Here is a 143,117-nt window from a genome sequence, read left to right as displayed (position 1 = left end):
CTTTTTAGGTTGATGTCATGAATTTTTCTTACATTTGAGTTATGTACTTTGCTGTAGACCTCGTGGTCCATTCGTTCTGCACTTGTTAAATTTAAAATGTTTAGTTTTGTAATAAAACTGAAAAAACCCAACAGAATTTTGCTGGGCCTTCTTTTGGTGTTTGTTGGTTTTGCCCTTCAGGCCAGACTATTGTAATGCTTGAGTCACACACATTGGCGATTCAAGACCGCAACCTTCATAACGGCCGAATTACGACACCATTACGCTTTAAATACGACCATTGGCATCAATCAGCATGATTCCCAACCCCGTCGCCAAGCTTGACGAGGTCCGGCACGTGACGGTGGGTGTGCAAGGCTGCACAGCACCTATGCATTCGATTCACAACAACTGTCAAAAATCGCCATGTTATGCAGCATGATGCAATAGTGTTGTAATGGCATCTCTACTGACACAATAGCATTGGCATTTGATTACAGCAGACATAATCCTGGCATCACACACACTGGCAATACAAGACCACGACCGTTGTAATTTGTTCATTACGATGTGGATGGCGGCCAATCACCATTATTTGTGGGCCTCAGAAAAAAAAAAATCAGCTGATTACGACACCACAATGTCATACGTGATGAATATTTATGTCAGCAGTGCGCATGTTGAGATGAGATTACAAACATGTGTAGTCATATGCGACAGTCGCCAATGATGCAGGCCACAGCCACATTTAACGGTTTTACAGGACGGCGATACTGTGAAGGCATGACGATTTATGCCTGACTTAGCTACGTTCCGTGCCGACAGACGCAACAACAGCACCATGTGTCGTGCACATGGATGCCACCATATTTAAATGCCAGGTGAACTCGGCACTCACCATTCTTGTTGCAGTTGCAGACAGAGCAAGAAGATGATGACACAGATTTGTTGAGCCTCTTACCCGAGAACCTACATTATTCGGAATCAGTAGAATGTATTTTGGATTACTACGATGCCTTGTTGCAGTTAAGAATTGTTAAGTGCTTGCACGAATGAAAACGCAAAAAGAAAAGAAAACCAAGAAGGTGTTGGGTCTGGCCTTATTTACAAAGAAGAGAGAAGAAAGGTTATTATGAGAACTTGATGAGAGAATTGGCAACTGAAACTCCAGAAATGTACCGGAATTTTACCAGGATTACATAGGAGCTTTTCAATGAAATTGTGGTACGGGTCACACCCTACATAAAGAAGACCCTTACATTCTGGAGAAGACCCATTGAGCCAGGCCTGTGTGTTGCAATTACCTTACGTTTCCTTGCAACTGGAGATTCCTACAAGATGCTGTCCTACCAATTCCGAGTAGCTCCCAACACGATCAGAGGTATTGTGCACGAGACTTGTAGGGCCATTGTGGCTGCATACGGTGATGAGGCCATGCAGATACCCAACACCCCAGACCAATGGAAAGAGGTAGCCCGTGGGTTTGAGCAACGATGGAATTTCCCACACACCCTTGAAGCAATACAGTAGACGGGAAACACATCCACATCTAGAACCCATCCTTTGGAGGAACTTATTATTTTAAGTATAAGAAATTCTACTAGGAGTTGTTGATGCTGAGTACAAGTTCCTGTACGTGGATGTAGGTGCCATAGGACCCGAGTCTGATGGTGGTGTCGTTGCCAAGACACAGCTTTGCAAATTGCTTGATCGACATGAAGCCAACCTAACTGCCCTGAAAGATTGCCAAACGAAACTAAAGATAAGCCCCCAGCTGACTATTTCTTCGTTGGAGATGATGCCTTTGCTCTTAAGAAGTATCTGATGAAACCATACCCTGCACGAAGTCTGACAATACCTGAATGCATTTAAATTTCCAATTATCGACCAAGCAGGGCAAGACATACAGTGGAGAATGCCTTTGAGATCCTATTGTTCACAAATATTATTATCTTTACATATCTGGTCTACTTGTTTAAATACGTATTTAATATGAAATTCCTTTTGTATACCATCCTTTTCTTCTTTCATTAAGAAATAATACGTACTAAATATGAAATACCCTTTGTATACCATCTATTTCTATTAACTAATTTTTTCCATTTGCCTCCCACAGATTCAGTGTTTCACACCCCCATAAAACTTCGTCATGATTGTGTCGAGTCCGTGGTATTGGCCATTTGTGTGTTGCACAACTTAATCATGAAGCTATCCTCATGCCGGGAGTGAGGGAGACGAAGAGGACTCGGTGACACGTGAGGCCCTACCGTCCTACCTAGCAGCTTTACCATGAGTGACTCTTCAACAGCTGCACTCAGACAGCAACCGTGACTGGCAAGGCTCAACGTGACCACCTTCTTGATTATGCAAACTCCCCCGCAGCTCCGTTCATTGGCAGGAATCAATGATTTAAGAAGACAGTAAAAAATGCCTTTTCATATTTAAGAAAGTCATGCTGAAAATTTTTGTAACTTTCATAAATCAAGTTAAAATTTAAACAGATATTTATATTATTAGCAAATATACTGTCTTTTAAGTTGTAATCAGTGTCATATTTATCCAAATGTGAAATTTTCAAAGTATATCAAGAATACTGCAAATTTTGAATGCAATATATATTTTAATCAAAATAGAAAATGCCTTTTCACTGACATACTTCAGAACATTCTAATAAATTGTGTTTTATTGCAATCAACTCACTGACTTATTTGTATAAAAGGAAATCATGTTTAAAAACTATGTAATAGTTAAAATTCAGAAATATTGATATTATTAGAAAATATACTTTATTTTCTGTTGCATTCTGTGTCATATTTTAACTCTATATGGAGACACATAAGTCACTGGCATACACAGTAGTGTTAGTGGGGGAAGTTGTAATCTCTTCACCAGACATGGTTAAATTCTACTTTAGGTTAGGCGACAAGATAGGTTAGTCCTAGGCTGAAAACCTAGTCAACATCAGCTAGGTCTGGCATAACCTAACCTAGTAACCTTAAAACTGCAAAAATCTGAACCTAATATAAAATCATTTAGGATTACCAAATTGTGGCAGTAAGTCTTGCAGCTAAAATCTTTTGACTGAGTGGCTCACCCTTGAATCGAGGTTATATAATCTTGCCAGCTGATATTCTGAAAATATTTAAAAAGTACTGCTAATTTTGATTTGCACATTTTTAAGTTTCATTTTCTCTTTATTTGAACTTATGAAAATATTGACAAGTTTTAAGTTTCATTTTTTCTTTATCTGAATTTATGAAAATATCAACCTTCATTCACATCAAGTTTAATAACCTTGTAAATATTGGAGATGGTTTGTACACTAGTTAAGGAAATTGCTACCCAAAAATTACTGTTGTCAACATTTCAAGAAAAAGTATTGTTATAGAAAAAATGATTGCTTTTAGGAAAATTTAGTACATACACAATATAAACATTTTACACTATTATATTATACAAATATACATATATACAATTTATAGTAGCAGAAGAATTTACAGTATCATATACAGAAGGTACAAAAAGAATTTACAGTAGCATTATTAGAGAACAGTTACAAGAACTTTTTTCTTTTGATTATTGTGTGAACAATAACAAAAAAAAAAAAAGCCAAAATACAATATAAAGTCCCCACTCAACGGGTTTTCTATGAAGAACTTCCCGTTTTCTACGATTTGCACATTATTTTATACAAGTTTTAAGTTTCGTTTTTTCTTTGCTTGAACTTATGAAAATATCAACTTTCATTCATTTCCAGTTCAATAACTTTTGTAAATATTGGAGAATGGCTTGTAGTTAAGGAAATTGTTACCCAAAAATTACTGTGTTCAACATTTCAAGATAAAATACTGTTACAGAAATAATTTATTGCTTTTAGGAAAGTTTAGTACATACACAATCTAAACATTTTACACAATTTATTACTTTATAAAAATATGCATATATATACAATTTATTATTGTTAACAATACAAAGAACAAAAAAGGGAACCAAAATACACTTTAGTAAGAATCACAGGCAAAAGGTATAACAAGAATTAAAAAAAAAGGGGGGCACCACCACAATACACTAGGTTAGGTTAGGGAGTACGAGAACAAGCCAGTGTCGTAGGAATGGTTTTTTTGGGACTTAAACTAGAGAGAAATATGTTCTCCAAGAAAATGTCACTGGGTCCTTGGCTGATGACGATGGCGGTGTTATGGCTAAGGGTGTAGATGACCCACACACAGCAATCCTGCCTGCCTAAAAAAACAGCAGTTGAAATGGAGCTACTTGCTGCTGCAGCACAAAGGATGTTGAAGCAACAGGAGTCTGATGAGGTGTGAAGGATGTTGAACTAACAGGAGGCTGAGGGGTGAAGGATGGTGAAGCAACAGGAGTCTGATGAGGCACGAAGGATATTGAACCAACAGGAGGCAGAGGGATGAAGGATGTTGAAGCAACAGGAGACTGATGAGGCACGAAGGATATTGAACCAACAGGAGGCTGAGGGATGAAGGATGTTGAAGCAACAGGAGTCTGATGAGACACGAAGGATATTGAACCAACAGGAGGCTGAGGGGTGAAGGATGTTGAAGCAACAGGAGTCTGATGAGGCACGAAGGATATTGAACCAACAAGAGGCTGAGGGGGAAGGATGTTGAAGCAACAGGAGACTGAAGAGGCACGAAGGATATTGAACCAACAGGAGGCTGAGGGGTGAAGGATGTTGAAGCAACAGGAGTCTGATGAGACACGAAGGATATTGAACCAACAGGAGGCTGAGGGGTGAAGGATGTTGAAGCAACAGGAGTCTGATGAGCCACGAAGGACATTGAACCAACAGGAGGCTGAGGGGTGAGGGATGTTGAAGCAACAGGAGACTAATGAGACACAAAGGACATTGAACCAACAGGAAGCTGAGCGGTGAAGGATGTTGAAGCAACAGGAGTCTGATGAGGCACAAAGGATATTGAAACAACAGGAGGCTGAGGGGTGAAGGATGTTGAAGCAACAGGAGTCTGATGAGACACGAAGGATATTGAACCAACAGGAGGCTGATGGGTGAAGGATGTTGAAGCAACAGGAGTCTGATGAGGCATGAAGGATATTGAACCAACAGGAGGGTGAGGGGTGAAGGATGTTGAAGCAACAGGAGTCTGATGAGACACGAAGGACATTGAACCAACAGGAGGCTGAGGGGTGAAGGATGTTGAAGCAACAGGAGTCTGATGAGACACAAAGGACATTGAACCAACAGGAGGCTGAGGGGTGAAGGATGTTGAAGCAACAGGAGTCTGATGAGACACGAAGGACATTGAACCAACAGGAGGCTGAGGGGTGAAGGATGTTGAAGCAACAGGAGTCTGATGAGGCACAAAGGAAATTGAACCAACAGGAGTCTGATGAGACACAATGGACATTCAACCAACAGGAGGCTGAGGGGTGAAGGATGTTGAAGCAACAGGAGTCTGATGAGACACGAAGGACATTGAACCAACAGGAGGCTGAGGGGTGAAGGATGTTGAAGCAACAGGAGTCTGATGAGACACAAAGGACATTGAACCAACAAGAGGCTGAGGGGTGAAGGATGTTGAAGCAACAGGAGTCTGATGAGACACAAAGGACATTGAACCAACAGGAGGCTGAGGGGTGAAGGATGTTGAAGCAACAGGAGTCTGATGAGACACAAATGACATTGAACCAACAGGAGTCTGAGGGGTGAAGGATGTTGAAGCAACAGGAGTCTGATGAGACACGAAGGATATTGAACCAACAGGAGGCTGAGGGGTGACTACATGGAAGTGGAGATGGTCTGCTTTGCTGAGAGGATGAAGAAGGCGATGGCAGAAGGGAAATGAAAATTCAAAGTGAGCGTTGAACTGTTCCTACACATGAAACATTTGTTTTTGGAAATTGAACAAGACTCATGGTCACCCAAATCTTTCCCGCCTCAGCCGCCTGTTGCTTCAACATCCTTCGTGCCTCATCAGCCTCCTGTTGCTTCAACATCCTTCGCCCCTCAGCCTCCTGTTGCTTCAATATCCTTTGTGCCTCATCAGCCTCCTGTTGCTTCAATATCCTTCGTGCCTCATCACCCTCCTCTTGCTTCAACATCATTCACCCCTCAACCTCCTGTTGGTCCAATATCTTTCGTGCCTCATCAGACTCCTGTTACTTCAACATCCTTCACCCCTCAGCCTCCTGTTGGTTCATTATCCTTCGTGTCTCATCAGGCTCCTACTGCTTCAACATCCTTCACCCCCTCAGCCTGTGGTTCCAATATCCTTCGTGGCTCATCAGGCTCCTGTGCTTCCAACATCACTTCACCCCTCAGCCTCCCTGTTGGTTCAATATCCTTATTGGCTCATCAGACTCCTGTTGCTTCAGCATCCTTCACCCCTCAGCCTCCAATTGGTTCAATATCCTTCATGTCTCATCAGACTCCTGTTAGCTAACATCCTTCACCCTCAGCCTCCTGTTGGTTCAATATCCTTCGTGCCTCATCAGACTCCTGTTGCTTCAACATCCTTCACCCCTCAGCCTTCTGTTGGTTCAATATCCTTTGTGTCTCATCAGACTCCTGTTGCTTCAACATCCTTCACCCCTCAGCCTCCTGTTGGTTAAATATCCTTCGTGTCTCATCAGACTCCTGTTGCTTTAACATCCTTCACCCTTCAGCCTCCTGTTGGTTCAATATCCTTGGTGCCACATCACCCTCCTGTTGCTTCAGCATCCTTCACCCTTCAGCCTCCTGTCGGTTCAATATCCTTCGTGCCTCATCAGACTCCTGTTGCTTCAGTCGCTTCACCCCTCAGCCTCCTGTTGGTTCAATATCCTTCATGTCTCATCAGACTCCTGTTGCTTCAACATCACTTCACCCTCAGCCTCCTGTTGGTTCAATATCCTTCGTGTCTCATCAGACTCCTATTGCTTCAACATCCTTTACTCCTCAGCCTCCTGTTGGTTCAATATCCTTCGTGCCTCATCAGACTCCTGTTGCTTCATCCTTCACCTCAGCCTCCTGTTGGTTCAATATCCTTCGTGCCTCATCACCCTCCTGTTGCTTCAACATCCCTACACCCTTCAGCCTCCCTGTTGGCTCCAGCTATCATCGTGCCTCATCAGACTCCTGTTGCTTCAACATCCCTTCACCTCAGCCTCCAGTTGGTTTCAATATCCTTACGTGTCTCATCAGACTCCTGTTGCTTCAACATCCTTCACCCCTCAGCCTCCTGTTGGTTTAATATCCTTCGTGTCTCATCACCTCCTCTGTTGCTTCAACATCCTTTACCCTTCAGCCTCCTGTTGGTTCAATATCATGCAGTGGCTCATCAGACTCCTGTTCCTTCAACATCTTTCACCCCTCAGCCTCCTGTTGGTTCAATATCCTTTGTGTTTTCCTTCGGACTCCTGTTGCTTTAACATCCTTCACCCCTCAGCCTCCTGTTGGTTCAATATCCTTCATGCCTCATCACACTCCTGTTGCTTCAACATCCTTCACCCCCCTCAGCCTCCTGTTTGGTTCAATATCCTTCGTGTCTCATCAGATGCCTGTTGGCTAACATCCCTTCACCCCTCAGCCTCCTGTTGGTTCAATATCCTTTGTGTCTCATCAGACTCCTGTTGCTTTAACACCCTTCACCCCTCAGCCTCCTGTTGATTCCAATATCAGCGCCGATTACTCATCAGACTCCTGTTGCTTCAACATCCTTCACCCCTCAGCCTTCTGTTGGTTCAATATCCTTCGTGTCTCATCAGACTCCTGTTGCTTCAACATCCTTCACCCCTCAGCCTCCTGTTGGTTCAATATCCTTCGTGTCTCATCAGACTCCTGTTGCTTCAACATCCTTCACCCCTCAGCCTCCTGTTGGTTCAATAACCTTCGTGCCTCATCACCCTCCTGATGCTTCAACATCCTTCACCCCTCAGCCTTCTGTTGGTTCAATATCCTTCGTGTCTCATCAGACTCCTGTTGCTTCAACATCCTTTACTCCTCAGCCTCCTGTTGGTTCAATATCCTTCGTGTCTCATCAGACTCCTGTTGCTTCAACATCCTTCACCCCTCAGCCTCCTGTTGGTTCAATATCCTTCGTTCCTCATCATACTCCTGTTGCTTCAACACATCCTTCACCCCCTCAGCCTTCTGTTGGTTCAATATCCTTTGTGTCTCATCAGACTCCAGTTGCTTCAACATCTTTCACCCCTCAACCTCCCCTGTTGGTTCAATATCCTTCATGTCTCATCAGACTCCTGTTGCTTCAACATCCTTCACCCCTCAGCCTCCCTGTTGGTTCAATATCCTTCGTAGCTCATCACCCACTCCTGTTTAGCTAGCATCCTTCACCCCCTCAGCCTCAGTTGGTTCAATGTCCTTCGTGTGCTCGCCAGACTCCTGTTGCTTCAAGCCATTGAACTTGGCAGCAGAATTCCATACGATGCGAACCTCTGTTGATTTGTGTAGCTGATATACAGCATGATGTTGTAAGTACCATCCCTCATCTCTGGATTCCTCTGGATATAATTCTCTGACAAAGCAACTGTCAATTAATTTCTGGATTTCTTCGCATATTCATCAAAGGTTCCATTCTTAATTAATCTTTTTTCTTGGCTCGTAAGTCTTATTTCTGCTTGAGGCTTGTTACACTCCAATGCTTCAGGGAAACCGGGCTTCCAAGGCATTTCCACAGTCATGCGACCATCCGCATTAAAGCAAAGCTTATTTCGACAATGTTTTATGAACTGAGACTCTGCTATTTCCCTATCTGAGCAAACACACAATGTTGTTGGTTTGACACCAACAACATCAGATGTATATAATTTCTGCAAATCCTCCAAATGACTCAAAAACTGGACCCTGGATGCAGCATGTGGTTTGGGTTTTGGAATATTCCCTCCAAAAATGGTCCACCCCAAAGATACTTCTGACGGCAACTGGAGACGATTCAGGAGACACAGAGTCTTTTACGCTCTCAACTGGCATTGTAAAGAAATAATAGTCATAACCAATGATGATATCAATTTCTGCTGCATCTGTGGGTAACGTTCCCTTGGCAGCGTTCAGATGAGGATACTCATCAAAAATATCCCCCCCAACTGCAGAACTGTTATGGGCTGGTTTCCCAATTCCAATTGCAATTACATTGTATGACTTAATTCCATTCACTGGTCTAATTTGGATAGAAAACTTGGCACTGCTTTCCTCAGCAATACCTCCTCCAGCTACTCTGTATCGAAACTTGAATGGTTCACCTTGTAAGCCAAAATGCTTGGCTGTGGATAACTTAAGCAATGTTGTATCAGTGTAAAGTCACCACATCGGCGCCAGGATAGTGTTTCGGCGGCGCCATTAATTAAGTCTCCGCTGAGCTTGTTTTCTTTGGTGACTTCCATTTTCTTCAAGCTCAATTAGTCACGCCTAAAACGTGCCAGGTCACGCATTTTAATCATTTTTACTTTATGGTATTTATACAATGTCACACATTGTGTATCACATGTTTCTTCATTCACAGGCATCAAGACTGTATCCATATTGTAGCTCTGTATGTTTTGTATTGTAATTTGTACTCGTTCACTGCATATTATTGTTTATTGTTTCGACCTCAGGTCACAGTCAATTCCATTGTCTCTCGCGGCCCGGCGTCAGTCGGCCGCAACATAAAGCTGCCTGGATCTGTAATAAAGTAGCAGTAACTTTTACCTGCTCGTTTCTTTGACACCTTACAGTGGTGACCCCAGGAGTATCCCGGAGCCATTAGCGGACTCACACGCGACTCAGTCTTGGCTCCAGGATTTCTCCAAAACGCTCTTAGCGGCCTAAACACGGCGCTGTAACCAGCGTTTGAGCGTGCTGACTCTCGTCGACGTACCCCACCAGCGCCACTAGCGGAACCACACGGCGCACGAAAGTGCGTGTTTCGACGCGAAATGTAATCCCACTCCAGTAAGAGGTCAAAGGAGCGAGCATGGACGCCGGATATCCCCTCCTTCATGCAGTTAAACGCGACCCTGCGGACTCGGAGGTTTACCTACCTCCCATCACAGCCGCCCCCGCCCCGCATCGAGGCCCTCCCGCAACTCCACACCAGCGCCCTGAACACACGTCACGGCCGGGCAACACAACCGCGGGCCGCCCTCACCGTAAAGCTGCCGCCATTTACGCAGGGGAACCCATCGACGTGGCTCGCAGGGTGGAGAGCCACTTCAGAATCGCGGACCTCACGGACGAAATCCTACAGGCCGACACAGTGCTCAACGCCCTTCCGGAGGACGTATCAGAAAACTCATCTCGCGATTTACCAAACACACACCTCACATACAGCACCACAAAAAGTTCCTCCTCGAAGCTTGCTCCTGCCCATCGCCGAGCGGGCCGCCCGTGCTATCGACCTTGCCATAAATCCACGCCACGACCTCAATTCAAGAGACGCTTGGGGCATGGTCGTAGATCTCCTGTCAATACCAGACTTGGGTGGCACAAACAAGCGGCAGGAGATAAGTTTCACACGGGAAATCTGTGTTCGCCAACTCTCCCGGAGGTACGCAACCAGATCGCTCACCCCTACACCATGCCTGTCGAGGACCTCATAGAGACGGCGCAACACCTCACAGACTCCGTCAAGGCTTCACAGCGGCTAAAACCGGCCACACAGCCGGTCAGCTCCGTCCAGCCTGAAGAGGACGTGAGAGCAGCCCGTCAACGCCATCGCCAACAGACGTCCACCAACCACAGCAGATGGAGGTCCCCGGCTTCTGTCGCTACCACAAGTGGTTCGGAAAGGACGCCAACTGCCTGCCGCCCTGCTCGTTCAACCGCTCAAAAACGGGGTGGCGGCGGCCAGCAGGACAGGCCGCCATGGCAGCCGAAGAACCCAGGGCCTCAAAAACAGTAGGTTTTTTTACGCCCGCGACACCGTCTCCAGCAGGATGATGCTGGTCGACACAGGAGCCTTTAAATCGGTCTTCCCAGAATCCAGAGAGGACCGCAACCAGACACCAGACCGGCCGCTTCCTGATGGCCGCCAACGGAACCCCATCCTCTCCTACGGCACCAGGCTCCTGTCGGGTCTCCATCCTGGCCAGAGTTACTCTGGGACTTCATCGTCCGGACGAGGAACCCCCACTCCTGGGGGCCGATTTTCTGGCGCACAACCTGCTAGTCGACGGGGCGCAAGCGCCTCCGATACCGACTCCTGCCGGTCTCTCCCCGTTAACGGCGGGACCCAGACCCACCATCAGCGCCGTCGCCCCACCAGTATGCACACCTACTGTCGGAGTTCCCTGAGGTATTTAAGCCCGAGCCGCCAAGTCCCCGGGCCCCAGCCAAGCACGGCATATACCACCATATAGTGACTAAAGGGCCCCCGACACATGCGGTTCCGCAGGTTTCCCCCAGCACCTTCAGGAGGCGAAAAAGCATTAAACAGATGGAACAGATGGGCATCTGCAGGAAAGCCTCCAGTCCATGGGCCTCCCTCCATATGGTGCAGAAACCGGACGGCTCCTGGAGACCCTGGCGGCGACTACAGGTGGCTCAACATTGCAACAGAGCCCGACCACTACCCTCTACCCAACATGCAAGACCTCACGGCCTCCTTTCACGGGGCCAAAATATTCACTAAATTGGACCTTCTTAAATCTTATTTCCAGGTACCTGTTGCGCCAGAGGACATACCAAAGACAGCCATCATCACGCCCTTCGGGTCCTATGTGTTTATTTCTCCACCTTCGGGCTGAGGAACGCCGGAGCCACCTTCCAGCGGCTCATGGACAGCATCCTGGGGACCTAAAATTTTGCGTCTGCTACGTCGACGACATTCTCATATTTTCCAGGTCTCACAGCGAACACCAGAGACACATCAAAGCAGTCCTCCAGCGCCTCCAAGAGAACGGTCTCGTCGTCCGTTTCGACAAGTGTACCTTCGGCGTCCAGAAAGCAGAATTCCTGGGTCACGAGGTGTCTCCGACAGGCGTCCGCCCTCTTACATCGAAAGTGGCAGCAGTAGCTAAGTTCCTTACACCCACCTCCATCAAGGCCGCCCAGGAGTTCCTTGGGATGGTAAACTTACAGGCGGTTCATCCCGGGATCGCAACACCACGGCCCCTGACGGAAGTCCTAAAAGGTCAACCAAGTCCCTGTCTTGGGGACCCAGCCAGCAGCAGGCCTTTTCCTGACGAATTTCGCCCTCACCAAGGCAACCGCCTTGGCACACCAGGATCCCAAGGCTCCCTCCAGCTGACGACAGACGCCAGTAACGTCGCCTTGCTGTTCTGGAGCAAATCATCAACGGCGCCCCAGCCCATCGCCTTCTTCAGCAAAAGTTCAGTCCCGCAGAGACCCGCTACAGCACCTTCGACAGGGAACTCTGCGTGATGTACCGCGCAGTTCGGCACTTCAAGTTCCTCCTGGAGGGGACGCCTTCACAATCTTCACAGACCACCAGCCACTGGTTCACGCCTTCACGAAGCAGGGGACGCATGGTCTTCCAGGCAGCAGCATTTACCTCTCAGCCATAGCCGAATTTACCTGTTCCGTCTGGTACCTCCCGGCAAGAAAAATCCCGTTTACGCCCTCTCCAGAGTCGAGTTGAACGCAGTGCAGCTTGGTGTAGATTACCAGGACCTTGCCAGAGAACAGGCCGCTGACCCAGAAACCCCAGCATACCACACCGCCATCACATCCCTCAAGTGGCGGGACGTGACCACTCGCCCCCGAGGCCCCAGCCTGCTCTGTGACATCAGCACAGGCCAGCCCCGCCCTTGGTTCCAGCCTCACGCCGCCGCCAGGTATTCGACATAATCCACGGCCTTTCACACCCTCTGGCAGAACCACGGCCAAACTGCTTTCAAAAAGTTCGTCTGGCACGGGGTGCAAAAGGACGCCAAATCCTGGGCAAAACAGTGCCTGCAGTGCCAGACCAGTAAAGTGGGTCGTCACACGCAGTCGGGGTAGGCGAGTTCCCACAACCAGGGCGCCGCCGCCACATCCACATCGACGTCGTCGGGCCCCTTCCCATCAGGCGGATCCAGATACCTCCTGACGGTGGTAGACCGTATCGACGAGGTGGCCCGGCCACACCCATGCAAGAAGCCACCGCCAGCGCTGCGTGCGCTGAGGCCCTGATCTCCAGTTGGGTTAGCCGCCTTAGAGTAATAACCACATCACAACCGACAGGCCCCCGCTTCCTCCGAGAAGTATGTGGTCTGCCCTGGCTCAACTGCTGGGAACCACGCACCACACCACCACCAGCAGCAATTTATTTTTTTAACGGCCTGGTCGAACGATTCCACAGGTCCCTAAAGTCATCCCTCGCATGGCCCGCTGCACCGCCGAGGACTGGAAACATCAGCTGCCCTGGGTCCTCCTCGGGTTGAGGACCGCCTCAGAGCCGACGGCACCCCATCCGCAGCTGAACAAACCTATGGGGAACCCCTCGTGGTGCCGGGAGAGCTCGTGACGGATGAACGCCACTCCCCATCACTGCAGAGGCTCTGCGACGTGGCCGGTAAGTTAAGCCCTTGCAGGCGCTCATACATCGACAAAGCAACCACCTTCATGCCGCCACAGCTGTCATCCGCCACCCACGTTTCGTCAGAGTCGACGCCGTCCGTCCACCACTAACTAAATCCTACAGGGGACCCTTCCGCCGTGCTGGAGCGAAACAGCAAGGCGTTCCAGCTGGCACTCCCAGGCAAGAACGACTGGGTTTCCATAGACCGGCTAAAGCCCGCCTTCCTGTCGGAGAGTCCCGGCAGCGACGCAGCACCCCTTCCGCCCAAACCGCACTCCAGCACGCCCTCACCCCAGCAGGCGCGCCGCCGCCCAGGAAGGGACCGCCAACCAGCAGCCTCACAGGCGGGAGGCCCCTCCGTTATCTTTAAGGGAGCCGCGGCACCCTTCAGCGTCCCAGCAGATACAGGGATTAGTCAGACGCGTCCCTCGTTTTGGGAGATTTGTAAAGTCACCACATCGGCGCCAGGATAGTGTTTCGGCGGCGCCATTAATTAAGTCTCCGCTGAGCTTGTTTTCTTTGGTGACTTCCCATTTTCTTCAAGCTCACTTAGTCACGCCTAAAACGTGCCAGGTCACGCATTTTAATCATTTTTACTTTATGGTATTTATACAATGTCACACATTGTGTATCACATGTTTCTTCATTCACAGGCATCAAGACTGTATCCATATTGTAGCTCTGTATGTTTTGTATTGTAATTTGTACTCGTTCACTGCATATTATTGTTTATTGTTTCGACCTCAGGTCACAGTCAATTCCATTGTCTCTCGCGGCCGGGCGTCAGTCGGCCGCAATATAAGCTGCCTGGATCTGTAATAAAGTAGCAGTAACTTTTACCTGCTCGTTTCTTTGACACCTTACATCAGCACCTGTATCAATAAATGCAACCACGCCTTGCCATTTTTCTCAACATCTTGCAGTTCTACATACGTTGTTTATTTATTTTCTTTGATGAATTTTTCCTTCCTGGCTTGAGTTCAGGGTCCCTACTGTGTTGAATGTTGCATCTGCATCTGAAGCAACCTCCCGTGCATGACCAATGTTGCACTCAAAAGCACTTCCCGACAGAGTTAGATTCGTGTTCAAAAAGAAGTACCTCCTAGCCCGTGAACTTCTTTCCAACCCAGAAAAAGTCCTTGGCTGTACTTTATTTCCGTATGGTGGGCAGGCGAAAAATCGATGATGATAAAGTTGGCAATCTACACAGCGTTTCTTATCCGGGCGTGTACAATTGATTGCGTTGTGGTTGGCTCTAAGACAAAAGAAACATCTCTTACTGCTCACAATCATCCTTCATCTTTCTTCCTTGGTTTTTGATATAAAGATAGGACATTTAATGATCAAATGAGTTTTATCTATGCAAAAGGGCAAGCCCTCCCATCATCAACCAATGGTCGCCAAGGATTCATCACATTCTGAGCTTTTGTCTCTAAAATAGTTTACAGCTGACTTGTTAGTATTATCACTCAGGGAATGGGGATGTTCTCGACGCTCTAGCTTCTGTTTCTCTCCGTAGATATGTAATCAACTCTGCTAATGTCTGATTATGACATTTTGATTGCCGCATATATTCGTAATAAATTCCAGAATCGATCTTTCTGCTGGCAATTTCAATTGCCATGAATGAATCCAATTCCTTTCTTGACCAAATTCTCTTATTCAGCCGAGCAAAATCAGCCAGTCCATCCAAAAACTTGTCTCATCTCCCTTGCTGCTGTAGACTTCATTGGTTTCAAGGCATCTAAACTAAGTAGTACATCCGTATGATGGCAGATGTTGGTACCTTCTCTTCAAGACGCCTCCAAGCTCCATTTTCACCATCAACAGAACTGCAATCCACAATAGTATCTTGAACTACTTTTGCAATGCATTGCCATTTAACAAGATCATGAGCTTTTCTTTACCATCAGTCATACCAGCTGACTCAAAGTACTGGTCCATTCAAACCCTCCACGACTGAAAGTTTCAGGGTGCTCCATCCCAACATGGTGCATGAAGACCTGGAATTCGGATAGCAGGTCGTGATTTCTCTGCTATTCGAATATCATCCAACTTAGTCGAAAGCTTCTTGATAAGCTTCAACATTTCTTCGAATCCTTTGTAGAGTCAGTTGGCGTGTGTTTGTCTAAAACCTGAGCGTAGAGAAGACAATATGACAGCTCTTAAGTCCAATTCCTCTGACTGGGTCTCCAGATCACGAGCCCACTCGGTCATATTACCTTCTTTGTTATATATTATATCATTGCATGATAGAATTTTTTCCATCTGATTCAAAATTTCCTGAAAATTATTTATTCGTCCCTCCATCGTGGATATTCTGCGATTTATTTCAACATTGTCGGTACAGCCCTTTTCAAGGAGTTCCTTTAGCCCATTTATCCCTCGGGTAATTTGAGACTTCAAGTATATCCGAGTTTTTTTAAATTTTTCGTAGTCCGCTGCTACAAAATCCTCCATGGCAGAAGTCGATTTGGGTTTACTTCACTAATTTGGACAACGATGAGATTCCACAAGTCAAGGAAAACCACTTCTACCACTTCTCTTTATTCGGTGAAGTCTACAAAGAAGAAAAAACACAAAATAAATGACAAATAAAACTGCACAAAGTAATGACAAAAATACGAACTGCTTATGGTATAACGAAAATAAAGACAAAATATTTAAATGCAAAGAATAAAATAGATACAACAAAATACAACTTAATAGTGACTAATACAGTAAATATTAATATCACTCACAAAGTCCACCCTATATGTAAACAGTTATCCAAATTTAAAACAAGAGCGTATTCACTTATGGTCTGTCAGTCAGACCTTGCTACAAAAGACTAAACGTTAAAATATAAACAGCCTGGAAGCAACCACTAGCAAATAGACAGTAACCATATTAATGCTTGTTTAAGGGTAAACAGCATTTACAGACACCCAAATCTTTAGAGTAATAAATACTTAAACAGCACAAACAACTGATTGAAAGTCCGCTACACACAGGCTGTCCCACCCCTCCGCAGGACGACGACTTTGCTGCAGGCAGCGGTTCTGTCTGGCACGGAGTGCAGAAGGACGCAAGGACCTGGCGAGGCAGTGCCTGCAGTGCCAAACCAGCAAAGTGGGGTGTCATACAGAGTCTGGAATTGGCGAGTTTCCGCTGCCAGGCGGCGGTTCGCCATTTTCATCAACATCGTTGGGCCCTTCCCCCATCAGGCGGGGCCAGATATCTCTCACAGTGGTCGACCGCTCAACAAGGTGGCCCAAAGCCATGCCCATGCAAGAAGCCACTGCCAGCGCGTTATGCCGAGGCCCTACTCTCCAGTTGGATCAGCCGCTTCGGCGTCCCTGACCTCATTACAACCAACAGGGGCCCCGCCTTCCTATCTGGATTGTGGTCCACCCTGGCACAACTGCTGGGGACAACTCATCACACCACCATGGCCTTGAACCCCGCAGCCAACGGCTTTGGTCGAGCGGTTTCACAGGTCCCTGAAGGCGTCCTCATGGCCCGCTGCACTGCTGAGGATTGGAAATACCAGCTGCCGTGGGTCCTCCTGGGCTGAGAACCATCCCCAGGGCCAACAGTGCCCCGTCCGCAGCTGAGAGAATCTGGGTACGGCGAGCCCCTCTTGGTCCCGGGCGAGCTAGTTAGAGGACCACCACAACCCATCTGCCCAGAGGGCTTGCGACATAGTCGACAAGTTTGCCCCCTGCAAGCGGAGATATACCGACAGGTCGGTCACCTTCTCGCCGCCCGGCTTGTCCTCCACCACCCACGTCTTTACAGGGATGATGACGCCCGTCCGCCCGCCACTGACCAAGCCCTACAGGGGCCCTTCTTTGTTGCTGGACCCAAGATGATGACCCACGCGCCAACAGACCCTTCGCCGCCACCCCGCTTCCCACCGTTCCCGAGTTCTCAGTAGATGTCCGACCCAGGTCGGTGACCCTCCGAGATGACCCACCCCACCACCGGAGCCCTGGACACCTCCTCCAGGAAACCTGAAGCCGCCTCCACAATCGTACCGGACGAGCTGACCAACAAAGGACCAGCCAACGTCATCCTTCAGCCTGCTGCCGCCCCCTCGAGCTGGCTAATTATGATCAGCCGCCGTTCATCCCTTCAGCCCTCGAGCCGGCTGTCAAGCTGATCAGCCTCAGCCGCCCTCCAGCTGGCTACAGAAGGATCATCCGACATCACCCTTCAACCCGCCCCATCCTCCTCAAAAAGTTGCCGGCCGGCGCACCCTTCAGCCTCCTACCTGCCCCTAGCCGAAGCCCTTGGCGAGCCAACTGGTACAGTTGTCAGCAAGACGATTTCCACGGCGATGCCTTGCTTGGGGGGAGGAGTATTTGTAAGAGTCCGTCGCCCTGACGCCATCTCTTCCAAACACACGTGTGTGTTCACCCGCAGCCAACCGTGCCCACGCACAGCACTACCCCCGCTTACTTTGCGTAGCCGCAGCACTCTTCAACGCCCCAGCAGATACGTCGATTAATCAGATGTTACCCACGTCTTGGGGAGAGTATTGTAAGAGCCTGACGCCTTCTCTTCCAAACACATGTGTGTTCGTGTGTGCCATCCATTGAGGGACTAGATACAACAGCATCTCATGCAATTGGCCATATGTAGAATTTCCTGTCCTTTCCATTGATATATGTTTCATCACTGTATGTTAATCATGTCTATCAATATCGCCATCTGTTTGTCTCCCCGACAAACGCAGATGTCTGAGTCTGTATCTCTGTTTTACCTGTCTGTGTGTAGAGGCTACCATACAGTTTTCGCACGGCCAATAGCATCTTTGAAGATTCTGTACATTTATTTCAGTAAGGAACCACCAATAAACCAGTTAACACCCAACCAGTATGTCGCTCATTCCCAGTCCTTACACTGGTGACCCCGAGTGACCTGAAGGACCTGGCCGACCCAAGATGACGACCCACGCACCGACAGACCCTTCGCCGTCTCGCTGCTTCCCGCCATTCCTGAGTTCTCAGTAGAAGTCCAACCCTCCGAGATGACCCACCCCACCACCGGAGCCCTGGATGCCTCCTCCAGGAAACCTGAAGTCGCCCCGCACTTTCGTACTGGTGAGCTGACCAACGAAGGACCAGCCACGTCATCCTTCAGCCTGCTGCTGCCCCTCTCGAGCTGGCTACCAAGGATCAGCCGCCATCATCCTTCAGCCCTCGAGCTGGCCACCGAAGGATCATCCGATGTCACCCTTCAACCCGATCGCGTCCTCCTCGAGCTCCTGCTGGCCGGTGCCGCCCTTCAGCCTCTTACCCGCCCCTAGCCCAAGCCCTTTGAGCCAACTACAATTGTCGGCAAGACAATTTCCGCATCGATGCCTTGCTTGTGGGGGGGGGGGAACATTGTAAGAGCCCGTCGCCGTCTCTTCCAAACAATCAGACGTTACCCACGTCTTGGGGAGAGTATTTGTAAGAGCCCGACACTGTCTCTTCCAAACACGTGTGTTCGTCAATCGTCATCCATCGGAGTGGACAGGACAAAGCAAGCGCTCTTTTCTTTCTCTGGCAGAACACGATTTCAACCATACAATATTTCCATCTGTTTCTCCCAACCATTGTTGTCTCGATTTGTGTACAATCACCATTACTTGCATTGCCATGCAAGCATTCTAATCATGTACTCATTGTTCCACCAAATCTTCTGTACCAAACTGTATGTGTGTTTCTGTTTGTGAAGACGCCAAACGTCTCTCCATTTTACATATATTATGCTACTGCATTGTATTTATTAATCTGTCTTGAATCTCATGCAATTGGCCATATGTAGAATTTCCTGTCCTTTCCATTGATATATGTTTCATCACTGTATGTTAATCATGTCTATCAATATCTCCATCTGTTTGTCTCCCGACAAACACAGATGTCTGAGTCTGTATCTCTGTTTAACCTGTCTGTGTGTAGACGCTACCTACCGCTCACACGCGTCAATAACATCTTCGAAGATTCTGTACATTTATCTCAGTAAAGCCCCGTACACTATGCATCATGATGCGCGCAGTGTTGAACGGATGTGTGAAAAGCCAGTTTTTCAACACTACATTGCATCATGAATGTGTTGGTGGGGCAAACCGATTTCAAAGGCCTTCGCAGTGATGCATGAGCAGTCAGAGGTGGAGGACGTCCACTCAGCTCCAGCGCCGATGGCTTGATAACTACCACTGGCCAAACACAGACCAACACTCTAACACTGTTGTATTTTCCAGCTTCAAATTGAGTGTTTGGTGGCTGGGATGATTGGGAAAATATATATATATATATATATATATATATATATATATATATATATATATATATATATATATATATATATATATATATATATATATATATATATATATATATATATATATATATATATATATATATATATATATATATATATATATATGTATATATATATATATATATATATATATATATATATATATATATATATATATATATATATATATATATATACATACTGAAAAAGCTTATAGGTCACAAATATTTTATGAATTACAATACACAGTAGATGTTTGAATAATAAGTGTGGCTAAAGGCATTTTGAAGAATCTTGACAAGAAAGGGCAAAATGAATATTTGCCCCTCCCTTAATCCAGTAATCGCGCTCTGTATAGTCAGATCTGGCCGGAGAACAAGTGAGCAGTGTTGCAGTACAGTTTGGCCGCTAATAATTTTTTTCAACGCCACTACTGCATCACGTGGCTGATACATGATGCATAGTGTGTACGGGGCTTAAGGAACCACCAATAAACCAGTTAACACGCAACCAGTATGTCGCACATTCCCCAGTCCTTACAGATCTTCCATTTTTCTTTTCTTTTTCTTAACTTCACGTAATTCACTGTTGAACCATTTGGCATTTTCTTTAACTATTATTTGCCTCGTTACTTCTAGACATTTATCGTTGTAGCTTGACGCCAATATACTCGTACTTTTGCTATAGAATGGAAAACAGTTTTCACATACTTGGTCACCTGTCAATGTGCTCGTATTCCTCAAATTCCACCTGCACTCATGGCTTGTTTCTCTTATTTTCTTGATGCTCTCAACAATAAATTCATCAGCTTTATTTAAAGTTGGTTTTGTTTCTGTAAGTGATAGTTTTTTCCAATGTACGAGTATGACCTTTCCAGATATTTATACTAAATGGAACTAGTTTATGTATGTATTGGAGATGTCACGCATTCAGGCTCAACTTGTATGTCACTCACAATCTCGCTGTTTTTGTTTTCTATTACTAGGTCAATGGTATGGTTCAATAATGATGTCGGTTTTTTCATAACATTTACGATGTCGTGGCTTTCAAGTAACTATAAATTCGTTGACATATTTGTCATCGTTATCATCCAGATGTAGGTTGAAATCACCACAAATGAGTATATTTTTGTTATCAGCCAGCAAGTGGAGGAAGTCACTGAATTCATCTAGGAATGATCTCTTACTTGTGCTTGGTGGTTATAAACTGTTATGATTTGTATGAGTTTATTTATGTGTGTAATTTTGGTGCTGATGTATTCAAATGTACTGAACACATTTTGGTTCAGTATAGAAACTTTGTACACTTTTTGGCAAAGATTCCCACTCCACCACCCCCTTTTTTTTCTCTCTCTCTCTCGGTAGGCTACATGGTAAAAGTTGTGAGACCCTGGCGTCATTTCGTTTATTTTAGAATAATCACTTGCATTATTGCTTGTGAGGACAAGAAAGGTCAACTGGGTATTAAATTATTTATTATGTTGTTTCAGATTTAGCTGGCCTTGTGCCAGCACGGGCTCTTGCTCTGAGAGCAGCCCGTAACATTATTTATTAGTTGTTGTTGTTTTAGATTTAGCTGGCCTTGTGCCAGCACGGGCTCTTGCTCCTAGAGCAGCCCGTAACTCTATTTTGATGATGAGTCTGTGAGATGGGTAGGTTGGTTGAAAACTTTATTATGATGCATGAAAGTGATTTTGGTGGGGGTGATTTTTGAAAGGAAAGATTTAACAGGCAAGGTTGCAACCTCTTTGAACCCTAAGGTACCCATCAGATGAGGACAAAAGTATGATAGCAGTGAGTGTTGGCTAGTGGGAGAGGCCAACAGATGGAAAAAGAAGAATTGAGTAGTAGGCACAGGTAGTTATTTATTATTTATTACCTGAGCGCAGGTATACATGGCAGAGCGCGGAGGGAAACGTGGTGCCCGACCTCCGATCGCCGTGACCCGCACTCTGAGCAATTTGTGTTTGTTGACAGACAAACAAATGGCAATTATGAGAGACATAATAAATGTACAATGATGAAATACATATCGGCGGAAAGGCAAGAAAATTCTACACATGAATATTTACTCGAGAGTCTTGGCATATTAGGAAATGCAATGCATGACGTGATTGGTGCGAAAACGAAGAGGCGTCTGACGTCTTTACATGCGTAGCCAAGTCTCCGTTAGCATGCATATATCTAGGAGATTGTGATCATTTATAAGATTTCTAATAGTGTTAGTTTTATTTCCTACGGACTGTATGTTTATTAAATTGCATAGAAGATTATTAGTCAAAGCCATGGTCCGTATTATTTTTCACCTTTGACACATTTTTTTTATATAGCCTACTGTGTAGGCTACTTATTAGCATCACATGTTTTATGTTTAGTATCACTATGGCCTTTCTTTACACAGTTTTTACACTTGAAGATGCTGCTACACATTCATTTGATTTGTGATTTTCACCACATCTAGGGCAAGCTTGGTCATTTCTACAATTTGTTGCGCTATGACCGAATTCCTGACATTTATAGCATTGATTGATAGGGCATGTAACAGTCGAATAAGCTACTTTGCGACGGCTATACAGTGTAAACAATTTGTCACCTCTATCATAGATAGCCTTTCGTATTTGTGGTGTGCATTTGATGATATAGTGTTTATATTTGTCATCTTTGGCTATCATTTCCTTTACAATTTTCAGGTCGTCATTTTCAGAAATGAGGCTTCCTGTCCATGGATTTTTCTTTACAATGTTATCGACAATGTCATCCTCATCCTTCGGGACATAGACTACTTTTATTTTTGTTTTAAGTTTACCCTTCTTATTTGCTGATATATTGCTGATATTCTGAATCTCCATTTTTGCCTTTTCCAAGTTTTTCCTGTCTGGAAATCTTACAAATAAGCGTCCACCCCTTGTTGTTTTAACCTGTTCACCTGTCGCCATTATTTTACTCATAATTTGTCTTTTCATTAGCTGCTGTGCTCTCTTCGTTTGTAGACTTGATCAGAAGCACTTTTTTTGTCTTTAGTGATTCAGCATAAGTTTTGTCCATGTTTGTCAGTGTCTTTACTTTACATCTTTATCAACACTGTCAATTTTGTTTTGGATTGCTTCTATGCTGAGCATTACGTCACTAGTTTTCTGAGCCGAATCCTTAATGAACTTTGTTAATATCTCTGTTTTCTTGTATTTCTTCAAGTTCATCTTCAATGAGTTTTTTGTGTTCTTTGTAGACAACATATTGTACAGATGTACAATATGTTATCACTACGAAGTATGGGTGTGTAGCCTATCTGACCTCTATGCCCGAGCATTCATAGTGAAACCATGTGTCACACATTTCACAGCAAGATCATTCATCATGAACTTCTCCAGAGCAATGTCCGCAGGTTGCTGACTTTCTCTCGATTTGGGTTGACTCATCCTTCTCCAGTATTTTTTTCTTCAGCGTTACATCTTTACGTGCTGCTTCGATAATTATGAGATCATGTTCGTAGTAAAAAGATATACCGAGATTAAAGGAATAGTTATCTACTTTGCTGCTTCATCCAACTTTGGGCTACATTGTAATACAGCTGTTAACTGCTTTCTAAACAGTCGAGCATGTCTTTAACACAAGACTTTTGGATTTTAATGCACTCAGAAGCCAACAAAGCCCTATTAAGAGTATCTGTGTTTAAACCACTTCTGATTTTTGTCTCAAATAGACTGATTTTGCTGAATACTCTTTCACATTCAGCATTAGAATGGGGAAGACTGACCACACATACAGCAAAAATTTGTCAGTTCAAAAAGCTATCTCGACTCTGTAAAACTTCTACCCAGAATTTATCTGCTGGCAATTTATCATCAATATTTAGTGCATCTCTGAATACTGGCAAAATTGGCCACTGATCATCGATTTTTTTGTTTTATTGAACAATTATCTGGTGACGCAATTAAATGCAGTTCAACTATGGGATGGTACAAAGAGGGAGTTGATTTCCTAAAAGAATTAGACAGGGCATTTTCAGGAGGAAGGCAATACAGCTTCGAGATCACACTGTCCTTAAAATCATACTTTTTCTTGATCTCCTCACATGCCTCTACTAAGAAGTTCCTACAGCGTTTATAAAAATTAGTCAGCATAGCCTTAAAAAAGTTCAAATCCTAGAATTGTCGTGTAAAACGAACGATAATTAGAAAAGATATCATACCAGAGGCAGTTTAATGTTACATTTATGATAATTATTGTACACATGGCAGCCTGGGTAAGGCCTGTGGATGTGTTTCCTTGCCAGACGTAAAGTATTTCTGGACTCTGACATTATACCTGGTGACAAAGTTTACTCTTCTGTAAGCATTAGTAGAAAGAAAAAAATATAGGCGAAGAGATCATGGAATATTTACATAAATGAAATCCTCTATATAGTGGTCTTATTTTCGTTTCATTCAAAGTAATGCGACCGCTTCATTTACGGACTCGGTTATGCTTCACTATAGTACGAGCGAAAAACTGATTGTGTGGATGAAGTGAACTTGTAAAGTCCCCGCTAAGTGGGTTTTCTGTGTAGCGACCCGTTTTCTTTGCCTCTCCTAGGATCGCTGCTCCTAGGATAACGGGTCACGCAGATCCAGTCATACCCAATCATTTAAATTGATTTATGTAAATATTTACCTGTCACCAACTTGTATGTTATGTGTTTCTTTTTCTCAGGTATCAGAATGTATTCAACTAAGTTATTGTCCATTTGTGTAACTCAAAGTGTATTGGTTCATTGTATTTAGTGTCAAATGTTATTGACCTCAGGTCACCCTAGTTATCATTGTATTCCTCAGCATGACTCGGTCCGCCGCTATATAAACCGCCTGTGTCCTCAATAAATCAGTAGTAACCTTGTCCTGCTCGTTTCTTTCGCACCTCTTAAAGTGGTGACCCCGGAGAGGTTCCCGGAGCCATTAGCGGACTCACATGGAGACTCAGTCTCGGCTCCAGGAACTACCCACGCCCCTAGAGGACTCATTATGGCGCTGTAACCAGCGTTCGGGTGTGCTGACTCTCGTCGGCAAATCACCAGCGTTATTAACGGACTCACACAGCGTGCTTCCAAGCGCGTATTGACACGAGTATCCCACTCCTATTAAGAGGGCAAGAGCGAGCATGGACACGGATATCCCCTCCCTCGTTCAATTAACTGCAAACCTTGCAGATTCAGGTGTTTACCTCCTGCCCATATCACCTGCGCCCTCCCCCGCGCCGAGGCTCTCGCACTCCTCCACACCGCTGCCCGCGCCCCACACGCGGCCCTGCCTGGTGCCCTGCCCAGCAGGACAAACAAAAGCCGCCCTCGCCATAAAGCCTTTCACTCAGGAGAACCCGTCATCGTGGCTGTACAGGGTCGAGAGTCAGTTCAGGCTGGCAGAACTCAAGGACGAGATACTGCAAGCTGACGCAGTATTTAACGCCCTGCCGGAGATCTACAGGAAACTCGTCCCGTGGGTGTCTGCCGCACACCCCCTCACCTACCACCTCCTAAAGAAAACCCTCATCGAGACTTGCTCCCTGTCGGTTGCCGAGAGAGCCGCCTGCGCCCTCGACCTCATCACCAACCCGTGGCAGGAACAGAGCGTCTTGGAGTTGTGGGGCATGATCCAGGATTTCTTCATCCTCCCCAACACCAACAGCAGCAGAAAGCAGTCCGAGATAAGCCTGTAGCGGGAGATTCTCCTCTGCCAGCTCCTCCTGGAGGTCCGCACTCAGATCCTCGAGCCCTACACCATGCCCCTCGAGGTCTTGATCTGCACAGCGCAACAGCTGACTGACTCCGCAAAGGCAGCAAGGCGGGCATCAGCACCCCACACCCCATCAGTGCCATTCAACAGGAGGAGGGAGCAGAGGAGGAGATAAGTGCTGTTACCAGGAGGTGGCCACCGTATCACCACAAGTGGAACCCACCGGGCCCTTGCTACTACCACAAGCAGTACGGCAAGGATGCCCGGAACTGCCAACCCCCATGTTCATTTGCCCGTCCAAAAAACGGGGGGGTGGCAGCCAGCAGGACAGGCCGTCACGGCAACAGAAGAACCCAGGAGCCCAGGGCCATTAGGCTTCTACGTCCACGACACCATCTCCAGCAGAATGATGTTGGTTGACACAGGGGCCGTTAGATCAATCTTTCCGCTATCCAGAGAGGACTGCAAGCGCTCACCGGACCCGGCTGCCTTCCTGACGGCTGCCAACAGGTCCCCCATCCTCTCCTACGGCACCAGGCTCCTGTCGGTCTCCATCCTTGGCCGGAGGTATTCCTGGGACTTCGTTGTTGCGGACGTAAGGACTCCACTCCTAGGTGCGGATTTCCTTGCCCACTTTGGGCTGGCAGTCGATGTCGATCGCAAGCATCTCCTCAACACCGATTCCTGCCAGTCCCTCCCGTTGGCAACGGTACCCAGCGCACCTACCATCTGCTCCATCGCCCCCCACCAGTACGCCCAGCTGCTGAAGGAGTTCCCCGACGTATTCAGGCCCGAGCTCCACCAGGTACCCGGGGCCCCAGTAAAACATGGCATCTACCACACACATGCAAGGTTCCGGAGGCTTCCCCCTCGGTGCCTTCAGGAGGCCAAGAACGCCTTCGCCGAAATGGAACAGATGGGGATATGCAAGAAGGCCTCCAGCCTGTGGGCCTCTCCTCTCCACATGGTGCAGAAACCGAATGGCTCCTGGAGACCCTGCGGCGACTACAGGAGGCTCAACCTCGCAACTGAACCTGACCATTATCCCCCCGCCGAACATGCAGGATCTCATGGCCACCTTCCACAGTGCCAAAATATTTTCTAAGTTGGTTCTTTTGAAATCTTACTTTCAGGTGCCAGTTGCTCCAGAGGATATCCTGAAACCGCCATCATCAAGCCTTTCGGGTCCTATGTCTTCGCCTTCTCCCCTTCGGCCTGAGGAATGCGGGGCAACATTCCAGCGGCTCATGGATAGCATCCTGGGGACCTGAAGTTCTGCGTCTGCTACGTGGATGATATCCTTATATTTTTTCCAGGTCCCATAAAGAGCATCAGCGGCACATCTGGGCAGTCCTGCAGCACCTGCAGAACGGCCTCGTCGTCAGATTCGACAAGTGCACCTTCGGCGTCGAGAAAGCTGACTTCCTAGGCCACGAGATATCCCCGGATGGTGTCCGCCCGCCACATCAAAGGTCGCAGCCATCACCAGGTTCCCGTCCCCACCTCCGTCAAGGCCGTCCAGGAGTTCCTTGAGATGGTGAATTACTACAGGAGGTTCATCCCGGGATCGCACACACCATGGCCCCCTGACAGAGATCCTGAAAGGCCAACCAAAATCCTTAGTGTGGGGACACAGCCAGCAGCGGGCCTTCTCCCTGACAAAGGCCGCTCGCCGAGGCAACCGCCTTGGCCCACCAGGACCCCAGTGCTCCCCTCCAACTGACGACGGACGCCAGCAGCGTTGCATGTGGAGCCGTCCTGGAGCAGATTGTCGACGGCGCCTCCCAGCCCATTGCCTTCTTCAGCAAAAGTTCAACCCTCGCTGGAGGCCCGCTACAGCACCTTTGACAGGGAACTCTGCGCAGTATACCGGGCAGTCCGCACTTCAAGTTCCTCCTGGAGGGTACGCCCTTCACAATCTACACGGACCACCAGCCGCTGGTCCACGCCTTCACCAAGCAGGGGGGAGGCATGGTCTTCCAGACAGCAACGACACCTCGCGGCCATCGCAGAGTTCACCTGCTCAGCCAGATACCTCCCTGGCAGGAAGAACCCTGTAGCAGACACCCTCTCCAGGATTGAGCTCAATGCGGTGCAGCTTGGGATCAACTACGAGGACCTCGCCTGGGAGCAGGCTGCCGACCCGGAGACTCCAGCCTACCACACCGCCATCACGTCCCTGAAGTGGAGGGATGTGTCCCTCATGGCGGGGGTCCAAATCTCCTCTGCGATGTCAGCACCGGCCAGCCTCACCTCCTGGTGCCCGCCTCCTGTCGCCGCCAGGTATTCGACGTCATCCATGGGCTCTCCCACCCCTCCGGCAGGACGACGGCCAAGCTGCTGACAGAAAAGTTTGTCTGGCACGGAATGTGGAAGGATGTGAGGACCTGGGCGAGACAGTGCCTTCAGTGCCAAACCAGCAAAATTGGTCATCACACCGAGTCCGGAGTAGGCGAGTTTCCACAACTGGGGCGGCGGTTTGTCCATATACACATCGACGTTGTTGGGCCTCTTCCCCCATCAGGCGGGGCCAGATATCTCCTGACGATTGTCGACCGCTCAACCAGATGGCCCGAAGCTACGTCCATGCAGGAAGCCACCACCAGTGCGTGTGTTGAGGCCCTCCTTTCCAGCTGGATCAGCTGGTTCGGTGTCCCGGACCACATAACCACCGACAGGGGCCCTGCCTTCTTGTCTGAATTGTGGTCCGCCCTGGCATGCCTGCTGGGGACAGCTCATCACACCACCACCACCTACAACCCCGCAGCCAATAGCTTGGTTGAGCGTTTCCACAGGTCCCTGAAGGCGTCCCTCATGGCCCGCTACACCGCTGAGGACTGGAAATACCAGCTGCAGTGGGTCCTTCTCGGCTGAGAACCGCCCCAGAGTCAAGGGTGACACGTCCGCAGCTGAGAAAATCTATGACAAGCCTCTCGCAGTCCCGGGCGAACTAGCCACAAAGACCGCCACAACCCATCTGTCCAGAGGCTTCACGATATAGTTGGCAAGTTCGCCCCCTGTAAGCGGACATACACCGACAGGTCAGTTGCCTTCACGCTGCCCAGCTTGTCCTCCACCACTCACGTCTTCGTCGGATGACACCGTCTGCCCACCACTGACCAGGCCCTACAGGGGGCCCTTCCACATGCTGGAAAGGAATAACAAGGCTTTCCGGCTCGCCCTTCACGGAAAGGACGACTGGGTGTCGGTTGACCGCATCAAGCCTGCCCTCCTGGAGGAGGACACAGACGTCACCGCACCGCACCCTCCGCCCGAGCAGTCGTCTCCGCAGCTGGGTCGCCGCAGAAAGAGGACATGCGGCCGCCCCCGGAAACATCCACCCACACCCGCAGCCAACCGCTCCCACGCACAGCACAACCCCCCCCCTCACTTCACGTAGCCGCAGCACCCTCAGCACCCCAGCAGATACGCTGATTAATCAGATGTTACCCACGTCTTGGGGGCGGGAGTATTTGTAAAGTCCCTGCTGAGCGGGTTTTCTGTGGTGGTGACCTGTTTTCTTTGCCTCTCCTAGGATCGCTGCTCCTAGGATAACGGGTCATGCAGATCCAGTCATACCCAATCATTTAAATTGATTTATGTAAATATTTACCTGTCACCTACTTTTATGTTATGTGTTTCTTTTTCTCAGGTATCAGAATGTATCCAACTAAGTTATTGTCCATTTGTGTAACTCAAAGTGTATTTGTTCATTGTATTCATTGTCAAGTGTTATTGACCTCAGGTCACCCTAGTTCTCATTGTATTCCTCGGTGTGACGTCAGTCCGCCGCTATATAAACCACCTGTGTCCTCAATAAATCAGCAGTGACCTTATCCTGCTCGTTTCTTTTCGCACCTCTTAAAACCTGTATGATTATGTTGTTATTAGGTAAAAGAAAACCAAAAAGCCTTACGTAACAGCAACACCGTGCTCCCTTGCGTTTTCTAAGTTTCGGGAGATATCTCTCAACCCAATTCAGTACTAACAAGGATGACACACTAATATTATTAATGAATAGTACCAAAATTAAGTACTTCCACTTACTAGCAGTCCATGTATCTCTAGAGAGTACACTGGTTGATTTTCAGACCTTAGAGGACTTGCTATGTTACCTGCGTTTCTATGAGTTACTTATGAACTTTAAAGTATGAACACAACACAAAGTTTATTAGATCAAATTATATTCACCATTAATAAAAATTGAAATACAGGAAAAATGAGATAAAATGGAGGGATATTGGAATGCACTTGTTAAATTTCAGCTTAAAATTAATTTGATAACTAAAGTTCAAAACTATCAAATGTGTAATTATACAACAGATATGTCGACAAAATCTTCTGCAGGTATTTTGCCAACATGAACGTCCTATCTAGCTGGTTTAAAATATCAATAGTGTAAGGGCATCAGATCGCCTCTCCATTCTTGTGTTTTGCTCTTCATATGTACATTAATCACGTCATATATGTTACTTGTTATTATTTCAGATTCTTTATGTATCTCATTGTATGCATCATTGTACGGCCTTTCCGCCGATATATATATCTGCCTTTTACGTTCTGTAACGCATTATACATGTCTTGTGAGGCTTCAAGGAAAAGTCAGAGGTGAAAGACTGATTCTTTATTATTCTCGACAGGTGTTTATAAGACAAAAAGCGGACGTAAAGGTAGCGGGCGACCCGAGACCCCCTGCGGCGTCCATACAGGATTTGTGCTTTTGGCAAGCATAAAAATACGTACAGCATTTGTTACATGACATATAAAAGGTAGATATACATATCAGCAGAAAGGCCGTACAATGATGCATAAGATGAGGTACACAAGGAATCTGAAATAAAGACAGGTAAAATACATGACATGATTAATGTACATCTGATAGGAGAAACACAAGGAAAGAGAGGCGCGATTTGACGCCCTTAAAAATACTCCTCCCCGCCCCCCAAGACAATAATTAGAGGAGCAATTATTGGATGAAGCACCTTAATCATGGAGGTGCTGAGGGAGCCGGAGCGGGACCCTGCTTCTGGAGAACTGTGGGCACAGGGTGGGGCAGACACCTGGGGATGGCTGGATGTGGGTATTGCAGGGGAACTCTGGGGCATCTGCCTAATTCTTTTGCAAACTTCACTGTCTAACAGGAATGCAGGTTTCAGTCTGTCAATGGTGATCCAGTCCTCCCGGCCGTGAATGTCGAAGAGGAATGCTTTGCTGGCCTGCCTGATGACTCGGTGGGGCCTCCTGTAGGGCCTGGTTAAGGTCGGGTGGCGAGTGTCCACCCTGACAAAGATGTAGGCGCAGGAGTGTAAGGTGGGTGGGCTGTAGGTGACTGTTCTGTCGGTGAAGGTCTTGTGGCAGGGCACGAACCTTTGTGCGAGTTCCCTCAACCTTGGGATGGTGATGTCGGCACTGTCGGCCTACTTTCTCAGCTGGGGAAGCATCACCATTTGCTCTCAGTGCGGTGCAGACACCCAGCAGGACCCAGGGCAGCTGTTCCTTCCACTTCTTGTCGGTGCAACGTGCCATGAGAGCTGCTTTAAAAGAGTGGTGCGCCCTCTCGACCATGCCCTTCACTGCAGGATTGTATGCTCTTGTGCTATGTAGAGTTGTACCCACCAGGTGTGCCAAGGAGACCCAAAGCTCTGACAGGAAGGCAGGTCCCTGTCTGTGATGATGCTGTCTGGCACTCCAAAGCAGCTTATCCCACAGGGAGGAGGACCTCTGCGCATGATGTCGTTGATGCCTCGTCCATGGGGGTTGCTTCGGGCCAGCAGGTGGAGCAGTCTGTGAACGTCAGGAGGTATCTGGCTCCCGACTGCGGAAGGGACCCGACGACGTCGATGTGGATGTGGCGGAACCGCCGACGAGGCTGAGGAAAACCGCCAATCCTGGATTCAGTGTGCCGGGATGTTTTGTTAGTCTGGCACGGGATGCAGCTCCTTGGCCACTGTCGGATGTCCTTGTTGATGCCGTGCCAGACGAACTTGTCAGTCATGAGGCGTGCCGTTGTGCACCACAATGGATGGGAGAGGCCGTGGACAATGTCGAACACTTGTTTCCTCCTCAATGCGGGCACCAGGGTGTGGGTGGCCTGTGCTGGTGTCACAGAGGAGAGTTGTGACCAATTTTCCTAAGGGCACATCTTCCCCACTTGAGGGCCATCACTGCTGTCCTGTAGTCCGCCATCTCTGGATCCGCTGCTTGTTCCCTCGCGAGGTCTTCGTAGTCGATGCCGAGGTGAGGGAATTGATCTCTATTCTTGACAGAGCATCAGCCACTGGGTTTTTCTTGTCAGGGACGTAGTTGATGGTGCAACTGAACTCGGAGATGGCGGTTAGGTGCTGCTGTTGCCTTGCAGACCAGGCGTCCTCCTGTTTTGCAAATGCGCCACTGGGTTTGTGGCTTGTTAGGATTGTGAATTTGGTTCCTCCAGCAGGTACTTGAAGTGCCTCACGGTCTGGTAGATAGCCAGCAGCTCTCTGTCGAAGGCGCAGTAGCAGGTCTCGGCTGGCAAAAACTTGTGGCTGAAGAAGGCCAAGGGCTGGGGCGTGCCGTTCACCAGTTGCTCTATTACTGCACCGCAGGCAATGTTGCTGGTGTCCGTTGTCAACCTGAGGGCAGTGGTGGGGTTGTGGTGAGTTAAGGTGGGGGCACTGGAGAGGGCCTTTTTCATCTGGATGAATGCCTGCTGCTGTGGAGCTTCCCACATTAGTGTTTTTGGTCTCCCCTTCATGATTGACGTCAGGGGGTACATGATGTGGGCGATGTCTGGGATGAAGTGCCGGTAGTAATTTATCATCCCAAGGAACTCCTGAAGGGCCTTGATGGTTTGGGGATCCAGGAAATTTTCTATAGCTTTTACTTCAGAGGTGGTGGGGCGCACTCCTGCTGGGGAAATCTTGTGGCCCAGGAAGTCTACTTTCTCTTTCCCAAAGATGCATTTGTCAAACCTGACAACTAATCCGCTGTCCTGCAGGCGTTTCACGATGGCGTGGACATGGAGAAGCTGTTCCTCTGGGGACCTGGAAAAAATGAGGATGTCATCGACATAGCAGATGCAGAAGGGAAGATCTCCCAAGACGGTATCCATCAGGCGCTGGAAGGTGGCGCCTGCGTTCCTGAGATCAAAGGTGGAATAGGAAAATGTGTAGCTTCTGAAGGGCGTGATGATGGCAGTCTTTGGGATGTCGTTGGGATGCACAGGGACTTGGAAGTATGACTTCAGTAGACCCATCTTATAGAAAATTTTGGCTCCATGGAGGGCGCCCATCAGGTCCTGCATGTTAGGGAGGGAGTAGTGATCTGGTGTTGTTATCAAATTCAGGCACTGATAGTTCCTGCAGGGCCTCCATGAGCCATCGGATTTCTTTACCAAGTGGAGAGGGGATGCCCACGGGCTTGATGCCTTTTTACAAACGCCCATGCGTTCCATTTTTGTGAAGACCCGTTTGGCGTCTTGTAACTTCTTAGGGGACAGATATCGGAGCTTGGCATGGTTTGGTGGGCCCGTCGTGGTGATGTGGTGGAAGATGCCATGCTTTGCCGAAGCCCCAGGTGACTGGCGCAGTTCTGGTTTGAACACATCTGGGAATTCCTGTAGGAGGGACATGTAGCTGTTGGGGGCTGTGGAGCATATGGAGGGCATCCCGGGTCGATTGAAATATATTTTGGCCTTCTTCAGCCACAAGTTTTTGCCAGCAGAGATCAGCTACAGCACCTTCGATGGGGAGCTTCTGGCTATCTACCAGGCCATGAGACACTTCAAGTACCTGCTGGAGGGGACCAAATTCACAATCCTAACAGATCACAAACCCATGGTGCATGCATTTGCAAAGCCGGAGACGCGTGGTCTGCAAGGCAACACATCTGACCACCATCTCCGAATTCGGGTGCACCACCAACTACGTCCCTGGCATGAAGAACCCAGTAGCCGACACCCTGTCGAGAGTAGAAATCAATCCCCTTCACCTTGGCATCGACTACAAAGACCTGGCAAAAGAACAAGCAGCAGACCCAGAAACGGCAGACTATAGGACGGCAGTGACGGCTCTTAAGTGGGAAGATGTGCCTTAGCAAACTCAAACACAACTCTCCTCTGCGACACCAGCACAGGCCGCCCCACCGCCTAGTACCCGCCTCGAGGAGGAAGCAGGTGTTCAACATAGTCCACAGTCTCTCCCATCCATCAGGGTGCACAACGGCACTCTTCATGACTGACAAGTTCATCTGGCATGGCATCAACAAGGACATCCGGCTGTGGGCAAGGAGCTGCATCCCATGCCAGGCGAGCAAAACGTCCCGCACACAGAGTCCAGGGTCGGCAACTTCCCCAGCCCTGTTAGTGCTTCGCCACATCCACATCGAAGTCGTCGGGCCTCTTCCGCAGTCAGGAGGAGCCAGATACCTCCTGATGATCGCAGACTGCTCCACTCACTGGCCCAAGGTAACCCCATGGAGGAGGCATCAACAGCGTCATGTGCAGAAGCCCTCCTCTCCAGTTGGATCAGCCATTTCTGAGTGCCAGACAGCATCACTACAGACAAGGGTCCAGCCTTCCTGTCAGAGCTCTGGGTCTCCTTGGCACGCCTGATGGGTACAACATTACACAGCACAATGGCCTACAACCCTGCAATGAACGGCATGGTCGAGAGAGTACACCACTCTCTTAAGGCAGCTCTCATGGCCCATTGCACTGACAAGAGGTGGAAGGAACAGCTCCTCGGGTTCTGATAGGTCTCTGCACCGCACAGAAGGCAAATGGCGACACCTCCCCTGCCGAGAAAGTCTATGGGGAGACACTGGCCGTTCCCAGAGAATTCTTCCCGCCATCAGCCGACGGCGCCAACACCCCCTCTCGAGGTTGAGGGAACTTGCACAGAAGTTCGTGCCCTGCCATAAGACCTTCATCAACAGAACCACCACCTACAGCACACCCGCCTTATGGCTCCTGCGCCTACGTCTTCGTTAGGGTGGACACCCATCGGCCGCCCTTAACCAGGCCCTACAGGGGGCCCCACCAAGTCATCAGGCGGGCCGCCAAGGCATACCCTCTGGACATCCATTGGCTGGAAGACTGGATCACCATCGACAGGTTGAAGCCTGCATTCCTGTTGGACAGCGAAGTACGTGAGGAGGCAGGCAGGCGCCCCAGAGTTCCCCCTCAGTACCTCCCCACAGACACACCCACTTCCCCACCAAAGCTGGGTCCGGGACGGCCCAGGGGAAACATTGAGCCAACCCCAGGTGTCAGTTCCACCCCATGCCCACAGTTCTCCAAGAGTTGGCCAACTCCAACTGCCTCAGCATTTGCTTGATTAATGTTGTTTCATCCAATAATTGCTCCTTTAATTATTGTGGGGTTAGTATTTGTAAGGGTGTCAAATCGCCGCTCCATTCTTGTGTTTCGCTCTTCATATGTACATTAATCACATCATATATGTTACTTGTTATTATTTCAGATTCTTTATGTATCTCACTGTATGCATCATTGTACGGTTCCATTTCCGCCGATATATATATATATATATATATATATATATATATATATATATATATATATATATATATATATATATATATATGCCTTTTACATGTTCTGTAACGCATTATAAATGTCTTCTTATGCCTGTTAACAAACACAACTTCTGTATGGGCGCAGCGGGGCCTCAGGTCGCCCGCTACCTTTCCATCCACTTTCCGCATTATAAACGCCTGTCGAGAATAATAAAGAATCAGTCTTTCACTTCTGACATTTCTTGAACCTTACAATAGAATTATGCTAGAGTCACATTGGCGATTCAAGGCCACAACCTTCGTAATAGCTGGGTTTGGCGACCAATCGGCACCAGTCGCCGGTCTTGGGCCACAAAAAAAAGATAATAACAATAATAATAATGTCAGCTAATTACGACACCATGACATCATACGCAACAACCCATTTACGACAGCATTTTGCACGTCGAAATGAGATTACCTATTCACGTAGTCCTACACGCAAGTTGCTGATGATTTAGGCCACGCCCACATTCAACGGTTTTTACAGGATGGCGACTTCCGGAGGGTATGACAAATTGCTATTTAGTTACGTCCCATGCCGATAGACACAACGCCACCGCCATGTGTCGTGAAAATGCCTTTTGTAGGCTACTTCAGAAAATCATGTTGAAACATTCTGATAAATTGTATCGATTGCAATCAACTCGGTGACTTATTTATATAAAAGAAAAGCATGCTTCAAAACTATGTAAAATTCTTGAATAAAAGTTAAAATTGAAAAATATTTATGTTATAAAATACATTTTCTTTTATGTTGCATTCTGTGTTATATTTATCTATATCTGAAGTTCTTTGAGTATATCAAGAATAATAAAAAGCTTGAATCCAAAATATATTTCAATCGAAACAAAGGCAATTGTGGGTTTTCTCTCTCTCTCTCTCTCTCTCTCTCTCTCTCTCTCTCTCTCTCTCTCTCTCTCTCTCTCTCTCTCAGCTCCTTGGGATGTATTTTACTTATTATTAGTTTTCATGTGTTATTTACCTTTATCTGAAATTCTGAAAATATTTAAAAGTGCTGCTACTTTTGATTTGCACATTTTTAAAAGTTTAATTTTCTCTTTACCTGAACTTATAAAAATATATCATGCCCTCATTCATATCCAGTTTAATATTGTTGATTTGCACATTATTTTGACAAGTTTTAAGTTTCATTTTTTCTTTATCTGAACTTATGAAAATATCAACCTTCATTCACATTAAGTTTAATAACCTTGTAAATATTGGAGATGGTTTGTACAGTAGTTAAGGAAATTGTTACCCAAAAATTACTGTGGTCAACATTTCAAGAAAAAGTATTGTTATAGAAAAATTATTGCTTTTGGAAAATTTAGTACGTACACAATAAAAACATTTTACACAATTTATTATATTATACAAATATACACATATACAGTTTATAGTAGCAGGAGAATTTACAGTATCATATACAGAAGGTACAAAAAGAATTAACAGTAGCATTATTAGAGAACAGTTACAAGAACTTTTTTCTTTGATTATTGTGTGAACAATAACAAAAAAAAGAGCCAAAATAGGCTACACTGTAAAGTCCCCGCTCAACGGGTTTTCTATGATAGAACCTCTTTTTCTACGATGCCCTCACAGCTGACCCTAGGTCGGAGTACTCAGCCTTTATTATCATTATGTAATTGTACATTTATTATCTATTCATTTTTGCCCTTATGCACAGTGTATGTGCCAGAGTATTTTTGTGTCTAATCTGCTATTGTTAATTATCACGTTATCTGTATGTACCTGCCCTGTTTTATGTAGAGAATAGTTTTGACCTCGTGGCACTTGTATATTTTTTGTATTGACGTCCATGTATACGCCGACGTCAGCACGCCACTTTATAAGCGGGCCGCTTCCTAAATAAGCTAGCAGTTCTTGTCTACCTGCTCTTTCTTTCGCACACTCTCACAACACTACGACGCATCCCACTGAGCATGCTGTGGTGTTGCCAAATACATGGCGAGCATCATACTAGATGAAACATGTTGACATTGCTAGTTATGCTGGCGTCACACTTTGGCGATTCAAGACAACGACTGTTGTAATTTGCTCATTACGATGTGGTTACGCTCTAGGTACAACCAAATCGGCATCAATCGGCATGATTCATAACCGCATCGCCGAGTTTGGCAACGTCCGCCAAGTGACGGCATATGTGCAAGGCTGTACAGCACTGCACGGTCGAGTCACGATGACTGTCAAAAGTCGCCATGTAATGCGCATGATGCAACTGTGTCATAATGTCATCACGACTGATGAGATGGCGTCGGCATTGGATTACATCAGACGTAACTGGCAATGTCGATATGTGCCATCCAGTATGACATACGCCATGTATTTGGCAACCCCAGAACATGCGCAGTGGGGATGCGCAGTAGTGACTGAGTCACGTGCTTCACCAGCATAAAAGGGAGCATCCCAGGATCTCCATCCTCACACATCTTTCATCACCTCTGACTTCTACACGTGACCTGTGCTGCTTAGCATTCACCATGCCCCAGAACGTCGTGAAGGTGAAGAAGATTGTTCCGCATAAGGACACCCCACAAGCCACTTCTTCTGCACCATGTACTTCTGCCGAAGATGACCCCAAGAGCTTGAGGAGGAGCCGTCCATGGAAGTCGGTGATTCGGAAATCCTTGGCGATGACGAAGAGTCGACGACAGATGCAGAGAGCAGCGAGCAGCATCGTCGCAATAAAACGCCATGCATTTCTTGTCTGACTATACTGAGAGGATGTTGGGGAATGGCTACAGGAGCACCCCCTTCTTGTATGACAGGGCCTTACAGGCTTCAAAAACATGACAAAGAAGACACACCTCTTGGAAGACAAGGCCAAGTCCTCAAACCGCCATTGACCGCAGCTGAGCTCAACACGTGGCTGAAGTCCGTAAGAATGAGGTATGGGTAGTTGATGAAGACAAAGAGCGGCCAGGCAGCAGTGAGGGACCTAACTGACAGGAGTAGTGGATCCTGATGACGTCCAGCTTCTTTGGGAAACACATTGCCTGCCAGAAGAAGCTGAAGACCCTCAGATTGAAGGGGTAATTGTTCTGCCCTGTATTGGTTTCATATGTTGTTTGTTCCTGATTATTAAATATATCACAATACAAAGGTTTTCATGTTTCATATATGCTGTTTCCAAAATTATTAATAAATCTAATTTTTCTTTCTCTACAGTCTGCTGCTGCTGCAGCTGCCCTCCCTGATGCCCCTGACGTACAGGTTGTTACAGGTTGTTGCTGGGGGAGATGATGATGAAGTGAGTATCATCCCCGCCATCAAGGAAAGGAGGCCTACGAAGAAGAAGTATTTGATGAGCAGGAGGGTGATGAGTGCATCCTCAGTAAGGTTAATATTTCATTATTTTCAATCTTGAAACATATAACAAACATGTTGATGAACTTTTGATTAAATGTTTGAGTTTCATAACATTAACTATATAGAAATGTTTTATTGTCCTGTTTTTCCTGTTTTTCATTTCTGCAACAAAATATATTACTTTTGCGTATTTATTAACAATATTTTTTTTTTTTTTTTTTAGGTGATCAAAAATGCTGAAGCAACCAAGAAGGCACTGTTGGAGCCCCTTCAGCCAATTTCCAGGGGAGCCCAGTGGAATCTCTTCCTGAAGAAGATTGCGAAGGATTTCTCTGAGGTTGACCTGTTCTTCTACTCCTACATGGAAGTGGAGATGGTCTGCTTTGCTGAGAGGATGAAGAAGGCGATGGCAGAAGGGAAATGAAAATTCAAAGTGAGCGTTGAACTGTTCCTACACATGAAACATTTGTTTTTGGAAATTGAACAAGACTCATGGTCACCCAAATCTTTCCCGCCTCAGCCGCCTGTTGCTTCAACATCCTTCGTGCCTCATCAGCCTCCTGTTGCTTCAACATCCTTCGCCCCTCAGCCTCCTGTTGCTTCAATATCCTTTGTGCCTCATCAGCCTCCTGTTGCTTCAATATCCTTCGTGCCTCATCACCCTCCTCTTGCTTCAACATCATTCACCCCTCAGCCTCCTGTTGGTCCAATATCTTTCGTGCCTCATCAGACTCCTGTTACTTCAACATCCTTCACCCCTCAGCCTCCTGTTGGTTCAATATCCTTCGTGTCTCATCAGGCTCCTACTGCTTCAACATCCTTCACCCCTCAGCCTACTGTTGGTTCAATATCCATCGTGGCTCATCAGGCTCCTGTTGCTTCAACATCCTTCACCCCTCAGCCTCCTGTTGGTTCAATATCCTTCGTGGCTCATCAGACTCCTGTTGCTTCAACATCCTTCACCCCTCAGCCTCCAATTGGTTCAATATCCTTCGTGTCTCATCAGACTCCTGTTGCTTTAAACATCTTCACCTCAGCCTCCTGTTAGTTCCAATATCTTCCATTGCCTCATCAGACTCCTGTTGCTTCAACATCATACCCTCAGCCTTCTGTTGGTTCAATATCCTTTGTGTCTCATCAGACTCCTGTTGCTTCAGCATCCTTCACCCCTCAGCCTCCTGTTGGTTAAATCTCCTTCGTGTCTCATCAGACTCATATTTGCTTTAACATCCTTCACCCCTTCAGCCTCCTGTTGGTTCAATATCCTTGGTGCCCACATCACCCTCCTCTTGCCCCAGCATCCTTCACCCTTCAGCAGCCTCCTGTCGGTTCCAATATCCTTAAATTGCCTCATCAGACTCCTGTTGCTTCAACATCCTTCCACCCCTCAGCCTCCCCTGTTGGTTCAATATCCTTCATGTCTCCATCAGACTCTGTTTGCTTCAACCTCCCTTCACCCCTCAGCCTCCTGTTGGTTTCAGCCCATCGCCCGTGTCTCATCAGACTCTATTGCTTCAACATCCTTTACTCCTCGGCACCTCCTGTTAGTTTCAATATCCTTCGTGCCTCATCAGACTCCTGTTGCCCCAGCATCTTCACCCCCCTCAGCCTCCTGTTGGTTCAATATCCTTCGTGCCTCATCACCCTCCTGTTGCTTCAACATCCTGCACCCTTCAGCCTCCTGTTGGCTCAATATCCATGTGCCTCATCAGACTCCTGTTCATTCTTATCCTTCACCCCCCTCAGCCTCCAGTTGGTTCAATGTCCTTCGTGTCTCATCAGACTCCTGTTGCTTCAACATCCTTCACCCCTCAGCCTCCTGTTGGTTCAATATCCTTCGTGTCTCATCACCTCCTGTTGCTTCAGCATCCAGCTGCCTTCAGCCTCCTGTTGGTTCAATATCCTTCATTGGCTCATCAGACTCCTGTTCCTTCAACATGCTGCCCCTCAGCCTCCTGTTGGTTCAATATCCTTTGTGTTTCATCGGACTCCTGTTGCTTTAACATCATGCCCCTCAGCCTCCTGTTAGTTCAATATCCTTTGTGCCTCATCACACTCCTGTTGCTTCTTCATCCTTCACCCCTCAGCCTCCTGTTGGTTCCAATATCCTTCCGTGTCTCTCAGATGCCTGTTGCTTCAACATGCTTCACCTCAGCCCTCCTGTTGGTTCAATATCCTTTATTGTCTCATCAGACTCCTGTTGCTTTAACACCCATACGCCCCTCAGCCTCCTGTTGATTCAATGTCCTTACGTGCCTCATCAGACTCCTGTTGCTTCAACCTCCTTCACCCCTCAGCCTTCTGTTGGTTCAATATCCTTCGTGTCTCATCAGACTCCTGTTGCTTCAACATCCTTCACCTCAGCCTCCTGTTGGTTCAATATCCTTAGAGTGTCTCATCAGACTCTGTTGCTTCAACATCCTTCACCCCTCGGCCTCCTGTTGGTTCAATAACCTTCGTGCCTCATCACCCTCCACGATGCTTCAACATCCTTCACCCCTCAGCCTTCTGTTGGTTCAATATCATCCGTGTCTCATCAGACTCCTGTTGCTTCAACATCCTTTACTCCTCAGCCTCCTGTTGGTTCCAATATCCTTCGTGTCTCATCAGACTCCTGTTGCTAACATCCTTCACCTCAGCCTCCTGTTAGTTCAATATCCTTCGTTCCTCATCATACTCCTGTTGCTTCAACATCCTTCACCCCTCAGCCTTCTGTTGGTTCAATATCCTTTGTGTCTCATCAGACTCCAGTTGCTTCAACATCTTTCACCCCTCAGCCTCCTGTTGGTTCAATATCCTTCGTGTCTCATCAGACTCCTGTTGCTTCAACATCCTTCACCCCTCAGCCTCCTGTTGGTTCAATATCCTTCGTAGCTCATCACCCTCCTGTTGCTTCAACATCCTTCACCCCTCAGCCTCAGTTGGTTCAGTATCATCACAAATAATATCCATCAGACTCCTGTGGCTAACATCCTTCACCCCTCAGCCTCCTTTTGGTTCTTAATGTCCTTTGTGACTCATCGGAGCTCCTATTTGCTTCAACATCTTTCACCCCTCAGCCTCCTGTTGGTTCAATATCCTTCGTGCCTCATCACCTCCTATTTGTGGCATCCCTTCACCCCTCAGCCTCCTGTTGGTTCAATATCCTTCAAATGCCTCCATCAAACTCCTGTTGCTTCAACATCCCTTCACCCCTCAGTCTCCTGTTGGTTCAATATCGCTAAATTGCCTCATCAGACTCTTGTTGATTCAACATCCTTCACCCCTCAGCCCTCCAGTTTGGTTCAATGTCATTTGTGTCTCATCAGACTCCTGTTGCTTCAACATCCTTCACCCCTCAGCATCCTGTTGGTTCAATGTCCTTCGTGTCTCATCAGACTGCTGTTGCTTCAACATCCTTCACCCTCAGCCTCCTGTTGTTTGAATGTCCTTTTGTGTCTCATCAGCTCATGTTGCTTCAACATCCTTCACCCCCTCAGCCTCCCTGTTGGTTCAATGTCCTTCCGTGTCATCAGACTCCTGTTGCTTCAACATCCTTCACCTCAATACTCTGTTGGTTCCAATGTCCTTTATGTCTCATCAGACTCCTGTTGCTAACATCCTTCACCCCTCAGCCTCCTGTTGGTTCAATGTCCTTCGTGTCTCATCAGACTCCTGTTCCTTCAACATCACTTCACCCTCAGACTCCTGTTGGTTTCAATGTCTTTGTGTCTCATCAGACTCCTATTGCTTCAACATCCTTCACCCCTCAGCCTCCTGTTGGTTCAATATCCTTCGTGTCTCATCAGACTCCTGTTGCTTCAACATCCTTCACCCCTCAGCCTCCTGTTGGTTCAATGTATTTCATGTCTCATCAGACTCCTGTTGCTTCAGCGATCCTTCACCTCAGCCTCCTGTTGGTTCAATGTCCTTCGTTCCTCATCAGACTCCAGTTGCTTCAACATCCTTCACCCCTCAGCCTCCTGTTGGTTCCAATATCTATTCGTGCCTCATCACCGTCCTGTTGTTTAACATCCATCCACCCTCAGCCTCCTGTTGGTTCAATATCCTTCGTGTCTCATCAGACTCCTGTTGCTTCAACATCCTTCACCCCTCAGCCTCCTGTTGGTTCAATATCCTTCATGCCTCATCAGACTCCTGTTGCTTCAACATCCTTCACCCTTCAGCCTCCTGTTGGTTCAATATCCTTCGTGCCTCATCAGACTCTTGTTGGCTAGCATTCATTCTGCCCTCAGCCCCTCCTGTTGGTTCAGCTATCGCCGTGTCTCATTAGACTCCTGTTGCTTCAACATCCTTCACCCCTCAGCCTCCTGTTGGTTCAATATCCTTCGTGCCACATCACCCTCCTGTTGCTTCAACATCCTTCACCCTTCAGCCTCCTGTCGGTTCAATATCCTTCATGCCTCATCAGACTCCTGTTGCTTCAACATCCTTCACCCCTCAGCCTCCTGTTGGTTCAATATCCCTCATGTCTCATCAGACTCATGTTGCTTCAACATCCTTCACCCCTCAGCCTCCTGTTGGTTCAATATCCTTCGTGTCTCATCAGACTCCTATTGCTTCCAACATCGCTGTCCCTCAGCCTCCTGTTGGTTCAATATCCTCCGTGCCTCATCAGACTCCTGTTGCTTCAGCATCTCGCTACCCCTCAGCCTCCTGTTGGTTCAATATCCTTCATTACTCATCACCCTCCTGCTGCTTCAACATCCTTCACCTTCAGCCTCAGTTGATTTCAATATCCTTCTTGCCTCATCAGACTCCTGTTGCTTCCAACATCCTTCACCCCTCAACCTCCTGTTGGTTCATTATCCTTCGTGTCTCATCAGACTCCTGTTGCTTCAACATCCTTCACCCCTCACCCTCTGTTGGTTCCAATATCCTTCCATGTCTCATCAGACTCCTGTTGCTTCAACATCCTTCACCTCAGCCTCCTGTTGGTTCAATATCCTTTGTGTCTCATCAGACTGCTGTTCCTTCAGCATCCTTCACCCCCTCAGCCTCTGTTAGTTCAATATCCTTCGTGTCTCATCAGACTCCTGTTGCTTTAACATCCTTCACCCCTCAGCCTCCTGTTGGTTCAATATCCTTCGTGCCTCATCACACTCCTGTTGCTTCAACATCCTTCACCCCTCAGCCTCCTGTTGGTTCAATATCCTTCGTGTCTCCATCAGACTCCATATTTACTTCAACATCCTTCACCCCTCAGCCTCCTGTTGGTTCCAATATCTTTGCCATTCTCATCAGACTCCTGTTGCTTTAACATCCTTCTGCCCTCAGCCTCCTGTTGATTCAATATTCTTGATGCCTCATCAGACTCCTGTTGTTTAGCATCCTTCACCCCTCAGCCTTCTGTTGGTTCAATATCCTTCGTGTCTCATCAGACTCTGTTGCTTCAACATCACTTCACCCCCTCAGCCTCCTGTAGGTTCCAATATCCTTGTGTCTCATCAGACTCCTGTTGCTTCAGCATCCTTCACCCCTCACCCTCCTGTTGGTTTAATAACCTTCGTGCCTCATCACCCTCCTGTTGCTGCAACATCCTTCACCCCTCAGCCTCCTGTTGGTTCAATATCCTTCGTGTCTCATCAGACTCCTGTTGCTTCAACATCCTTCACCCCTCAGCCTTCTGTTGGTTCAATATCCTTCGTGTCTCATCAGACTCCTGTTGCTTCATGTCCTTTGCTCTCAACCTCCTGTTGGTTCCAATATCCTTCATGTCTCATCGACTCCTGTTGCTTCAACATCATACCTCAGCCTCTGTTGGTTCAACTCTCCTTTGTTCCTCATCAGACTCCTGTTGCTTCAACATCCTTCCACCCTCAGCCTTCTGTTGGTTCAATATCCTCGTGTCTCATCAGACTCCTGTTGCTTCAACATCTTTCACCCCTCAGCCTCCTGTTGGTTCAAGCCTCCTTCGTGTCTCATCAGACTCCTGTTGCTTCAACATCCTTCACCCCTCAGCTTCCTATTAGTTCTATATCCTTCATGGCTCATCAGACTCCTGTTGCTTCAACATCCTTCACCCCTCAGCCTCCAGTTGGTTCAATGTCCCGTGTCTCATCAGACTCCTGTTGCTTCAACATCCTTCACCCCTCAGCCTTCTGTTGGTTCAATATCCTTTGTGTCTCATCAGACTCCTGTTGCCTTCCAACATACTTCACTCCTCAGCCTCCTGTTGGTTCAATATCTACCGTGTCTCATCAGATACTGTTGCTTCAACATCCTTCACCCCTCTCAGCCTTCTGTTGGTTCAATATCCTTCAGTGTCTCATCAGACTCTGTTGCTTCAACATCCGTTCACCCCTCAGCCCTCCTGTTAGTTCAATATCCTTAAATCTTCAAGACTCCTGTTGCTTCAACATCCTTCACCCTTCAGCCTCCCTGTTGGTTCAATATCCATACGTGCCTCATCAGACTCTGTTGCTTCAACATCCTTCACCCCTCAGCCTCCTGTTGGTTCAATATCCTTCATTAATCTCATCAGACTCCTGTTGCTTCAACATCCTTCACCCCTCAGCCTCCTGTTGGTTCCATTATCCTTAGTGCCACATCACCTCCTGTTGCTTCAACATCCTTCACCCTTCCGCCTCCTGTCAGTTCAATATCCTTCATGTACCTCATCAGACTCCTGTTATTTAACATCATACACCTCAGCCTTTTGTTGGTTCCAATGTCCTCATATATATCAGATCCCTGTTACTTCAACATCCTTCACCCCTCAGCCTCTGTTGGTTCAGTATCCCTTACGTGTCTCATCAGACTCCTATTGCTTCAACATCCAGCAATCCTCAGCCTCCTGTTGGTTCCAATATCCTTCGATGCCTCGTCAGACTCCTGTTGCTTCAACATCCTTCACCCCTCAGCCTCCTGTTGGTTCAATATCCTTCGTGCCTCATCACCCTCCTGTTGTAGCATCCTTCACCCTTCAGCCTCCTGTTGGTTTCAATATCCTTCCTCATCAGACTCTATTTGCTTCAACATCCTTCACCCCTCAGCCTCCTGTTGGTTCAATATCCTTCGTGTCTCATCAGACTCTGTTGCTTTAACATCCTTCACCCCTCAGCCTCTGTTGGTTCAATATCCTTCTGTGTCTCATCAGACTCCTGTGCTTCAACTCATACCCCTCAGCCTCCTGTTGGTTCAATATCCTTTGTGTCTCATCAGACTCTGTTCACTTCAGCATCCTTCACCCTCAGCCTCCTGTTGGTTCAATATCCTTCGTGTCCATCAGACTATGTTACTTTAACATCCTTCACCCCTCAACCTCCTGTTAGTTCAATATCCTTCATGCCTCATCCACACTCCTGTTGGCCAACATCCTTCACCCCTCAGCCTCCTGTTGGTTCAAGTATCCTTGTGTCTCATCAGACTCCTGTTATTAAACATCCTTCACCCCTCAGCCTCCTGTTGGTTCAATATCCTTTGTGTCTCATCAGACTCCTGTTGCTAACATCCTTCACCCTCAGCCTCCTGTTGATTCAATATTCTTAGGTACCTCATCAGACTCCTGTTGCTTCATGGCATCCTTCACCCCTCAGCCTTCTGTTGGTTCCAATATCCTTCGTGTCTCATCAGACTCCTGTTGCTTCAACATCCTTCACCCTCAGCCTCCTGTAGGTTCAATATCCTTCGTGTGTCTCATCAGACTCCTGTTGCTTCAACATCCTTCACCCCCTCAACATCCTGTTGGTTCAATAACCTTCATTGCCTCATCACCCTCCTGTTGCTTCCCAACATCCTTCACCCTCAGCCTTCTGGTGGTTCAATATCCTTCGTGTCTCATCCAGACTCCTGTTGCTTCAACATCCTTTACTCCTCAGCCACTCTGATTTCAATATCCTTCATGTCTCCACATCAGACTCCTGTTGCTTTAGCATCCTTCACCCCTCAGCCTCCTGTTGGTTCAATATCCTTTGTTCCTCATCAGACTCCTGTTAGCTAACATCTTCACCCCTCAGCCTCCTGTTGGTTCAATATGCCGTGTCTCATAAGACTCCTGTTTGCTTCAGCATCCTTCACCCCTCAGCCTCCTGTTGGTTCAATATCCTTTGTGTCTCCATCAGACTCCTGTTGCTTTAACATCCTTCACCTCAGCCTCCTGTTGATTCAATATTCTTCATTGTGCCTCATCAGACTCCTGTTGCTTCAACATCCTTCACCCCTCAGCCCTTCTGTTGGTTCAATATCCTTCGTGTCTCATCAGACATTGTTGCTTCAACATCCCTTCACCCCTCAGCCTCCTGTAGGTTCAATATCCTTCGTGTCTCCTTCAGACTCCTGTTGCTTCTTATCCTTCACCCTCCAGCCTCTGTTGGTTTCAATAACCCGTGCCTCATCACCTCCTGTTGCTGCAACATCCTTCACCTCAGCCTCCTGTTGGTTCAATATCCTTCGTGTCTCATCAGACTCCTGTTGCTTCAACATCCTTCACCCCTCAGCCTTCTGTTGGTTCAATATCCTTCGTGTCTCATCAGACTCCTGTTGCTTCAACATCCTTTACTCCTCAGCCTCCTGTTGGTTCAATATCCTTCATGTCTCATCAGACTCTGTTGTAGCATCCTTCACCCCTCAGCCTCCTCTTGGTTCAATATCCTTGCTGTTCCTCATCAGACTCCTGTTGCTTCCAGCATCCTTCACCCTCAGCCTTCTGTTGGTTCAATATCCTCGTGTCTCATCAGACTCCTGTTGCTTCCAGCATCCTTTACTCCTCCCAGCCTCCTGTTGGTTCAATATCCTTCATGTCTCATCAGACTCCTGTTACTTCAACATCCTTCACCCTCAGCTTCTATTAGTTCAATATCCTTCATGGCTCATCAGACTCCTGTTGCTTCAACATCCTTCACCCCTCAGCCTCCAGTTGGTTCAATGTCCTTCGTGTCTCATCAGACTCCTGTTGCTTCAACATCCTTCACCCCTCAGCCTTCTGTTGGTTCAATATCCTTCGTGTCTCATCAGACTCCTGTTGCTTCAACATCCTTTACTCCTCAGCCTCCTGTTGGTTCAATATCCTTCGTGTCTCATCACCCTCCTGTTGTAGCATCCCCTGCACCCCTCAACCTTCTGTTAGTTTCAATATCTTCGTGTCTCTCATCAGACTCTGTTGCTTCAACATCCTTCACCCCTCAGCCTCCTGTTGGTTCAATATCCTTCATGCCTCATCAGACTCCTGTTGCTTCCAACATCCTTCACCCTTCAGCCTCTGGTTCAATATCCTTCATTGCCTCATCAGACTCCTGTTGCTTCAACATCTTCTTCACCCCTCAGCCTCCTGTGTTCAATATCCTTCGTGTCTCATCAGACTCCTGTTGCTTCAACATCCTTCACCCCTCAGCCTCCTGTTGGTTCAATATCCCTTCGTGCCCATCACCCTCTGTTGCTTCAACATCCTTCAGCCTCCTGTTGGTTCCAATATCATATGCCTCATCAGACTCCTGTTGCTTCAACATCCTTCACCCCTCAGCCTCCTGTTGGTTCAATATCCCTCATGTCTCATCAGACTCCTGTTGCTTCAACATCCTTCACCCCTCAGCCTCCTGTTGGTTCAATATCCTTCGTGTCTCATCAGACTCCTATTGCTTCAACATCCTTTACTCCTCAGCCTCATTGGTTCAATATCCTTCGTGCCTCGTCAGACTCCTCGTGCTTCCAGCATCCTTCACCCCTCAGCCCCTCCTGTTGGTTCAATATCCTTCGTGCCTCATCACCTCCTGTTTGCTTCTTATCCTTCACCCTTCAGCCTCCTGTTGGTTCAATATCCTTCTTGCCTCATCAGACTCTGTTGCTTCAGCATCATCACCCCCCTCAGCCTCCTGTTGGTTCAATATCCTTAAGTGTCTCATCAGACTCCTGTTGCTTCAACATCCTTCACCCCTCAACCTCCTGTTGGTTCAATATCCTTCATTAATACTCATCAGACTCCTGTTGCTTCAACATCCTTCACCCCTCAGCCTCTATTTAGTTCCAATATCCTTTGTGTCTCATCAGACTCCTGTTCCTTCAACATCCTTCCACCCCTCAGCCTCTGTTGGTTCAATATCCTTCGTGTCTCATCAGACTCCTGTTGCTTCAACATCCTTCACCTCAGCTCCTGTTGGTTCAATATCCTTCGTGCCTCATCACACTCCTGTTGCTTCAACATCCTTCACCCCTCAGCCTCCTGTTGGTTCAATATCCTTCGTGTCTCATCAGACTCCTGTTGCTTCAACATCCTTCACCCCTCAGCCTCCTGTTGGTTCAATATCCTTTGTGTCTCATCAGACTCTATTGCTTTAACATCCTTCACCCCTCAGCCTCTGTTGATTCAATATTCTTCATTGCCTCATCAGACTCTCTGTTGCTAACATCCTTCACCCTCTCAGCCTTCCTGTTGGTTCAATATCCTTCATGTCTCATCAGACTCCTGTTGCTTCAACATCGCTGCCCTCAGCCTCTGTGAGTTCAATATCCTTCGTGTCTCATCAGACTCCTGTTGCTTCAACATCCTTCACCCTCAGCATCCTGTTGGTTCAATAACCTTCGTATATACCCTCCTGTTGCTTCAGCATCCTTCACCCCTCAGCCTTCTGTTGGTTCCAATATCCTTCGTGTCTCATCAGACTCCTGTTGGCTAACATCCTTTACTCCTCCAGCCTCCTGTTGGTTCAATATCTTCATGTCTCATCAGACTCCTGTTGCTTTAGCATCCTTCACCTCAGCCTCCTGTTGGTTCAATATCCTTTGTTCCTCATCAGACTCCTGTTGCTTCAACATCCTTCACCCCTCAGCCTCCTGTTGGTTCAATATCCTACGTGTCTCATCAGACTCCTGTTGCTTCAACATCTTTCACCCCTCAGCCTCCTGTTGGTTCAATATCCTTCGTGTCTCATCAGACTCCTGTTGCTTCAACATCCTTCACCCCTCAGCCTCCTATTAGTTCAATATCCTTCATGGCTCATCAGACTCCTGTTGCTTCAATATCCTTCACCCCTCAGCCTCCTGTTGGTTCAATGTCCTTCGTGTCTCATCAGACTCCTGTTGCTTCAACATCCTTCACCCCTCAGCCTCCTGTTGGTTCAATGTCTTTGTGTCTCATCAGACTCCTGTTACTTCAGCATCCTTCACCCCTCAGCCTCCTGTTGGTTCCAGAATTTGCCCTTCGTACCTCATCACACTCCTATTGCTTCAATATCTGCCACCCCTCACCCTCCTGTTGGTTCAATATCCTTCGTGCCTCATCAAACTCCTGTTGCTTCAACATCCTTCTGCCCCTCAGTCTCCTGTTGGTTTCAATATCCTTCGTGCCTCATCAGACTCTTGTTGCTAACATCTTCACCCCTCAGCCTCCTGTTGGTTCAGTATCAATTGTGTCTCATCAGACTCCTGTTGCTTCAACATCGCCACCCCTCAGCCTTCTGTTGGTTCAATGTCCTTCGTGTCTCATCACCTCCTGTTGCTTCAGCATCCTTCAAACCCTCAGCCTCCTGTTGGTTCCAGTGTCCTTTGTGTCTCATCAGACTCCTGTTGCTTCAACATCCTTCACCCCTCAGCATCCTGTTGGTTCAATGTCCTTTGTCTCATCAGACTACTGTTGCTTCAACATCGCCACCCCTCAGCCTCCTGTTGATTCAATCATGTGTCTCATCAGACTCCTGTTGCTTCAACCTCCTTCACCCCTCAGCCTCCTATTGGTTCAATGACCTTCGTGTCTCATCAGACTCCTGTTGCTTCAACATCCTTCACCCCTAGGCCTCCTGTTGGTTCAATGTCCTTTGTGTCTCATCAGACTCCTGTTGCTTCAACATCCTTCACCCCTCAGCATCCCTGTTTGTTCAATATCCTTCATTGTCTCCATCAGACTCTCCTGATGCTTCAGCATCCTTCACCCCTCAGACTCCTGTTGGTTCAATGTTCATGTCTCATCAGACTCACTTGCTTCAACGCCCTTCACCCCTCAGCCTCCTGTTGGTTCAATATCCCTTCGTGCCTCATCGAGACTCCTGTTGGCTTATCCTTCACCCCTCAGCCTCCTGTTGGTTCAATATCCTTCGTGCCTCATCACCCTCCTGTTGTTTCAACATCCATCACCCCTCAGCCTCCTGTTGATTCAATATCCTTCGTGCCTCATCAGACTCCTATTGCTTCCAGCATCGCTTCACCCTCAACCTTCCTGTTGGTTCAATATTATCCTTCGTGTCTCATCTAGACTCCTGTTGCTTCAACATCCTTCACCCCTCAGCCTCCTGTAGGTTCCAATATCCTTAGTGTCTCACCAGACTCCTGTTGCTTCCAACATCCTTCACCCCTCAGCATCCTGTTGGTTCAGCCTTCGTGCTCCATCACCCTCCCTGTTGGCCCCAGCATCCTTCACCCCTCAGCCTTCTGTTGGTTCAATATCCTTACGTGTCTCATCATTCCTGTTGCTGTATCCTTTCTCCTCAGCCTCCTGTTGGTTCAATATCCTTCGTGTCTCATCAGACTCTGTTGCTTCAACATCCTTCACCCCTCAGCCTCCCCTGTTGGTTCCAATATCCTTCGTTCCTCATCAGACTCCTGTTAACTTCCAACATCCTTCACCCCTCAGCCTCCTGTTGGTTCCAATATCCTTCTACGTGTCTCATCAGACTCAGTTGCTTCAACATCTTTCACCCCCCTCAGCCTCCTGTTTACATTCCAATATCCTTCGTGTCTCCATAAGACTCCTGTTGCTTCAACATCCTTCACCTCAGCCTCCTGTTGGTTTCAATATCCTTGATGACTCATCAGACTCCTGTTGCTTCAGCATCATGCCTCAGCCTCCAGTTGGTTCAATATCCTTCGTGTCTCATCAGACTGCTGTTGCTTCAACATCCTTCACCCCTCAGCCTCATGTTGGTTCAATGTCCTTCATGTCTCATCAGACTCCTGTTGCTTCAACATCCTTTACTCCTCAGCCTCCTGTAGGTTCAATATCCTTTGTGCCTCATCACTCCTGTTGCATTAACATCCTTCACCCCTCAGCCTCCTGTTGGTTCAATATCCTTTGTACCTCCATCTCACCCTCCTGTTGCTAGCATCCTTCACCCCTCAGTCTACTGTTGGTTCAGCATCATACGTGCCTCATCAGACCCTTGTTGCTTCAGCATCCTTCACCCCTCAGCCTCCTGTTGGTTCAATGTCATTTGTGTCTCATCAGACTCCCTGTTGCTTCAACATCCCTTCACCCCTCAACTCCTGTTGGTTCAATGTCCTTAGAGTGTCTCATCACCTCCTGTTGCTTCAACACATCCTTCACCCCTCAGCCTCTGTTGGTTCAATGTCCTTTGTGTCTCATCAGCTCTATTTGCTTCAACATCCTTACCTCTCAGCATTCTGTTGGTTCAATGTCCTTCGATGTCTCATCAGACTACTGTTGCTTCAACATCCTTCACCCCTCAGCCTCCTGTTGGTTCAATATCGCTGTGTCTCCACATCAGACTCTGTTGCTTCAGCATCCCTCACTCCTCACTCCTGTTGGTTCAATGTCAACTGTGTCTCATCAGACTCCTATTTGCTTCAACCTCCCTCCCACCCCTCAGCCTCCTGTTGGTTCAATGTCCTTTGTCTCATCAGACTCCTGTTGCTTCAACATCCTTCACCCCTCAGCCTGTTGGTTCAAATGTCCTTTGTGTCTCATCAGACTCCTGTTGCTTCAACATCCTTCACCCTCAGCCTCCTGTTGGTTCAATATCCTTCATGTCTCATCAGACTCCTGTTGTATTTCAACATCCTTCACCCCTCAGCCTCCTGTTGGTTCAATATATTTCATGTCTCATCAGACTCCTGTTGTAACGTCCTTCACCCCTCAGCCTCCTGTTGGTTCAATGTCCTTCATTTCCTCATCAGACTCCTATTTGCTTCAACATCCTTCACCCTCAGCCTCCTGTTGGTTCAATATCCTTCGTGCCTCATCACCCTCCTGTTGTTTCAACATCCATCACCCCTCAGCCTCCTGTTGGTTCAATATCCTTCGTGTCTCGTCAGACTCCTGTTGCTTCAACATCCTTCACCCCTCACCCTCCTGTTGGTTCAATATCCTTCATGCCTCATCAGACTCCTGTTTCTTCAACATCCTTCACCCTTCAGCCTCCCCTGTTAGTTCCAATATCCTTCGTGCCTCATCAGACTCCTGTGTTCAACATCCTTCACCCTCAGCCTCCAGTTGGTTCAATATCTTTCGTGTCTCATCAGACTCCTGTTGCTTCAACATCCTTCACCCCTCAGCCTCCTGTTGGTTCAATATCCTTGGCCTCATCAGACTCCTGTTGCTTCAACATCCTTTCTCCTCAGCCTCTGTTGGTTCAGTATCCTTCGTGTCTCATCAGACTCCTGTTGCTTCAACATCCTTCACTCCTCAGCCTCCTGTTAGTTTCAATATCCTTCGTGTCTCCTCCTCCTTTGCTTCAACATCCTTCACCCCTCAGCCTCTGTTGGTTCAATATCCTTCATGTCTCATCAGTCTCCTTTGGCCCCAACATCCTTCACCCCTCAGCCTCCTGTTGGTTCAATATCCTTCATGTCTCATCAGACTCCAGTTGTTTCAACATCCTTCACCCCTCAGCCTCCTGTTGGTTCAATATCCTTCATGCCTCATCACCCTCCTGTTGCTTCAACATCCTTCACCCTTCAGTCTCCTGTTGGTTCAATATCCTTCATGCCTCATCAGACTCCTGTTGCTTCAACATCCTTCACCCCTCAGCCTCCTGTTGGTTCAATATCCTTCGTGCCTCATCAGATTCCTGTTCAGCTGGCATCCTTTACTCCTCAGCCTCCTGTTGGTTCCAATATCCTTGATGTCTCCATCAGACTCCTGTTGCTTCAACATCCTTCACCCCTCAGCCTCCTGTTGGTTCAATATCCTTCGTGTCTCATCAGACTCTGTTGTGTATCCTTCACCCCTCAACCTCCCGTTGGTTCAATATCCTTCGTGGCCCATCAGACTCCTGTTGCTTCAACATCCTTCACCCTTCAGCCTCCAGTTGGTTCAATATCCTTCGCGTCTCATCAGACTCCTGTTGCTTTAACATCCTTCCCCCCTCAGCCTCCTGTTGGTTCAATATCCTTCGTGCCTCATCAGATTCCTGTTGCTTCAACATCCTTCACCTCAGCCTCCTGTTAGTTCAATATCGCCGTGTGTCTCATCAGACTCCTGTTGCCTCAACATCCTTCACCCCTCAGCCTCCTGTTGGTTTCAATATCGCCATTAGCTCATCAGACTCCTGTTGCTTCAACATCCTTCACCTCAGCCTGCAGTTGGTTCAATATCCTTCATGTCTCATCAGACTCCTGTTGCTTTGTAACATCCTTCACCCCTCCAGCTTCCTGTTGGTTCAATATCGCCATTACTCATCAGACTCCTCTTCACTTCAACATCCTTCACCCCTCAGCCTCCTGTTGGTTCAATATCCTTCGTGTCTCCTCCCAAGACTCCTGTTGTTTCAACATCCTTCACCCCTCAGCCTCCTGTTGGTTAAATATCCTTCGTGCCTCATCAGATTCCTGTTCCTTCAACATCCTTTACTCCTCAGCCTCCTGTTGGTTCAATATCCTTCGTGTCTCATCAGACTCCTGTTGCTTCAACATCCTTCACCCCTCAGCCTCCTGTTGGTTCAATATCCTTCGTGTCTCATCAGACTCCTGTTGCTTCAACATCCTTCACCCCTCAGCCTTCCGTTGGTTCAATATCGCCGTGGCCCACTCAGACTCCTGTTGCTTCAACATCCTTCACCCTTCAACTCCAGTTGGTTCAATATCTCACGTCTCATCAGACTCCTGTTGCTTTAACATCCTTCCCCCCTCAGCCTCCTGTTGGTTCAATATCCTTCGTGCCTCATCAGATTCCTGTTGCTTCAACATCCTTCACCCCTCAGCCTCCTGTTAGTTCAATATCCTTCGTGTCTCATCAGACTCCTGTTGCCTCAACATCCTTCACCCCTCAGCCTCCTGTTGGTTCAATATCCTTCGTGGCTCATCAGACTCCTGTTGCTTCAACATCCTTCACCCTGGCCTGCAATTTGGTTCAATATCCTTCATGTCTCATCAGACTCCTGTTGCTTTAACATCCTTCACCCCTCAGCTTCCTGTTGGTTCAATATCCTTCGTGCCTCATCAGACTCCTGTTGCTTCAACATCCTTCACCCCTCAGCCTCCTGTTGGTTCAATATCCTTCGTGTCTCATCAGACTCCTGTTGCTTCAACATCCTTCCCCCCTCAGCCTCCTGTTGGTTAAATATCCTTTACGTGTCTCATCAGACTCCTGTTGCTTCTTGTCCTTCACCCCTCAGCCTCTTGTTGGTTCAAGTATCCTTCGCCTCATCACCCTCCTGTTGCCAGCACCTTCACCTTCAGCCTCCTGTTGGTTCAATATCCTTCGTGCCTCATCAGACTCCTGTTGGCCCAGCATCCTTCACTCCACAGCCTCCTGTTGGTTCCAATATCCTTCATTAATGCTCATCAGACTCCTATTGCTTCAACATCTTCACCCCTCAGCCTACTGTTGGTTCCTTATCCTTCGTGCCTCATAGGCTTCTGTTGCTTCCAACATCCCTTTACTCCTCAGCTTCCTGTTGGTTCAATATCCTTCGTATCCATCTCAGACTCCTGTGCTTCAACATCCTTCACCCCTCAGCCTCCTGTTGGTTCAATGTCCTTCGTATCTCATCAGACTCCCGTTGCTTCAACATCCTTCACCCCTCAGCCTCCTGTTGGTTCAGTGTCCTTCGTGCCTAATCAGTCTCCCATTGCTTCAACATCCTTCACCCCTCAGCCTCCTGTTGGTTCAATGTCCTTCGTGTCTCATCAGACTACTGTTGCTTCAACATACTTCACCCCTCAGCCTCCTGTTGGTTCATTATCCTTCGTGTCTCATCACACTCCTGTTGCTTCAACATCCTTCACCCCTCAGCCTCCTGTTGGTTTAATATCCTTCATGCCTCATCAGACTCCTGTTGCTTCAACATCCTTCACCCCTCAGCCTCTGTTGGTTCAATATCCTTCGTGTCTCCTTAGACTTCTATTGCTTTAACATCCTTCTCCCTCAACCTCCTGTTGGTTCCAATATCCTTCGTGCCTCATCAGACTCCTATTTAGCCCCAACGAAATCCTTCACCCCTCAGCCTCCTGTTGGTTCAATATCCTTCGTGCCTCATCACCCTCCTGTTGCTTCAACATCCTACACCCTTCAGCCTCCTGTTGGCTCAATATCCTTCGTGCCTCATCAGACTCCTGTTGCTTCAACATCCTTCACCCCTCAGCCTCCTGTTGGTTCAATATCAACCGTGTCTCATCAGACTCCTGTTATTCCCAACATCTATTCACCCACTCAGCCTCCTGTTGGTTCAATATCCTTCGTGTCTCATCACACTCCTGTTGCTTCAACATCCTTTGCCCTTCAGCCTCCTGTTGGTTCCAATATCGCCATTGGCTCATCAGACTCCTGTTCCTTCAACATCCTTCACCCCTCAGCGTCCTGTTAGTTCAATATCCTTCCTGTTTCATCGGACTCCTGTTGCTTTAACATCCTTCACCCCTCAGCCTCTGTTGGTTCAATATCCTTCATACCTCATCCACACTCCTGTTGCTTCAACATCCTTCACCCCTCAGCCTCCTGTTGGTTCAATATCCTTAAGTGTCTCATCAGATGCCTGTTGCTTCAACATCAACCACCCCTCAGCCTCCCTGTTGGTTTCAATATCCTTTGTGTCTCATCAGACTCCTGTTGCTTTAACACCCTTCACCCCTCAGCCTCCTGTTGATTCAATATCCTTAAATTACCTCATCAGACTCCTGTTTGCTTCAGCATCCTTCACCCTCAGCCACTTTCTGTTGGTTCAATATCCTTCGTATCTCATCAGACTCCTGTTCACTTCAACATCCTTCACCTCAGCCTCCTGTTGGTTCAATATCCTTCGTGTCTCATCAGACTCCTGTTGCTTCAGCATCCTTCACCCCTCAGCCTCCTGTTAGTTCCAATAACCTTCGTGCCTCACATCACCCTCCTGATGCTTAGCATCACTGCCCTCAGCCTGTTCTGTTGGTTCAATATCCTCGTGGCTCATCAGGCTCCTGTTGCTTCAACATCCTTCACCCCTCAGCCTCCTGTTGGTTCAATATCCTTCGTGGCTCATCAGACTCCTGTTGCTTCAACATCCTTCACCCCTCAGCCTCCTGTTGGTTCAATATCCTTCGTTCCTCATCATACTCCTGTTGCTTCAACATCCTTCACCCCTCAGCCTTCTGTTGGTTCAATATCCTTTGTGTCTCATCAGACTCAGTTGCTTCAACATCTTTCACCCCTCAGCCCCTCCTGTTGGTTTCAATATCCTTCATTGTCTCATCAGACTCCTGTTGCTTCAACATCCCCTTCACCCCTCAGCCTCCTGTTGGTTTCAATATCCTTCGTAACTCATGTCCACCTCCTGTTGCTTCAACATCCTTCACCCCTCAGCCTCAGTTGGTTCAATGTGTCGCCCGTGTCTCATCAGACTCCTGTTGTATCCTTCACCCCTCAGCCTCCTTTTGGTTCAATGTCCTTTGTGACTCATCAGACTCCTGTTGCTTCAACATCTTTCACCCCTCAGCCTCCTGTTGGTTCAATATCCTTCGTGCCTCATCACACTCCTGTTGCTTCAACATCCTTCACCCCTCAGCCTCCTGTTGGTTCAATATCCTTCGTGTCTCATCAGACTCCTGTTGTAACATCCTTCCACCTCGTCTCCTGTTGGTTCAATATCCTTCGTGCCTCATCAGACTCTTGTTGATTCTAGCATCCTTCACCCCTCAGCCTCAGTTGGTTCAATGTCATTTGTGTCTCATCAGACTCCTGTTGCTTCAACATCTAGCCACCCCTCAGCATCCCTGTTGGTTCAATTCAATGTCCTTTGTGTCTCATCCAGACTACTGTTGCTTCATCCTTCACCCCTCAGCCTCCTGTTGTTTGAATGTCCTTTGTGTCTCATCAGACTCGTATTTAGCTGACATCCTTCACCCCTCAGCTCCTGTTGGTTCAATGTCCTTCGTCTCATCAGACTCCTGTTGCTTCAACATCCTTCACCCCTCAGCCTCCTGTTGGTTCAATGTCCTTTGTGTCTCATCAGACTCCTGTTCTTCAACATCCTTCACCCTCAACCTCCCTGTTGGTTCAATGTCCTTCATGTCATCAGACTCCTGTTCCTTCAACATCCTTCACCCCTCAGACTCCTGTTGGTTCAATGTCCTTAGTGTCTCATCAGACTCCTATTGCTTCAACATCCTTCACCCCTCAGCCTCCTGTTGGTTCAATATCCTTCGTGTCTCCATCAGACTCTGTTGCTTCAGCATCCTTCACCCCTCAGCCTCCCTGTTGGTTCAATGTATTTCATGTCTCATCGAACTCCTATTTGGCTAACGTCTTCACCCCTCAGCCTCTGTTGGTTCAATGTCCTTCGTTCCTCATCAGACTCAGTTGCTTCAGCATCCCCTTCACCCTCAGCCTCCTGTTAGTTCATGTCTTATTACCTCATCACCGTCACCATTGTGTGATTGTGTGTTTAGATCCATCACCCTCAGCCTCCTGTTGGTTCCAATATCCTTCGTGTCTCATCAGACTCCTGTTGCTTTAACATCTTCACCCTCAGCCTCCTGTTGGTTCAATATCATGCATGCCTCATCCAGACTCCTGTTGCTTCAACATCCCTTCACCCTTCAGCCTCCTGTTAGTTCAATACTTAGTGCCTCATCAGACTCTTGTTGCTTCAGCATCCTTCACCCCTCAGCCTCCCTGTTGGTTCAATATCCTTCGTGTCTCATTAGACTCCTGTTGCTTCAACATCCTTCACCCCTCAGCCTCCTGTTGGTTCAATATCCTTCATGCCACCTCACCCACTCTGTTAGCTAACCTCCTTCACCCTTCAGCCTCCTGTCGGTTCAATATCTTCATGCCTCATCAGACTCCTGTTGCTTTAGCATCTGCCCCTCAGCCTCCTGTTGGTTCAATGTCTCATGTCTCATCAGACTCATGTGCTTCAACATCCTTCACCCCTCAGCCTCCTGTTGGATTCAATATCGCCGTGTCTCGTAGACTCCCTGTTGCTTCAACATCCTTTGCTCCTCAGCCTCCTGTTGGTTCCAGCATCGCCGTGCCTCATCAGACTCCTGTTGGCTAACATCCTTCACCCCTCAGCCTCCTGTTGGTTCAATATCCTTCGTGCCTCATCACCCTCCTGCTGCTTCAACATCCTTCACCTTCAGCCTCAGTTGGTTCAATATCCTTCCTTACCTCAGTAGACTCCTGTTGCTTCAACATCCCTTCACCCCTCAACCTCCTGTTGGTTCCAATATCCTTCGTGTCTCATCAGACTCCTGTTGCTTCAACATCATTACCCCTCACCCTCTATGTTGGTTCAGTATCCTTAAATTAATACTCATCAGACTCCTGTTGCTTCAACACATCCTTCACCCCTCAGCCTCCTGTTGGTTCTAATATCCTTTGTGTCTCATCAGACTGCTGTTCCTTCAACATCCTTCACCCCTCAGCCCTCCCTGTTGGTTCAATATCCTTCGTGTCTCATCGGAGCTCCTGTTGCTAACATCCTTCACCCCCCTCAGCCTCCCTGTTGGTTCCAATATCAGCTTCGTGCCTCATCACCTCCTGTTGCTTCAGCATCCTTCACCCCTCAGCCTCCTGTTGTTCAATATCCTTCGTGTCTCATCAGACTCCTGTTGCTTCAACATCCTTCACCTCAACTCCTGTTGGTTCAATATCCTTTGTGTCTCATCAGACTCCTGTTGCTTTAACATCCTTCACCCCTCAGCCTCCTGTTGATTCAATATTCTTCGTGCCTCATCAGACTCCTGTTGCTTCAACATCCTTCACCCCTCAGCCTTCTGTTGGTTCAATATCCTTCGTGTCTCATCAGACTCCTGTTTGCTTCCAACATCCTTCTTTTTCAGCCTCCTGTGGGTTCAATATCAGCCGTGTCTCATCAGACTCCTGTTGCTTCAACATCCTTCACCCCTCAGCCTCCTGTTGGTTCAATAACCTTCGTGCCTCATCACCCTCCTGTTGCTGCAACATCCTTCACCCCTCAGCCTCCTGTTGGTTCAATATCCTTCGTGTCTCATCAGACTCCTGTTGCTAACATCAACTTCACCCCCTCAGCCTTCTGTTGGTTATTATCCTTTAAGTGTCTCATCAGACTCCTGTTGCTTCAACATCCACTTCTCCTCAGCCTCCCCTGTTGGTTCAATATCCTTCATGTCTCATCAGACTCTGCTGGCCAACATCCTTCACCTCAGCCTCCTGTTAGTTCAATATCCTTTGTTCCTCATCAGACTCCTGTTGCTTCAGCATCCTTCACCCTCAGCCTTCTGTTGGTTCAATATCCTCAGTGTCTCATCAGACTCCTGTTGTAACATCTTTCACCCCCTCAGCCTCCTGTTGGTTCAATATCCTTCGTGTCATCAGACTCCTGTTGCTTCAACATCCTTCACCCCTCAACCTATTGGTTCAATATCCTTCATAACTTATCAGACTCCATATTGCTTCAACATCCTTCACCCCTCAGCCTCCAGTTGGTTCCAATATCCTTCGTGTCTCATCAGACTCCCTGTTGCTTCAACATCCTTCACCCCCCTCCAGCCTTCTATTTGGTTCAATATCCTTCGTGTCTCATCAGACTCCTGTTGCTTCAACATCACTTCTCCTCAGCCTCCTGTTGGTTCAATATCCTTCGTGTCTCATAACCCTCCTGTTGCTTCAACATCCTTCACCCCTCAGCCTTCTGTTGGTTCAATATCCTTCGTGTCTCATCAGACTCCTGTTGCTTCAACATCCTTCACCCCTCAGCCTCCCCTGTTGGTTCAATATCCTTCATACCTCATCAGACTCCTGTTGCTTCAGCATCCTTCACCTTCAGCTCCTGTTGGTTCAATATCCTTCGTGCCTCATCCAGACTCCCTGTTGCTTCAACATCCTTCACCCCTCAGCCTCCTGTTGGTTATTATCCTTCGTGTCTCCATCAGACTCCTGTTCCTTCAACATCCTTCACCCCTCAGCCTCCTGTTGGTTCAATATCCTTCGTGCCCACATCACCCTCCTGTTGCTTCTGACATCCTTCACCTTCAGCCTCCTGTCAGTTCCAATATCCTTCATGCCTCATCAGACTCCTGTTGCTTCAACATCCTTCACCCCTCAGCCTCCTGTTGGTTCAATATCCCTCATGTCTCATCAGACTCCTGTTGCTTCAACATCCTTCACCCCTCAACTCTGTAGGTTCCAATATCCTTCGTGTCTCATCAGACTCCTATTGCTTCAACATCCTTTACTCCCTCAGCCTCCTGTTGGTTCCATTATCCTTCGTGCCTCGTCAGACTCCTGTTGCTTCAACATCCTTCACCCCTCAGCCTCCTGTTGGTTCAATATCCTTCGTGCCTCATCACCCTCCTGTTGCTTCAACATCCTTCACCCTTCAGCCTCCTGTTGGTTCAATATCCTTCTTGCCTCATCAGACTCCTGTTGCTTCTTTATCCTTCACCCCTCAGCCTCCTGTTGGTTCAATATCCTTCGTGTCTCATCAGACTCCTGTTCCCTTCCAACATCCTTCACCCCCCTCAGCCTCCTGTTGGTTTCAATACTTCGTGTCTCGTAAGACTCCTGTTGCTTTAACATCCTTCCACCCCTCAGCCTCCTGTTGGTTCCAATCCTTCATTACTCATCACACTCCTGTTGCTTCAACAGCTCGCTGCCCCTCAGCTCCTGTTGGTTCCAATATCCTTCGTCTCATCAGACTCCTGTTGCTAACATCCTTCACCCCTCAGCCTCCCTGTTGGTTCAATATCCTTTGTGTCTCATCAGACTCCTGTTGCTTTAACATCCTTCACCCCTCAGCCTCCTGTTGATTCAATATTCTTCGTGCCTCATCAGACTCCTGTTGCTTCAACATCCTTCACCCCTCAGCCTTCTGTTGGTTCAATATCCTTCGTGTCTCATCAGACTCCTGTTGCTTCAACATCCTTCACCCCTCAGCCTCCTGTAGGTTCAATATCCTTCGTGTCTCATCAGACTCCTGTTGCTTCAACATCCTTCACCCCTCAGCATCCTGTTGGTTCAATAACCTTCGTGCCTCATCACCCTCCTGTTGCTTCAACATCCTTCACCCCTCAGCCTTCTGTTGGTTCAATATTCTTCGTGTCTCATCCAGACTCCTGTTGCTACTAACATCCTTTACTCCTCAGCCTCCTGTTGGTTCCAATATCCTTCATGTCTCCATCAGACTCCTGTTGCTTTAGCATGTCTTCACCCCTCAGCTTCCTGTTGGTTCAATGCCTTTATTTCCTCATCAGACTCCTGTTGCTTCCAACATCCTTCACCCCTCAGCCTCCTGTTGGTTCAATGTCCTTCATTGTCTACATCAGACTCCTGTTCTTCAACATCCTTCACCCCTCAGCCTCCTGTTGGTTTCAATATCGCTGTCATCAGACTCCTGTTGCTTTAACATCCTTCACCCTCAGCCTCTGTTGATTCAATATTCTTCGTGCCTCATCAGACTCCTGTTGCTTCAACATCCTTCACCCCTCAGCCTTCTGTTGGTTCAATATCGCCCGTGTCTCATCAGACTCCTGTTGCTTCAACATCCTTCACCCCTCAGCCTCCTGTAGGTTCAATATCCTTCGTGTCTCATCAGACTCCTGTTGCTTCAACATCCTTCACCCCTCAGCCTCCTGTTGGTTCCAATAACCTTCGTGCCTCTATCCCTCCTGTTGCTGCAACATCCTTCACCCTCAGCCTCCCTGTTGGTTCCAATATCCTTCATGTCTCATCAGACTCCTGTTGCTTCAACATCCTTCACCCTCAGCCTTCTATTTAGTTCAATATCCTTCGTGTCTCATCAGACTCCTGTTGCTTCAACATCCTTTACTCCTCAGCCTCCTGTTAGTTTCAATATCCTGTCTCATCAGACTCCTGTTGCTTCAACATCCTTCACCCCTCAGCCTCCTCTTGGTTCAATATCCTTTGTTCCTCATCAGACTCCTGTTGCTTCAACATCCTTCACCCCTCAGCCTTCTGTTGGTTCAATATCCTACGTGTCTCATCAGACTCCTGTTGCTTCAACATCTTTCACCCCTCAGCCTCCTGTTGGTTCAATATCCTTCGTGTCTCATCACACTCCTGTTGCTTCAACATCCTTCACCCCTCAGCTTCCTATTAGTTCAATGTCCTTCATGGCTCATCAGACTCCTGTTGCTTCAACATCTTCACCCCTCAACCTCCAGTTGGTTCAATGTCATACGTGTCTCATCAGACTCCTGTTGCTTCAGCATCCTTCACCCCTCAGCCTTCTGTTGGTTCAATATCCTTAAGTGTCTCATCAGACTCCTGTTGCTTCAACATCCTTCACTCCTCAGCCTCCTGTTGGTTCAATATCTTCGTGTCTCATGTCACCCTCCTGTTGCTTCAACATCCTTCACCCCTCAGCCTTCTGTTGGTTCAATATCCTTCGTGTCTCCATCAGACTCCTGTTGCTAACATCCTTCACCCCCTCCAGCCTCCTGTTGGTTCAATATCCTTCATGCCTCATCAGACTCCTGTTGCTTCCAACATCCTTCACCCTTCAGCCTCCTGTTGGTTCAATGTCCTTCGTGCCTCATCGAATCCTGTTGTAACATCCTTCACCCCTCAGCCTCCTGTTGGTTCAATATCCTTCGTGTCTCATCAGACTCCTGTTGCTTCAACATCCTTCACCCCTCAGCCTCCTGTTGGTTCAATATCCTTCGTGCCACATCACCCTCCTGTTGCTTCAACATCTCATTACCCTTCAGCCTCCCCTGTCAGTTCCAATCCTTCATGCCTCATCAGACTCCTGTTGCTTCAACATCCTTCACCCCCTTAGCCTCCTGTTGGTTCAATATCCCTCATGTCTCATCAGACTCCTGTTGCTTCAACATCCTTCACCCCTCAGCCTCCTGTTGGTTCAATATCCTTCGTGTCTCATCAGACTCCTATTGCTTCAACATCCTTTACTCCTCAGCCTCCTGTTGGTTCAATATCCTTCGTGCCTCGTCAGACTCCTGTTGCTTCAACATCCTTCACCCCTCAGCCTCCTGTTGGTTCAATATCCTTCGTGCCTCATCACCCTCCTGTTGCTTCAACATCCTTCACCCTTCAGCCTCCTGTTGGTTTTCAATATCCTTTTGCCTCTCAGACTCCTGTTTAGCCCCAGCATCCTTCACCCCTCAGCCTCCTGTTGGTTCCAATATCCTTCGTGTCTCATCAGACTCCTGTTGCTTCAACATCCTTCACCCCTCAGCCTCCTGTTAGGTTCAATATCCTTCGTGTCTCATCAGACTCCTGTTGCTTCAACATCCTTCACCCCTCAGCCTCCTGTTGGTTCAATATCACTTTGTGTCTCATCAGACTCCTGTTCCTTCAGCATCCTTCACCCCTCAACTCCTGTTGGTTCAATATCCTTCGTGTCTCACATCAGACTCCTGTTGCTAACATCCTTCACCCCTCAGCCTCCTGTTGCTAATATCCTTCGTACCTCATCACCTCTGTTGCTTCAACATCCTTCACCCCTCAGCCTCCCTGTTGGTTCAATATCCTTCGTGTCTCAACTCCAGACTCCTGTTGCTTCAACATCCTTCACCCCTCAGCCTCCTGTTGGTTCAATATCCTTTGTGTCTCTCATCAGACTCCTGTTGCTTTGCCTCCTTCACCCCTCAGCCTCCTGTTGATTCAATATTCTTCAGTGCCTCATCAGACTCCTGTTGCTTCAACATCCTTCACCCCTCAGCCTTCTGTTGGTTAAATATCCTTCATTACTCTCATCAGACTCCTGTTGCTTCATCCTTCACCCCTCAGCCTCCTGTAGGTTCAATATCCTTCGTGTCTCATCAGACTCCTGTGCTTCAACATCAGCCACCCTCAGCATCCTGTTGGTTCAATAACCTTCGTGCCTCATCACCCTCCTGTTTGTACAACATCCTTCACCCCTCAGCCTTCCTGTTGGTTCAATATCCTTCGTATCTCATCAGACTCCTGTTGCTTCAACATCCTTCTCCTCAGCCTCCTGTTGGTTCAATATCCTTCATGTCTCATCAGACTCCCGTTACACTTTAGCATCCTTCACCTCAGCCTCCTGTTGGTTCCAATATCTTTGTTCCTCATCAGACTCCTGTGCTTCAACATCCTTCACCCCTCAGCCTCCTGTTGGTTAATATCTCGTGTCTCATCAGACTCCTGTTGCTCAACATCTTTCACCCCTCAGCCTCCCTGTTGGTTCAATATCCTTCGTGTCTCATCAGACTCCTGTTGCTTCAACATCCCTTCACCCCTCAGCCCTCCTATTAGTTCAATATCCTTCATGGCTCATCAGACTCTGTTGCTTCAATATCATGCCCCTCAGCCTCCTGTTGGTTCAATGTCCTTCGTGTCTCATCAGACTCCTGTTGCTTCAACATCCTTCACCCCTCAGCCTCCTGTTGGTTCAATGTCCTTTGTGTCTCATCAGACTCCTGTTACTTCAACATCCTTCACCCCTCAGCCTCCTGTTGGTTCAGTACCCTTCGTGCCTCATCACACTCCTGTTGCTTCAATATCCTTCACCCCTCACCCTCCTGTTGGTTCAATATCCTTCGTGCCTCATCAGACTCCTGTTGCTTCAACATCCTTCACCCCTCAGTCTCCTGTTGGTTCAATATCCTTCGTGCCTCATCAGACTCTTGTTGCTTCAACATCCTTCACCCCTCAGCCTCCAGTTGGTTCAATGTCAATTGTGTCTCATCAGACTCCTGTTGCTTCAACATCCTTCACCCCTCAGCCTTCTGTTGGTTCAATGTCCTTCGTGTCTCATCACACTCCTGTTGCTTCAGCATCCTTTAAACCCTCAGCCTCCTGTTGGTTCCAATGTCCTTTGTGTCTCATCAGACTCCTGTTGCTTCAACATCCTTCACCTGCAGCATCCTGTTGGTTCCAATGTCCTTCGTGTCTCATCAGACTACTGTTGCTTCAACATCCTTCACCCCTCAGCCTCTGTTTGGTTCAATGTCCTTTGTGTCTCATCAGACTCCTGTTGCTTCAACATCATTCACCCCTCAGCCTCCTATTGGTTCAACTGACCTTCGTGTCTCATCAGACTCCTGTTGCTTCAACATCCTTCACCCCTAGGCCTCCTGTTGGTTGAATGTCCTTTGTGTCTCCATCAGACTCCTGTTGCTTCAACATCCTTAACCCCTCAGCATCTGTTTGTTCAATATCCTTCGTGTCTCATCAGACTCTGATGCTTCAACATCCTTCACCCCTCAGCCTCCTGTTGGTTCAATGTATTTCCTGTCTCATCAGACTCCTGTTGCTTCTTGCCTTCACCCTCCAGCCTCCTGTTGGTTCAATATCCTTCGTACTCCATCAGACTCCTGTTGCTTCAACATCCTTCACCCCTCAGCCTCCTGTTGGTTCAATATCCTTCGTGCCTCATCACCCTCCTGTTGTTTCAACATCCATCACCCCTCAGCCTCCTGTTGATTCAATATCCTTCGTGCCTCATCAGACTCCTATTGCTTCAACATCCTTCACCCCTCAGCCTTCTGTTGGTTCAATATCCTTCGTGTCTCATCAGACTCTGTTGCTTCAACATCCTTCACCCCTCAGCCTCCTGTAGGTTCCAATATCATCGTCTCACCAGACTCCTGTTGCTTCAACATCATACCCCTCAGCATCCTGTTGGACACAATAACCTTCGTGCCTCATCACACCCTCCTGTTGCTTCAACACATCACTTCACCCCTCAGCCTTCTGTTGGTTCAATATCCTTCGTGTACTCATCAGACTCTGTTGCTACAACATCCTTCTCCCTCAGCCTCCTGTTAGTTCAATATCCTTAGGTGTCTCATCAGACTCTGTTGCTTCAACATCCTTCACCCCTCAGCCTCTATTGGTTCCATCCTTCGATTCTCATCCAGACTCCTGTTGCTTCAGCATACCTTCACCCCTCAGCCTCCTGTTGGTTCAATATCCTTCATTGTCTCATCAGACTCCAGTTGCTTCAACATCTTTCACCCCTCAGCCTCCTGTTGGTTCAATGTCATCCTTCCGTGTCTCATCAGACTCCTGTTGCTTCAACATCAACTTCACCCTCAACCTCCTGTTAGTTCAATATCCTTGATGGCTCATCAGACTCCTGTTGCTTCAACATCCCTTCACCCCTCAGCCTCCAGTTGGTTCAATGTCTTCATTGTCTCCATCAGACTGCTGTTGCTTCAACATCCTTCACCCCTCAGCCTCATGTTAGTTCAATGTCCTTCATGTCTCATCAGACTCCTGTTGTAACATCCTTTGCCTCAGCCTCCTGTTGGTTCAATATCATACTGTGCTCATACCTCACTGTTGCATTAACATCCTTCACCCCCTCAGCCTCCTGTTGGTTCAATATCCTTTGTGCCTCATCACCTCTGTTACTTCAGCATCCTTCACCCCTCAGTCTACTGTTGGTTCAATATCCTTCGTGCCTCCGTAAGACCCTTGTTTACCTTCAACATCTTCACCCCTCAGCCTCCTGTTGGTTCAAATATGCATTTGTGTCTCATCAGACTCCTGTTGCTTCAACATCCTTCACCCCTCAGCCTCCTGTTGGTTCCAATGTCCTTAGTAATGCTCATCACACTCCTGTTCGCTTCTAACATCCTTCACCCCTCCAGCCTCCCTGTTGGTTCAATGTCCTTTGTGTCTCATCAGACTCCTGTTGCTTCAACATCCTTCACCCCTCAGCATCCTGTTAGTTCCAATGTCGCCGTGTCTCATCAGACTACTGTTGCTAACCCATCCTTCACCCCTCAGCCTCCTGTTAGTTTCAATGTCCTTTGTCTCATCAGACTCCTGTTGCTTCGCATCCTTCACCCCTCAGCCTCCTGTTCAGTTCCATGTCCTTTGTGTCTCATCAGACTCCTGTTGCTTCAACATCCTTCACCCCTCAGCCTCCTGTTGGTTCAATATCCTTCGTGTCTCATCAGACTCCTGTTGCTTCAACATCCTTCACCCCTCAGCCTCCTGTTGGTTCAATATATTTCATGTCTCATCAGACTCCTGTTGCTTCAACGTCCTTCACCCCTCAGCCTCCTGTTGGTTCAATGTCCTTCATTCCTCATCAGACTCCTGTTGCTTCAACATCCTTCACCCTCAGCCTCCTGTTGGTTCAATATCCTTCGTGCCTCATCACCCTCCTGTTGTTTCTTGTCCATCACCCCTCAGCCTCCTGTTGGTTCCAATATCCTTCGTGTCTCATCAGACTCCTGTTGCTTCAACATCCTTCACCCCTCAGCCTCCTGTTGGTTCAATATCCTTCATACACCATCAGACTCCTGTTGCTTTAACATCCTTCACCCTTCAGCCTCCTGTTGGTTCAATATCCTTCGTGCCTCATCAGACTCCTGTTGGCTAACATCCTTCACCCCTCAGCCTCCAGTTGGTTCATCTTTCGTGTCTCATCAGACTCCTGTTGCTTCAACATCCTTCACCCCTCAGCCCTCCTGTTGGTTTCCAGCGTATCCTTCGTGCCTCATCAGACTCCTGTTGCTTCAGCATCCTTTTACTCCTCAGCCTCCTGTTGGTTCAATATCCTTCGTGTCTCATCAGACTCCTGTTGCTTCAACATCCTTCACTCCTCAGCCTCCTGTTGGTTCAATATCCTTAAATTGTCTCATCACTCCTTTGCTTCAACATTTATTCACCCCTCAGCCTCCTGTTTGGTTCATTATCATTCTTACCATCAGTCTCCTTTTGCTTCAACATCCTTCACCCCTCAGCCTCCTGTTGGTTCAATATCCTTCATGTCTCATCAGACTCAGTTGTTTCAACATCTTCACCCCCTCCAGCCTCCTGTTGGTTCAATATCCTTCATGCCTCATCACCCTCCTGTTGCTTCAACATCCTTCACCCTTCAGCCTCCTGTTGGTTCAATATCCTTCATGCCTCATCAGACTCCTGTTGCTTCAACATCCTTCACCCCTCAGCCTCCTGTTGGTTCAATATCCTTCGTGTCTCATCAGACTCCTGTTGCTTCAACATCCTTCACCCCTCAGCCTCCTGTTGGTTCAATATCCTTAAAGTACCTCATCAGATTCCTGTTCCTTCCAACATCCTTTGCTCCTCAGCCTCCTGTTGGTTCAATATCCTTCGTGTCTCCATCAGACTCCTGTTGCTTCCAACATCCTTCACCCCTCAGCCTCTGTTGGTTCATCCTTCGTGTCTCATCAGACTCCTGTTGCTTCAACATCCTTCACCCCTCAGCCTCCCGTTGGTTCGTATCTTCGTAGCCCATCAGACTCTGTTAGCTAACATCCTTCACCCCTTCAGCCTCCAGTTGGTTCAATATCCTTACATCTCATCAGACTCTGTTGCTTTAACATCCTTCCCCCCTCAGCCTCCTGTTGGTTCAATATCCTTCGTGCCTCATCAGATTCCTGTTGCTTCAACATCCTTCACCCCTCAGCCTCCTGTTAGTTCAATATCCTTCGTGTCTCATCAGACTCCTGTTGCCTCAACATCTTCACCCCTCATCCTCCTGTTGGTTCAATATCCTTCGTAGCTCATCAGACTCCTGTTGCTTCAACATCCTTGCCTCAGCCTGCAGTTGGTTCAGCCTTCTTCCACATGTCTCATCAGACTCTGTTGCTTTAACATCCTTCACCCCTCAGCTTCCCTGTTGGTTCAATATCCTTCCGTGCCTCATCAGACTCCTGTTGCTTCAACATCCCCTTCACCCCTCAGCCTCCCCTGTTGGTTTATCCTTCGTGTCTCATCAGACTCCTGTTGTTTCAACATCCTTCCCCTCTGGCCTCCTGTTGGTTAAATATCCTTCATGTCTCATCAGACTCCTGTTGCTTCAACATCAGCCACCCCTCAGCCTCCCTGTTGGTTCAGCAGTATCCTTCATGCCTCATCACCCTCCTGTTGCTTCAACACCCTTCACCCTTCAGCCTCCTGTTGGTTCAATATCCTTCGTGCCTCATCAGACTCCTGTTGCTTCAACATCCTTCACTCCACAGCCTCCTGTTGGTTCAATATCCTTCGTGTCTTATCAGACTCCCTGTTGCTTCAACATGCTTCACCCCTCAGCCTACTGTTGGTTTCTGATATCCTTCATTTTCATGTTCTATTTGCTTCAACATCCTTTACTCCCTCAGCTTCCTGTTGGTTCAATATAGTTAAGTGTCTCATCAGACTCCTGTTGCTTCAACATCCTTCACCCCTCAGCCTCCCTGTTGGTTCAATGTCCTTCACGTATCATCAGACTCCCGTTGCTTCTTTGTCCTTCACCCCTCAGCCTCCTGTTGGTTCAATTGTCCTTCATTACCTAATCAGTCTCCATTGCTTCAACATCCTTCACCCCTTCCAGCCTCCTGTTGGTTCAATGTCCTTACGTGTCTCATCAGACTACTGTTGCTTCAACATACTTCACCCCTCAGCCTCTGTTGGTTGTTATCCTTCGTGTCTCATCACACTCCTGTTGCTTCAACATCCTTCACCCCTCAGCCTCCTGTTGGTTTAATATCCTTCATGCCTCATCAGACTCCTGTTGCTTCAACATCCTTCACCCCTCAGCTTTCTGTTGGTTCAATATCCTTCGTGTCTCACCAGACTCCTGTTGCTTCAACATCCTTCACCCCTCAGCCTCCTGTTGGTTAAATATCCTTTGTGTCTCATCAGACTCCTGTTGCTTCAACATCCTTCACCCCTCAGCCTCCTGTTGGTTCAGTATCCTTCGTGCCTCATCGCCGTCCTGTTGCTTCAGCACCTTTCATCCTTCAGCCTCCTGTTGGTTCAATATCATACAGTACTCCATCAGACTCCTGTGCTTCAACATCCTTCACCCCACAGCCTCCTGTTGGTTTCAGTATCCTTTGTGTCTCATCAGACTCCTGTTGCTTCAACATCGCTTCACCCCCTCACCCTACTGTTGACTCCAATATCCTTCATGCCTCATCAGACTCCTGTTGCTTCAGCATCACTTTACTCCTCAGCTTCCTGTTGGTTCAATATCCTTCGTGTCTCATCAGACTCCTGGCCTTCAACATCCTTCACCCCCTTAGCATCCTGACAGTTCCATTATCCTTCATGTCTCATCAGACTCCTGTTGCTTCAACATCCTTCACCCCTCAGCCTCCTGTTGGTTCAATGTCCTTCATGCCTCATCAGACTCCTGTTGCTTCAACATCCTTCACCCCTCAGCCTCCTGTTGGTTCAATATCCTTCATGTCTCATCAGTCTCCTGTTGCTTCAACATCCTTCACCCCTCAGCCTCTGTTGGTTTCAATATCCTTCATTGCCTCATCAGAGTCCTGTTGCTTCAACATCCTTCACCCCCTCAGCCTCCTGTTGGTTCAATGTCCTTCGTGTCTCATCAGACTCTATTTGCTTCAACATCCCTCACCCTCAGCCTCCCCTGTTGGTTCAATATCTTTAGTGCCTCATCACTCTCTTGCTTCAACATCCTTCACCCCTCACCCTCCTGTTGGTTCCAATATCCTTCGTGTCTCATCAGACTTCTGTTGCTTCAACATCCTTCACCCCTCAAACCTCCTGTTGGTTCAATATCGCCAAATTGCCTCATCAGACTCCTGTTGGCCAACATCCTTCACCCCTCAGCCTCCTGGTGGTTCCAATATCCTTCAGCTCATCACCTCCTGTTGCTTCAACATCCTTTACCCCTCACCCTCCTGTTAGTTAAATATCCTTCGTGTCTCATAGACTCCTGTTGTTTCAACATCCTTCACCCCTCAGCCTCCTGTTGGTTCAATATCCTTCGTGCCTCATCAGACTCCTGTTGCTTTAACATCCTTCACCCCTCAGCCTCCAGTTGGTTCCAATATCCTTCGTGCCTCATCAGACTCCTGTTGCTTCATCATCCTTCACCTCAGCCTCCTGTTAGTTCAATATCCTTCGTGTCTCATCAGACTCCTGTTGCTTCAACATCGCTTCACCCCTCAGACTCCTGTTGGTTCAATCATTTGTGTCTCATCAGACTCCTGTTGCTTCAACATCTTCACCCCTCCAGCCTCCTGTTGGTTCAATGTCCTTTGTGTCTCATCAGACTCCTGTTGCTTCAGCATCCTTCACCCCTCAGCCTCTTGTTGGTTCAATGTCCTTTGTGTCTCATCAGACTCTGTTGCTTCCAACATCCTTCACCCCTCAGCCTCCCTGTTGGTTCAATGTCCTTCGTGTCTCATCAGACTCCTGTTGCTTCAACATCCTTCACCCCTCAGCCTCCTGTTGGTTGAATGTCCATTGTGTCTCATCAGACTCCTGTTAGTTCATTTCTTTGGCCTCATCAGACTCCTGTTGCTTCAACATCCTTCACCCCTCAGCCTCCTGTTGGTTCAATATCATTCGTGTCTCATCAGACTCCTGTTGCTTCAACATCCTTCACCCCCTCAGCCTCCTGTTGGTTAAATATCCTTACGTGTCTCATAAGACTCTGTTATTTCAACCCATCCATGCCCCCCTCCAGCCTCCTGTTGGTTCAATATCCTTCGTGCCTCCATCAGACTCCTGTTGCTTCCAACATCCTTCACCCCTCAGCCTCTAGTTGGTTCAATATCCTTCGTGCCTCATCAGACTCCTGTTGCTTCATCATCCTTCACCCCTCAGCCTCCTGTTGGTTCAATATCCTTCGTGTCTCATCAGACTCCTGTTGCTTCAACATCCTTCACCCCTCAGACTCCTGTTGGTTCAATGTCATTTGTGTCTCATCAGACTCCTGTTGCTTCAACATCCTTCACCCCTCAGCCTCCTGTTGGTTCAATGTCCTTTGTGTCTCATCAGACTCCTGTTGCTTCAACATCCTTCACCCCTCAGCCTCTTGTTGGTTCAATGTCCTTTGTGTCTCATCAGACTCCTGTTGCTTTTGCCCAGCCTCTTGTTGGTTCAATGTCCTTTGTGTCTCATCAGACTCCTGTTGCTTCAACATCCTTCACCCCTCAGCCTCCTGTTGGTTGAATGTCCATTGTGTCTCATCAGACTCCTGTTGGTTCAATTTCCTTTGTGCCTCATCAGACTCCTGTTGCTTCAACATCCTTCACCCCTCAGCCTCCTGTTGGTTCAATGTCCTTCGTGTCTCATCAGACTCCTGTTGCTTCAACATCCTTCACCCCTCAGCCTCCTGTTGGTTCAATGTCCTGGTTGTCTCATCAGACTCCTGTTGCTTCAACATCCTTCACCTCAGCCTCTGTTGGTTCAATGTCCTTCGTGTCTCATCAGACTCTGTTTGTAACATCTTCACCCCTCACCCTCCTGTTAGTTCCAATATCCTTCATGCCTCATCAGACTCCTGTTGCTTTAACATCCTTCTTATCAGCCTCCTGTTGGTTCAATATCCTTAGTGCCCACATCAGACTCCTGTTGCTTCCAACATCGCCTGCCCCTCAGCCTCCTGTTGTTTCCAATATCCTTTGTGCCTCATCAGACTCCTGTTGTAGCATCCTTCACCGCTCAGCTTCCTGTTGGTTCCAATGTCCTTTATGTCTCATCAGTCTCCTGTTGCTTCAACATCCCTCACCCCTCAGCCTCCTGTTGGTTCAATGTCCTTCGTGGCTCATCAGACCTGTTGTACTAACATCCTTTACCCCCTCAGCCTCCGTGGTTCAATATCCTTCGTGTCTCATCAGACTCCCTGTTGCTTCAACATCCTTCACCCCTCAGCCTTTCCTGTTGGTTCCAATATCCTTCGTGCCTCTTGGTCTCCTGTTGCTTCAACATCCTTCACCCCTCAGCCTCTTGTTGGTTCAATATCCTTCGTGCCTCATCAGACTCCTGTTGCTTCAACATCCTTCACCCCTCAGCCTCCTGTTGGTTCAATATCCTTCGTGTCTCATCAGACTCCTGTTGCTTCAACATCCTTCATCCCTCAGCCTCCTGTTGGTTCAATATCCTTCGTGCCTCATCAGTCTCCTGTTGCTTCAACATCCTTCATCCCTCTGCCTCCTGTTGGTTCAATATCCTTCGTGCCTCATCAGACTCCTGTTGCTTCACCATCCTTCACCCCTCAGCCTCCTGTTAGTTCAACATCCTTCACAGTCATCGTGACTCGACCGTGCAGTGCTGTACAGCCTTGCACATATGCCGTCACTTGGCGGACGTTGCCAAACTCGGCGATGCGGTTATGAATCATGCCGATTGATGCCGATTTGGTTGTACCTAGAGCGTAACCACATCGTAATGAGCAAATTACAACAGTCGTTGTCTTGAATCGCCAAAGTGTGACGCCAGCATAACTAGCAATGTCAACATGTTTCATCTAGTATGACGCTCGCCATGTATTTGGCAACACCACAGCATGCTCAGTGGGATGCGTCGTAGTGTTTGAGAGTGTGCGAAAGAAAGAGCAGGTAGACAAGAACTGCTAGCTTATTTAGGAAGCGGCCGCTTATAAAGTGGCGTGCTGACGTCGGCGTATACATGGACGTCAATACAAAAAATATACAAGTGCCACGAGGTCAAAACTATTCTCTACATAAAACAGGGCAGGTACATACAGATAACGTGATAATTAACAATAGCAGATTAGACACAAAAATACTCTGGCACATACACTGTGCATAAGGGCAAAAATGAATAGATAATAAATGTACAATTACATAATGATAATAAAGGCTGAGTACTCCGACCTAGGGTCAGCTGTGAGGGCATCGTAGAAAAAAGAGGTTCTTCATAGAAAACCCGTTGAGCGGGGACTTTACAGTGTAGCCTATTTTGGCTCTTTTTTTTGTTATTGTTCACACAATAATCAAAAGAAAAAAGTTCTTGTAACTGTTCTCTAATAATGCTACTGTTAATTCTTTTTGTACCTTCTGTATATGATACTGTAAATTCTCCTGCTACTATAAACTGTATATGTGTATATTTGTATAATATAATAAATTGTGTAAAATGTTTTTATTGTGTACGTACTAAATTTTCCAAAAGCAATAATTTTTTCTATAACAATACTTTTTCTTGAAATGTTGACCACAGTAATTTTTGGGTAACAATTTCCTTAACTACTGTACAAACCATCTCCAATATTTACAAGGTTATTAAACTTAATGTGAATGAAGGTTGATATTTTCATAAGTTCAGATAAAGAAAAAATGAAACTTAAAACTTGTCAAAAATAATGTGTAAATCAACAATATTAAACTGGATATGAATGAGGGCATGATATATTTTTATAAGTTCAGGTAAAGAGAAAATTAAACTTTTTAAAAATGTGCAAATCAAAAGTAGCAGCACTTTTTAAATATTTTCAGAATTTCAGATAAAGGTAAATAACACATGAAAACTAATAATAAGTAAAATACATCCCAAGGAGCTGAGAGAGAGAGAGAGAGAGAGAGAGAGAGAGAGAGAGAGAGAGAGAGAGAGAGAGAGAGAAAACCCACAATTGCCTTTGTTTCTTGATTGAAATATATTTTGGATTCAAGCTTTTTATTATTCTTGATATACTCAAAGAACTTCAGATATAGATAAATATAACACAGAATGCAACATAAAAGAAAATGTATTTTATAACATAAATATTTTTCAATTTTAACTTTTATTCAAGAATTTTACATAGTTTTGAAGCATGCTTTTCTTTTATATAAATAAGTCACCGAGTTGATTGCAATCGATACAATTTATCAGAATGTTTCAACATGATTTTCTGAAGTAGCCTACAAAAAGGCATTTTCACGACACATGGCGGTGGCGTTGTGTCTATCGGCATGGGACGTAACTAAATAGCAATTTGTCATACCCTCCGGAAGTCGCCATCCTGTAAAAACCGTTGAATGTGGGCGTGGCCTAAATCATCAGCAACTTGCGTGTAGGACTACGTGAATAGGTAATCTCATTTCGACGTGCAAAATGCTGTCGTAAATGGGTTGTTGCGTATGATGTCATGGTGTCGTAATTAGCTGACATTATTATTATTGTTATTATCTTTTTGTGGCCCAAGACGGCGACTGGTGCCGATTGGTCGCCAAACCCAGCTATTACGAAGGTTGTGGCCTTGAATCGCCAATGTGACTCTAGCATAATTCTATTGTAAGGTTCAAGAAATGTCAAGTGAAAGACTGATTCTTTATTATTCTCGACAGGCGTTTATAATGCGGAAAGTGGATGGAAAGGTAGCGGGCGACCTGAGTCCCGCTGCGCCCATACAGAAGTTGTGTTTGTTAACAGGCATAAGAAGACATATATAATGCGTTACAGAACATGTAAAAGGCATATATATATATATATATATATATATATATATATATATATATATATATATATATATATATATATATATATATATATATGAAAGGCCGTACAATGATGCATACAGTGAGATACATAAAGAATCTGAAATAATAACAAGTAACATATATGATGTGATTAATGTACATATGAAGAGCGAAACACAAGAATGGAGCGGCGATTTGACACCCTTACAAATACTAACTCCCACACAATAATTAAAGGAGCAATTATTGGATGAAACAACATTAATCAAGCAAATGCTGAGGCAGTTGGAGTTGGCCCCAACTCTTGGAGAACTGTGGGCATGGGGTGGAACTGACACCTGGGGTTGGCTCAATGTTTCCCCTGGGCCGTCCCGGACCCAGCTTTGGTGGGGAAGTGGGTGTGTCTGTGGGGAGGTACTGAGGGGGAACTCTGGGGCGCCTGCCTGCCTCCTCACGTACCGCTGTCCAACAGGAATGCAGGCTTCAACCTGTCGATGGTGATCCAGTCTTCCAGCCAATGGATGTCCAGAGGGTATGCCTTGGCGGCCCGCCTGATGACTTGGTGGGGCCCCTGTAGGGCCTGGTTGGGGGCGGCCGATGGGTGTCCACCCTAACGAAGACGTAGGCGCAGGAGCCATAAGGCGGGTGTGCTGTAGGTGGTGGTTCTGTTGATGAAGGTCTTATGGCAGGGCACGAACTTCTGTGCAAGTTCCCTCAACCTCGAGAGGGGGTGTTGGCGCCGTCGGCTGATGGCGGGAAGAATTCTCTGGGAACGGCCAGTGTCTCCCCATAGACTTTCTCGGCAGGAGGTGTCGCCATTTGCCTTCTGTGCGGTGCAGAGACCTATCAGAACCCGAGGAGCTGTTCCTTCCACCTCTTGTCAGTGCAATGGGCCATGAGCTGCCCTTAAGAGAGTGGTGTGCTCTCTCGACCATGCCGTTCATTGCAGGGTTGTAGGCCATTGTGCTGTGTAATGTTGTACCCATCAGGCGTGCCAAGGAGACCCAGAGCTCTGACAGGAAGGCTGGACCCTTGTCTGTAGTGATGCTGTCTGGCACTCAGAAATGGCTGATCCAACTGGAGAGGAGGGCTTCTGCACATGACGCTGTTGATGCCTCCTCCATGGGGGTTACCTTGGGCCAGTGAGTGGAGCAGTCTGCGATCATCAGGAGGTATCTGGCTCCTCCTGACTGCGGAAGAGGCCCGACGACTTCGATGTGGATGTGGCCGAAGCACTAACAGGGCTGGGGGAAGTTGCCGACCCTGGACTCTGTGTGCCGGGACGTTTTGCTCACCTGGCATGGGATGCAGCTCCTTGCCCACAGCCGGATGTCCTTGTTGATGCCATGCCAGATGAACTTGTCAGTCATGAAGAGTGCCGTTGTGCACCCTGATGGATGGGAGAGACTGTGGACTATGTTGAACACCTGCTTCCTCCTCGAGGCGGGTACTAGGCGGTGGGGGCGGCCTGTGCTGGTGTCGCAGAGGAGAGTTGTGTTTGAGTTTGCTAAGGGCACATCTTCCCACTTAAGAGCCGTCACTGCCGTCCTATAGTCTGCCGTTTCTGGGTCTGCTGCTTGTTCTTTTGCCAGGTCTTTGTAGTCGATGCCAAGGTGAAGGGGATTGATTTCTACTCTCGACAGGGTGTCGGCTACTGGGTTCTTCATGCCAGGGACGTAGTTGGTGGTGCACCCGAATTCGGAGATGGTGGTCAGATGTGTTGCCTTGCAGACCACGCGTCTCCCGGCTTTGCAAATGCATGCACCATGGGTTTGTGATCTGTTAGGATTGTGAATTTGGTCCCCTCCAGCAGGTACTTGAAGTGTCTCATGGCCTGGTAGATAGCCAGAAGCTCCCCGTCGAAAGGTGCTGTAGCTGGTCTCTGCTGGCAAAAACTTGTGGCTGAAGAAGGCCAAAATATATTTCAATCGACCCAGGATGCCCTCCATATGCTCCACAGCCCCAACAGCTACATGTCCCTCCTACAGGAATTCCCAGATGTGTTCAAACCAGAACTGCGCCAGTCACCTGGGGCTTCGGCAAAGCATGGCATCTTCCACCACATCACCACGACAGGCCCACCAAACCATGCCAAGCTCCGATATCTGTCCCTAAGAAGTTACAAGACGCCAAACGGGTCTTCACAAAAATGGAACGCATGGGCGTTTGTAAAAGGCATCAAGCCCGTGGGCATCCCCTCTCCACTTGGTAAAAAGAAATCCGATGGCTCATGGAGGCCCTGCAGGAACTATCAGTGCCTGAATTTGATAACAACACCAGATCACTACTCCCTCCCTAACATGCAGGACCTGATGGGTGCCCTCCATGGAGCCAAAATTTTTTCTATAAGATGGGTCTACTGAAGTCATACTTCCAAGTCCCTGTGCATCCCAACGACATCCCAAAGACTGCCATCATCACGCCCTTCAGAAGCTACACATTTTCCTATTCCACCTTTGATCTCAGGAAGCAGGCGCCACCTTCCAGCGCCTGATGGATACCAAATCTTGGGAGATCTTCCCTTCTGCATCTGCTATGTCGATGACATCCTCATTTTTCCAGGTCCCCAGAGGAACAGCTTCTCCATGTCCACGCCATCGTGAAACGCCTGCAGGACAGCGGATTAGTTGTCAGGTTTGACAAATGCATCTTTGGGAAAGAGAAAGTAGACTTCCTGGGCCACAAGATTTCCCCAGCAGGAGTGCGCCCCACCACCTCTGAAGTAAAAGCTATAGAAAATTTCCTGGATCCCCAAACCATCAAGGCCCTTCAGGAGTTCCTTGGGATGATAAATTACTACCGGCACTTCATCCCAGACATCGCCCACATCATGTACCCCCTGACGTCAATCATGAAGGGGAGACCAAAAACACTAATGTGGGAAGCTCCACAGCAGCAGGCATTCATCCAGATGAAAAAGGCCTCTCCAGTGCCCCCACCTTAACTCACCACAACCCCACCACTGCCCTCAGGTTGACAACGGACACCAGCAACATTGCCTGCGGTGCAGTAATAGAGCAACTGGTGAACGGCACGCCCCAGCCCTTGGCCTTCTTCAGCCACAAGTTTTTGCCAGCCGAGACCTGCTACTGCGCCTTCGACAGAGAGCTGCTGGCTATCTACCAGACCGTGAGGCACTTCAAGTACCTGCTGGAGGGAACCAAATTCACAATCCTAACAAGCCACAAACCCTTGGTGCGCGCATTTGCAAAACAGGAGGACGCCTGGTCTGCAAGGCAACAGCAGCACCTAACCGCCATCTCCGAGTTCGGTTGCACCATCAACTACGTCCCTGACAAGAAAAACCCAGTGGCTGATGCTCTGTCAAGAATAGAGATCAATTCCCTCACCTCGGCATCGACTACGAAGACCTCGCGAGGGAACAAGCAGCGGATCCAGAGATGGCGGACTACAGGACAGCAGTGATGGCCCTCAAGTGGGAAGATGTGCCCTTAGGAAAATTGGTCACAACTCTCCTCTGTGACACCAGCACAGGCCACCCACACACCCTGGTGCCCGCATTGAGGAGGAAACAAGTGTTCGACATTGTCCACGGCCTCTCCCATCCATTGTGGTGCACAACGGCACGCCTCATGACTGACAAGTTCGTCTGGCACGGCATCAACAAGGACATCCGACAGTGGCCAGGAGCTGCATCCCGTGCCAGACTAACAAAACATCCGGCACACTGAATCCAGGATTGGCGGTTTTCCTCAGCCTCGTCGGCGGTTCCGCCACATCCACATCGACGTCGTCGGGTCCCTTCCGCAGTCGAGGGGAGCCAGATACCTCCTGACGTTCACAGACTGCTCCACCTGCTGGCCCGAAGCAACCCCCATGGACGAGGCATCAACGACATCATGCGCAGAGGTCCTCCTCCCCTGTGGGATAAGCTGCTTTGGAGTGCCAGACAGCATCATCACAGACAGGGGACCTGCCTTCCTGTCAGAGCTTTGGGTCTCCTTGGCACACCTGGTGGGTACAACTCTACATAGCACAAGAGCATACAATCCTGCAGTGAAGGGCATGGTCGAGAGGGCGCACCACTCTTTTAAAGCAGCTCATGGCACGTTGCACCGACAAGAAGTGGAAGGAACAGCTGCCCTGGGTCCTGCTGGGTGTCTGCACCACTGAGAGCAAATGGTGATGCTTCCCCAGCTGAGAAAGTAGGCCGACAGTGCCGACATCACCATCCCAAGGTTGAGGGAACTCGCACAAAGGTTCGTGCCCTGCCACAAGACCTTCACCGACAGAACAGTCACCTACAGCCCACCCACCTTACACTCCCTGCGCCTACATCTTTGTCAGGGTGGACACTCGCCACCCGACCTTAACCAGGCCCTACAGGAGGCCCCACCGAGTCATCAGGCAGGCCAGCAAAGCATTCCTCTTCGACATTCACGGCCGGGAGGACTGGATCACCATTGACAGACTGAAACCTGCATTCCTGTTAGACAGTGAAGTTTGCAAAGAATTAGGCAGATGCCCCAGAGTTCCCCTGCAATACCCACATCCAGCCATCCCCAGGTGTCTGCCCCACCCTGTGCCCACAGTTCTCCAGAAGCAGGGTCCCGCTCCGGCTCCCTCAGCACCTCCATGATTAAGGTGCTTCATCCAATAATTGCTCCTCTAATTATTGTCTTGGGGGCGGGGAGGAGTATTTTAAGGGCGTCAAATCGCGCCTCTCTTTCCTTGTGTTTCTCCTATCAGATGCACATTAATCATGTCATGTATTTTACCTGTCTTTATTTCAGATTCCTTGTGTACCTCATCTTATGCATCATTGTACGGCCTTTCTGCTGATATGTATATCTACCTTTTATATGTCATGTAACAAATGCTGTACGTATTTTTATGCTTGCCAAAAAGCACAAATCCTGTATGGACGCCGCAGGGGGTCTCGGGTCGCCCGCTACCTTTACGTCCGCTTTTTGTCTTATAAACACCTGTCGAGAATAATAAAGAATCAGTCTTTCACCTCTGACTTTTCCTTGAAGCCTCACAAGACATGTATAATGCGTTACAGAACGTAAAAGGCAGATATATATATCGGCGGAAAGGCCGTACAATGATGCATACAATGAGATACATAAAGAATCTGAAATAATAACAAGTAACATATATGACGTGATTAATGTACATATGAAGAGCAAAACACAAGAATGGAGAGGCGATCTGATGCCCTTACACTATTGATATTTTAAACCAGCTAGATAGGACGTTCATGTTGGCAAAATACCTGCAGAAGATTTTGTCGACATATCTGTTATATAATTACACATTTGATAGTTTTGAACTTTAGTTATCAAATTAATTTTAAGCTGAAATTTAACAAGTGCATTCCAATATCCCTCCATTTTATCTCATTTTTCCTGTATTTCAATTTTTATTAATGGTGAATATAATTTGATCTAATAAACTTTGTGTTGTGTTCATACTTTAAAGTTACGCAAGTAACTCATAGAAACGAGGTAACATAGCAAGTCCTCTAAGGTCTGAAAATCAACCAGTGTACTCTCTAGAGATACATGGACTGCTAGTAAGTGGAAGTACTTAATTTTGGTACTATTCATTAATAATATTAGTGTGTCATCCTTGTTAGTACTGAATTGGGTTGAGAGATATCTCCCCGAAACTTAGAAACCGCAAGGGGAGCACGGTGTTGCTGTTACGTAAGGCTTTTAGCGGTTTTTCTTTTACCTAATAACAACATAATCATACAGGTTTTAAGAGGTGCGAAAGAAACGAGCAGGATAAGGTCACTGCTGATTTATTGAGGACACAGGTGGTTTATATAGCAGCGGACTGACGTCACACCGAGGAATACAATGAGAACTAGGGTGACCTGAGGTCAATAACACTTGACAATGAATACAATGAACAAATACACTTTGAGTTACACAAATGGACAATAACTTAGTTGGATACATTCTGATACCTGAGAAAAAGAAACACATAACATAAAAGTAGGTGACAGGTAAATATTTACATAAATCAATTTAAATGATTGGGTATGACTGGATCTGCATGACCCGTTATCCTAGGAGCAGCGATCCTAGGAGAGGCAAAGAAAACAGGTCACCATCACAGAAAACCCGCTCAGCAGGGACTTTACAAATACTCCCGCCCCAAGACGTGGGTAACATCTGATTAATCAGCGTATCTGCTGGGGTGCTGAGGGTGCTGCGGCTACGTGAAGTGAGGGGGTTGTGCTGTGCGTGGGGAGCGGTTGGCTGCGGGTGTGGGTGGATGTTTCCGGGGCGGCCGCATGTCCTCTTTCTGCGGCGACCCAGCTGCGGGAGACGACTGCTCGGGCGGAGGGTGCGGTGCGGTGGCGTGTCCTCCTCCAGGAGGGCAGGCTTGATGCGGTCAACCGACACCCAGTCGTCCTTTCCGTGAAGGGCAAGCCGGAAAGCCTTGTTATTCCTTTCCAGCATGTGGAAGGGCCCCTGTAGGGCCTGGTCAGTGGTGGGCAGACGGTGTCATCCGGATCAAGACGTGAGTGGTGGAGGACAAGCTGGGCAGCGTGAAGGCAACTGACCTGTCGGTGTATGTCCTTACAGGGGCGAACTTGCCAACTATATCGTGAAGCCTCTGGACAGATGGGTTGTGGCGGTCTTTGTGGCTAGTTCGCCCGGGACTGCGAGAGGCTTGTCATAGATTTTCTCAGCTGCGGACGTGTCACCCTTGACTCTGGGGGCGGTTCTCAGCCCGAGAAGGACCCACTGCAGCTGGTATTTCCAGTCCTCAGCGGTGTAGCGGGCCATGAGGGACGCCTTCAGGGACCTGTGGAAACGCTCAACCAAGCTATTGGCTGCGGGGTTGTAGGTGGTGGTGGTGTGATGAGCTGTCCCCAGCAGGCATGCCAGGGCGGACCACAATTCAGACAAGAAGGCAGGGCCCTCCCCGGTGGTTATGTGGTCCGGGGACACCGAACCAGCTGATCCAGCTGGAAAGGAGGGCCTCAACACACGCACTGGTGGTGGCTTCCTGCATGGACGTAGCTTCGGGCCATCTGGTTGAGCGGTCGACAATCGTCAGGAGATATCTGGCCCCGCCTGATGGGGGGAAGAGGCCCAACAACGTCGATGTGTATATGGACAAACCGCCGCCCCAGTTGTGGAAACTCGCCTACTCGGACTCGGTGTGATGACCAATTTTGCTGGTTTGGCACTGAAGGCACTGTCTCGCCCAGGTCCTCACATCCTTCCACATTCCGTGCCAGACAAACTTTTCTGTCAGCAGCTTGGCGTCGTCCTGCCGGAGGGGTGGGAGAGCCCATGGATGACGTCCGAATACCTGGCGGCGACAGGAGGCGGGCACCAGGAGGTGAGGCTGGCGGTGCTGACATCGCAGAGGAGATTTGGACCCCGCCACGAGGGACACATCCCTCCACTTCAGGGACGTGATGGCGGTGTGGTAGGCTGGAGTCTCCGGGTCGGCAGCCTGCTCCCAGGCGAGGTCCTCGTAGTTGATCCCAAGCTGCACCGCATTGAGCTCAATCCTGGAGAGGGCGTCTGCTACAGGGTTCTTCCTGCCAGGGAGGTATCTGGCTGAGCAGGTGAACTCTGCGATGGCCGCGAGGTGTCGTTGCTGTCTGGAAGACCATGCCTCCCCCTGCTTGGTGAAGGCGTGGACCAGCGGCTGGTGGTCCGTGTAGATTGTGAAGGGCGTACCCTCCAGGAGGAACTTGAAGTGCCGGACTGCCCGGTATACTGCGCAGAGTTCCCTGTCGAAGGTGCTGTAGCGGGCCTCCGCGGGGTTGAACTTTTTGCTGAAGAAGGCAATGGGCTGGGAGGCGCCGTCGACAATCTGCTCCAGGACGGCTCCACATGCAACGCTGCTGGCGTCCGTCGTCAGTTGGAGGGGAGCACTGGGGTCCTGGTGGGCCAAGGCGGTTGCCTCGGCGAGAGCGGCCTTTGTCAGGGAGAAGGCCCGCTGCTGGCTGTGTCCCCACACTAAGGATTTCGGTTGGCCTTTCAGGATCTCTGTCAGGGGGGCCATGGTGTGTGCGATCCCGGGGATGAACCTCCTGTAGTAATTCACCATCTCAAGGAACTCCTGGACGGCCTTGACGGAGGTGGGGACGGGGAACCTGGTGATGGCTGCGACCTTTGATGTGAGCGGGCGGACACCATCCGGGGATATCTCGTGGCCTAGGAAGTCAGCTTTCTCGACGCCGAAGGTGCACTTGTCGAATCTGACGACGAGGCCGTTCTGCAGGTGCTGCAGGACTGCCCAGATGTGCCGCTGATGCTCTTTATGGGACCTGGAAAATATAAGGATATCATCCACGTAGCAGACGCAGAACTTCAGGTCCCCCAGGATGCTATCCATGAGCCGCTGGAATGTTGCCCCCGCATTCCTCAGGCCGAAGGGGGAGAAGGCGAAGACATAGGACCCGAAAGGCTTGATGATGGCGGTTTTCGGGATATCCTCTGGAGCAACTGGCACCTGAAAGTAAGATTTCAAAAAGAACCAACTTAGAAAATATTTTGGCACTGTGGAAGGTGGCCATGAGATCCTGCATGTTCGGGCGGGGATAATGGTCAGGTTCAGTTGCGAGGTTGAGCCTCCTGTAGTCGCCGCAGGGTCTCCAGGAGCCATTCGGTTTCTGCACCATGTGGAGAGGAGAGGCCCACAGGCTGGATCCCATCTGTTCCATATCCCCATCTGTTCCTGAAGGCACCGAGGGGAAGCCTCGGAACCTTGCATGTGTGTGGTAGATGCCATGTTTTTGGGGCCCCGGGTACCTGGTGGGCTCGGGCCTGAATACGTCGGGAACTCCTTCAGCAGCTGGGCGTACTGGTGGGGCGATGGAGCAGATGGTAGGTGCGCTGGGTACCGTTGCCAACGGGAGGACTGGCAGGAATCGGTGTTGAGGAGATGCTTGCGATCGACATCGACTGCCAGCCCAAAGTGGGCAGGAAATCCGCACCTAGGAGTGGAGTCCTTACGTCCGCAACGACGAAGTCCCAGGAATACCTCCGGCCAAGGATGGAGACCGACAGGAGCCTGGTGCCGTAGGAGAGGATGGGGGACCTGTTGGCAGCCGTCAGGAAAGGCAGCCGGTCCGTGAGCGCTTGCAGTCTCTCTGGATAGCGGAAAGATTGATCTAACGGCCCCTGTGTCAACCAACATCATTCTGCTGGAGATGGTGTCGTGGGACGTAGAAGCCCTAATGGCCCTGGGCTCCTGGGTTCTTCTGTTGCCGTGGCGGCCTGTCCTGCTGGCTGCCACCCCCGTTTTGGACGGGCAAATGAACATGGGGTTGGCAGTTCCGGGCATCCTGCCGTACTGCTTGTGGTAGTAGCAAGGGCCCGGTGGGTTCCACTTGTGGTGATACGGTGGCCACCTCCTGGTAACAGCACTTATCTCCTCCTCTGCTCCCTCCTCCTGTTGAATGGCACTGATGGGGTGTGGGGTGCTGATGCCCGCCTTGCTGCCTTTGCGGAGTCAGTCAGCTGTTGCGCTGTGCAGATCAAGACCTCCCGGGGCATGGTGTAGGGCTCGAGGATCTGAGTGCGGACCTCCAGGAGGAGCTGGCGGAGGAGAATCTCCCGCTACAGGCTTATCTCGGACTGCTTTCTGCTGCTGTTGGTGTGGGGAGGATGAAGAAATCCTGGATCATGCCCCACAACTCCAAGACGCTCTGTTCCTGCCACTGGTTGGTGATGAGGTCGAGGCGCAGGCGGCTCTCTCGGCAACCGACAGGGGAGCAAAGTCTCGATGAGGGTTTTCTTTAGGAGGTGGTAGGTGAGGGTGTCGGCAGACACCCACGGGACGAAGTTTCCTGTAGATCTCCGGCAGGGCGTTAAACTGCGTCAGCTTGCAGCATCTCGTCCTGAGTTCTGCCAGACTGAACTGACTCGACCCTGTACAGCCACGATGACGGGTTCTCCTGAGTGAAAGGCTTTATGGCGAGGGCGGCTTTGTTTTGTCCTGCTGGGCAGGGCACCAGGCAGGAGCATGTGGGGGCGGGCAGCGGTGTGGAGGAGTGCGAGAGCCTCGGCGCGGGAGGGCGCAGGTGATATGGGCAGGAGGTAAACATCTGAATCTGCAAGGTTGCAGTTAATTGAACGAGGGGGGATATCCGTGTCCATGCTCGCTCTTGCCCTCTTAATAGGAGTGGGATACTCGTGTCATCTGGCTGGAAGCACGCTGTGTGAGTCCGTTAATAACGCTGGTGATTTGCCAACGAGAGTCAGCACACCCGAACGCTGGTTACAGCGCCATAATGAGTCCTCTAGGGCGTGGGTAGTTCCTGGAGCCGAGACTGAGTCTCCATGTGTGAGTCCACTAATGGCTCCGGGAACCTCTCCGGTCACCACTTTAAGAGGTGCGAAAGAAACAGAGCAGGACAAGGTTACTACTGATTTATTGAGGACACAGGCGGTTTATATAGCGGCGGACCGAGTCATGCTGAGAATACAATGATAACTAGGGTGACCTGAGGTCAATAACATTTGACAATAAATACAATGAACCAATACACTTTGAGTTACACAAATGGACAATAACTTAGTTGAATACATTCTGATACCTGAGAAAAAGAAACACATAACATACAAGTTGGTGACAGGTAAATATTTACATAAATCAATTTAAATGATTGGGTATGACTGGATCTGCGTGACCCGTTATCCTAGGAGCAGCGATCCTAGGAGAGGCAAAGAAAACGGGTCGCTACCACAGAAAACCCACTTAGCGGGGACTTTACAAGTTCACTTCATCCACACAATCAGTTTTTCGCTCGTACTATAGTGAAGCATAACCGAGTCCGTAAATGAAGCGGTCGCATTACTTTGAATGAAACGAAAATAAGACCACTATATAGAGGATTTCATTTATGTAAATATTCCATGATCTCTTCGCCTATATTTTTTCTTTCTACTAATGCTTACAGAAGAGTAAACTTTGTCACCAGGTATAATGTCAGGAGTCCAGAAATACTTTACGTCTGGCAAGGAAACACATCCACAGGCCTTACCCAGGCTGCCATGTGTACAATAATTATCATAAATGTAACATTAAACTGCCTCTGGTATGATATCTTTTCTAATTATCGTTCGTTTTACACGACAATTTAGGATTTGAACTTTTTAAGGCTATGCTGACTAATTTTTATAAACGCTGTAGGAACTTCTTAGTAGAGGCATGTGAGGAGATCAAGAAAAGTATGATTTTAAGGACAGTGTGATCTCGAAGCTGTATTGCCTTCCTCCTGAAAATGCCCTGTCTAATTCTTTTAGGAAATCAACTCCTCTTTGTACCATCCCCATAGTTGAACTGCATTTAATTGCGTCACCAGATAATTGTTCAATAAAACAAAAATCGATGATCAGTGGCCAATTTTGCCAGTATTCAGAGATGCACTAAATATTGATGATAAATTGCCAGCAGATAAATTCTGGGTAGAAGTTTTACAGAGTCGAGATAGCTTTTTTGAACTGACAAATTTTGCTGTATGTGTGGTCAGTCTTCCCCATTCTAATGCTGAATGTGAAAGAGTATTCAGCAAAATCAGTCTATTTGAGACAAAAATCAGAAGTGGTTTAAACACAGATACTCTTAATAGGGCTTTGTTGGCTTCTGAGTGCATTAAAATCCAAAAGTCTTGTGTTAAAGACATGCTCGACTGTTTAGAAAGCAGTTAACAGCTGTATTACAATGTAGCCCAAAGTTGGATGAAGCAGCAAAGTAGATAACTATTCCTTTAATCTGGTATATCTTTTACTACGAACATGATCTCATAATTATCGAAGCAGCACGTAAAGATGTAACGCTGAAGAAAATACTGAGAAGGATGAGTCAACCCAAATCGAGAGAAAGTCAGCAACCTGCGGACATTGCTCTGGAGAAGTTCATGATGAATGATCTTGCTGTGAAATGTGTGACACATGGTTTCACTATGAATGCTCAGGCATAGAGGTCAGATAGGCTACACACCCATACTTGTAGTGATAACATATTGTACATCTGTACAATATGTTGTCACAAAGAACACGCTAAAAACTCATTGAAGATGAACTTGAAGAAATACAAGAAAACAGAGATATTAACAAAGTTCATTAAGGATTCGGCTCAGAAAACTAGTGACGTAATGCTCAGCATAGAAGCAATCCAAAACAAAATTGACAGTGTTGATAAAGATGTAAAGTAAAGACACTGACAAACATGGACAAAACTTATGCTGAATCACTAAAGACAAAAAAGTGCTTTGATCAAGTCTACAAACGAAGAGAGCACAGCAGCTAATGAAAAGACAAATTATGAGTAAAATAATGGCGACAGGTGAACAGGTTAAAACAACAAGGGTGGACGCTTATTTGTAAGATTTCCAGACAGGAAAAAACTTGGAAAAGGCAAAAATGGAGATTCAGAATATCAGCAATATATCAGCAAATAAGAAGGGTAAACTTAAAACAAAAATAAAAGTAGTCTATGTCCTGAAGGATGAGGATGACATTGTCGATAACATTGTAAAGAAAAAATCCATGGACAGGAAGCCTCATTTCTGAAAATGACGACCTGAAAATTGTAAAGGAAATGATAGCCAAAGATGACAAATATAAACACTATATCATCAAATGCACACCACAAATACGAAAGGCTATCTATGATAGAGGTGACAAATTGTTTACACTGTATAGCCGTCGCAAAGTAGCTTATTCGACTGTTACATGCCCTATCAATCAATGCTATAAATGTCAGAATTGGTCATAGCGCAACAAATTGTAGAAATGACCAAGCTTGCCCTAGATGTGGTGAAAATCACAAATCAAATGAATGTGTAGCAGCATCTTCAAGTGTAAAAACTGTGTAAAGAAAGGCCATAGTGATACTAAACATAAAACATGTGATGCTAATAAGTAGCCTACACAGTAGGCTATATAAAGAAAATGTGTCAAAGGTGAAAAATAATACGGACCATGGCTTTGACTAATAATCTTCTATGCAATTTAATAAACATACAGTCCGTAGGAAATAAAACTAACACTATTAGAAATCTTATAAATGATCACAATCTCTAGATATATGCATGCTAACGGAGACTTGGCTACGCATGTAAAGACGTCAGACGCCTCTTCGTTTTCGCACCAATCACGTCATGCATTGCATTTCCTAATATGCCAAGACTCTCGTGTAAATATTCATGTGTAGAATTTTTCTTGCCTTTCCGCCGATATGTATTTCATCATTGTACATTTATTATGTCTCTCATAATTGCCATTTGTTTGTCTGTCAACAAACACAAATTGCTCAGAGTGCGGGTCACGGCGATCGGAGGTCGAGCACCACGTTTCCCTCCGCGCTCTGCCATGTATACCTGCGCTCAGGTAATAAATAATAAATAACTACCTGTGCCTACTACTCAATTCTTCTTTTTTCCATCTGTTGGCCTCTCCCACTAGCCAACACTCACTGCTATCATACTTTTGTCCTCATCTGATGGGTACCTTAGGGTTCAAAGAGGTTGCAACCTTGCCTGTTAAATCTTTTCCTTTCAAAAATCACCCCCACCAAAATCACTTTCATGCATCATAATAAAGTTTTCAACCAACCTACCCATCTCACAAACTCATCATCAAAAATAGAGTTACAGGCTGCTCTAGGAGCAGAGCCCGTGCTGGCACAAGGCCAGCTAAAATCTAAAACAACAACAACTAATAAATAATGTTGTTGGGCTGCTCTCAGAGCAAGAGCCGTGCTGGCACAAGGCCAGCTAAATCTGAAACAACATAATAAATAATTTAATACCCAGTTGACCTTTCTTGTCCTCACAAGCAATAATGCAAGTGATTATTCTAAAATAAACGAAATGACGCCAGGTCTCACAACTTTTACCATGTAGCCTACTGAGAGAGAGAGAGAAAAAAAGGGGGTGGTGGAGTACAGGAATCTTTGCCAAAAAGTGTACAAAGTTTCTATACTGAACCAAAATGTGTTCAGTACATTTGAATACATCAGCACCAAAATTACACACATAAACAAACTCATACAAATCATAACAGTTTATAACCACCAAGCACAAGTAAGAGATCATTCCTAGATGAATTCAGTGACTTCCTCCACTTGCTGGCTGATAAAAAAAAATATACTCATTTGTGGTGATTTCAACCTACATCTGGATGATAACGATGACAAATATGTCAACGAATTTATAGTTACTTGAAAACCACGACATCGTAAATGTTATGAAAAACCGACATCATTATTGAACCATACCATTGACCTAGTGATAGAAAAAACAAAAACAGCGAGATTGTGAGTGACATACAAGTTGAGCCTGAATGCGACATCTCAATACATACATAAACTAGTTCCATTTAGTATAAATATCTGGAAAGGTCATACTCGTACATTGAAAAACTATCACTTACAGAAACAAAACCAACTTTAAATAAAGCTGATGAATTTATTGTTGAGAGCATCAAGAAAATAAGAGAAACAAGCCATGAGTGCAGGTGGAATTTGAGGAATACGAGCACATTGACAGGTGACCAAGTATGTGAAAAAACTGTTTTCCATTCTATAGCAAAAGTACGAGTATATTGGCGTCAAGCTACAACGATAAATGTCTAGAAGTAATGAGGCAAATAATAGTTAAAGAAAATGCCAAATGGTTCAACAGTGAATTACGTGAAGTTAAGAAAAAGAAAAAAAAAATGGAAGATCTGTAAGGACTGGGGAATGTGCGACATACTGGTTGCGTGTTAACTGGTTTATTGGTGGTTCCTTAAGCCCCCGTACACACTATGCATCATGTATCAGCCACGTGATGCAGTAGTGGCGCTGAAAAAAAAATTATTAGCGGCCAAACTGTACTGCAACACTGCTCACTTGTTCTCCGGCCAGATCTGACTATACAGAGCGCGATTACTGGATTAAGGAGGGCAAATATTCATTTTGCCCTTTCTTGTCAAGATTCTTCAAAATGCCTTTAGCCACATATTATTCAAACATCTACTGTGTATTGTAATTCATAAAATGTTTTGTGACCTATAAGCTTTTCAGTATGTATGTATATATATATATATATATATATATATATATATATATATATATATATATATATATATATATATATATATATATATATATATATATATATATATATATATATATATATATATATATATATATATATATATATATATATATATATATATATATATATATATATATATATATATATATATATATATATATATATCTTCCCAATCATCCCAGCCACCAAACACTCAATTTGAAGCTGGAAAATACAACAGTGTTAGAGTGTTGGTCTGTGTTTGGCTGGTGGTAGTTATCTAGCCATCGGCGCTGGAGCTGAGTGGACGTCCTCCCTATCTGACTGCTCATGCATCACTGCTGAAGCAGTGTTCCCAGTGGGAAAATTCAAAAGTAACACAATTTTCACCAAAACGTATCATTTTCGTATCACACTTTATCAGAATGTACAGAAAAGGTACTCACCTAATTTTTTCTGTATAAGGTGATCCGAATTCATTCAATCCTCCTCTAAAGATACAAAAAGAGAAGAATTAGTGAGAAAAGACAAGACCTTGCAAAATTATTTGCTAGAAGAATGTAGTGAGAAAAGAACAGACCTTGCAAAATTATTTGCTAAACCTTCACAGCAAGATTAGGTAACATTCTATATATAATTATACTCACAATAATAATTTCAGGTTTACAGTTAAAGCCGTAATGATATATGATGTTTTAATTTTGAATTAATTTGCTTGAATTAGAATATCTGAATGTAGCTAGATTGACAAAAACAATATATTGTAAACAAATATTTAAAACATAATAAACAGGCCACGCTGACAAAAGAAAGAATTTTTTTTTCAAACCTGATACATAGATTTTTCAATTACAAAAGTGTATACGCTAATTTAGATGGATTTATTTTATCAAAAGGACAATTGATTATGGATGGTTTAGAGAGAGGATATATTCTTGTAAACTTTTTGTGCAGAGGTAATCATTTTTAAACTGGGTTCCCAGTCATAACATGGCATGTTTCCTCCATTCTCTTTGCATGATAGGCCATTAACTGACTCGGTATTAAGTCTATTTCTCGTGTCAGTTTTTATGAGATTGACTTGGGAGAAAATCATCTCAACTGCTGCAGATGAATGTGGCAGTACCAGTAAATTGAGCATTAGTTGAGATAATTTAGGAAATAATGACTGCCCATCGGCTTGTTTCAATTTGCTACTTCATACCAGAATTTAACAGGATTACTTAATTCCTTGAATTTATCAAAATAAAATGGTAAATTACGCCATTCATCATTACATTCATCATAATACTCATCCGTTATCAACTGTGGAAACTTAGAAAACAAAGGCACCAAAGATTTTACTGTCTCAGCTTTGACTACATTTGGATCACACACGCTTAAAAGAGGCATTATTGTGTTCATACCACTTAATCTCCTATAGATCTGAGTTGCTAATTCTAAATAAAAGTTAAAGCAATTTACTTTGAAACTTGAAAGTTCTGACTCTGGTATGACATCCCTGCACTAAACTGGTTTCAACTTTACTACCAAAGTGGAACTCCGACTGTGGTAAGAAATTATTAGGGTCATTAAATTTCACAGAGAATACATCTGAGGTTTCCACCAGGACACTCTTCTTAATATAATTACTAAGGATGGTCCTAAAAGTGTACATAGGTTACTGTATGCCACGTGAATCTGTACTGTTTCACTTTGAAACTCTTTGTTCATTTTGTTTACAATTGGCAATACATAGCTTAAAAAGGAAAAATATAATCTAATAACTGGAGTATTCAATGCATCTAAAATACCTTGCGCAGATTTTACTTTATTTTCCAAAAATTCAGATTGGAAAAATAACTGTAAAGCAGACCACTGTTCTAGCATTCTGCTTACAACAGACTCAAGTGAAAGCCATCTGGTCTGGCAAGGATGTAAGATTCGATGGCAATCAACTCGAACGAAATCTTGAAACTCTTTGAATTTTATTAACCTTTTTGGGCTATGATTGATATAGTTATGGACATCCTTGCACAACTCTTCAACAGACCTAGGAAGCATTAGACACGCATTATTTGAGCATAAATGCAATGAGTGACATATACACCCAATAACAAACAAATTTGGCAATATGGATTTAAATTTAGCCTTCAATCCCCATGTTCCCCATCATGACACTTGCATATCCTATCATGTTTTCAAAGGGTATTCCATGTTTTTCAAAAAAATTGTTTAATGATTTGGAACAAAGATTCAGCACTACAATCCTCAACATCTAGCAAGTGAAGAAACTTGTCTTCAACTATTTCCTTTTTCCTTATTTACTATTCGTACAACAACAGCCAGTTGTTTAGTGCTTGAAACATCTGTACTTTCGTCTAATAAGAGGGAAAATTTTTGTACTTTTAATATCTCAACTATCTCATCTAAACTCTCCTTCCCCATGCAATTAACTACTATATCCCGAGATGTCTGTCGTGCAGATTTCACATTCTGCAATATCTTAGAGTCTGGGGCACAATTTTTTCATAACAGGTATAAGGTGATCCATTACATTGAATGAAATGTTATGGTCACATAGAAATTTAAGCATTATAAGTCGACATCGTTCAATGTCTCTCTGAGATGCATTCTTCCTACTTAGTAAGGGCACTACCGAATCTTCTTTCACAGACACTGCTCTAATTTTATGATACTCAGTCTTTATGTGTCTTACCATGTGGGATATGCTGCCAGCAATAATCTTACCACATACATCACAAACAGCTTTATCTTTTAAGTCTTTTTCTCGGACCTTGATATTTTGAAAAACACTTCAATTCTGGATGTGATGACCAAGTCTCACTATATTTGTATATCCTTTTCTTGCTAGTGCGTTTACATGAAGTTCCTGCCGATGTTATTTCTACCTCGGTGTTTGATTTGTCTTTGGTCATTGAGGGTTCCTTTAATTGATCATCATCGTCAACATCGTCATTGGAATGATCGGATAAGATGTTTGGACCTATTGGATTACTTTCATCCTCAACTGTCTCAAAACCTAAAAGGAAATGTGTACCCGAATATAGTAATTTTCAAAACAATCCAAATATCAAGAAAAAATAATGTTCCTGACTAGAAAGTAGTGTGTAAGAATAAATTATAGTAAACGAGAGAGAGAGAGAGAGAGAGAGAGAGAGAGAGACTGTGTGTGTGTGAAAGCATAAGAGTAAGATCCAATGTCCACTAAAATTTTTATTTGGTAGATAAGATACAACTGTTCACACTTCATTTCTAGCCCTAGGCTAGAACATCAAATTTTGTTTTAAAAGAAATGGATAGAGGTGATTCCACTAGACCTATAATATACTAAATGGAAGTCATTAATTTAAAGAATGCCCTAATAAACTGAATCACCATAATCTAAATATTTTAGTACCTGAATGATAATTTAGATAAAGGTAAATAAATCATAAGCTAACCTTCACTTGATATATTATGCACATGTTCCGGAATATGACCTATAGTTGGATCACTTGCATCATCAGACACACGAGCTGTGATGCCAGAGCTTGGGCCAGGAAGACCAGGGTCAAAATCAACTGGGTCTGGATCATCAGGGTCCTCCGAAGATCGTTTTCTCTTCCCAACATCTTTCCCTGAATGATAATGTAGGCCTATTAGCTAAATACACACACACACACACAATATATATATATATATATAATATATATATATATATATATATATATATATATATATATATATATATATATATATATATATATGCTATTGTTTGTGTGTGTGTGTTATTCATGTACCAGGTGCTGATATGTGTAACAATTGTGGGGAGAATATAATAATTATAATCATTCAGCACTCTCATATATAAAATAACTTGTTTGGGCACTGTAGACGACAAGCCAGATCTAGCCTATAGGCCTAAGAGGCTATGAAAGCACTCTATGGAGTTGCTTAACTATGGCTTTTTATGATTATCAGCGTAAGTTAACGTAATCTGTTATTCAAGCGCATCTGCTTACCTTTTCCTTTTCTAATCCAGTTTAGAAGAGACATATCTTAAAGATTCACTCACTGTCACTGACACTACTATAATATAGGTTGACCGTTGTCCTGAGTCCTGAGGCTGAGTCTCCTGACTCAGACGGTCAGACCGTCAGGCGTCAGGCAGTTCAGTCCGAGACTGTCGCGTTTGCAACTTTGCCGCTTCCTAGAATGGTGTCTTTTGGGAAAGACACGCAATAATGACTCTAAAAGAGTCGTTCATAAGAGATGAATTTTTCGATCCTCATCATATAAGCGGAGACATTCGTCACACATGCTAAACAGACTCTTATTGTATGATGCTGAAAAGGTCAAAGTAATGAAGTAAAGGGTATCTTAAGTGACTGCAGATGCGATAAATACTTGTCTAAGGTTAGGAATAAATGCATTTTATGCTAGTTATTAAGTAGTAGTGTAACATAGTAATGAAATATATAGTTTTTAACCATAAATCCTTATTTTAATGTAAAGATACGTAAATTAGTCAAAAGGTACCGGTTTTTCTCATTTAGTACCGTTTTATATGAGCGGCGTAAAAACGTACAGGAAAAACCAAAACGTATCAAAACGGTACTTTCGTACCGCCACTGGGAACACTGCTGCGAAGGCCTTTGAAATCGGTTTGCCCCACCAACACATTCATGATGCAACGTAGTGTTGAAAAACTGGCTTTTCAACACATCCGTTCAACACTGCGCGCATCATGATGCATAGTGTGTATGGGGCTTTACTGAGATAAATGTACAGAATCTTCGAAGATGTTATTGACGCGTGTGAGCGGTAAGGTAGCGTCTACACACAGACAGGTTAAACAGAGATACAGACTCAGACATCTGTGTTTGTCGGGAGACAAACAGATGGAGATATTGATAGACATGATTAACATACAGTGATGAAACATATATCAATGGAAAGGACAGGAAATTCTACATATGGCCAATTGCATGAGATTCAAGACAGATTAATGAATACAATGCAGTAGCATAATATATGTAAAATGGAGAGACGTTTGGCGTCTTCACAAACAGAAACACACATACAGTTTGGTACAGAAGATTTGGTGGAACATTATGAGTACATGATTAGAATGCTTGCATGGCAATGCAAGTAATGGTGATTGTACACAAATCGAGACAACAATGGTTAGGGAGAAACAGACGGAAATATTGTATGGTTGAAATCGTGTTCTGCCAGAGAAAGAAAACGAGCGCTTGTTTTGTCCTGTCCACTCCGATGGATGACGATTGACGAACACACGTGTTTGGAAAGAGACAGTGTCGGGCTCTTACAAATACTCTCCCAAGACGTGGGTAACGTCTGATTGTTTGGAAGAGACGGCGACGGGCTCTTACAACGTTCCCCACAAGCAAGGCATCGATGCGGAAATTGTCTTGCCGACAATTGTAGTTGGCTCAAAGGGCTTGGGCTAGGGCGGGTAAAGAGGCTGAAGGGCGGCGCCGCCAGCAGGAGCTCGAGGAGGACGCGATCGGGTTGAAGGGTGACATCGGATGATCCTTCGTGGCCAGCTCGAGGGCTGAAGGATGATGGCGGCTGATCCTTGGTAGCCAGCTCGAGAGGGGCAGCAGCAGGCTGAAGGATGACATGGCTGGTCCTTCGTTGGTCAGCTCACCAGTACGAGTGCGGGGGCGGCTTCAGGTTTCCTGGAGGAGGCATCCAGGGCTCCGGTGGTGGGGTGGGTCATCTCGGAGGGTTGGACTTCTACTGAGAACTCAGGAATGGCGGGAAGCAGCGAGACGGCGAAGGGTCTGTCGGTGCGTGGGTCGTCATCTTGGGTCGGCCAGGTCCTTCAGGTCACTCCGGGGTCACCAGTGTAAGGACTGGGGAATGAGCGACATACTGGTTGGGTGTTAACTGGTTTATTGGTGGTTCCTTACTGAAATAAATGTACAGAATCTTCAAAGATGCTATTGACGCGTGCGAGCTGTATGGTAGCCTCTACACACAGACAGGTAAAACAGAGATACAGACTCAGACATCTGTGTTTGTCGGGAGACAAACAGATGGCGATATTGATAGACATGATTAACATACAGTGATGAAACATATATCAATGGAAAGGACAGGAAATTCTACATATGGCCAATTGCATGAGATGCTGTTATATCTAGTCCCCTCCAATGGATGACGCACACACGAACACACATGTGTTTGGAAGAGACGGCGTCAGGCTCTTACAATACTCTCCCCCAAGACGTGGGTAACATCTGATTAATCTACGTATCTGCTGGGGCGTTGAAGAGTGCTGCGGCTACACAAAGTAAGCGGGGGTAGTGCTGTTCGTGGGCACGGCTGGCTGCGGGTGAACACACACGTGTGTTTGGAAGAGATGGCGTCAGGGCGACGGACTCTTACAAATACTCCCCTCCCCCCCAAGCAAGGCATCGCCGTGGAAATCGTCTTGCTGACAACTGTAGTTGGCTCGAAGGGCTTCGGCTAGGGGCAGGTAGGAGGCTGAAGGGTGGCGCCGGCCGGCAAGAGCTTGAGGAGGATGGGAGCGGGTTGAAGGGTGATGTCGGATGATCCTTCTGTAGCCAGCTGGAGGGGGACGGCTGAAGGAGGCTGATCCTTCGGTAGCCGGCTCGAGGGCTGAAGGATGACGGCGGCTGATCCTTGGTAGCCAGCTCGAGGGGGGCGGCAGCAGGCTGAAGGATGACGTTGGCTGGTCCTTTGTTGGTCAGCTCGTCCGGTACGATTGTGGAGGCGGCTTCAGGTTTCCTGGAGGAGGTGTCCAGGGCTCCGGTGGTGGGGTGGGTCATCTCGGAGGGTCACCGACCTGGGTCGGACATCTACTGAGAACTCGGGAACGGTGGGAAGCGGGGTGGCGGCGAAGGGTCTGTTGGCGCGTGGGTCATCATCTTGGGTCCAGCACGCAGAAGGGCCCCCCGTAGGGCTTGGTCAGTGGCGGGCGGACGGCGTCATCCCTGACGAAGACGTGGGTGGTGGAGGACAAGCCGGGCGGCGAGAAGGTGACCGACCTGTCGGTATATCTCCGCTTGCAGGGGCAAACTTGTCGACTATGTCGCGAAGCCTCTGGGCAGATGGGTTGTGGTGGTCCTCTCTAACTAGCTCGCCCGGGACCACGAGGGGCTCGCCGTAGGTTCTCTCAGCTGCGGACGGGGCACTGTTGGCCCTGGGGACGGTTCTCAGCCCAAGGAGGACCCACGGCAGCTGGTATTTCCAATCCTCAGCAGTGCAGCGGGCCATGAGGGACGCCTTCAGGGACCTGTGAAACCGCTCGACCAAGCCGTTGGCTGCGGGGTTGTAGGCCATGGTGGTGTGATGAGTTGTCCCCAGCAGTCGTGCCAGGGTGGACCACAATCCAGATAGGAAGGTTGTAATGTGGTCAGGGACGCCGAAGCGGCTGATCCAACTGGAGAGTAGGGCCTCGGCGCACGCGCTGGCAGTGGCTTCTTGCATGGGCATGGCTTTGGGCCACCTTGTTGAGCGGTCGACCACTGTGAGGAGATATCTGGCCCCGCCTGATGGGGGAAGGGGCCCAACGATGTTGATGTGAAAATGGCCGAACCGCCGCCCTGGCAGCGGAAACTCGCCAATTCCAGACTCTGTATGACACCCCACTTTGCTGGTTTGGCACTGCAGGCACTGCCTCGCCCAGGTCCTTGCGTCCTTCTGCACTCCGTGCCAGACAGAACTTCGCTGCCTGCAGCTTGGTCGTCGTCCTGCCGGAGGGGTGGGACAGCCCGTGTGTAGCGGACTTTCAATCAGTTGTTTGTGCCGTTTAAGTATTTATTACTCTAAAGATTTGGGTGTCTGTAAATGCTGTTTACCCTTAAACAAGCATTAATGTGGTTACTGTCTATTTGCTAGTGGTTGCTTCCAGGCTGTTTATATTTTAACGTTTAGTCTTTAGTAGCAAGGTCTGACTGACAGACCATAAGTGAATACGCTCTTGTTTTAAATTTGGATAACTGTTTACATATAGTCGGGTGGACTTTGTGAGTGATATTAATATTTACTGTATTAGTCACTATTAAGTTGCATTTTGTTGTATCTATTTTATTCTTTGCATTTAAATATTTGTCTTTATTTTCGTTATACCATAAGCAGTTCGTATTTTTGTCATTACTTTGTGCAGTTTTATTTGTCATTTATTTTGTGTTTTTTCTTCTTTGTAGACTTCACCGAATAAAGAGAAGTGGTAGAAGTGGTTTTCCTTGACTTGTGGAATCTCATCGTTGTCCAAATGAGTGAAGTAAACCCAAATCGACTTCTGCCATGGAGGATTTTGTAGCAGCGGACTACGAAAAATTTAAAAAAACTCGGATATACTTGAAGTCTCAAATTACCCGAGGGATAAATGGGCTAAAGGAACTCCTTGAAAAGGGCTGTACCGACAATGTTGAAATAAATCGCAGAATATCCACGATGGAGGGACGAATAAATAATTTTCAGGAAATTTTGAATCAGATGGAAAAAATTCTATCATGCAATGATATAATATATAACAAAGAAGGTAATATGACCGAGTGGGCTCGTGATCTGGAGACCCAGTCAGAGGAATTGGACTTAAGAGCTGTCATATTGTCTTCTCTACGCTCGGAGTTTTTAGACAAACACACGCCAACTGACTCTACAAAGGACGAAGAAATGTTGAAGCTTATCGAGAAGCTTTCGACTAAGTTGGATGATATTCGAATAGCAGAGAAATCACGACCTGCTATCCGAATTCCAGGTCTTCATGCACCGTGTTGGGATGGAGCACCCGAAACTTTCAGTCGTGGAGGGTTTGAATGGACCAGTACTTTGAGTCAGCTGGTATGACTGATGGTAAAGAAAAGCTCATGATCTTGTTAAATGGCAATGCATTACCAAAAGTAGTTCAAGATACTATTGTGGATTGCAGTTCTGTTGATGGTGAAAATGGAGCTTGGAGGCGTCTTGAAGAGAAGGTACCAACATCTGCCATCATACGAGATGTACTACTTAGTTTAGATGCCTTGAAACCAATGAAGTCTACAGCAGCAAGGGAGATGAGACAAGTTTTGGATGGACTGGCTGATTTTGCTCGGCGAATGAGAGAACTTGGTCAAGAAAGGGAATTGGATTCATTCATGGCAATTGAAATTGCCAGCAGAAAGATCGATTCTGGAATTTATTACGAATATATGCGGCAATCAAAATGTCATAATCAGACATTAGCAGAGTTGATTACATATCTACGGAGAGAAACAGAAGCTAGAGAGCGTCGAGAACATCCCCATTCCCTGAGTGATAATACTAACAAGTCAGCTGTAAACTATTTTAGAGACAAAAGCTCAGAATGTGATGAATCCGTGGCTACATTGGTTGATGATGGGAGGGCTTGCCCCCTTTTGCATAGATAAAACTCATTTGATCATTAAATGTCCTATCTTTATATCAAAAACCAAGGAAGAAAGACGAAGGATGATTGTGAGCAGTAAGAGATGTTTCTTTTGTCTTAGAGCCAACCACAACGCAATCAATTGTACACGCCCGGATAAGAAACGCTGTGTAGATTGCCAACTTTATCATCATCGATTTGTAGCCTGCCCACCATACGGAAATAAAGTACAGCCAAGGACTTTTTCTGGGTTGGAAAGTTCACGGGCGGGAGGTACTTCTGCTTTGAACACGAATCTAACTCTGTCGGGAAGTGCTTTTGAGTGCAACATTGGTCATGCACGGGAGGTTGCTTCAGATGCAGATGCAACATTCAACACAGTAGGGACCCTGAACTCAAGCCAGGAAGGAAAAATTCATCGACACTACTCCCCTACAACGTATGTAGAACTGCAAGATGTTGAGAAAAAATGGCATCGCGTGGTTGCATTTATTGATACAGGTGCTGATACAACATTGCTTAAGTTATCCACAGCCAAGCATTTTGGCTTACAAGGTGAACCATTCAAGTTTCGATACAGAGTAGCTGGAGGAGGTATTGCTGAGGAAAGCAGTGCCAAGTTTTCTATCCAAATTAGACCAGTGAATGGAATTAAGTCATACAATGTAATTGCAATTGGAATTGGAAAACCAGGCCATAACAGTTCTGCAGTTGGGGATATTTTTATGAGTATCCTCATCTGAACGCTGCCAAGGAACGTTACCCACAGATGAAGCAGAAATTGATATCATCATTGGTTATGACTATTATTTCTTTACAATGCCAGTTGAGAGCGTAAAAGACTCTGTGTCTCCTGAATCGTCTCCAGTTGCCGTCAGAAGTATCTTAGGGTAGACCATTTTTGGAGGGAATATTCCAAAACCCAAACCACATGCTGCATCCAGGGTCCAGTTTTTGAGTCATTTGAGGATTTGCAGAAATTATATACATCTGATGTTGTTGGTGTCAAACCAACAACATTTGTGTGTTTGCTCAGATAGGGAAATAGCAGAGTCTCAGTTCATAAAACATTGTCGAAATAAGCTTTGCTTTAATGCGGATGGTCGCATGACTGTGGAAATGCCTTGGAAGCCCGGTTTCCCTGAAGCATTGGAGTGTAACAAGCCTCAAGCAGAAATAAGACTTACGAGCCAAGAAAAAAGATTAATTAAGAATGGAACCTTTGATGAATATAGCGAAGAAATCCAGAAATTAATTGACAGTTGCTTTGTCAGAGAATTATATCCAGAGGAATCCAGAGATGAGGGATGGTACTTACAACATCATGCTGTATATCAGCTACACAAATCAACAGAGGTTCGCATCGTATGGAATTCTGCTGCCAAGTTCAATGGCTTGTGTTTGAATGATGGATTTTACAAAGGGCCAGATTTCTTGAACTCTCTTCTGTATTGCCTTCTTCACTGGAGAATGAAAAGCATAGGAATTGCAGGCGATGTTCAAAAAATGTTTAATCAAATACTTATGGCTGAAAAGGATTAGAGATATCACCGGTTTGTATGGCGTTTTGATTTATCTTCTCCAATTCGTCACTGGCAGTGGCTGCGCCTTCCTTTTGGGGATAAACCAGCACCAGACATAGCTATGATGGCTGTATGCACTTTGGTGAATTAGCTATTGCAGCCATGGATCAGGTGGATCGGATATTAGGAAAAGGCTCCTTCAGAATAAAAGAATGGCATTCTAATGACCCCTCTGTTGACCGATGCCCAGAAGACAAGCAAACACGAGTTTTGGGTCATGTATGGGATAAGGCTATGGATAGTGTGGCTATTCAGCTAGACAAATTCAGTGAGGAGTTTTCAAAACTAACAAAGCGGAAGGTTGCTAGTTTGGTATCAAAGTTGTGGGATCCTACAGGTATGTTATCTCCTGTAACAATTAGATACAAGATTTGTCTTCAGGATTTATGGGCTGGTGGAGTTGGTTGGGATGATGAATTGAGTGAAGAACAAATCAAAATGTGGAAGGGATATGTTCATGAAATGAATCAATTAATTGGATTTAGACTAGCTCGGATGATAAAGCCAGAGGATTCTCTAGGAGACCCTCAACTTCATGGATTTAGTGATGCCAGTGAATCTGCCCTAGGTTCTGTGATCTGGCTGAAATGGAATACTTCTCATGGAGTAAAACTGAAATTCGTCATCGCAAAGTCTTTAGTGGCTCCGTTGAAACAGCGTTTTATTCCACGTCTTGAGCTTACTGCTGCTGTGGTTATGCTAGCTAGACTTGCCTTGCTTGTTTTGCAAGTGGTTGGCAGGGTTAGTACCATGAAATTTTGGACCGATTCAGAAGTAGTGTTGGCCTGGGTTCGCTCTCCTGCTAGAACCTTTAAACCATTTGTGTCAGCTAGAGTTCAGGAGATTCAGGATGCTTTGCCAGGATTTTCAAAAGAATTTTGCTATGTTCCTTCACAATTGAATCCTGGCGATGCATTAACCAAGCCAATAAAGCCAAGTGAACTACAAGGATGGATCAATGGTCCTGATTTTCTTCTGAACAGTTCTCAAGATTGTGATTTTGGGGAACCAACATATGATTTTGAAAAGAAGCGTTGTATTGTTAAAGAGTACACACCAGAATCTCTTAAAAGGATCCAATTTGTTGGAATTTTGGCTGATGAGAGTTTTGAGGAAAGATTTACAGAACTCTCTTCAGACTGGAATAGACTTGTGCGAATAACTGCTTACTGCCGCCGTTTGCTATTACAACAAAACCCAGAAAATTATCAAAGTCATCTAGAACCTAAAGAAATACAAGAAGCAGAACTGGCTTTATTTTATGCAAGCCAGAAGTCTTTAAAAAATCAAGATGAAGTTAATCATAAACAGATTAAGAAGCTTGACCCAAAGTTGGATGAAAAAGGCATTTTAAGAATTGGAAGCAGACTACATAAGCTCCATTTACCTTATGAGCAGAGGCATCCAGTTTTATTGGTGAGGAATTCTTCCCTGGCTGAAGCATTCGGTCAGATGATTCATCGATATACAGGTCATCAAGGATATAGAGTCGCAATTGCTTTAGCTTTTAAGCATGGAGTTTACATTATTGGAGGAGCAAGATTATTTAAGGACATTGCTTTCAAGTGTTGTTTCTGCAGAACCAGACGTCGCCTATTGTTGGGCCAACAGATGGGGGAACTGCCAAGTTTCAGAGGTGAGCCCAATACCCCACCCCCTTTAGCAGAGTTGCATTAGATTTCTTTGACCCTATCAAAATAAAGTTAACTCGTAATGCAAGCACTGAAGGAAGTATAATGATCATAATTTGCACCGTCACTCGTGTCATATCTCTTGAACTGGTCGACTCATTGTCTTCAGATGCTTTTCTCTGTGCTTGGAGAAGATTTACTTGTAATCATGGAATCCATCCAGTTTTGGCAGTAAGTGACAGAGGACGCAATTTCATAGGGGCTCAAGAGAAATTGCAAAAGTGGATAAATTCTTGGAACGAGAGCCTAATAAAGGACACGTTTGCAATTGCTGGGACAAAATTTGAGTGGAAATTCAACACATCTCACGCTTCTCATATGAATGGTGTTGTTGAATCATTGATCAGAAGCTGTAGAAGAGGTTTAGATGCAGTAACAGAATATCACCACAAGAAATTCAGTGCTTTGGAATGGCAAACAATACTGTCAGAGGTGACGTACCTTGTTGATTCACGACCACTTTTCCCAAATGGACCAGATCCTCTTGAGTCCCCAACTATAACCGGCAATGACTTACTGTTTCCTCATGGGCAACCTTCAGTTCTACAACCATATACCGGTAACGAAGTGAACTTGAGAAGCATGGTAGAGGTAGCTCAACAGAGAATTCAGATATTTTGGGAGACTTGGATTCGTTATATGCCTCCTCAGCTAGTACAAAGATCGAAATGGTTTCATCCCAAACAGAATCTTCAAGTTGGTGATTTGGTTCTTCTTCTGGAACCAGGCCTAAAGGGAGGTGTCGCTCCTAGGGGACTGTGGAGGCGCGGTCTTGTTGAGAGGATTCATCCCGGAAAAGATGGGCTTGTTCGAAGAGTTACTGTTCGAACAGTGGAGAATGGAAAGGTGGTTCACTGGGAGAGACCCATTCATAAACTTTGCTTAATTGCTACAGTACAAGAGCTTCAACATGGATTCCAAGCTAAGGCAGATAAAGATGCTCAAAATTAAATTGGCAGAATTTCATTTATATTGTAAACCAAACTGATTTGGTCTCTCTCTACATGTATATGTTTTGAAAGTCCTTTAAATTATTGTGGTTCATTGCATTCTCCACTAGGCGGGAGTGTAGCGGACTTTCAGACGGTTGTTTGCGCTGTTTAAGTATTTATTACTCTAAAGATATGGGTGTCTGTAAATGCTGTTTACCCTTAAACGAGCATTAATATGGTTACTGTCTATTTGCTAGTGGTTGCTTCCAGGCTGTTTATATTTTAACGTTTAGTCTTTAGTAGCAAGGTCTGACTGACAGACCATGAGTGAATACGCTCTTGTTTTAAATTTGGATAACTGTTTACATATAGTCGGGTGGACTTTGTGAGTGATATTAATACTTACTGTATTAGTCACTATTAAGTTGCATTTTGTTGTATCTATTTTACTCTTTGCATTTAAATATTTGTCTTTATTTTCGTTATACCATAAGCAGTTCGTATTTTTGTCATTACTTTGTGCAGTTTTATTTGTCATTTATTTTGTGTTTTTTCTTCTTTGTAGACTTCACCAAATAAAGAGAAGTGGTAGAATTGGTTTTCCTTGACTTGTGGAATCTCATCGTTGTCCAAATTACCGTGGATGACGTCGAATACCTGGCGGCAGCGGGAGGCAGGCACCAGAGGGCGGGGCTGGCCGGTACTGACGTCGCAGAGGAGATTTGGGCCCCCGGGGACAAGGGGCACATCTCTCCACTTCAGGGACATGATGGCAGTGTGGTAGGGTGGGGTTTCTGGGTCGGCGGCCTGCTCCCTGGTGAGGTCCTCGTAGTTGATCCCGAGCTGCACCGAGTTAAGCTCGACTCTGGAGAGGGCGTCTGCCACAGGGTTCTTCCTGCTGGGGAGGTACTTGATGGAGCAGATGAACTCCGTGATGGCCACAAGGTGTCGCTGCTGCCTGGAAGACCATGCGTCGCCCTGCTTGGTGAAGGCATAGACCAGCGGCTGGTGGTCCGTGTAGATTGTAAAGGGTGTGCCCTCCAGGAGGAACTTGCAGTGCCGGACTGCCCAGTATACTGCCAGAGTTCCCTGTCGGAGGTGCTGTAGCGGGCCTCTGCGGGGTTGAACCTCTTGCTGAAGAAGGCGATGGGCTGGGGGCCGCCGTCGACGACCTGCTCCAGGACGGCTCCACAGGCGATGCTGTTGGCGTCCGTCGTCAGCTGGAGAGGAGCGGTGGGGTCCTGGTGGGCCAAAGCAGTTGCCTCAGTGAGGGCGGCCTTCGTCAGGGAGAAGGCCTGCTGCTGGCTGGGTCCCCACACTAAGGATTTTGGTTGGTCTCTCAGGGTTTCCGTCAGGGGGGCCATGGTGTGTGCTATCCCGGGGATGAACCTCCTGTAGCAGATGACCATCCCGAGGAACTCCTGGACAGCCTTGACGGAGGTGGGGACGGGAAACCTGGCGACGGCCGCGACTTTAGATGTGAGCGGGTGGACACCATCCGGGAATATCTCGTGGCCCAGGAAATCGGCTTTCTGGACGCCAAAGGTGCACTTGTCAAACCTTACGACGAGGCTGTTCTCCTGCAGGCGCTGCAGGACTGCCCGGATGTGCCTCTGGTGCTCCTTGTGGGACCTGGAAAATATAAGGATATCATCCACGTAGCAGACACAGAACTTCAGGTCCCCCAGGATGCTGTCCATGAGCCGCTGGAAAGTCGCCCCCGCGTTCCTCAGGCCGAAGGTGGAGAAGGCGAAGACATAGGACCCGAAAGGTGTGATGATGGTGGTCTTCGGGACGTCCTCTGGCGCGACTGGTACCTGGAAATAAGATTTCAAGAGATCCAACTTAGAAAATATTTTGACTTCGTGGAAGGAGGCCGTGAGATCCTGCATGTTCGGCAGAGGGTAATGGCCAGGTTCCGTTGCGAGGTTGAGCCGCCTGTAGTCGCTGCAGAGTCTCCAGGAGCCGTCCGGTTTCTGCACCATGTGGAGAGGAGAGACCCACGGGCTGGAGGCCTTCTTGCATATTCCCATCTGTTCCACTTCGGCGAAGGCGTTCTTGGCCTCCTGAAGGTGCCGAGGGGAAGCCTCCAGAACCTTGCGTGTGCAGGGGGCCCCTTTGTTTTTATGCGATGGTAGATGCCATGTTTAGCTGGGGCCCCGGGTACCTGGCAGAGCTTGGGCCTGAACACGTCAGGGAACTCCTTCAGCAGCTGTGAGTACTGATGGGGGCTGATGTAGCAGATGGTGGGACTGGCAGGAGTCGGTGTCAAGGAGGCGCTTCCGACTGACATCGACTGCCCGCCCAAAGTGGGCAAGGAAATCCGCACCCAGGAGCGGGGCCCTTACGTCCGCAATGACGAAATCCCAGGAATACCTCCGGCCAAGGATGGAGATCGAGACAGATTAATGAATACAATGCAGTAGCATAATATATGAGAAATGGCGAGACGTTTGGCGTCTTCACAAACAGAAACACATACAGTTTGATACAGAAGATTCGGTGGAACATTGAGTATATGATTAGAATGCTTGCATGGCAATGCAAGTAGTGGTGATTGTACATAAATCGAGACAACAATGGTTAGGGAGAAACAGACAGAAATATTGTATGGTTGAAGTCACGTTCCGTCAGAGAAAGAAAACGAGATGCTCTTGTTGTATCTTGTCCCCTCCAATGGATGACGCACACACAAACACACATGTGTTTGGAAGAGACGACGTCGGGCTCTTACACGTCCATACAGAATTTGTGTTTTCTGAAAACCATAAAAATATGTACAATATTCGTTATATTGCATAAAAAATGGTAGATATACATATCAGCAGAAAGGCCGTACAATGATGCATAAGATGAGGTACATAAAGAATCTGTAATGGACAGGTAATATACATGACGTGATTAATGTACATCTGAAGGGAGAAACACAAGAAAGGAGAGACGCGATTTGTCGTACAAATACCCGCCCCCCCACAAGACAATAATTAGAGGAGCAATTATTGGATGAAAAAACATTAATCACAGAGGCGCTGGGGCAGTTGGAGTGGGCCACTGCTTCTGGAGAACTGTGGGCGTGGGGTGGAGCTGACATCTGGGGTTGGCTGGATGAGTTTCCTGGGCCGCCCCGGGCCCTGCCTTGGTGGGGAAGCGGGTGCGCCTGCAGGCAGGTATTGAGGGGGGACTCTGGGGCGCCTGCCTTCTTCTTCGCATACTTCGCTGTCCAACAGGAATGCGGGTTTCAGTCTGTCGACGGTGATCCAGTCCTCCCACCCGTGGATGTCGAGGAGGAATGCTTTGCTGGCTCACCTGATGACTCAGTGGGGCTCCCTGTAGGGCCTGGTTAAGGGCGGCCGGCAGGCGTCCACCCTGACGAAGACATAGGCACAGGAGTGTAAGGCAGTGAGTTAAGGTGGTGGCACTGGAGAGGGCCCTTTTCATCTGAATGAATGCCTGCTGCTGCGGAGCTTCCCGTGTTAGTGCTTTTGGTTTCCCCTTCAGGATTGACGTCAGGGGGTACATGATGTGGGCAATATCTGGGATGAAGCGCCGGTAGTAATTTATCATCCCAAGAAACTCCTGAAGATCCTGCTGGGGAAATCTCATGGCCAAGGAAGTCTACTTTTTCTTTCCTGAAAATGCACTTGTCGAACCTGACAACTAATCCGCTGTCCTGCAGGCGTTTCATGATGGCATGGACGTGGTGAAGGTGTTCCTCTGGGGACCTGGAGAAAATGAGGATGTCGTCGACGTAGCAGATGCAGAAAGGCAGATCTCCCAAAATGGTGTCCATCAGGCACTGGAATATGGCACCTGCGTTCCTGAGACTGAAAGTGGAATAGGAAAATGTGTAGCTCCTCAAAGGCATGATGATGGGCGGTTTTGGGATGTCGTTGGGATGTACAGGGACTTGGAAAAATTTTGGCTCTGTGGAGGGCTCCCATCAGGTCCTGCATGTTAGGGAGGGGGTAGTGGTCTGGTGTTGTTACCAAATTCAGGCGCCGATAGTTCTCGCAGGGCCTCCATGAGCCATCAGATTTCTTTACCATGTGGAGGGGAGATGCCCATGGGCTTGATGACTTTTTACAGATGCCCATGCGTTCCATTTCTGCAAAAGCTCGTTTGGCGTCTTGTAACTTCTGGGGGAACAATCGTCGGAACTTGGCATGGGTTAGTGGGCCCATCGTGGTGATGTGGTGGAAGATGCTGTGCTTTGCTGAAGCCCCAGGTGACTGGCGCAGTTCTGGTTTGAATACGTCCAGGAACTCCAGTAGGAGGGATGTTTAGCTGTTGGGGGCTGCGGAGCAGATGGTGGGCATTCCAGGTCCGGTGAAGAGCTGACAGGAGTGGCATGTTCCTGTGTCGAGGAGGCGTTGTCTGGCGACATCGACTAGAAGTCAGTGGTGCCCTAGGAAGTCCGCACCCAGCAGGGGGAACTTAACATCCACTACGATGAAAGGCCAGTGGTATCTGCACCCCAGGATTGAGATAGCCCAGGTCGTTGTGCCATAAGTGTGGATGGGAGTTCTGTTTGCTGCTATGAGGGCGGGTATTGAGTCAGGTATTTTTTCTAACCTTCCCTGGAGGGCAGGAAGACCGACTGCATTGCCTCTGTATCTACCAGCAGGCAACGTTTGAAAATTTCGTCTGTGATGAAAAAACCTGCTGGGCAGGGCGAGTTGGATTTAGTGGCCACAGCTGTTATTTGTGGCCACCTTTGTCGTTTTTTGTGAAAGAACAGGGAGGGCTGCAGGTTCTGCCGTTGGTCCCAAACTTTCTAAGGTAGAAGCACCATGCAGGGTTTGACCATGTCCTGTGCTCTCTGAGTGGCAGTCTCTTCTTATAAACGGTGTTGATGTCTCCGTCGTCGTCGTCTTACGACAGGTTGCAGCCTCCCAGGGCGGCGGCTGTGAGGGCAGTGGCGTGTGTCGAGGCCTTGATGACCTCATATAGTTCCTGGGCATCGTCGACTAAAGCATCCATGCATAGGTTCTCTGCATCCCTTATCTGGCACCGAACTTCCCACAGGAGACACTGAAGGAAAATTGCTTTTGTTAGGTCTATAGTCCTTTTCTTCCCTTTCTCGCCGCGGCCTGGGATTGTTATCAACCCCCGCAGCTGGTCCCAGGCTACCCTGGTGATGCACCTCTAAGGGGCTGGGATAACAGGTCGAATGCACGCTGCACTTTCTCGGACACGGGCATGGAGTAAGAACTCAGCAGTTTGTTTTTTAAGTCCGTGAATGTGACTTTGTGAGAGAGGTGCGAAATAATGAGCAGGAAGACAAGTACTGCTGCTTTATTGATGAAAACTAGCTGCTTATAAAGTGGGATGTGGACGTCTGTGTAGTTCGCAGAGACCGCTGGTACAAAGATTTACAGGTGACCTGGGGTCAAACTAATTCCTTACAAAAAACAGGACAGGTTCATACAGAGAACATAGTCATCAACAATGTCTGACATATAACATAAAGAACTTGTTACTTGTACATAAAATATGATTGTTTAGAAAGACAACATATATACAGTTTACAATTATGATGATAAATATATATTCCGATCGACCTTAGGTCGATGGAAAGGCACCGCAGAAAATGGGATGTTCTCTGCAGAGAATGCGTTGAGTGGGGACTTTACAATACTCGCCCCCAAGACAGAGGCAATGTCTGATTAAACCAGGTGTCTGCTGGGGCGACAAAGGGGGCCTCTCTTTCTCGGTGTCCTCTTCAGTGGTTTGTTGGGGAGCCTTTCTGTCAGGTTTCTGGGTTTTTCAAGGACGCCCTCATCTCCTTCCTGCGAAAAGGGTTGTTTGAGGGGCTGCCACATCACACAGGAGATCTTGGGGTCTGCCTCCATTGCCCCCCTCCAGGAATGCGGGTTTGAGACGGTCTATTGACACCCAGTCTTCTTGCCCATGGATGGATATTCGGAATGCCTACTTGCTCCTTCCCAGTACAAGGAAAGGTTCCCTGTAGGGTCTAGTCAAGGGTGGGCATACGGCGTTGTCTCTGACGAAGATGTGGGTGTTGGAGGACAGCCCAGGGGGCATGAAGGGGTACGTCCTGTCGGTGAATGTCTTTTGACAGGGGGCGAACTTTCCAACCCTATCTCGGAGCCACTGTGTTCCTATGTCGTCCCTGTCTTCTGTGACGAGTTCCCCTGGGACTACCAGAGTCTCCCCACACTTTTTCCGCTGAGGAGGGGTCGCCATTGGTTCTGGGAGCGGTCCTCAATCGGAGGAGGACCCAGGGCAGCTGGTACTTCCAGTTTTCAGAGGAGCAGCGAGCCATGAGGGACGCCTTCAGAGACCTGTGGAACCTTTCCAACATTCCGTTGGCTGCGGGGTTGTAGGCGGTGGTGCTGTGGTGAGTGGTCCCCGTTAGATGTGCCAGGGCAGTCCACAGCTCGGACAGGAAAACGTGTCCCCTGTCTGTCGTTATGTCATCTGGGACACCGAACTGGCTGATCCAGCTGGAGAGGAGGGCTTCCGCGCATGCACTGGAGGTGGCTTCTTCCATAGGCGTAGCTTCGGGCCACCTGGTGGAGCGGTCGACAACTGTCAGAAGTTATCTGGCTCCTCCTGATAGGGGAAGAGGTCCTACTACGTCAACGTGGATGTGCCCAAAGCGTCTCTTTGGCGGGGGGAATTCGCCCACTCCCAATTCGGTGTGCCGTCCCACTTTGCTTGTCTGACACTGCATACACTGTCTTGCCCAGGCCGTCGCGTATTATAGAGGGATGAATAAATTTGTTTGTATTTAGCATTTCCCACCGTTTTGAGAGAGAGAGAGAGAGAGAGAGAGAGAGAGAGAGAGAGAGAGAGAGAGAGAGAGAGAGAGTGTAATGGTCGTTGGTGAGTGCTTCGGTTGTTGGAAGAGGGATGAGGTCGTTAGTTTGTTTACGGCGCTGTCTGTCTGTGGAATATGTGAAGGATTTTCGGTTTTGGAGTGAGTCTTGAGTCAGAGCTAGTGCCGGTCAGTCGTTTGGTCTTGGACAGTTTTTTTGTGTGCTTTTTGAGAGTTATTGGTTTTTCTTGTTAGTGTGCTGTTCTTGTTGTGTATATAGTTCTATCTTCTTTTTTTATGTTCCCTTGTTTTGTTTGTGTGGTTTTGGGTGCTGTGTTGGCGACCGTGGACGCCTTACTCCATCTTCCAGCAACCGAGGATCAGGGTGAGTGTTGTGTACTGTTTTTTGTGGTTTTGAATTCCGCCACATAATATTTGGTGCCCAACGTGGGGCAACTGATGGTGCAGCTGCAATTGAGATTAGTGGCTAGTAGTGTGACTGGAGGGAATGGAAGAGGAACTGGTGAGGTTGAGAGAGGAGTTGCGGCTGGCAAGAGAGGAGAATGAGAGGCTGAGGGGTGAGAATGAGGAGTTGAGGAGTCAGTTGGAGGAGATGGGGGGAATGCTAAGGAGTGCAAAAGTAGAAATGAAAGGGGGAGATGAAAGAGTCAGAAGAGAGAATGGAAGAGAGGATGGATAAAAAGTTGGAGGGAATGATGAAAAGTGTGGAAGAAATGATGAAAGGTATGTTCAAGGGTGTTTTTGGAGAAGGGGCTGTTGAAGGCAGGTCCTCTGGAACGTGTGAAGGGGCAAGAGAGAAAGAAAAGGAGGAAGAAGTGAATGGAAGCGTGAGTGATGAAAGTGATGTGGAAATAGGAAGTAAGAAACGAGGGAATGAGAGGCAGGGTAAGGAAAAGGGAATGAAAAGCAAGGGGAAGGAACAGAGGAAAGTAAGGATAAGTCAGGGGAAAAGAAGGGAAGAAGGGAAAGGGAAAGGAAACTGGTAAGAAGGGTAAGGAAGTGGGAAAGGCAGGAAAGAAGGGAGAGGGTGAAGGCAGTAGTGATAGTGAGGTGGATGGAGGTGAGTGGATAAAAGTGGATAAAAAGAGGGGAAGAAGAGTGTAATGAGTAAGATGAATGTAAGTGCGGAAGTGGACTCTTTGTATTCGGAAGAGGGTATGAAAGGACAGAGTGAAAGTAGCGAAAGTGAGAGTGAAAGTGAGAAAGAAGTGAGAAAGGCTATGTATGTGAGGGAGGTACCCTGGTGTGAAAGGTATAATGAGTATGGAAGTAGGGATGTGCATGATTTCTTTAGGGAGTATGAAAGGTTTTGTCAGGATAAGTATGGGGAAAGTAAGAGAGTGTGGGCACGAGAATTAGGAGAATATTTGACTGGGTTTTTGCTTGATATGTATAGGGTTATTATGAGTGTGGGAGATGTTGAGTATGACAAGGTGAAAGCTAGACTAGTTGAGCAAGCGAGGCGTATGAAAGCGAGTGTTAAGTATAAGAGGAAGAATGAATTTGATGAGGCAAGAATGAAAGCTGGGGAAACCTTGTCACTGTATGCTTGTAGGCTGGAGACGTTGGCAAGGAAGAAGTTTGGGGATGATGGGATGGATGAATGTAAGGAGTTAGTACGGAAGTTGTTAGGGACAGTGCCAGATGGAGTTAGAGAATTTGTGAACTTGAAGCAGAAGGAGAAGAAAAGATGGACGAATGAAAGGTTGACTTGGGGAGAAATTTTGGAAATTGTAGAAGATTATGAGCTTGACAGGGTTATAAAAGAGAGCAGAAGTGTAAGTGTAAGGGCTGGGGTAGATGAGAGAGTACCAGAGTTTGGAAGCTTTAGGGATGCAGTGTTGAGGGGCCCAATGAGAATGGCCGATAGTGTAATAGATAGGAGTGTAAGAGCAAGTAATGTGGAGGTGCCAGTGAGGATGAATGGTGGGTTTGTAAGGGAACAACGGGTTGGACGGGTTAGGGATAGTAGTGTACAAAGGGGAAGGTCGATGAGTGGAAGTCGAGCGAAGTGTTTTAGATGTGGAAAGGAAGGACATACAAAGAATGAGTGTAGGTGGGCTTTAGGAGCGTGTTTCGGGTGTGGGCAATCGGGACATTTGGTAAGGGAGTGTACGAAAGATAGGGGGGTTAAATGCTACAGGTGCGGACAGGAGGGTCATATTGCTAATGGTTGTAGGGGTACCCGAGTGAATGTAATATGTGGCAACTGTGGTAAGAATGGGCATTATGTGAGAATGTGTTCAGAACCGAGAGCGAAGTGTGTCGAATGTGGAATGGAAGGGCATGTATCAAGTGTATGTAGACGAAAGAGGGTGACTGTGACAGCGAATTCGGGAAACTGAGTGTGAAGGGGGTTCAAATGGGTGGGTCCTCCAGGATGCAAGCGGTGCGTGTGATGCATGTACGTGAGGGGTTGTTGCATGAGGATCAGCAATTTGTTTTGATAGAGTATGGTAGGAAATGTAAGAAAGGGAAGAACGTAAGTAAACTGAATGGTCGTAGGTTGTGTGATAGGGGTGTGAGTGCCAAAGTGAAAATGAGTGATAAAGCGTGTAATACGGATGAATGGGATGGTATGAATAGAACGATTAGCATATGCGGGTTTGATATAACTGAGTTGACTGAACGTGTAGGGGTAAGTGAACGGTTGGAGGTGAGCGAAAGTGTAAGAGTAAGAGAGCGTAGCAGTGATAGACGATAAGTGATTGAAAGCATGAATGAATCGTTGCAAGAATTGGAAAGGTCAATGAGCGAATGGGATGGGTTAGTTGAAGAATTGGGGAGGTATTTGGGAACGAGTTAGAGGGTATAGATGAGATTGTGGATGAAATTGAGAGTGGTAATAGTGAAGAAGATAGTGTGAATCTGAGAGAGAATGGAGGAGAAGATGTTAGTTTGAATGTTGCTAGAAGAGAGAATGATTCTGAGAGAATGATTGCGTGCCCGCAAACGCGATCTAGAGGACCTGCTAGTGAGCATCCGTGGGTGTTTGAAAGCGATTTGAAAGAGGTGTGAAAGGTGTTGGTTGGGAAATGCTAAAAGGGGGAGAATTATAGAGGGATGAATAAATTTGTTTGTATTTAGCATTTCCCAACGTTTTGAGAGAGAGAGAGAGAGAGAGAGAGAGAGAGAGAGAGAGAGAGAGAGAGAGAGAGAGAGTGTAATGGTCGTTGGTGAGTGCTTCGGTTGTTGGAAGAGGGATGAGGTCGTTAGTTTGTTTACGGCGCTGTCTGTCTGTGGAATATGTGAAGGATTTTCGGTTTTGGAGTGAGTCTTGAGTCAGACCTAGTGCCGGTCAGTCGTTTGGTCTTGGACAGTTTTTTTGTGTGCTTTTTGAGAGTTGTTGGTTTTTCTTGTTAGTGTGCTGTTCTTGTTGTGTATATAGTTCTATCTTCTTTTTTTATGTTCCCTTGTTTTGTTTGTGTGGTTTTGGGTGCTGTGTTGGCGACCGTGGACGCCTTACTCCATCTTCCAGCAACCGAGGATCAGGGTGAGTGTTGTGTACTGTTTTTTGTGGTTTTGAATTCCGCCACAGCGTCTTTCTGTATGCCGTGCCAGACGAACTTCTCTGTCAGCAGTCTGGCTGTTGTCCTTCTGGAGGGGTGGGATAGGCTGTGGAAGATGTTGAAAACCAGCCGACATCTGGAGGTGGGTACCATGGGGCGGGGGCGTCTGGTACTAACATCACTCAGTAATGTTGATCCTCCTGAGCTGAAGGGCACGTCCTTCCACTTCAGTGACATGACGGCTGTGCGGTAGGCTGGGGTCTCAGGGTCAGCAGGTTGTTCGCTGGCGAAGTCCTCATAGTCGATCCCGATCTTAATCTCAATCCTCGAGAGGGAGTCAGCTACCAGGTTCTTCCTGCCAGGGAGGTATTTGATGGTGCAGGTGAACTCTGTGACGGCTGCGAGGTGCTACTGCTGCCTAGAGGACCATGTGTCACCCAGCTTTGTGAAGGCATGGACAAGCAGCTGGTGGTGGGTCCAAGTTGTGAAGGGCGTCCCCCTCCAGGAGGAACTTGAAGTGCCGTACCACCTGGTATGCTGTGAGGAGTTCTTGGTCGAAGGTGCTGTGGTGGGACTCGGTGGGGTTTAGCCTCCTACTGAAGAAGGCGATGGGCTGAGGGGTCCCTCTTATGACCTGTTCCAGGACTGCTCCGCAGGCGACGTTGTTGGCTTCCGTCATCAGCTGGAGGGGAGTACTGGGGTCCTGGTGGGCCAAAGATGTTGCTTTGGTGAGGGTGCCTTCATCAGGAGGAAAGCCTTCTGCTGGTCGAGGCCCCACACTAAGGTCTTTGGGCGTCCCTTCAGGACCTCCGTCAGGGGGACCATGGTGTGAGCAATCCCCGGGATGAATCTCCTGTAGTAGTTGACCATCCCGAGGAATTCTTGTACAGCCCTGATGGAGGTAGGGGTGGGGAACTTCTTGACAGCTTCGACAACATTGGGCGGATATCTTCCGGGAATATCTTGTGGCCCAGGAACTCCACTTTCTCGATGCCAAAGGTGCATTCGTCACACCTGACGATGAGGCCACTTTCCTGCAGGCACTGCAGGACCTTCCGGATGTGTCACAGGCGTTACCCCTGGGATCTGGAAAAGATTAGGATATTGTCGACGTAGCAGATGCAGAAGTCCAGGTCCCCCAGGATGCTGTCCATCAATCTCTGGAAGGTCGCGCCCATGTTCCTCGGGTCAAAGGTGGAGAAGGCTAAGACGTAGGACCCGAAGGGCATGATGATGGTGGTTTTGCGGATGTCCTCCGGCACTACTGGGACCTGAAAATAAGACTTTAGTAGGTCCATTTTGGAGAATATCCTGTCCCTGTGGAAACAGGCCGTCAGGTCCTGCATGTGCGGCAGGGGGTAGTGGTCTGGTTCTGTTGCCAGGTTCAGCCGCCTGTAGTCGCCGCAGGGCCTCCAGGTGCCGTCCGCTTTCTGCACCATGTGAAGAGGGGAGGCCCACGGGCTGGAGTCTTTTTGCATATGCCCATCCTTTCCATCTCTGCGAAGGCCTTTTTGGCCTCCTGAAGGCACTGTGGGGGAAGCCGTCGGAATTTCGCGTGCGTCTGGGGGCCCTTCGTCTCGATGTAGTGGTATATCCCGAGTCTGGCCAGAGTCCCAGGCATCCGGCGGAGCTTGGGTTTAAAGACCTCCAGAACTCCTTCAGGAGGGAACCATACTGGTGGGGTGCAATGTAACAGATGGCGGGTTCCCTGGGGCCTTTGGGGTTGGCCACCGCCTCCTCCGTTTTTTGAAGGGAAGAAAGGGCAGGGGGTTTCGCACCTCTGGGTGGCTCTCCTGAACCTCCGGTGGAAGTAGCACAGCCCTGGCCCCTCATTCTTCTGCTGGTGGGATGACCTTTTCTGCTCAATGGAGTTGACAGGCTCCATGGTGGGGTCCTCCGGCAGGAGGCAGTTGGCGGAGTGTGCGGGCGTGGTCGCCTGTTTGGCCGACTTTGTGGAGTCTGTCAGCTGCTGCGCCAACCTGATTAAGTCCTTTACTGGCAGGGTTCACGCATCCGTGATCTGCCCACAGGAAGATCTCCCTCGACGGACTGATTTCCTTGCGCCTGCTGCTGCTGTCAGTCTCGGGGAGGAGGAGGAGGTCCTGGAGGTCATGCCACACTTCCAAGAAGTTTCCCTCCTGCTGGGGGTTGAGGGCGAGGTCGAGGACGAGGGCAGCTCTCTCAGAGACTGGCAGGGAGCAAGTCTCGACGAGAGTGAATTTCAGTTCTTGGAAGGTGGAGGGGACCGACGTCATCATCAACCAAGGGGCGATCTTCTTATATATCTCCTCTGGGAGGGCGTTAATGGCAATGTCTGCCTTCAACACCTCGTCAGTCAGGCCTGCTATTCTGAATTGCCACTCGACCCTGTAGAACCAAGACGCTGCATTCTCCTTGGTGAATGGCGGCAGACTTATGTTAAGGGCCGTCTTTGGTTGGTCCATCAAGGGGGTCATCACGTGGGGCGGCAGTACCGGTGTGGAGGTGTGCAGGGGAGGGGGTTGCGAGAGGGAGGTGTCTGCCTCTGAGAGGTTTGCTGTAATTTGCACGTGGTTGTGAATGTCTCCGTCCATGCTCTTTTTGCGCTCTCACTTGGAGTGTTTGGGAACACTCATGCCAATACACGCTGGGGGAGCGTGCTGTGTGGGTCCACTAATGACGCTGGCGATCTGCTGACGAGGGTCAGTTAACGCCCGAATGCTTTGTTAGAGCGCTGTAGTTAGTCCGTTAGGGGTGTGGATTAGGTTCATTGGGTCAAGACTTATTTGCCGTTTGGGTCCGTTAATGGCTTCTGGGAACCACTCTGGGGGTCACCACTGTGAGAGAAGTGAGAAAAAATGAGCAGGAAGACAAGTACTGCTGGTTTATTGATGAAAACTAGCTGCTTATAAAGCAGGATGCGGATGTCTGCATAGTTCGCAGAGACCACTGGTACAAAGATTTACAGGTGACCTGGGGTCAAACTAATTCCTTACAAAAAACAGGACAGGTTCATACAGAGAACATAGGGATCATCAATGTCTGACATATACATAACTCGTTACTTGTACATGAAACATGATTGTTTAGAAAGACAACATATATACACTTTACAATTATGATGATTAAATATACATTCCAATCTACCTTAAGTCAATGGAAAGGCACTGTAGAAAACGGGATGTTCTCTACAGAGAACACGTTGAGCAGGGACTTTACAACTTTGTCCGGTTGCGTGTCCAGCCAGGGGAAGATTCTGTTGAATACTTTTTCCGGGAGCGCTGTCATGACTATGTCTGATTTGGTAGCATCATCTGAGATGCACGCCATGCAAAAGTGTGCTTCTGAGCGCCGGAACCATGATGCTGTGTTTTGCCACGAGAACGGGGGAAGTTTGACTGTGTCTGGCTTTGGTGGTGAGAGAGGCATACAGATGATGCTCGCGGGTTCGCATTGAGGTTCTGCTTCTGACATCTTTACTTCTCACGCACCAAAACGCAGGAAAATGTGCCGTATTGAGTCCGTTAATGGTGCTGATTTGTTCGAGAGGTCGAACGAAGTGCCAAAACGTGCCCTTTTAGGTACGCTGTATTTAGTCCGTTAATGGCACGGTTTCCAGTGTGAGGTTCAAGAGAAATGTCAAAAGAGAGACTGATCCTTTATTATTCTCAACAGGTTTTATAAAGCAAAAAGTGGACGGAAACATAGCAGGTGACCCGAGGCCCCCCGCTGCGTCCATACAGAATTTGTGTTTTCTGACAAGCATTAAAATATGTACAATATTCATTACATGGCATATAAAAGGTAGATATACATGTCAGCGGAAAGGCCATACAATGGTGCATAAGATGAGGTACATAAAGAATCTGAAATAAAGACAGATAATATACATGATGTGATTAATGTACATCTGAGGGGAGAAACACAAGAAAGGAGGGGCGTGATTTGTCGCCCTTACACTAACAAAAGGGGTGCCCCAAGGCAGCATTCTGGGTCCACTGCTGATTAGTATTTACACAGTTGAATTATCTAGAATTCTAAATAAGCACAAGGTTAAGTATAAAATGTATGCTGATGATACCCAGTTCTATTTTCCTGTCGAAAAGGTGGAAGACACCGTTAGTAAAATTAATGCAATAAAGAAAGATATAAAAAAATGGATGTTGGTGAAGAAATTTAAAATTAATGAAGACAAAACTGAGTGTATGCTATTTGGATCTGACAGCACACTACGAAAATATTAACACTTCAAAAGAATAACTATTGGTTCGTCAACAATAAACATTGTAGCAGCAGTGAGGAACTTGTAAAGTCCCCGCTCAACATGTTCTCTGCAGAGAACATCCTGTTTTCTGTGGTGCCTTTCCATTGACCTAAGGTCGATTGGAATGTATATTTATCATCATAATTGTAAAGTGTATATATGTTGTCTTTCTAAACAATCATGTTTTATGTACAAGTATAGAGTTATTTATGTTATATGTCAGACATTGTTGATCACTATGTTCTCTGTATGAACCTGTCCTGTGTTTGTAAGGAATTAGTTTGACCCCAGGTTACCTGTAAATCTTTGTACCAGCGGTCTTTGCGAACTACACAGACGTCTGCATCCCACTTTACAAGCAGCTAGTTTTCATCAACAAACCAGCAGTACTTGTCTTCTGCTCATTATTTCGCACCTCTCTCACAGTGTTGGCCCCCGGAGTGGTTCCCAGAAGTCATTGAGGGACCCAAATGGCGACTAAGTCTTGGCCCAATGAACCTAATCCACACCCCTAACGGACTAACTACAGCGCTCTAATAAAGCGTTCGGGCGTTAACCGACCCTCGTCAGCAGATCGCCAGTGTCATTAGCGTGTATTGTCTTGAGTGCTCCCACACACTCCAAGTGAGAGCGCAAAAAGAACATGGATGGAGACGTTCCCAACCATGTACAAATTACCGCTAACCTCTCAGAGGCAGACACCTCCCTCTCACAACCCCCTCCCCCGCACACCTCCAAACTGGTACCGCCGCCCCATGCAATGACCCCCCTGATGGACCAACCAAAGATGGCCCTGAACATAAGGCTGTAGTAAAGTCATCCGTAAAGTCATTCGTGAAGTCCCTGCTAAAAGTGTTAATTGCAAAGTCTCTGCTGGGCAAGTTTTCTGTGGTGGCGTCCCATTTTCTTTGCTTACAATTAGTCACGCCTAACGCATCAGGTCACGCAAAGTTCAGTCATTTACTTTATGTATATATTTTGTTTACCTGCTGTCAAAAATGCGTCGCATGTTTCTTCTTTCACTGGCATCAAGACTGTATCCAATTCCATTTCTGTCTGTTCTTACATCGTAAAGTGTACTGGTTCGCTGTATTTATTGTAATTTATTATCGACCTCAGGTCACTGAGGTTTTCATTGTATTCCACGGCGCGACGCCAAACTTTATTGCAGCTAGTAAGTTTCTAAGAGATGTCAGCGAAGAGCCGAGGTGCCTAAATTATTTGACGGATCATAATTTAGAAAGTTCTAAACTCCCGGTCACCTGGAGAGACTGATCATGAAATCATGCTTACAAAGGGCCTTGTATAGAAAAAGGATTCTTTTAGAACTCACTACCATCGTTGCCGAAGCTGAGAACATCATTAATATCCTAACATATGTCGTTTCTTTCTTATATGCAGAACTATTGCAATGGCTCCTCCTTTTAAGAAGAATCAAAACGAGCAGGATAAGGTTACCTGTGCCAACACAAGAGTTGGCTTAATACAATACAACAACAACAACATGAATAATAGTAGCGTTGTTGTTAACATTGTATCAAGCCAACTGCCGTGCCAACACAAGAGTTGGCTTAATACAATACAACAACAACAACATGAATAAAGTAGCAGTAACCTTATCCTGCTCGTTTCTTTCGCACCTCTTAAAAGGAGGAGCCATTGCAATAGTTCTGCCGTATAAGAGTTTGGCAGGGGTGAGCGCGATGTCGGCGTTATCTTCGTTGACATATGTTAGCGGCCTGTTATTAATGATGTTCTCAGCTTCGGCAACGATGGTAGTGAGTTCTAAAAAGGAGATCCTTTTTCTATACAAGGCCCTTTGTAAGCATGATTTCACTACTCCGATCAGTCTCTCATAAAAGCCGCCTTTCCATGGTGACCGGGGAGTTATGAACTTCCATTCTAAATTATGATCCGTCAAATAATTTCGCACCTCGGGCTCTTCGCTGACATCTCTTAGAAACTTACTAGCTGCAATAAAGTTTGGTGCATTATCACTTATCAAAACCTTCGGAAGTCCGTGTCTTGCAGCGAATTGTCTAAAAACAAAGAGGAATTCTTGTGCATTCATGGATCTGCACACATATAAGGCTACTGCTCTTGACGTAGTGCATGTAAATAACAAGACATACGCCTTCTCATTTTCAGCCTCATTTTCGGACACGTTAATGTTTCCCGTATAGTCGACGCCAACACAAGAAAAAGGTACTTCATGCTTAACTCATTCGGGTGGCAGTGGGGGAAATCCAGGTAGACTTAGGGGTTGATTTTGTGCTTTCTTACACAATAAACACTCTTTCAGAATCTTCTTAACGGACTGCCTCATTTTTCCAGCCCAAAACTGTTGTCTCAATATAACCACAAGCGTATTCGTGTTGCAGTGCAGATTGAGTACGTGATAATGAGACACTATAAGCTGCCACAAGGAGTGTCGATTGGCGACGTATACTGGGTGCTTAGCGAATTCGGGCAAATCTGCATTGTGAAGTCTTCCTTGGCACCGAATGACACCGCTTTCATCAACATAAAGACCTAACTGTCTGATAAGATTCCTTAACTCAGAAGGAACACTAGAACTGGTTTGTAACCCATTAGTCAACGCATAATATAGTGTTGGAAAGGCTTGACGTTGCATGATTCTGATTAAAATAAGTAAATTATTGCTTTCCCTGAATTTGTCGGGAAATATTATTCTCCCAAACAGTATCAATCTACCTACAATTCTTAATGCATGTTTCAGTGAAGAGAATTCAGAACAATTAAATACAAGTACATCATCATCAGGTTTCCTCAAAACTGGTTCTACAATAATTTCATTGACATTAACAGACTCTCTGTAAACTACATCCTCTTGTTCTGGAAACTGTTTTCTGTCAACAATCCAGGTAGGGCCATGAAACCACAAACCCGGCTTACTCAAAAGAGACATTGAAATACCTCGTGTAACTAAATCAGCAGGATTATCCTCAATGGTGACATATAGCAACCTGATGTTATGAGCGGACTTCAAGTCCTTAATTTCTTTTACTCTGTTGACTACAAACACTTCTTTAGATCTTTCATAAAATACCCAACTCAAAGCTACTTGGGAGTCACTCCAAACAGTGCAATCTGAAATTTTATCCCCAAATATCTCTAACAAATGAACAGCTAGGCGCATGCCTATTGTCAAAGCGGTCAATGTCCAGAACAACTCCGCGGTGAGATATAAGAAAATAGGTCACACTATAATTTTCACTATATAAAATAATAAAACTTTGTCTCTGAACACTTTTTGAGGAGATTCACCATATCCGAGATATTAATGATTATCTAATCGGCATCCTAGAAATCTTACTGGAGTTAGTTCGAAAATGAGGTTTTTTACTGTAATGTTTCTCAGAAAAACTAGTTCCCCATCGAATGATTTTCGATTTTTGACTTATAAGGTTAGACAATACCTGTCCCCCAACACCCTCCATAGCTAATATGGCAAAATTGTGGGTGTTTCCTCATCATAAGAAGTGGCCTAAAACGCTTTAAATATGAAAAATATTACATTTTACTTTTAATTTTGGTACTTTATGCATGCGGAGTTGTTCTGGACATTCACCGTCAAAGCAAGTAATTCTTGACGGGGAATAGAGAGTGGAGGGATCGGGGCTACTCGAGACTTGCTCATTAGCAAGTGGCTTGTGTGCTTACTACTAACAACATACGCACAGGCTCCATAAGCCACCTGAGAGGCATCAACAAACACATGTAAGCTACAAGTTCCTTCATTAAAACATGTGTCGGGATTTTCTTCGACTTATATTATTTTTGTTCTGATTGGTGCCCTGATGTTATGGGCCGATGACAAGGCCTTGAGGAGGCGCACTCTCTAAAACTATCTGGGTGGGATTCAATAATATTTGGTCAACAAATTACAGTTTTATTACAAAAACATTTAAACCCATTAACAATACTGAACATGAATGAAAGAGCATCACGGGCGGCTAAGCCAATGTGCATTAAGAACCAACACTGATTAACGTTAATAGCAAATTTCCACTGCACACGCAGTTTCTTACTACTCTCACCAATCCAATTCAAGGAACCTGAAAGCTCTCTGGGCTTTGTTACTTGGTAGCCCATAGGGTCTTTGATATCACGTGCTTGAAAGACACTAAGTCCACGACTGGACGAAAAAACACAACAAATCGAGAACTATTTACTCTAAACTACAATTAAATGACATTCTTACACTTGCAGCTTTCGTTTGCTGCGCAAATCAAGTCCCTCATCGCAAGGATGACACATCTATACACGGATAAAGATAACTCACAGTTACTACGGAATTCGACCTGGTATGGCGATGGCTGCCAGAGAATCGAGAGACACACTAAAACATCATGGTACTTACGACGTTCAGGACTAGGGCAGGAATGAGGTGTTGCTTCGCCCTACTTCAAAAGAAACTTACGCTTTCCCGCGTAAACTACAGAATCCTTGTAATTCAGGCGGGAATCATCGCTTATTTAGGCATTACGGAGATCAATGAATCTACTTTACTTGTGAATAGGAAGAATGACAGTTAAGTTATCATCTGGGATCAATGAATTGACTCGAAGTTCTGGCTGAAGGCCGTAATCTGCAAATTCTTGAATGGCTATGGAGTCCTTGGCTCCAAATCTCTACGTAGACAATTTAGCTCGTACTAGGAAATAGCAAATCATATTCATTAATGAAAATTCATAGTGTCTTCATTACTATAAGACGCGTTCCTTCCCCTCCAGGCATTTAAGAATTACTTCTTAACTCTGTCGCGTATTGGACAACTTTCTGCACAATGAACTGCCCGTGAGATCCCTCAGTTTTGCCCCAATTTAACGCAACACTTGTGAAGTTAAATGGCGGGGACTTTGAATGATCAGTTCGAAATTCCCGACATACTCCACACCCGAAGTATGGGGCGTTGAAATGCTGGACAATTCAGGAAAGACTGAGCTGGGGGAGTAACCACTCCTACACTACTCAGCCAGGCTCGCTGCGTAGCGCTCCACAGCGACTCTAACAGAGTACACAAAAAACATGACATGGCAAAAAAAAAATTACATCAATATCACACCCGAAGTAATCAACGTCACACATATACAAACAAAATATCAATGGCAGATATATACATATAAACGTACCCATTCACATAAGGTAGACATGAATCAGCACAGAAACTCAATAGGCAATGAGCCTGCAATAAGATCAAAAGCATAAATGGAAAATCACAATCAAGGAAACATGAATATACACTCTCATAAGGCCATCTGCCTTTAACCTTCTTCATGCAACACGCATGTTATTCTAGGCGACACGTCTTCAATAATAACACTAGAATGTGTGCAACAAGCATAACCAGTTCGATAGGCCATTCGCATTTAAGGAAACATAGATTACACTGAATCAGTATGTACTCTTTCACAGGACACATGCCCTCAAAACTCTTTCATTTCTCTTATAAGTACTCATTACTCATATACATTTTGGTAATTTACCTTGAGGGTGGGGGCTATCTCCGCACAACGCTTGACTTGTTTGCGCAAGAGGGGGTTCCCACTACCTTACGCTGACCCGATGCACTTCCATCCTCTGAGGATTCAACTCACCTACAGTACACTTACTTGGGTCCACCCTCCCTGCCTACTAGAATAAGGGACCTTCCCGTTTTCTTTCTTCTGTTTCTAGCTATAACTTAGATATAGTCGCTTTCCATTAAGCGCTTCATTAACTCGCGCTGCTTAGCAGCAGCCTTTCTCAAAGGGCGTGCGGAACATCTTTGTCCGCCTAACTGAACGTCAACATCACCACCACTCGATACCTCAGTATCATTCACTTCAGCACTCTCACTTACCGCATTGGTATCGCTCGAATCGTTACCAACATCGTCAGTGTCTTCTACGTCACTCAAGACCTTTGTGGCTGGTTGTTCGGATGTTGCAGCCAGTGCCATCCCTTGGTCGTCCCCAGACGTCACAACATTTCCTGGAACACCTACTGCTGGGCTGTACGCTCCCTCGTCTCGGACCTCTTCGTTGCCGTCGTCGTCACGCACCATCTCCTCCATCGCACCATCAACATCGTCACGCCGTTCATCTCCAACGCCATCATCGTCATCTGAGGGGGCAAGTTCCAGGGGGACCAAGTGGCTGACAGCACGCAGGGACTCAACATCTTCGAACAATACCTTGGCCGAACGCACGACACCGTCGTCGTCCGGGTACGTCTCCACGACGCGTCCAAGGGGCCACGTTGCCCGCTTTTGATTTTCTTGCTTTATTAACACGATGTCTCCGGGGTGTAGCTTGGTGGGTTCCCCAGACTGACAATCGTGTCGGGCTCTTAGGGCACTTAGGTACTCCTTCCTCCACCTCTCCCGGAAGGCTTTTAAAGTGTCTGTTAGCTTTAGATATCGATCCCGTAGCCTCCGGGAGGTGAAGGTAGCATTAAGGTCTTCATCTGGTAAAACAGGTGCCATTAAGTTAATTAAGTGACCTCGTATTAAATGAGAGGGGGTGAGGACCTCGTCCTCGCACTTGTCACCGCTATACATCAACGGCCTATTATTAACTACCGCCTCCGCCTCTTTCACTAGATACTTTTCCCGAGGGCAATCTGAAGGGCACGCTTCGTAACACCAATCAGACGTTCGAAAAAACCACCTTTCCACAGCGCACGGGGGGTTTGAAATCGCCATTCTACACCAGTCCTCCTCAGGAACTGCTGGACTTCATCCTCTTCATAAAGTCCCTGAAGGAGGTTGCTGGCCATCTTGAACGTTTGGTGGTTATCAGAAGTGATTAAGGTCGGGGCTCCATGCGTAGCACTGAATCTTCGAAGAGCTAGAACAAATTCCTCCGCTTCCAGGAGGGGCAGAAATCTAAATACACGGCCCTGGTGGCCATGCACGTCACGCTGAGGATATAGCCTGGTCGTGTTTCTGTTTGTATGGCCGCGGTGTGGTCCACGCCGACTGCGGCAAATGGTTTCTGCAAGGTGATCCTTTCCTTCGGCAGGGGGGGTGGCGGTGGTCGTCTCATCAGCGGTTGGAAGGCTAGCACGCACTCTGGACACTTCCGTACAACTTTCTTAGCAATAGACCTCAGGCCCGGCGTCCAGCATTTCTGTCGAAAAATCGCCATTAGCGTATTGACATTACAATGGAGGCGCAAACAATGCAAATACTTTAAGTATGCTCTGACTAAGTGTCCCTTGGCAGGCAAAAGAATTAAATGTTTCATCTCATCAATTTGGGACACTCGTCCCCTAGTGCAAATCATTTTATCTACTATAATTAAATTTAATTGACTCACAAAATTCAGTATCTCACGAGGGGGTCTGATCTTACCCTCCAAATATGCATACACAGTAGGTAAATAGAATCTTTGCTCTAATAGGACAAGAGCTCGAAAAGGATCCCTTTTCACTTTTGCAAACTTTAACACTAATCTGGTTACTCTAATCAAAATTCGGAACTCAACCTCCTTGAGTAGTAGGTCCCATATCCCTCCTGGGGGAATAGAGCTTGTTTCTTCCCTCAGTTCCTGCACCGCCACTACCACGGTTCTGATATTCGTTAGATCTGCCTCTTTGAAAGGAACAGGCTCTCCTGCGATTCTCAAGAACTCTGGACCCTGGCGCCAAAGAGGGTTCTGCTGCAATTGCTGGATTGTTGCGCCCCTAGACAAGACATCAGCAGGATTCTGTTTGCTGGGCACATACTTCACACTGAAATCACAAATCTGGCGGAGAAAAACAACTTCCGCCACACGGTTAGATATAAAGATATTTTTGTTGTCCTTGGCATCCGGGGATGCCACCCAGGCTAATGCCACTTTGCTATCTGACCAGATACTAATCTCTTGTGGCTCTATTAGTCCTTTAATCGTTTTCGCTAGCCTTCAACCTAGCAGCAAAGCTAAAAGTTCTAATTTAGGGATGGTGATTTTGAGCATCCCTTTCGGAGTGATTCTCATTTTGCTGGTGAGTAATATTACGTTACCTTCTTTATCTCTGACATACGCTACAGCACCGTATGCCCTACTACTGGCATCGGTGAATATATGGAGTTCGGATCTTCTGACTCCTGCCGCTCTAGGACATGTTAAATCACTGACTGATTTCAACTCTGCTAACAGTTCTCGCACTTTAGCCTTTTCCTTACACAGCACATCATCCCATCCAATCTCTTGTTCCCAAAGTTGTTGGAGAACCAGCTTTCCCCTAACAAATAAAGGACTGACTAAACCTAACGGATCGTAAATTGACACTAGCAAAGCTAGTACCCTACGTTTCGTAGGTACCCATTTCTCCCCCAATTCACGAATCCTCTCACTCTCTTTCACACACACACAGTCCAAGTCTCGAGCCCATCTCAGCCCGAGCACGCTCACATTCACAGGTTCTTTCCACTCTCTCTCGCTATCGAAGGCTATACTGTTCGTTGCCCACCCTTCTAACGGCATTCTGGCCCTATCCAAAATTGCATGGACAGATTCTTGTTCTTTTTTCATCTCATCCAGACTTTCAAAAGTACTAACATAGTTATCAACGTAAAATGACTTGCTTAATTCAGGTCTTCCTTCTAAACTAAAATGATGACTCAATACTTGTTGTAACAAAAAGGGACTAGCCGTGATGCCGAACACCACGACTCTGAAAGCGAAGGTCAGCGCTCGACCTGCTACCTCTCACCACAGGAATCTTGTATATCTGGCATCACGGGGATCTAATAGTACTCTATGAAATGCTTTGCTTATGTCTGCAAGCATGGCGTATTTATTCATTCGAAACTTTAGAAGCATATTATAGGCCAACTCTACTAAATTAGGCCCAGGTAACAGGCATTCATTTAAGGATTTATTATTCGTAGCTTTGGATGAGGCATTGAATACGATTCTTAGGGGGGTCGTGCGGCTATCTTTTTTAATGCCGAAATGCGGCATGTAGTATCCTTCTATTTTTGGATCTTTTACTTCATATATAAATCCTTCCTCCAGGTATTTGTCGATCACTCCCTGATATTGATTATAGTATTCCTTGTCTTTCTGAAATTTGGTTTGCAGCGAATCCAGCTGTGCTACAGCATTTCTAAAGTTTGTTTCTGGCCTACCTTCTGAACGGAACGGCAAACTTACTTGATATCCCTCAGGTTTCTTCGTTACACTCTGCGAAACCTTACGCATGGCTTCCGCTTCACGGACAGTGTACTGCTCGGATGGGGCGATGCCTCACGGTATCCAAACGCCACCATTCATCAACATCAAATGCAATTGGTTCGCTCGTCGTGACCCTACATACCCTGAGCGTTCTCAAATGATCTATCTTGTGACCTTTTAATAGCCACTGTCGCACTCTCCCGTATGGCGACATGCCATTATGGGTCAGAAAAAGACTTATCCCGTCGATCTTTCTACTCCAATAATGAAATAATTAAAGTAGTCTGCACCCACAAGAATGTGCACGTTTCGTAATTTATCGCTCTTACTGTCAGGATCTGCTAACGTGACTCCCTTCCCAACTAGGTGTTGTCTTACTCTTACATAACCTGCGTTATGAATCGGGACGTCTACGTTCTCATGAACAACTAGTTTCATTCGAACAATTCTGTTACCCATCTCTACCCGGCAACTCACAACGTCATACTGGCCACTGATTTCTGCTGAACCAAAGGGAGCAATGTTCAACGCCACTTTGCCTACCACTGGCAGGCCTAACTACTTTGCAGTTTTAGCGGAGATAAAGCTTCGTTGACTCCCAGTGTCCAAAAACAAGCGAACCCGTTTACTCCCCTGCTTGTGATGGATCTCGGCCATGGCCGTTGGCAAAATCGTACAGGGAAGATCTACACTAGACGTTTGGGCTACTTTGGCGCTCTTACATGGTTTTGATTCTACTGTACTTACTAAACTGGGATTATTTCGGGACGAAGTGGAGGGAACGGAATGTGCTTTTCTGAAGCTGCTATCATCACAAATGGAAGTATTATGATTATTTCCACATCCTTTACATGAATTGGGGTTAGGGCATCTATCACTACGGTGACCTGACTGAAGGCAATTAAAACACAGGCCCTTCCTCAGTAGAATGTGGCGTCTGGCAGCCACGTCACTTACTCGGCGGCATCCGTGAGGCGGGTGCCGTTCATTGCAAAAGGGACAAGAATTATTCTGCATGGGTTTCGTTTTGGGTCTAACGCTGACATCGTTTTTCTTATCAGATCCTAATTGCTTGCCTCGCTGTAACGTGTCATCTTCCAACATGCGAATTATGAAGTCTATAGCTTCAAAAAATTCTTCTAAACTATAGTCACATTTTCTGAGGTGTTCGACCACCTTTCGATAGAGCTTACCTTCTGACAACTTCTGATTGATAAGGCTCATGACCATGCCATGGCCTATATCATTAGTACTGAGCCTCTTTATTTGCTCAATGATCACTGTTAACTCAAATCTGAACTTCTTCAGCTCTCACGGGGTTCAACGAGGGTACGAATATGTTGGCAAGTTTTTGATGCAAGGTCACGAGCGTTTGGTGTACATTACCATATTGCTTATCCAAGAGATCTAACGCTACCTGGTAATTGCGGCGGTTACACTTAGGGATTTAACGATCCTAAGCGGATCCCTGCCCAGAGTCCCTAACAAGTAAGTAAATTTGGACACGTCGTCCAAATCTGCCCTTCAATCCACGTGGATCGTGAACAATTCTCTGTAAGAAGCATATTCCCGCACTTCCCCTTCAAAGGTGGGGAGAGGCAGCGGTTTCAATTTGGGGAGGGAAACATTCCCTGTCTGAGTGACTTTGTTTATCGATTTGATTCAACAAAAGGGTAGAAGCTCACACAGCTTCTGCTAAGGCTTGCCTGATTCTGGCATCTAAGCTAGATTCTAACTTTACGACTTGACGTTTGTACAGCTCTCGAAGCTGGCCTTCTTGTCTCAACTGCGTGACCAAATTTTGGTACACGCTCTCAGAATACGTTTCTACTAACGCACGCTGTGATTCGGCCAGTAAGTCCGCTGTGAGACTCGGCGATGCCTCGATGTGGACAATCATAGCCACTGCCATTTTGGATTATGTACTCTACTTCTTAGGGGGGGGGTTATGTAAACTAGGAAACTAGGATTTTTCTTACGTTAGAAAGGCGGGGTACAAAGACTAGTGGCATGTGTGGCCAATTGCACATCGGAACAAGCTGAGCCTAGTTGTTTTGTCTGTCTCTCTCTCTCCTGATCAATCTCATCAAACGATTGAGGAACGCGTTACGGATTTCTGAATCAAAATGGACTCCGTCCCTTTGTTTGCCTTCGCGGTAGGCACGAGAGTTCATAGGCAAGTGTCGGACTCCGTACCGACTTCTTTTGTTGCAGTATTTGGAGATTCTCACATTAAAGTTCTTTACTTTCTTGATATATTCAACGGAATTGATAGCAAAATGATTATCAGGGAGATACTCTCTGATCTCTGCGTCGCAGATAGCAATGATTTCACAAATTTTCCTCAAGCGTTCGATAAGAGTACGTAAATTATCCCAAACGGTTTTGGGGTGATCGATTGCCAGGTCGTTTCCTCCTATACATAACACGACCAACTCATACCATCTCTGCCAGAATGATAGACTACTATCTAAAAATTGACTGACCAGACCTCCTGGCCTTCTATAGATCTCAATCTGGTTATCTGAACACTGTGGCAGATTCGGTGGGAGCTGACTGTGTCCTATCAGGGCTGCCCTATAGACCATAGGCTACTTTATTGAAATTTCCTTCAAGCTCTAGAGAGCACTTGTCATCCGGTTTGAAGGACCAAATGTCGGGATTTTCTTCGACTTTTATTATTTTTGTTCTGATTGGTGCCCTGATGTTATGGGCCGATGACAAGGCCTTGAGGAGGCGCACTCTCTAAAACTATCTGGGTGGGATTCAATAATATGTGGTCAACAAATTACAGTTTTATTACAAAAAAACAAACATTTAAACCCATTAATAATACTGAACATGAATGAATGAGCATCACGGGCGGCTAAGCCAATGTGCATTAAGAACCAACACTGATTAACGTTAATAGCAAATTTCCACTGCACACGCAGTTTCTTTTCTCTCACCAATCCAATTCAAGGAACCTGAAAGCTCTCTGGGCTTTGTTACTTGTAGCCCTTAGGGTCTTTGATATCACGTGCTTGAAAGACACTAAGTCCACGACTGGACGAAAAAACACAACAAATCGAGAACTATTTACTCTAAACTACAATTAAATGACATTCTTACACTTGCAGTTTTCGTTTGCTGCGCAAATCAAGTCCCTCATCGCAAGGATGACACATCTATACACGGATAAAGATAACTCACAGTTACTACGGAATTCGACCTGGTATGGCGATGGCTGCCAGAGAATCGAGAGACACACTAACACATCATGGTACTTACGACGTTCAGGCCTAGGGCAGGAATGAGGCATCGCTTCGCCCAGGGTTGCCAGATGTGAACCTAGCTAGGAAGCCAAACAGCAATAGAAAAAAAGCCAAAAAAAACCAATTTTTTTTACATAATTATGATTCTAGCCAAATACTTACATTACAAAAAAAGCTCCAAATCCTATGCGGAAGTGTCGTTTACATCAGAAGTGGAATCCTTAGCATAAACTTTCTCAGAGATAAAATCCTTTATCATTCTTGAAGATACCACGAAGTCTTTGCAACATTTGTTTGTGAGCAGTAGCTCTGCTCTTATTCTAACAATAGCATCGAGAAGTTTTAGCTGCATTCGGTTTCTGGCTTTTGTTTTTACAGATGTTACAAGCGAGAATATTCTCTCGACTATAGCGTTACTCACTGGAGTTACTAAACATGTAAGGGCAAAAGTGGCTAGTTCTTTAAAAGCTTGATGCTGAAGTACACCAATCCAAAATTGTTCAGAGTCTGCAGGGATTCCATGCTTTTTAAATGCAGCCTCTTCTTTCCAATCAATAAAGGGCAATTTTCTATATTGATCTTCAATTACATTGATATTGCTTTCAGCAATGTTTAAGAATGATAATTCCGAAAATGCTGGTCTTGAAGCTTGATTCAAAACTACTATGGGGTTTGGTTTTGCCAGATCTCTAAAAATATCACTTGTCGAGGGAAGCCTACTCTTTACTTGACTAAGAGCTTCTTGTAACATAGCCAGACATCTTTCTTTGGCATCCCTTATTTCTTTTAAAGTTTCATTTGTATTTTTCCTTTGCTGGAACTTGCTACATTCTCTTAAGAATTTTATGCCAAAATCAACTTTATCAATATGCTTTTTTTGTCCATTAATATCATGCAGTCTGTTGTGAAAGCTTTTGTGATGCAAGAATAATTCCTGGTGTAGTTCATGGGGATCGGCTTTGGTTCGCTGAAAACAGCTGTTCAGTCTTTCAAATTCTTGGACTAATGGTGTTGCAAATTCAAAAAACAAGTAATTCTTATGATCAGACAGCATGTCTCTAATCATTTTAGCTTTGTATTTTACATCCAGCTTTAATTTGTCTAGTTCCGTGACAGTGAAATAAGCCTTAAGCTCCTCCCAATTCATTAGTATATTGAACATTACCTTTCCACGCACAAGCCAACGAGTAGAAGAAAGTTTCTCAAAGGGGAGAGGAGCAGTTCGTGTTTGTTCAAATTCTGTAACTGTAGCCTATGCATTAGCCTACTTTGAATAACTCCTTATATCTCTCTCTTCTAATTTCACTGTGATTGAACCGCTGAGGGATTTCAGATAGCAGAAAACCTATATTTGATGGCAGCTTTGAAACTGCATTTTGAATGCATAATGCCAAAGAATGACAGATACATCTGAGCTGTACACAAAATGGAGAAACTTGTTTTAGCCTAGACCATACAGAATTATTACAGCCAATCATGTTTGCAGCACCGTCTGATGCAAATCCGATGCAGTTTGAAAGAGTTTGGCCACATTTGTTAATTTCTTCATCAATCAAATTAAAAATATTCTCTCCAGTTGCCTCATGCACTGGAAGTAACCCCAGAAATCAGTAGAAATTTCCTGCCTCTGATCACTCAAATAACGAACTAAAATGCACAAGTGTTTCTGAGTGGAAATGTCAGTAGATTCATCAATGATGATTGCATACTTTTTGTTTTGAAGATCTTCAATAAGCTCAGCTTTTAATGCCGGCGAAACTACATTCTTTATTATACAAGAACATTTAGTCCTCTGTAACCTTACGTGTTCCAATGTACTACCTTTTCCATGTACTCTCATTATCTCACTTAAATGGTCAATTGTACGTATTGCACAATGGCAAGTCATACTCACAGCAATGGGAAGTTCTGCAGTTTTGATTTTGTCATTGCTTTGAATTGGGGTACGTTCCACACTGAGGCGAGTTTGGCCTTTAAATGGGATTTTCTTACGATGCTTCTCTGATTTCTCATGATTTGCGAGGTTGCTCATTCTTGGAGCAATATTGCAATGACAAATCTTACAGTAGGCTGAGTCTGATCCATCATCTGATTTTTTTACCCAAACAAAAGTGTCTTCCCATTTACTGTTATATTTACAACTACTGTCATAAGATGGCTTCCACTTAGGTGACAGTTCCAAATAGGTGTCACAAATTTACACAAACGAAGTATGTATATATATCACTTAATAGCACTAAACGACCATGAAACTAATGTGTGTGGACAACGGCAAATGACTAACTGATATACCTTTGAATCCTGGAATTTCTGGTGGTGCGGCGAGATTACACGCCCCAGACGGTCAGGCTTCGGTTTGAACACGTATAAAAGTCACACACGTATCCTGTGTAATATTTATAGCAATAAGCTGGGCGGAGACTGAGACCAGTACCTTTAAATACAGTAATGTTGAGGATTTGTTTTGTACCTTATATTTTCTTCCAATTCATGTTTTATTATGTATTTATGAAAATGATTTTGTAAACTAAATGATATTGTAAACTAAATCTAAGTGAAATAAAAGCCAAGAAAAAGCCAAAAAAGCCAGATAGATATAGCAAAGCCAATCAACTTGAAAAAAAGCCAAGAAAAAGCCAAAAGAGCCAAACTGATATTACAAAGCCAACCACCTTGAAAAGAAGCCAAATTTCTGAGATTTGGCTTAAAAAAAGCCAATCTGGCAACCCTGCCTTCGCCCTACTTCAAAGGAAACTTACGCTTTTCCGCGTAAACTACAGAATCCTTGTAATTCAGGCGGGAATCATCGCTTATTTAGGCATTACGGAGATCAATGAATCTACTTTACTTGTGAATAGGAAGAATGACAGTTAAGTTATCATCTGGGATCAATGAATTGACTCGAAGTTCTGGCTGAAGGCCGTAATCTGCAAATTCTTGAATGGCTACCGGAGTCCTTGGCTCCAAATCTCTACATAGACAATTTAGCTCGTACTAGGGAATAGCAAATCATATTCATTAATGAAAATTCATAGTGTCTTCATTACTATAAGACGCGCTCCTTCCCCTCCAGGCATTTAAGAATTACTTCTTAACTCTGTCGCGTATTGGACAACTTTCTGCACAATGAACTGCCCGTGAGATCCCTCAGTTTTGCCCCAATTTAACGCAACACTTGTGAAGTTAAATGGCGGGGACTTCGAATGATCAGTTCGAAATTCCCGACAACAAGATCTAGGGACTTTGATCCCCTCAATAGATTTGAGTTGGTTTAACAATTCATCAAACTCTCCCTTTAAATCCATCATCAGTTCGTCATCCCAATCAGTTTTCAGTTCCCATAATTTTTTCACAAATAGTTTTCCTTTGATTGTTACGGGAGTTAACATTCCTAAAGGATCAAAGATGGTTGAAAGGAGAGAAACAACCTTTCTCTTGGTCAAAGTACAAACATTTCCTAGATTATTCAAATAGGTAACAATCTGAGAAGGGGTCTTTACACTCAATGAGTCATTATAGGTATCCCACAAAAGACCGAGTAGTTTTACTGCATTCAAGTTGACAGTATCTGGGGCATGCTTATCATTAAATGAGCTCAAATTGCTAGCCCATTCTCCCAAAGGCATATTAGCTTCAAACATAATTTGGTTTACCTTATTACTCTCGAGTTCGAAATCTTCACATTTCTCATAAGTTTTCATGAAATTATCCACATAAAAGGACTTCTTTACTGAATTGGCGATGGGATCTGAATGATTCTGCAAATGATACTGTATAGTCTGATTCAGCAAAAAAGGTGAACAAGTTGCTCCAAACAATAAAACCTTAAATCTGAAAGTTTTGACATGCTTAAAATTGCTATCAGCAAACCATAAGAATCTCGTGAAATCTCTGTGATTTTCATTAATTCCTATTCTAAGGAAAGCTTTACTTATGTCTGCTACTACAGCATATTTGTTTTGACGAAATTCCAGCAGCATATCTGTCAACTTCGTCGCCAGATTAGGTCCCGCATGTAAACAATCATTGAGGGACTTAGCATGTTGTGACTCCTTACTACTTGCATTGAAAACTATCCTAATTGGAGTCGTAGCAGATTCCTTAAAAACTGGATGGTGAGGTAAATAATGATTAATACCATCAACCATCAACTGGATCATAGGAGTTATCTTCTAACTTTACTTCCTCAATGAATCCTAATTTAACATACTCATCTAAAACACACTGATACTGATCAAACATTTCTGGTTTAGACTGAAAAGTTCTCTTAAGTGAATATAATTGACCTAAGGCTTTTCTGTAACCCGTAGGGGGTCTGGCATCGCTCTTAAATGGCAAATCAATCGTATATTTGTTATCAGTCTTCACAATAGTTTCACTGAAATGTTCGATCGCTGCTTGATCGTTATAGGATCGCGCATCCTTCCCGATGCCGATCGTATCTAAAGACCACAATCTAGAAATATCCTCATCATCAAGAGGATTTACAGAAGCAGTGATTCTCGAGCAAACAATACTTTGTGTACTTATTACAGATCTTACATTTTCATCATCACTGACATCATTACAAGCCCAATTTGGAATAGGACCAAAAATAACAGCACCAGCGGTGCTACCAAGCAAACATACATCATCGTATTTATCGTGACAATACACAAATGCATTATAATAATCAGCACCAATAATCAAACCTATATCACTTAAGGTATCTGATTCAATATTCTTATCTGCCAGTTTAACACCTCGTTCTTGCAATCGCAGATACACGTTGTGTAGACCAGGTGTGTGTATGGAAGTGTTAACATGGTTACAAACAACAGCATTTAACTTAATACGTTTAGTACCTGCTCGAACCTTTACTCTTACTACATCAAACATTTTAGTTTCAACATTATCTCCGAACGGAATTAATGTTTGTAGAGTTTTAGTTAAAAAAAGGTACGGTAATCCTTTGTTAATTCTGATTCTATTCCCTGCTTTGAACGTCTTTTGTTTTTGAGTTCTCAGTACCGTTTTGTGTTGTCATGTGGCCAGTGTGCTGGTCCTTGGCGGCAAGTTGTTGTAACGGATTCACAATAAACCTTGCATCCGGCCCTGTATTTAATTATGCTCGTCCTAACAAATGGCGACGAGAATCCATGCAGAGGAGCATAGGGTCTACAAGAACTTCATGTGGATGTAAGGATTTTCCAGGAGTTTTGATGAGTTCAGCATAGCCTCCGGCTCTGAGGACACTTCCATAAGGCCAGTTGATTGACGGCGATGGTGCGGAGGTTAGGCAGAGGTCGCCTATGCTAGGGGTGAGGATTTTCAATACCCCAAGCTGTACTAGTTGATGTTTCGATTTATTGTGTTTTTACCCTACCTTACCTGGCATATAGGCTGCTACCTACAGTTTTGCTTCATCTTGCAGTTTTGTTCACGATGGCGACGACTAGGCCTACTCAGATTAAGATTGATCCTTTTAATTCTTCTCAGATAACCTTGGATCTTTGGCTTAGTTTATTAGAAGCTAATTTTAGTAATCTTGGAATGGAGGAAGATAACAAAAAGAAAAATGTTTTGCTAGTGTCGATTGGAACTGATGTTTTTAGTGTAGTGGGTAATTTGTGTGCTCCTGATTTACCCCATACAAAGACTTACGATGACCTTGTAGCTGTATTGAAATCACATTACATTGTGAAACCTTCTTATCATCGTAGCCTAATAGCTTTTCAACAAAGAAAAAAAAGGAGGGATGAGACAGTGAATAGTTTGACCTCAAGGCTTTAGCAAAAGATTGCAATTTTGGTAATCATTTCGATTCAAGAGTCAGAGATCAGTTGTTTATGGCAGTGGACAATGCAGTATATTTTCCCAATTTAGTTGCTTTGAATCTTCACCGAAAAGCTATGACCTCTAGTGCAGTTTTAGAAAGAATTTTGAACATGGAAAAAGCTTTTGTGGGTGAGAGGAACGAATCACAGCCACAGGTTAGTTCAGTGAGAAAAGAAAAGTCATCTTGTAAGCATTGTGGTTTTTCTCATGAGAGTATAGACTGTTGGTTTAAAGATCTGACTTGTAACATTTGTAAAAGGAAAGGTCATCTAAAAAGGGTGTGTAGAGAGGCAAACAAAGATTTGTATCTTCATAGGCCTAGTAGTGTTAAACCTAGGTATAAGGCTTCCAATAGTAGGGCTGAAGGTAAGAAGGCTGTAAAAACTATTGATGATTATGAAGACAACAGTGATGATAGATTGTTAATGGTTAAAGGAAAGATTTTTGCTCTTAATTCTGATGAATTTTATTTCAGTATTAATCAGAATTTAGTTCCATTTGAGATTGACAGTGGCACTGCTGTGTTGTGGCGGAATTCAAACCCACAAACAAAACAACACACAGCACTCGCCCTGATCTTCGGTTGCTGGAGATGGATAAAGGTCCACGGTCGCCAATCACAGCACACAAAAAACTTAAAACCGACCCTCCACCAACAACGAACGAAAAAAAAGAAGAGACACATGAACCATTAATGTTAATACAAAAAAAACAGACGAACTCCCCGTCCACTTTCAAGGTTTGACCTCAACTGCCCAAGACTTCCCCAATTCCGAAAAACTCCTGACAGACAGACAGACAGCGCCGTAAACGAACTCCAACAACCGAACCACTCACAATGACAATTACACTCGCTCTCTCTCTCTCTCTCTCTCTCTCTCTCTCTCTCTCTCTCTCTCTCTCTCTCTCTCACAAAACGTTGGGAAATGCTAAATACAAACAAATTTATTCATCCCTCTAGAATTCTCCCCCCTTTTAGCATTTCCCAACCAACACCTTTCACACTGCATTCAAATCGCCTTACGCAACACCCACGGATGCTCACTAGCAGGTCCTCTAGATCGCGTTCGCGGGCACGCAGTCATTCTCTCAGAATCATTCTCTCTTCTAGCAACATTCAAATTCACATCTTCCCCTCCATTCTCTCTCAGATTCACGCTATCTTCTTCACTATTACCACTCTCAATTTCATCCACAATCTCATCTATACCCTCTAACTCATTCCCAAATACCTCCCCCAATTCTTCAACTAACTCATCCCATTCGCTCATTGACCTTTCCAATTCTTGCAACGATTCATTCATGCTTTCAATCACTGGTCTATCACTGCTACGCTCTCTTACTCTTACACTTTCGCTCACCTCCAACCGTTCACTCACCCCTACACGTTCAGTCAACTCAGTTATATCAAACCCGCATATGCTATACGTTCTATTCATACCATCCCATTCATCCGTATTACACGCTTTATCACTCATTTTCACTTTGGCACTCACACCCCTATCACACAACTTATGATCACTCCTTTCACTTACGTTCATCCCTTTCTTACGTTTTCTACCATACTCTATCAAAACAAATTGCTGATCCTCCATACACAAGCTCTCATGCATACTTGGTTCACCCACATTCGATTTCAACCATTTATACACCCCATTCTCTCTCACATATTCCGGTACATCCTTCCATCTACGCAATTGGTTATGATGCGCTCGTATTTCTCTCACACTACCATCTACACATACTTCCCCTACAACATAACTAAGCCCACTGGGACCAACTTCCAACACTTCATACGGACCCTCAAATTTTTCACGCACTTTATTTACACTCAACCGCCCTTTCTCGATTACTTCTTTCAACACTTTCTCGCCCACCTTGTAACTTTCGAACCTCTCATGTGCCTTCTTCCATGCCTCCCTATCACTCTCAGATATACCCAATCTCGGTCTCACTATCTTTTCAAAATTTAATACATATTTACACGGAGACATACCAATACCCTTATGCACGGTGGCGTTGTATACCCACAACGCTCGCCCAACATTTACATCCCAATCATTATCACATTCACTCATCATACATAATATCTCTGTCAACGTTCTCACCGTTCGTTCCGCCAATCCATTCGCACTGGGCATATACGGCGTAGAGTACACATGCTCTATGCCCCAATCACGCAACATTTGCTCAAACTCCCATCCAACAAATTCAGGCCCATTGTCACTCAACATTCGCGTCGGCTTGCACACACACATTGGCAACATCACTTGATCCACCATTCTCGCTACAGTCTCACTCTTTTTGTTCCGAATCGCTACTGCATATGCAAACTTACTCAAATGATCTACCATTACAACCATTCCCACATGTCCTCTAGCAGTCACAGGCAACGACACACAATCAATCACAACCATCTCAAATAACTCTTTCATCTGCAATCGCAACACAGGTGGATTCGCATGCACACTTTGATACCCTTCTGACAGTCCGCACACGTAATCGCTACATCCGCACAAATTTTATTCAATTCAGGCACATACAATCTCTCTCTCATGCATTCCCATAATTTATTTTTCCCCAGATGCCCAAACCTATCATGCACTAATAAACACATACCCACGGCTGCATCTTCCGAAAACACTGGCACATACACTTCCCCATCCCACATTCCGTCCTGATGCAAAAAATAAACTATACCTTTACATACAACAAATTCTTAGCACTTCGCTTATAGAATTCTAACTCAGACGGCCAATTTCCTACTCTTACACCCTCTTAACACACACTCTCTTAACATACTTATTCTCATGCACTGACTTTGCATCTGCTTAATTTCCTCTTCACTCAACAAATCATTTTCACTCCTTGCAATATCTACCATACCTACAAAACTAGTTTTAGACACATCGCCTCCTTTAACCTTCGTTATTTCCTGCCGCCCTTTCCTAAAATTCCCTCCCGACATCCACACTTATATCATGCATTCTCATAAAATCAGTTCCTAATAAAAACATGTTGGCATATCATTCTCATCCATGACTACAAAATTATGTATTATTTCAAATCCCCCTAACTGAATTTTTAATTGTACCTCCTCCCATACTAACACACTCCCTTGTCCCAAACCATGTATCCTTACACTCGTTGATTTTCTTTTTATATCCCAATCGCACCTTTCCAATTCACTAACTACTGTACTACTCACTAACGACACTTGTGCTCCCGTATCTACCAAACTACAATATTCACTCTGATTCACTACTACATTCGTTACTAATTTACCTTTCGCTTCATGCATACACGCTCTCACGGCTACATTCACCTTCTTAGCTTCCTCACAACCATCCTCATCGCATTCATCTTCAACGATATTCTCAACCGTACCCCTTATTCCCTCATTTTCCTCACTATCACCTTTCTTAACCAGCCATCTACAATTATCCTTTCCACATTGAACATTTAAAATTACATTCGTACCATTTTCATTCACCCCTCCTTTATACTCCACCGGCCTATTCCATCCAAAGAACAATCGTACTGTAATTTTAAATATTTCAGCCACTACCAACAACACTTTCACTAACTTTTCCTCCTCATCTAATTCCCTTCCTTCCTTGCGCACTCCTCCTTCCGGCATTTCACTCATCACCTTTTCACGTAACTCATTCATGCTTGCAGGTACTCCGTCAATCAACCCATTTGTTTCCAAATTACTCAACCCCCCAAACAGACATTCCCACACTCGATTCTCCCCTACATACTGTTGCTTTACTACAAATCCTACAGGTACTTGGTCCGGGTCCCAGTCGCTCCTAACCCTATCATCTCGTTCAGTCCACATACGCGACATAGCATCTGCAACAACATTCTGTCTACCTTGTACATACTCTACCTTAAAACTAAACTCATTCAAATCCTCTATCGTTCTCGCAATTCTAGCATTCGCACTCTCTTTTTTAACCATATATACTAGCAGTCGATGGTCCGTCCGTATTACAAAATCCACCCCATACAAAAATACTTTTAATGCTTTCACACAAAACATTATAGCAGCCAATTCCTTTTCAATCACCAAATATTTCAACTCTGCCCTTCCAAACGCCTTGCTCACATACGCAATTACTCTCAATTGTTCTTCCCCATTCGCCTTCTGCATTTGTACCAGGCATCCTCCCATACTATATTTACTTGCATCTGTATACAGTTCTAGTTTATTCACAGTCTCACTATAGTCCGGGAAAGCCAACGTCACGTCTCTTGCAGCCTCCTCTTTCAATCTCTCGAACGCTTTGATCATTCGCTCATCCCATTTTAATCTTGTACAATTTCTCTTCCCCGTCCATTCAGTAAGTGGTTTTCCGATCCCCGAACAATCTTTTATAAACTTCCTTCCAAACTCAATTAAACCTAAAAATCCTTTCAACTCACGCACGGTCCGGGGACGTGGAAATTCCCTTACCTTGTTCACGAACTTATCACTCTTCCTTACACCTCTTCCACTCACCATATGCCCTAGGAATTCCACCTCCCCAGCCAACCAAGCACACTTTCCAAGTTTTATTTTTATTCCTACTTCTTCCAACCTTTCTAACACTCGTTCAAGCAGTTCCATATTCTCTTCTACAGTCTCACTCGCAATCAAAATATCATCTATAAAAACAGTTACCTTCTTGCGATCAAACCCAGCCAGAACCACATTCATTGCCCTTTGGAAGGCAGCAGGCGCATTAGCCAGTCCGAAACTTAATCTCCGGAACTGGTAGTGGCAGGAACTACTAGAAAAGGCCGTAATATGCCTGCTCCCCTCCTCCAGAGGCATCTGGTAATAGCCCCTTACCAGATCTAATTTTGTAAACACTTTCATTCCATTCATCTTGTACACACAATCAGACACCACATTCATCGGGAATCGCTCTTTCACAGTTACTTCATTCACCTTCTGATAATCCACGCACATTCGCAAACTTCCATCTGGCTTACGTATGGTACAATGGGGCTATTCCAGGCGCTCGTACTCCTTTCAATCACTCCCACCCTCTCAAGCTCCTCACACTGCTCCTCTATCTCATGATTGATAGACGGAGAAAAATGTCGGGGACGCTGATATATGGGGGTGTCGTCTTCCAGAACTATTTTAAATTCTGGAAGCTTCGATCCCCCAAAATCCTCGTCCCCACGACTCAACGCCCCCTGCCTATCCCACAACATTCTCCTCAATCGTTCTCTTACGTTATCACTTACATTTTCATCTACCTTTACTCTTTCTTTCAACTCCTCATACGTCCAATCATTAACTCCTTTCAAATCACCTGTCATCACCTGCCATACCTTCACGTACCTCTCATCATCCACATTCACCAATGTACGTAATATTCCCACACAATCTCCCTCACATATTCCTCGGACCCGCTTCTTCCTGACACTCGGCAATGACGTTATATATACCCTCGGATCTCCCATGTTCAAAACCCCATCATATACACACATTTGCCCTGACTAATTTATTTACGTCTATACCCTCAACTGCATACTCACAATTATCATTGTTGGCTATTCCGAGGCTATCCGGCCATGCCACTTTCACACTCACAACTTCTCCAATCTCATGTGGCACTTTTACCCTCTCTGTCGCAATTACAGGCACTCTCTTCCACAATTTTTGCTCAACCCTACCATCCTTCCCCAAATACAAATCCCCAAGCACATCCCCTTTCATATGTAATTCAATTACATTCATACTAGGACGGACCACCATCCCGCATTTTTCCAAAAACTTACATCCCAACAAAATATCATATTTATCATTCGTACTCTCAATCACACAAAAATCACTTTCATCCATCATTACACCCCCAATTTCTAACCGTTCACACACTCTTCCAATCACTGCTACCCCTAAATTTCCAATCCCTCTTACTTCCCCCTGACAGTTCCTAATTTCACACGTATTCCTCAATTTCTCACATCCATTCTTAAATATGACATTCATACTACACCCGGTATCTATTAACGCAATCAATCTTACTCCCTTACAACACACTTGCACACTCATGCACTCGTCAGTCTTTCCAGCAAAGCCTCCCTCATGCAACAACCCCTCACGTACATGCATCACGCACCGCTTGCATCCTGGAGGATCCACCCATTTGAACCC

At 46.2% G+C, this 143,117-nt stretch overlaps 11 protein-coding genes across 11 annotated transcripts; 9 read left to right on the top strand and 2 right to left on the bottom strand.

The window, feature by feature from the left end:
* Positions 1 to 5,852: 5,852 nt before the first annotated feature.
* On the top strand, positions 5,853 to 6,416 carry LOC136827160 (uncharacterized). Its single transcript, XM_067084927.1, has one exon. The coding sequence runs from the start codon at positions 5,853 to 5,855 to the stop codon at positions 6,414 to 6,416; it is 564 nt and encodes a 187-aa protein (XP_066941028.1).
* A 32,390-nt stretch (positions 6,417 to 38,806) lies between these two features.
* LOC136827159 (uncharacterized) lies at positions 38,807 to 41,294 on the top strand. The gene is made up of 3 exons (XM_067084926.1): positions 38,807 to 39,256; positions 39,425 to 39,529; positions 41,058 to 41,294. Exons 1-3 carry the CDS (start codon positions 38,807 to 38,809, stop codon positions 41,292 to 41,294), a joined length of 792 nt encoding a protein of 263 aa, XP_066941027.1.
* A 342-nt stretch (positions 41,295 to 41,636) lies between these two features.
* On the top strand, positions 41,637 to 46,178 carry LOC136827158 (uncharacterized). The gene is made up of 5 exons (XM_067084925.1): positions 41,637 to 42,107; positions 42,656 to 43,420; positions 43,765 to 44,664; positions 44,834 to 44,941; positions 45,750 to 46,178. Exons 1-5 carry the CDS (start codon positions 41,637 to 41,639, stop codon positions 46,176 to 46,178), a joined length of 2,673 nt encoding a protein of 890 aa, XP_066941026.1.
* Positions 46,179 to 47,154: 976 nt separating this feature from the next.
* Positions 47,155 to 62,679, top strand: LOC136827157 (uncharacterized). The gene is made up of 13 exons (XM_067084924.1): positions 47,155 to 47,274; positions 49,973 to 50,150; positions 50,767 to 51,263; positions 52,222 to 52,572; positions 52,802 to 53,456; positions 54,939 to 55,320; positions 55,737 to 56,165; positions 56,297 to 56,927; positions 57,402 to 57,692; positions 57,957 to 58,475; positions 59,272 to 59,489; positions 61,138 to 61,282; positions 62,449 to 62,679. Exons 1-13 carry the CDS (start codon positions 47,155 to 47,157, stop codon positions 62,677 to 62,679), a joined length of 4,647 nt encoding a protein of 1,548 aa, XP_066941025.1.
* Positions 62,680 to 62,888: 209 nt separating this feature from the next.
* Positions 62,889 to 66,993, top strand: LOC136827156 (uncharacterized). The gene is made up of 5 exons (XM_067084922.1): positions 62,889 to 63,146; positions 64,011 to 64,118; positions 64,830 to 65,144; positions 66,174 to 66,386; positions 66,562 to 66,993. Exons 1-5 carry the CDS (start codon positions 62,889 to 62,891, stop codon positions 66,991 to 66,993), a joined length of 1,326 nt encoding a protein of 441 aa, XP_066941023.1.
* Positions 66,994 to 67,027: 34 nt separating this feature from the next.
* LOC136827155 (uncharacterized) lies at positions 67,028 to 72,307 on the top strand. Its single transcript, XM_067084921.1, has 6 exons — positions 67,028 to 67,156; positions 68,733 to 68,875; positions 69,183 to 69,363; positions 70,019 to 71,030; positions 71,266 to 71,441; positions 72,098 to 72,307. Exons 1-6 carry the CDS (start codon positions 67,028 to 67,030, stop codon positions 72,305 to 72,307), a joined length of 1,851 nt encoding a protein of 616 aa, XP_066941022.1.
* Positions 72,308 to 100,952: 28,645 nt separating this feature from the next.
* On the top strand, positions 100,953 to 101,501 carry LOC136827154 (uncharacterized). The gene has a single exon (XM_067084920.1). It carries the CDS (start codon positions 100,953 to 100,955, stop codon positions 101,499 to 101,501), a length of 549 nt encoding a protein of 182 aa, XP_066941021.1.
* Positions 101,502 to 101,614: 113 nt separating this feature from the next.
* LOC136827153 (uncharacterized) lies at positions 101,615 to 103,219 on the top strand. The gene has a single exon (XM_067084919.1). It carries the CDS (start codon positions 101,615 to 101,617, stop codon positions 103,217 to 103,219), a length of 1,605 nt encoding a protein of 534 aa, XP_066941020.1.
* A 59-nt stretch (positions 103,220 to 103,278) lies between these two features.
* LOC136827152 (uncharacterized) lies at positions 103,279 to 104,184 on the top strand. Its single transcript, XM_067084918.1, has one exon. It carries the CDS (start codon positions 103,279 to 103,281, stop codon positions 104,182 to 104,184), a length of 906 nt encoding a protein of 301 aa, XP_066941019.1.
* A 16,756-nt stretch (positions 104,185 to 120,940) lies between these two features.
* On the bottom strand, positions 120,941 to 121,879 carry LOC136827151 (uncharacterized). The gene has a single exon (XM_067084917.1). It carries the CDS (start codon positions 121,877 to 121,879, stop codon positions 120,941 to 120,943), a length of 939 nt encoding a protein of 312 aa, XP_066941018.1.
* A 13,404-nt stretch (positions 121,880 to 135,283) lies between these two features.
* Positions 135,284 to 136,021, bottom strand: LOC136827150 (uncharacterized). Its single transcript, XM_067084916.1, has one exon. The coding sequence runs from the start codon at positions 136,019 to 136,021 to the stop codon at positions 135,284 to 135,286; it is 738 nt and encodes a 245-aa protein (XP_066941017.1).
* Positions 136,022 to 143,117: the final 7,096 nt, after the last annotated feature.

The sequence above is a fragment of the Macrobrachium rosenbergii genome, chromosome 41 (genome assembly GCF_040412425.1).
Source record: "Macrobrachium rosenbergii isolate ZJJX-2024 chromosome 41, ASM4041242v1, whole genome shotgun sequence".
Lineage (NCBI taxonomy): Eukaryota > Metazoa > Arthropoda > Malacostraca > Decapoda > Palaemonidae > Macrobrachium > Macrobrachium rosenbergii.
The sequence above is the reverse complement of the archived record's forward strand: the minus strand, read 5'-3'. Positions and strand labels throughout refer to the sequence as shown.

Bases quoted from the DNA above. Each gene is read 5' to 3' on its own strand.
- LOC136827160 (XM_067084927.1), top strand. From the start codon at position 5,853: ATGAAACATTTGTTTTTGGAAATTGAACAAGACTCATGGTCACCCAAA.
- LOC136827159 (XM_067084926.1), top strand. From the start codon at position 38,807: ATGAAACATTTGTTTTTGGAAATTGAACAAGACTCATGGTCACCCAAA. The intron at 39,257-39,424 runs GTTGGTTCAATA...TTGCCTCATCAG, and splicing joins CCTTCACCCCTCAGCCTCCT to ACTCCTGTTGCTTCAACATC. The intron at 39,530-41,057 runs GTTGGTTAAATC...TTCACCCCTCAG, and splicing joins CCTTCACCCCTCAGCCTCCT to CCTTCTGTTGGTTCAATATC.
- LOC136827158 (XM_067084925.1), top strand. From the start codon at position 41,637: ATGTCATTTGTGTCTCATCAGACTCCTGTTGCTTCAACATCCTTCACC. The intron at 42,108-42,655 runs GTTGGTTCAATA...TTCACCCCTCAG, and splicing joins CCTTCACCCCTCAGCCTCCT to CCTCCTGTTGGTTCAATATC. The intron at 44,942-45,749 runs GTCAGTTCAATA...TTCACCCCTCAG, and splicing joins CCTTCACCCTTCCGCCTCCT to CCTCCTGTTGGTTCAATATC.
- LOC136827157 (XM_067084924.1), top strand. From the start codon at position 47,155: ATGGCTCATCAGACTCCTGTTGCTTCAACATCCTTCACCCCTCAGCCT. The intron at 47,275-49,972 runs GTTGGTTCAATA...GTGTCTCATCAG, and splicing joins CCTTCACCCCTCAGCCTTCT to ACTCCTGTTGCTTCAACCTC. The intron at 52,573-52,801 runs GTTGGTTCAATA...ATGTCTCATCAG, and splicing joins CCTTCACCCCTCAGCCTCCT to TCTCCTTTGGCCCCAACATC.
- LOC136827156 (XM_067084922.1), top strand. From the start codon at position 62,889: ATGCCTCATCAGACTCCTGTTGCTTCCAACATCCTTCACCCTTCAGCC. The intron at 63,147-64,010 runs GTCAGTTCCAAT...GTCTCTCATCAG, and splicing joins ATTACCCTTCAGCCTCCCCT to ACTCCTGTTGCTTTGCCTCC. The intron at 64,119-64,829 runs GTTGGTTAAATA...GTGTCTCATCAG, and splicing joins CCTTCACCCCTCAGCCTTCT to ACTCCTGTTACTTCAACATC.
- LOC136827155 (XM_067084921.1), top strand. From the start codon at position 67,028: ATGTCCTTTGTGTCTCATCAGACTCCTGTTGCTTCAACATCCTTCACC. The intron at 68,876-69,182 runs GTTGGTTCAATA...ATGTCTCATCAG, and splicing joins TCTTCACCCCTCATCCTCCT to ACTCCTGTTGCTTCAACATC. The intron at 69,364-70,018 runs GTTGGTTCAATA...GTGTCTCATCAG, and splicing joins CCTTCACTCCACAGCCTCCT to ACTCCTGTTGCTTCAACATC.
- LOC136827154 (XM_067084920.1), top strand. From the start codon at position 100,953: ATGTTGTTGGTGTCAAACCAACAACATTTGTGTGTTTGCTCAGATAGG.
- LOC136827153 (XM_067084919.1), top strand. From the start codon at position 101,615: ATGCACTTTGGTGAATTAGCTATTGCAGCCATGGATCAGGTGGATCGG.
- LOC136827152 (XM_067084918.1), top strand. From the start codon at position 103,279: ATGATCATAATTTGCACCGTCACTCGTGTCATATCTCTTGAACTGGTC.
- LOC136827151 (XM_067084917.1), bottom strand. From the start codon at position 121,879: ATGCGCCTAGCTGTTCATTTGTTAGAGATATTTGGGGATAAAATTTCA.
- LOC136827150 (XM_067084916.1), bottom strand. From the start codon at position 136,021: ATGTTTGATGTAGTAAGAGTAAAGGTTCGAGCAGGTACTAAACGTATT.